At 51.6% G+C, this 133,614-nt stretch overlaps 1 protein-coding gene and 2 long non-coding RNA genes across 11 annotated transcripts; 2 read left to right on the forward strand and 1 right to left on the reverse strand.

Moving 5' to 3' along the window:
- The first annotated feature begins 3,268 nt into the window (after window positions 1-3,268).
- LOC109027261 (uncharacterized) lies at window positions 3,269-12,884 on the forward strand. The gene is made up of 6 exons (XR_008680635.2): window positions 3,269-3,483; window positions 4,082-4,221; window positions 6,648-6,780; window positions 6,972-7,142; window positions 10,408-10,554; window positions 12,338-12,884. It is a non-coding gene; the product is annotated as an uncharacterized lncRNA (long non-coding RNA).
- A 15,260-nt stretch (window positions 12,885-28,144) lies between these two features.
- LOC134758733 (uncharacterized) lies at window positions 28,145-50,556 on the reverse strand. Its single transcript, XR_010134257.1, has 2 exons — window positions 50,402-50,556; window positions 28,145-28,475 (listed from the first exon to the last, which is right to left on the reverse strand). It is a non-coding gene; the product is annotated as an uncharacterized lncRNA (long non-coding RNA).
- Window positions 50,557-51,034: 478 nt separating this feature from the next.
- On the forward strand, window positions 51,035-104,849 carry FOXP4 (forkhead box P4). 9 transcript variants are annotated; one of them, XM_063707596.1, is made up of 17 exons: window positions 51,035-51,173; window positions 69,948-70,167; window positions 82,203-82,298; window positions 88,985-89,107; window positions 89,644-89,730; window positions 91,228-91,375; window positions 91,497-91,731; window positions 91,979-92,119; window positions 92,865-92,952; window positions 93,991-94,074; window positions 94,183-94,390; window positions 94,491-94,567; window positions 95,441-95,542; window positions 99,129-99,250; window positions 101,404-101,470; window positions 102,009-102,178; window positions 103,008-104,849. In XM_063707596.1, exons 2-17 carry the CDS (start codon window positions 69,964-69,966, stop codon window positions 103,153-103,155), a joined length of 2,100 nt encoding a protein of 699 aa, XP_063563666.1. In that variant the 5' UTR covers window positions 51,035-51,173; window positions 69,948-69,963; the 3' UTR covers window positions 103,156-104,849. The 9 variants fall into 9 exon arrangements, with proteins under 9 accessions (XP_063563666.1, XP_063563669.1, XP_055245572.1 ...); XM_063707599.1 differs by having other exon boundaries at window positions 94,219-94,390; XM_055389597.2 differs by having other exon boundaries at window positions 92,015-92,119.
- Window positions 104,850-133,614: the final 28,765 nt, after the last annotated feature.

A 133,614-nucleotide genomic window follows, 5' to 3' on the forward strand; every position in this document is an offset into this window, starting at 1 on the left:
CCTGGGAAGCAGAGGTTGCAGTGAGCCGAGATCCGCACCACTGCACTCCAGCCTGGGTGACAGAGAGAGACTCTGTCTTAAATAAATAAATAAGTGAATAAATAAATAAATAAATAAAATGGAGGCAAATTATAGTTCCTAAGACATAGGGTTGTTTTAAGGGTTATTATTTAAAAATGAAAGAGTTCTCAGGACATACCTGATATATTGTAATGGCTCAATAAACAGTGGTAGTAACCATTGTTACCTGGACAAAAAGCACCTCAGTGCAGCAGGTGTGTCCACTCATTCCTTCTTCAGTCCATCACTGGGCCCCTACTCCGTGCCAACTTCTGTGTTGAGCGCCAGAGAAACAGAGGTAGAGAAAACAATTCCTGCCTCCAAGAATTCACAAACGGGTGGCAGCAAGAGACTTAAAAACAGGTAAATGCATCACTGTGGTGCTGGGTAATATATACCACAAAAGAAGTTATTACAGGAGCTCTGGGGAAATGGGACAATGAACTGCTCCTCAGTGGCTAATGTTACACCAGTAAAGCACTAATGGCCTATTCAGTATCTACAAGGTGGCAAGGCCAGCTATCGCCATGCCCATATCTACAGTTATAGCTCGCAAGAGGAGCAACTCATAAGTCTTCTTCCAAGACTGGTAGAGGTTTAGCTGGGGCCATGTGAGGGGCCCCCTTCCTCAGCTCCTAGGGCTCTGGACTGCCAGGGCTGGCCTGCAGAACCTGCAGACACAAGAAGGAGGGAAATGAGAGCTCACATTTACAAAGTGTCTCCTTCAAGCCAGGCACCGGGCCGTGTGTTTCAGCATTAGGTCACATACTCCTTCTCACCTGTTCTCTACCAACCAAGCATCATTGTACCCATTTCACAGGGGAGCAAACAGGCTCAGAGAGAGGATGTGACTCTCCTAAGATCACACTGCTAGAAAATGGTAGGCAAGATTCTAAGCTTCATCTCTCTGGCACCAAAATCCATGTTATTTCCATTTCTAGTGCATCTCCAACTTTCCAGCCCCAAATCCATCGCTGCCCAAGCATCCTTAACATCAGGGGAGCTTGAACAAATATAGAGGGAGGAGGAAGGGGAGATTCTATAAGAAAAACAGCCTCCTACAAGTCCAAAACTTTTCTGACATCTTGCATCTTATCTCAAAAGCCTATGAGCTTTGAATTTTACTCCATAGTATAACTATGTGTATTATAAATTAAAATAATGTTTTAAATGTCATTTTAAAATGTTCCCCCAAAATCTTGAGATAAAGTGGAAGCTCCAAGAAGGTGTGCTAAGTTTATTCTACTGCTTCCTCTGTCCTCTGCGGTAGGGGCCAGGGAGGGAGAGAGAGGGTGTTGTTGTGGACAGCCTTGTCTACTTTTGGTAACTACAACCCTTTCTTCACTGAACCCCTGCTCCTCTCTTCCATGCAATTCTGTGGGGCTGCCAATTACAACTCCCCAGCTCCTCTGGCCTCAGTGTGGGCCCATGAGCCAGGTCTAGCCAATTGTCAAACATAACTTTCTTGGACACCTGATTTGTCCAAAAGGTGGGCACATGACCCAAGCTAGGCCAAAAGGAGCTCTTCGCTAAAATGTTATAGATGGAGGGTGCTGGGAATAGCAAATCCTCTTTTTCTTCTGAGATGTGAGCATGAAATTGCTGCCAGGCTCTTCTACCCACCTCTCTCTGCCCTCCAGCAGATGAGAGAAGTCTTGACCTCCCTCTCCCTCTCCACGCCCCCACTGCAGTTAGAGAGGAAGATCAATTGCGACAGGAAAAACAAAACAAAACAAAAAGATGAGGCTATCACACACCAAAAAGCATAGCCACCATATGAATGAGATCAAGAAAGAATGCAAGAGAGAAAGCTGAACATATCTTTTGAGGCATGGCAGTCCCTAAACTTTGCCCCCTGACCCAATGCATGTGCATGCACGTGCGTGCACACGCACACACACACACACTCCTATCCTTCCTGGTTATTTGAGCCAATAAATCCCTTCCTTTTGCTTAAACTAGTTGGAGGTGAATTTCCATCACTTGCTCCCTGAGCAATATCTCCTGGCACACTCAGTCCTACTTAATAACTCCCAGCTCCCAGCACACTACGGCCCAGAGAAGGAGCAAGGGCCCAACGGGGTTTGGAATTGGGAAACTCAAGTTATATGTGGAGTAGGTGTCACACTCTCCTACCAGGAACCTTCCAAAGTTCTCCCTCACAGAGCTTTGGGCTGGAAAGGACCTCAAGCAGAGGGCTGGCAGGGAATCTATCCCAACTAGCTCTCTGCCGCCTTCAAAGAAGCCTGACTCAGCCTCCTGCCTTGGAAACCCATCCCAGGACCTCCTGTCTGAGACATCGCAAATCTGTCCAGCTTAGTCAAGCCTGTTTCACCTTCTCCTGCCCTAGTGGAAGCTGGACTATAGCCAATCCCTCCTCTCCTTTTCCATTTCTTCAGAGGCTCAGCCCACTCTTCTCTTTACTATTCTTTTGCCCTTGTCAGTGTAGGTTCACGCATGTTGTGTGTACTAGGTACTGGCTAAGAACACAGGCTCTAGACAGACTGCCTGGGGTCAATCCTGGTTCTGTTCCTTCCTAGCTGTGAGACTTTTGGCAAGTTGCTTACCTTCTCTGTGCTTTGGTTTCCTCATCTTCAAAATGAAAATGATTATATGAATTAATGTATATAGAGTACTTAGAACCATTCCTGGCACATAGTAAGTGCTCAATAAATACTCATTATTATTGTATGTTAATGCTGTGTGTGTGTGTGTGTGTGTGTGTGTGTGTGTGTGTGTGTGTTCAGCCCCTTTCCCAGCTGATTGGGAGTTCCCTGAGGACAAGAAACATACTTTATTCATCTTCAAAGGCCCAGGGTATCAAAGTGCTTGACATAAGAGAGGAAGCTCAAAAAAAAAGAATGTTGACTGAATGAATGATGAATGAATGAAGATTGGTTGGCTGAACACTTAGAGAATTTAAGTCCTGATTCCTGTCCTTAGGTCTCTCAATAGTCCCACATGGGTACCCATCAATTCTGCCTACATCTGAACCCAAAGGGGAGGTTTGTCAGGCAAAAAGGATCTTGCAGCAGAGTAACAACAGAAGCAAGAACAACCAGCTCTGCCCTGTGTACACCCCTTAACAACAACCAAGGCTCTGTCACAATGCCACACATTACTGTGAGGTAGACAGAGCAACGGTAATCCTTATCCCATCTTACAGATGAGTAAACTGAGGGTTACAGCAGTAATGTGACTTTCCTAAAGACAGACACAGCTAGCTAGTGGCCCAGCTGAGGCCACAGCCCCATCACCAGACTTGATTAGATCTCTGTCAACCACATCCCAGCAGCCAAATGCTCCCTCCTTTTGCCCTCCTGCGGGGCCACGCAGCACACACCACAACCCCTTGGTCCACTGTGGTCTAGGCAAGAGCAGAAGAGTCCAAAAGCAGATGACTATCATCTTCCATTTGTCTTGGTATCTATGACCACATCTTCCATATGTCTCAATATTTGTACAGCCTAGTGGGAGGGTTGTAGAGAGTCCAGAAGTGAAGGCAACTCCAGAGCACACAATGGTCCATTGTGCCCCTGTATCCCCCTTCCCTTCACCACACCCAGCACACAGCGTCCTGTTTACCTGCCTCCAAGGCCTGGCTCCATCTCAGGTGCCACTCCAACTGGGCCCACGCACAGGCATTGCCAAACCCTCTGCCCACGAGCCCTAGGCCTGGCAGTGATGCCCTTCTTGGGGATTCCCCCCAGCTTTTGTCCCACCCCCAGTCCCTTCTACCCCAACACAGACCCCTCCTCTTGGCTCATAGCACAGTACCTGGCACACAGTAGTTCTCTGGAAATGGTTCCTGACAGTAAGTGGTTCCTTAGTGACGATCATAACCTCAGGCCCATCTGTCAAGGGGTTCTCCCAGCTTCAGAGGTGGGCGATGGCATTGTGAAGGAGGTGGGTTCCAGGGCTGAGTGTCAGCTACACTTAGAAAAAGTTTCCTGTCCCCTTCCCTGAGCCTGGGACTTTGGGGGGAGGGCGGCGAGGGAATATAAAGCCTGTCCATCTCTAGGGACAGAAGACCCATATTAGGCACTGTCTTGGTCCAGCTGGGATGCCATTCTCCCATTCTCTCAGAAGTCAAAAGTCAAGGGTCAGGGCACCACCAAGGTCTTCAGGGACAGAAGCCCAGGCAAGAGGACAGATGGAGAGGTCTGCTCCTCAGGCCCAGATTGTGTTTGGGGGTCAAGAAGCCGGGTAGAGGTGGGAGGGGAAAGCTGCCCAGGAGAAAGTTAAGCATCAGCAGTTCATCCACATACTATTCACACGCTAGGACAGAATAAGAGAGAGAAAGAGAGGAAGATAGCTGAGGGGAGCAAGAAGGGAAAAAGACTGGGACACCACAGTGAAAAGCCAAGAGGCAAGGCCAGGCACGGTGGCTCAAGCCTGTAATCCCAGCACTTTGGGAGGCCAAGGTGGGCGGATCACTGGAGGTCCGCAGTTCAAGACCAGCTTGGCCAACATGGTGAAACCTCATTTCTACTAAAAATACAAAAAATTAGCTGGGCGTGGTGGCATGTGCCTGTAATCCCAGCTACTTGGGAGGCTGAGGCAGGAGAATCGCTTGAACTCAGGAAGCGGAGGTTGCAGTGAGCTGAGATCGCTCAACTGCACTCCAGCCTGGGTGAGAGTGAGACTCCATCTCAAAAAAAGAAAAGAAAAGAAAAGAAAAGCCAAGAAGCAGATGGGAAATGGGAGAGCACAAAACCACACCTCCAGGTAAGCAGGCTCTGGCAAGGACGATGAGGTTCCCCCAGCTGAAAGAAGAAGCAGACATCAAACACAAAGGCTGCAGAGGAGCTTGGAGAGCATCCAGTCCAACCTACTCATTTTACCTATAAGGAGTCCAAGGCCCAGAGAGGGACATGTCTTGCCCGGGGTTACACAGCAAGTCAAGACTCAGCCCAAACCAGAGTCACAGAATGATGGCTCCAGGCTAGAAGACATTTCTTGACTTTCTACTGAGCAGAGAAAAGGGGGCTTCAGAGGGTCATACTCTGCTTGACTTCTGGAAATGTGGGAGCAAGAAGAACAGCCATCATGGCCCAACCAGCCTATGGCCAGGTATCAGAACAAAGAAATGGAACATTCAGGTCCACTGCCCATAGCCTTGTCTACCTAGCAGCACTTGAGCCAAGGTTTGATGGGCTTTCTATTGTACCCATTGATTTATTCCACCACTTACTCTATGTGCCCAGCACTGTGCCAGGCCCTCAAGTTGAGGAGGAGGACAAGAAGAGGGTGGCAAGGAGGCTACAAGCTAGTTTATTCAAATACTTTGAAAGAAGGCTAATTAAGTGGACATTCAGTCAGAGGTTGCTGTATGCCAGCTGCTTGCCCCATGTTACTGTGTCAGAGACTCACAAGGCAGTTCCTATTGTTAGTCCCATTTTTTCAGATGATGACACTGAGGCTCAGAGAGACTAAGAGGCCCTAGGTCCTACAACTGATGTGGCAGAGCAGGAAGTTAAACCACACCATTTGCTCTTAACCATTAGGCTGTACGGTCCCCCAGGATGGGCTTTAAGAGCTAGAGTGATGAAGTTACCCCCACCACACTGTGATCCATCACAGCCCCCTCTCTTTTTTTTTTTTTTTTTTTTTTGAGACAGAGTCTCACTCTGTCACCCAGGCTGGAGTGCAGTGGTGCGATCTTGGCTCACTGCAACCTCCTCCTCCTGGGTTCAAGCAATTCTCTGCCTCAGCCTCCCGAGTAGCTGGGATTACAGGCACCCGCCACCACACCTGGCTAATTTTTGTATTTTCAGTAGAGATGGGGGTTTCACCATCTTGGCCAGGCTGGTCTTGAACTTCTGACCTCGTGATCTGCCCACCTCGGCCTCCCAGAGTGTTGGGATTACAGGTATGAGCCACCGCACCCGGCCAACACCCCTTCTTCTATCCCAGCCAAGGTGAGTCAGTCTCTCCTCTGAGGCTTTTATAAATGCCTCCCATGGCCCCTTATTTTTGGCCTAGTCTTGGAATTAATTGTCAGCATGTCTGTCTCCCTGGCAAGTTGGAGGGCAGAAATGGCCTTTGCTCAGCTCTGAACCCCCAGTGCCTAGAACAGTGTCTGGCATATGGCAGGTGCTCAATAACTGGTTATGGAAGGAGTATAGCTGGGTAATATGGTATCCCCATATGAACAGAAAATAAAGCCCAGTAGAGGCTTAGGTCCAAGGGAGGGGCAGGAAGAGAGTTTCATTAGTCTCCAAATGTCCTGAGTCTAGCACACTGCCTGGAATATACTAAATGCCCTCATGAGTGAGTATGGAGGGTGCTCCAGATACGAGGCTTCCATGGGCCTAGAGGATGGACTCAGGAGGTTTGAGACTGCATTTGGATTGCGGCCAGAACTCAGGGCCCCTCCCCAAGAAGTTTGAGGCCCAGCCAGACCACCATGAGAGCCTGCAGAGGACTGGGGTTCAGGGTACTGGGGGCCTCTTTTAGGAGTGCAGGCTGTTCCTGTGGACTCTGCCAGGGCTCAAAGCTGCGGACTGGGGGGTGGGCTGGATCAGAGTGAACAGGAGCGGGCAGGCTGGAGTTGGGACACATTCTCCAGCCTCTTCTGTTTGCAGGTGCCTGAGGACACCTTCAAACCTTCTCTGCTCCATTGTAGAACTTTTTCCAGCAAGGGGGAGAGGAAGGACAAAAGGCTATGCCTTGGGCTCCAAAGTTTAGGAGAGGAGCCATGGAGATGGACAGAGAGAGGTGAGGAGAGAGAGACCCAGGAGGCCTCTGGGAAGGGAAGGGAAGGTTGCTAAGGAAGGAAGTCTGCACTTGGGGCCAGCCCTGCGTCTGGCACCAGCCCCACTGGGCCAGGGTCCCAGGGATTTATTGACTAATCCTCAAATGATACACTTTCCCTGATTTCTTCTCTCTCCCGCTTGCAATCTCACAAGATCCCATTGTCTCTGGACACTGCTGGCCAAGGGCCTCCACCTCGGGAGCTGCTGCCTCTCATCCACTTCCGGGGCGGGGGGAATGGAAGCTCCCTACCGCCAAGCACCACGACCCTCCCCTGCCCTCTCCAGGCCTAAGGGTCAAGCTGCCAGGCCACCAGGCAGTGCCAGGTACGAGGATGACAACACCTAGCCAATCCGCGGAGAAGGCGGTGAGCTGGGTGACCTCCTGGAGCTGCAAGAGTTTGTGCCGGGTGATGCGTTGCTCCACCAAGTCTTGGGGGGAGGCAGCTGGCGGGTGGGGGCGTGGCTGCCAAGGAAGTGGGTGTCGGGTACTGGGCGGGGGCCAGAGCTAGGTCACAGTCGAGGTTTTCACTGACCCGAGTGGGCGGGGGTAAAGGGAATTCGTAAAAAGTTTCTTTCTTCATTAATGGCCTTTTTTGCCTATCTGAGAGCCTGGGCGCGGGAGGGAGCGAAGACGGGCGGGGGCAGGGCAGGCCCTCCGCAAGTGACACTTAATTCCCGGTCTGGACTGGGCCGGCGCTTGAAAGCAACTAAATTAGCAAAACAGAAGTCAACTGTCGATTGCTTCATTGGAGGATTAAGTGTGATAAATGGGGGGTTTGTTCGCTCTCCGGTCCAGATGTTGTGTCTAAGTAAGGGTTTTTTCAAAAAAAAGTTTTTTTACATTCTTGGCCCAGGGCCCATATATATTTTGGATACTGCTGGGAGTATATAATATCATTGGAAAATGATGCGGTCTGCTAACCTTTTAAATAACATTTCCTCCCTCCTCTATTTTCTAATAGTTTGTTTTTCTTTCCATGTTTGCCTTTTATTGGGGGAAATTTTTTTTGGAAATTAATGAGGCTCAAGTTTGGAGACCAAAATAAAAAAGGGGTGGGGGAGTGTGAGAGGTGGATGGGGTGTGGAATGAAGCTGGGTGGAGGGAGGGCTACTCTTTGTGTCTTTTAAAGCGCTCCTGGTTTGATTTTTTTTTTTTCTTTTAATTTTCTCTGCCGAGGCTGCCCGCGGCCCTCCGGCGGGGCTGCGCGGTGGCGCGCGCGGGCAGGGCGCCCGGGACTCTCCGCCGCGCCGGGCACCCTCTTGCCCTGCCCGGGCCGTGGGGCTGCGCGCCGCTGGCCTCCGGGAGGAACCTGCCATTCCCCCTGCAGCCGAGTCCGACGTGAGAGGGGGTGGGGGTGGGGGCGCCTCCTTCCTGAGTGAAACCTACGGAATCCGGCAGGAATTCGGGCCTCCCAGATTTAAGAAAACAAACAAAGGAAAGATTGTCAGAGAGGGGCCGCCAAGAGCCGCCGGGCCGCCGCACTGCCCTCCGCCCTCACCCCCGGGGCGCCCGGGCCTCCCAGCGGGGGCGGAACGCGAGGCTGGGGGGCTCCCCCGGGTGGTCCCCGGTGGGCTTCCCTGCCCTGGGTCTTGACTAACCTGTGTTGAGTCATCCTCCTGTCTCTAGAGCTGAAGAGGCCCCAGGGCGCATGGGAAAGGAGGGTGCTGCCGAGGTGGCTGCCCGGGGGCGGGCCCTACAGGGGTCATTTGGGGCATCCCCTGCCTCTAGGCAAATCCCCACGGAGCCACATCCCGCACCCTCCCGCAGCGTCCAGGGCGAACCCCTGTCCCCAAGCCCAGGCTTAGGAGTGAAATCTCGACGGCTCAGGTTCCTTCTCTACGCAGTGCCCCAGCCAGACTAGGAATGGATCACCGCGCGGGTGGGCTCAGTTCCCGGCTTCGCCCGGGTCTAGGAAGAATGATAAAAAGTGAGAATGTAAAGGGAGGAGGTACTATAAAACAAAAGGGGTTAGACACCCATCAGGCAGCAGCGACCCGGTGGTAAACATGAGGGTCTCCTGCGCTCCCACCGCCTGCGTTCTTCCCGGCCGCGTCCACGTTGGTTTCCTTCTCGTTGTCTTGGTCTCTCCTGATTCTGTTCTCGTGTCAGTCTGCCCTGCCTCTGTTTCTCCAACTCTCTGTGGTCTCTCTCCCTCTCTACCTTCTCTGTCTCCTTCTGAATCTGAATATGGCTCAGTGCTTCTGGCTTTCTCTTTGTCTCTGAAGCTATCTCTCTGAGAATGTCTCTGTCCCTTTCTGTCTGCCCCTCTTCGTGTTTCTCTGTCTCAAGCTGACGCTGTCTCGTGGCCTGTCTCACTGTGTCTTCTTCTCTCCACCTCCTCCTCTTCCTCCTCCTCTCCTCCCTCCTCTCTCTCCCCCCTTCATCCCCCCCCCCCCCCCCCCCCCGCCAACCATTCCCCTCCAACTCTCCACCCTGCCCCCGCCTTAGGTAGCCCAGCGGGCGGGCGCCGGGCCAAGGCCGCCCTGGGCAGGGCCTTACTGGCGCTGACAGAGCCTCGCGCCCGCGGCCCAATTAGCGCGCGGCGCGAGGGACGCGGCATCTGGAATTGCGCTGCGCTCACGGCCAAGGCCGATTGTTTAGTCTGCGCGGCGGGGCGGGCGGCCCGCGCGGTGGCCCCACATCTGGAGCCTCGGCCAGACGGCCCTGCTGGCGGCTGGCCGGGGTGCGTGTGCATTTTTAACTCTGGGATTTGCTGACAAGTTAAGAAGTCAGAAAGTCAGTGGCGGCGGGAACTGGCGAGGCGCTCAAGGAAGGGAGGGGCAGGCGGAGGCTCGGGCGCATCAGCCGCGGCGGAGACATGCTTGGGGGCGCGCACAGCAGCTCCGTGCTTTGGCCCAGCGCGGCCTTCCCCCAGTCTACCCCCACCCGTAGCTGCCCAGCGCCGCAGCCACGCGTTGACTTTTCTTCCTTCCCGGTCTTTATCCTCTCCCACTTCTCCTTTCTCTTTATTTAGTCCCTGAATTATCCCGAAATCCCACACTTCCCAGCTGGCCAGAGCTCCTTGGAGGTCAGCCTCTAAGAGGGAAGCCCTGGAGTCTTAGGGCTCCCACGCTCTGGAGGAAACACAAAGAGGGCCAGAGAAGGCCAACAAATTGCCCGGAGGTGGCTCAGCAGTTAAGCGGCAGAGCTAGGACCAGAGGCCAACTCTCTTGACCCCTAATAGGGTTCTTGGCACAGCTCCGGGTCCCCCTTGGGGCTGATCCAATGTGAGCATTCTCACATTGTCAGAGTTCCTTCCCATCCTTTAAAAACGTGCTTTTGCACTTCCACTCATTCATTTCACAAATATCTGTAGCACACTGTGTGCCCAGCCTGGGAAACACAGCGGTAAACAAGACAGGCACGTCCTTGTGCTGCAGAGCTTACATTTTAGTGGAGAAGAGGACAGAAACTATGCAGCAAACAAACTATCCAAAGTTAGAAACTGTTGAGGAACAGGAAAAAAATTGCTAATGTTTATTGAGTAACTATTGTGTGCCAGTCACCATTATAGATATTTTCATTTTTACCAACTCATCAAATCTTCATTATGACCTTATGAGGTAGGCATGTGTCCCTGTTTTGCAGATGGACAATTCGAGGCTGAGAGAGTTACATGATTTATCCAAAGTCACACACGTGCACAGGTGGTGGAGCTGAGGTGCAGATTCAGGCTTGATTTCAAAACCAGGGCTCTCGCTCCAACAGTAGGCTGCAACCGCTTGAAGGACAATGGTGTAGTTGTCCGGAATTGGGTAATGACATCTAGGTGATATACAATTTATTCCCAGCAGCAAAACAAGTATTTACCAGGCCGCTGCTGTAAAGATCATTACTAGCATTTGTGTACTGCTTTCCTATTTATAAGCCATTTTCACTTGCATCATCTTCTTTAATCTTCACAACTTAGAGGGGTAAGTATGATTATCATTTCCATCTCTGCCTCTGGAAACTAAGGACTGCCAGTGTGCCCAAGCTTCACTTGAGTTTTAAGAGCACTCCCTGCCCCAGCCCTCTTTCTCGGTAACAGAGGGCTCCATTTCTTTCCACATTTGGTCTAGTTTTTCCTTGTTCTGTTTTCCATGGAAATACAGCCCAGTGTTCAACCTCATCCCCAGAAAATAGTGACTATATCATGCCTGTGAGATGTTTCCCCCCAGGAGCAAGTAGAGACTTTGTAATGTGCCCTGGACTCTCAGCACAATGTCCTGGTGAACCAGCCTGCTTTTCTGGTTGTGCAGCCAGGCAGACCCAACTGTTTAGATCTGCCTAGCAGACCCACAAAGCCACACAGGGTTAGAGACCTTGGTTTCTATCCAGCCTCTACTGTGTGACCCAGCAGGTCGCTTACCCTCTCTGGACTTCAGTGTCCTCCTCTTTGAGATGGGAGATTTGGGATAGAGCAAATCTACTTTTCTTGGGTCACAAACTCCTTTGAGAATTTGCTGGAAGCTTCAGGTCACCAATTTGGAGTGGCTTAGTGTACACGTATACTCAAGCACTCCATTTTTACATATAAATATATATATATATATATTTTTTTTTTTGAGATGGTGTCTTGCTCTGTCTCCCAGACTAGAGTGCAGTGGCGCCATCTTGGCTCACTGCAACCTCTGCCTCCCGGGTTCAAGCCATTCTTGTGCCTTAGCCTCCCAAGTAGCTGGGATTACAGGTGCCCACCACCACACCAGGCTAATTTTTGTATTTTTAGTAGAAACAGAGTTTCACCATGTTGGCCAGGCTGGTCTCAAACTCCTGACCTCAGGTGATCGGCCCACCTCGGCCTCCCAAAGTCTGGGATTACAGGTGTGAGCCACCATGCTTGGCCATTTTTTACTTATAATTTTTAGGGACTTAGGGACTCTTAAGGGTTATCCATGGGCTCCCTAGGGATTCCAAGACCCCCCCACCCCCATTCCTCCCACTGCCAAGTTCGGGATTGCTGTACGAAATGGTTTCTACACTCATCAGACATCCGTAAAACCCACTACTGACCCAGGTAAAAGGAACCACAGGCTATCCCTGGTAGGCAGGGAAATGTGGGATCCTTTTCACTGAGGAGTCAGCAGATCTTAACCCCATGGCCTTTTCTTTTTCCATCTTTTACCTTTGGGGTTGTCTTGGAATAGGAAGAGGCAGGAGTCATCCCACCAGGGCCAGGGGAACACACCTTTGTGTTTTGACCACAGAGTGAATAACATAACTAGGTACCTCAAGCTTGGATCATGCCTAGATCCCGCTTGGATCATCCCCTACACACATCATCATCATCATCATCACCATCATCATCATCACAGCCACTTCTTACCTGTTCTGAGCACTCCCCAAACATCATTCTAGCTTGTTCCAACCCATCTATGGCATAAGCAGAGAAGGTAGAAAGGTCTTAATTTTATAGACGATGTGGCCCAGAGTCATCCTATGTCTTGCTTAGCATCACACAATGAATTAAAAACTGAGCAATGGCGAGAGTCCAGGTTTTCCCAGCTCTAATGTTAAACCTCCTTTTGGTCCACAGATACTTACAGCATGCCTACTGTGTGCAAAATGCCATGCTGAAGGCTGTCAGGGCTTGAAAGGTGATGATTCAGCAGAGGATGCTGTTCGTGCCTCACCCTCTGTCCTCTAGCCCACTTCTCCACTCATCTGCCACTGTGATGGGAAGGTGTCAGCAAGCCCAGGAATTGTCCACCCTAAGCAGCCTTTCTGCTTCTCACCTGCAGAGTTTCTCCAGTGCAGAGACCAAGAGAGCTTTACTCAGCCCACAGGACAGCTGGGATTTAACACTGCAGGGGCAACCCCCAAGTTATTAATAAGAGATAAGAATGGGTGGATAAGCAACCTGGCTGCCTTGGAACTCCGTGGGACAATTCCATGGTGTGTTCTCACAGTTCCTCAGTGGGCCCCCATTGCCCACAATGAAACTCGATCATTAACCACTCTTCACTGGCTTTTCTCCTATCCCATCCCTATCTCACTTCCCCTTTCCCTCCCTCCAGCCTCCAGGGATCACCTCCTCAGTAAACTACCTGCACCCAAGTTCTTGTCTCAGGGTCTGATTTCAGGAGAAACCAAACTAGGACATGCAGAGACACGCGTGCACACACACACACATACACACACACACACACACACACACACGCACACATCTCTGTGAAAAGATGAGGCACAGAGAAGAATCATTCCCAGTCATGACTGGATGGCACCAATAATAAAGGCTGACACGTCCAAAGCTCTAAGACTGTGCTCCTCACTTTGCTAAGCACGTTCTACACTTGCTTCATTTATTTATTTTTATTTGGCAGGTGAGAAGTAGGCATCATAATTATACCTATTACACAGAGTAAGAAACTGAGGCTGAGAGATTAACCTGTCAAGGTCCCTTAGCTAAGTGGTAAAGCCTGGCTGTGTGCCCAGACCTGTCCACCTCCAAAGCGGTTGTCTTGTAAAGACTGCCTAGGCTGTCCATGGCTGATGCTACAGGAATGGAGCCCAGAGAGGACTAGGGATGGGGAGACTTCCTGGAGGAGGTGGGGTTTGGCTTGGCCTTGAAAGACCAGGTAGGCTTCCACTTCTACCCATCCAGGGCAGGCTGTATGGAAAACAGGGAAAGCTTCTAGGCAAAACATGAAGAACTTTAAAAACAACAGTGAGGAGTTGGGTCCAGCTAGCCAGGAGTGTGTGTTGGAGCAGGTTGAGGCCAGGCTGTGGAGACCAGAATGTCAGCCAGCAAGGTAGCCTCTTCCCCACTCCAGCCCAATGACCTATGTCAGAGAGAGCTCACCAGGAACAGGAATGGTGAAGGCTGGGGACTAGACAGCAGTCCTGCTCAGGCAGGGAGGGCAGAGAACTCACACCTGGTCTGCACCCCATTTCCTGGCCAGGCACCCCTGGTCTCAGTCATTCCCCATTTCCAAGTAGTAAATAGATGTATAAAGCAACCGTTTCCATTTAAAGCTCTGCAGACCGTAGGGAGGAGGGCCTGCAGGCCATCTGGGCCCTTGTTTGGCAATGTTTGTGCTCACAACAAACCTGATAGACAGAGATTTATCGCCGTTTTCATTAGCTGGGGTTGGTTTGGTTTGCTGCTTTTCCACCCCCTCCCCCCTACACACACACTCCCGAGTTACAGATTTATGGTGGGTGGGAGGACCAGGGACTCAGAGAGAGGGGAGGAAGAAGGCTGAGCAAGGTATGGACTTGAAGCAAAGGGGATGGGGTGGGGATTTGGAGGATGAAGGGGTGGGGGTGGTGAGGAGTGCACCAGCCCCAGAGAAAAGACTAAGAGAGGGTGTGTGTGTGTGTGTGTGTGCACTAGCATGCATGTTAGAAGGTGGCTGAAAGACACCTGCAGCCACATGCCCCCAACACACACATACACACACATCTCATAATCACTGTAACTGTTGAGCATAGAAGCTGCTGAAATTCTAAGCTATCACCACCAGCACTGGGCCCAAGGCCAGGAGGGATGCAGACCTTTGGCAAGCTCAGGGTCCGCTCTGGTATGACCATATTTAACAAATGCCTATGTAGCATTCCTTCTGTCCCGAGGCTTTAGCTAGCTTCACTAATTTCACCATTAAAGCAACCTCCAAAGTGGACACTGTATCGTTTCCTTGATGCTGGTTCTTTCCCTCCCCTCATAGCAGAGTATACACCCCACCCATCTCTGTAGGAAGGGGGCCTGGACTTGAGTTCCCAGTTGTAGATACCATTTTCCCCCTTGGTGCTCCTGTGAAGTTCCCATGGGCATCCCCTTAGGGCTCTTTCTTGGGTTCTTTGCACTCCCTCTCCTCCAGCACTTCCCACCCCCAGCCGGGCTGGCTCTTCCCTGTCTGCATCTTTTCTCACACAGCGCCTCCTGCCCGGTGTGCGCTCCCCACACCTTCACTCATCAAAATCCTTCTAGCCTTCAAGCCCTCGGGGACTGCCTCCGTGAGGCCGTTCCTGAGCTGCTCCATGAGGGTCAGGCCTTCAGTGAAAGACACTGAGAGCCGCCCTTGGGGATCATCCTGAAAGAAGAGGAAGAAACCAGAGAAGGTTGGCTCCTGCCTCTCACAAGCAGAGCAGCTCTACTTTTTATAGCAGAGTTCTGTGTTGGATTTCATTACAGCTAATTTTAAGAGGAAAAACAAGGTTTAACCCAGTGATCAATTCTAACTTTCTCATTTCACAGGTGAGAAACCAAGATCAGAAAGGGTGAGTGACTTGTCCAAGTCACACAGGGTTCTCGTCAGGGCCACAGGGCCAGGCTCCCCGATGCTCTTTCCATGGGATAGTTTCCCCAGTGTGTATGCCCATCCTGCTAGGAGACTGGAAGCTCTAGAGAGCAAGGACCAGGACGCGGCATCTCTGTCTCCACTCAACAAACATGTGATGCCTGCGTGTTATTTCACAGGCATTTGATCCCCAAGGCTGGCAGCTTTCGGAGGGTCCACGTTATCAACTTGCCTCCACAGCATCCAGGTAGGAACAGGCTGTAGGGTTGAGACAGGGCTGGAGTGTGGAAGGGGGAGTTCCTTGTCTCTATAGAATCCCCGCTGTCTGGAACACTCACTGCCAAACAGAGCTCTCTGCCTCAGGATTTTCAACACACAAAGCACCTGTCTTTCCAGACCCACCCATAGTCATGTCCCTTGAAAAGAAAGGGTTGATGGGTTGGTTGGTTGGTTGGTTGGTTGGTTGCCTGGAAGGCCCTTAGCAATAATCTGAAGGAAACCAAAAGAACTTCCTCTCCCCAGCAAACCAGAACATCAACCCACCATCAGCCTGCCTCAGTGTCTACCGTCCCATCAGAGTGCCTCCTGTGGGACACGGCCTTGGCTCCAGAAAGTCCCACCTCTTTCCTAAGCAGGAGTGTCCCACTAGTTCTGAATAAGGCAGGACTTATCGAAGTCAAGAGTGGGCTCTGGAGCCACACAGTCTTGGATTCTAGTCCAAGCTCTGCGGCTGAGAAATACTGAAATACTTAACCTCTCTCTGCTCTGGTCTCCTCTGGGAAATAGGGATAAGAATATCTGGAACAGTGCTCAGAGGATTATTAAAAGAAGTGAACAATTTGTCTCAACTTCCCTGACGGAAAAAAAAAAAGGATTGAATGAGATAACCTGTTGGGACACTCAACACAGCGCTGGGCCCACTATCTTCCTGTGAATGAGGTCCTCCAGGATTAGCAAGTGCGTGGCTTGGCAAAGCCCCCAGGGAACAAGAGGATGGAGCTGGTGGAGCTTGAAGACACAGAGAATAGAGGGAGTTACCCCAGGCCACAGACAGCCCTGGTAGACGAGGGGGAACAGCCTAGTCACTGAGCCCCCATCTGCTATGGGGAATCTTGAAAGTGGGAGGAGAAAAGTCTGGCACCAAAACCAACATCTCCTTCTCTGATTTGCCAGGAGCTGCCCCTTAGCTGGGCTTAAGAGTTCCTTCCAAGGGGTCATTTCACATGATAACAAACTTTCATAGAACTCACTACATGCCAAACACTACATCTTCCCCCGGTAAACTAGACGGTTGGGGCCATTAGGGATTATTATCGTCACCCTGTCTTAGAAGAAGGCAGCTGATGCACCAGGAGCTAGCAACCTGCTGGGGCCACACAGTCCTAAAGAGCAGAACTGGGCTTTGAACCCAGGTGGTCTGCCTGCTCTTAACCCCCTGGACACTGGGTCAGCTTCCTCACCAGCCACTGGCCACACCTCCAAAGCCCTCTGCAGTCAGTTGCCTGACCAACCTTTCTTTTGCCTACTGGGGTCTCATCAAGTCTGTATTTCTCACTATCAGGCTGGGATCTCATTCTTTTCCCAGTTTGATGGAAATTACCAAGGTCCAGGGGTCCAAGGTTGGGGGGATGGGGGAGGGTGAACAAGACAAATAAGACATAATCCTGGCCCTTGGGAGTTTTCCACTCACCCCTCCTAGACCAAGCAAAAGTACAAATGGAGACCCACATTCCATATGTCTAAATATTTAAAAGTTAAAAATCAAGTTAACAAACTGTTTAATAAAATATGTTCTATTCTCCTAGGCTGACACATACACCTTCTAAAGATCTGGAAGGCTGGATTTGAATTTAGAGTTCTCAGGTTTCTTGGAGTTCTGCACAGGGACACGGCGCGGGGAGAAACTCCCTCTGCTCTCCCCCAGCCCTGCCCTCAGCCTGCCTCTTCCCTTCCCATCCCCACCTTCACCTTAAACTAGGGCTTTGAGCACGTGTGTAGATACTCCAATCCGCACACACAACTGCTGACTGCATGCCCCACACTCAACTCACAGCCAAGCCACAGGCTCCCCTCTGGAGGTTGAACCTGGGGAGGTGGCCTGCAGAGGTCTTGGATGCAGGGTACAGGCCCTTAGGGCAGGGATTTCTAGGGCCCTGGGCATCTGGAGCATGGTTCAGGAGTGGGGGTGGCTCCCTCTTTCTGAACAGACTCCTACCCTGTGAGGAGGGCCAAAGGAGGGCCCTAAGTGTAGGGCCCCTTGTCTACAGGCACTGGAGCTGAAGGTGGGTCACTCTTTCTTCCTTCTGCTTTCTAATCTCTTTGCCTGATCAGCCAACATCTGAACATCCTGGCAACTTTCCTTTCTAAACAGTTCTCCAAGCCCCATCACAGCCCCTCTAGTCCAGGCCACTCTCATCTATCACCAGGTCACCGCAACAGCTTCCTAACTGGTCCTCCAGGCCCCAGTCCTTTGCCCACCCCTCCACAGCCAGTGATCTTCGTTGAACACAAACTGGATCATGATGGAGCCATGCTTAACACTCTTCCGTGGCTCCCTGCTGCACACAGAAGACCCAAATTCAACTTGGCCGTTGACGTTGGTGTCCAGCCCCTCTCAAGCCCTCCAGCCTCAGCCTGCCCTACTCCCTGCCTCTAAATGATGCTCTGGCCTATCTACACTGTCCCCAGGTCCCTGCAAGACATAAAGTACACACTGCAGTGTGTGCTGCTCCTCTGCCCCACTTTCTCACCTCCTGTCTCTACGAATTCCTTCTTCTTGAAGATTTGGCTTCATGGTCAAACCTGCAGCAATCCTTTCTTGTCAACAGCCCACTCCCGCCTCCAGGTCTGGTAGGGAGTCCCCGGCTTGTGCTCTCATACTAGTATCTACACTCTATTATAACTATCACTAATTTAACCACTTCTTAATACCCTGACCATTGCCATCTCTTGCTTGAACTATTGCAGTGGCTCCCTAACTATTCTCCCTGCTTCCACTCTTGCCCCTTCCTCTAGGCTGTCCTCCACCAGCAGCCAAAGTGAGCCTTTTAAGACATGTGTTTGGGCTGGGCGCAGTGGCTCACGCTTGTAATCCCAGCACTTTGGGAGGCCGAGGCGGGCAGATCACCTGAGGTCAGGAGTTCCAGATGAGCCTGACCAACACGGCAAAACCCCGTCTCTACTAAAGATACAAAATTAGCCGGGTGTGGTGGCACGTGTCTGTAATCCCAGCTACTCAGGAGGCTGAGGAAGGAGAATAGCTTGAACCCGGGAGGCGGAGGTTGCAGTGAGCCAAGATTGCGCCATTGCACTCCAGCCTGGGCAACAAGAGCAAAACTCCTTCTCAAAAAAAAAAAAGACATGTGTTTACTGACCTCACCCCCTGCTCGATATCCCCAGTGGCTCTCATCTCACCATAGGATCCGAAGGCCTGGCGGGGCTATAGTATCATTCATGATTTGCCCCCCTGCTCCCTCTACTCTTCTCCCTTCTTCCTTCCCTCACTCACTCTTCCCCAGACACACTGGTCTCTTTCCTTGCTCCTCGTTAAACCCAAAGGCACTGCTGCCTCAGGACCATTGCACAAGCAGTTCCTTCCCTTTACTCAGGTTGCTGCTCAAATATCCTCACCTCCAAGGTCCTTCTCTTCCCCCCTACTTGGTTTTACTTCACACATTCATCTCCCCATGACAGACTGTATATCTCTTTGCTTATGTGTTTCTGTCTGTTTCTCCTTCAACCATCTAAGCTCCACAAGAGTGGGGACTTTATCTGTTTTGTCCACCTCAGTGTCCTCAGGTCTGGCACATAGAGGTGCTCAAGAAGAATTTGGCAAAGGAATCATCTGTTTATGTTTTCATGTCCCAGCTAGAATGTGTCCCCCCGAGAGCAGGGACCGTGGCTCATTTATCTCAGTGTCCCCTCTGCTTGGCCTGTTGCTGGGCACATAAACAGATGACTTCATTCAAATGGTGAAGGAATGGAGGCCAAGAGCATGGCCTGTGAAAAGGCACCACAGTGGGCTGGAGCCAAGGGCACGCAGGGCAGATGGAGCTGGAAAGGTGAGGTGGGAGCAAATTACAGAGGGGCTGGAAGGCTGGGGGAGCTTCTCTGTAACTTAACATTGCAATGGCTCCTATCTAACATGGAGCCATTGCAAGGTCTTAAGCCAAAGAGAAGAATTTTACGCTGCAACTGTATTTAAAGCTGGGCACGGTGGCTCATGCCTATAATCCCAGCACTTTGGGAAGCCAACACAGGAGAATCACTTGAGGCTAGGAGTTTGAGACCAGCCTGAGCAATATAGTGAGACCCCATCTCTGAAAAATTTAAAAATTAACTGGATGTGATGGCACACTCCTGTAGTCCCAGCTACTGGGGAGGCTCAGGCAGGAGGATCAGTTGAACCTGGGAGGTCAAGATTGCAGTGTGCCATAATCATGCCACTGCTCTCCAGCCTGGATTGCAGAGCAAGACCCCGTCTCAAACAAAATAAAATATGTATATATATATTTGTGTATATATATATATTTGTGTATATATATATTTGTATATATATATATTTGTGTATATATATATTTGTGTGTGTATATATATTTGTGTATATATATATAATTTGTGTGTGTATATATATACATTTTTTTTTTTTAAAGAACTTGGGAGCCGGGCGCGGTGGCTCACACCTGTAATCCCAGCACTTTGGGAGGCCAAGACGGGCAGATCACAAGGTCAGGAGATCGAGACCATCCTGGCTAACACGGTGAAACCCCATCTCTACTAAAAATACAAAAAAATTAGCTGGGCCTGGTGGTGGGCGCCTGTAGTCCCAGCTACTCGGGAGGCTGAGGCAGGAGAATGGTGTGAACCTGGGAGGCGGAGCTTGCAGTGAGCCAAGATCGTGCCACTGCACTCCAGCCTGGGTGACAGGGCAAGACTCTGTCTCAAAAAAAAAAAAGAAAAGAACTTGGGAGAAGAGTAATCACGAAAGCATGGAGAGATGGAACTGACTTAGAGATTGCAAAATCCCCAATCTCAGAATATCCCAGAAGCAAAGCATCATCTTGAGTTGGACACACCAAGGCTTCTCTCCTGATACTTCTCGGCCTCTTTACACTGGCTCAGTCCACTTTTTGACACTGAAAATTGATTCTGGACATAAGTGCTCCAATCACCCCTAGGAATGCTGGAATTTGCATGAGAAGGTATCTTAGAGAAAGGTTAGATGTGAGCGGTTCCCTGGGGGCAAGGGCTGGGAAAGGGGCAGGAAGAGTATGGTGGCTCTGCCCCCCTGGGAAAAGTTGAAGGCCCTTATTTGGCATCACCACTCACCTAGGCCTTGGTTGTCCAGGAAGGCCTGGGAAACAGGGCGACAGAGTGTCTCGGGTCTCCCCTCCCCTCTACCCACCCCCCAGGCTTTACTCTGGGTCAGTTGAAGCCTGAAGTGGCTTTTAAGCAATTAGACCAAGCACTGGGCACTTTCAAATCTAATTGTTTCAAAAGCCCTTGAAGGGTTTGAGTCTGAGCTCTTAAAATGCCAGAGAAGAGGGAAATCAGTGATGGTGGGAAGTGTGTGGGGCCCAGCTCTCTTCCCCTGCCCCTGTTTCTGCTCTCCATCTTCTTGAGGATGGAGCGAGTGGACAATTTAGAGCAGAAGGGTCCCTCCTCCCCAGGCTCTGAAGGTTCTGTGTCCCCTTCCCTGCCCTACTTCAGGTATCCAAGGAACTGTTTAATCAAACTCTATGCCCTCCCCACCAAATTGATGAGAACTAGGGCCGTCCAGTAGGGAGACCCTGACCCCAGTGGGCAAAGCATCTCACCATCACCCAAGAAAACATGTCAGCAGCCTCACTGTGATTGCACACCTACTCATGGGCTGGAGGCTTGGGATTTTTAAAAAACCTCCTGACCTCAAGGAGACAAACAGCCTGACAAGGGAGAAAAGAGCTGCTTCAAATGGGCAGAAATGAGAGGTTGAACTTAAGAGAGATGCAAAAGCAGTGAGCTCCAGGAACACGGAACTGGGTGGGAGTAAGGCCAGAACTGGAGGAGAGAATTGAGGAATGCTCCATGGTGGAGGGTGACATTTGAGCTGAGCCTGAAGAGTCCGTAGAATTGTGCAGGTCAAGTTAGAAAGAAGGGTACATTATGAGTACAGGGAATGAACATGAGCCAGAAGTGATCATGGGAGGGTGGAGGCCCCTAAGGACTCACATCCATCCCATCATGCTCTGACTCAGTTTCTTTGTCTATAAAATGGATCACTAGACTGGCTCAGTGGATTCTATTCGCGTTCTCCTGAGCTTTGGAGGTCCACAGAGAAGCTTTGGACCACTTATGGGCCAAGTGGGAGAGCAGAGGAGGCAGGGTCTAGACCTTTGCCTTCAACTGGAGCTTTAACTCTTAGCTGTTTTATATTTTGGATTTCGGTATACTTTTGAGTCACTTTGTCCTCTGCAAACTACTGGGTGGATGGGTCCCTGGATATCTTCCAGCTCTGAGCTCAGGGTTTTCCTCATGATCAGCCACTTCCCTACCACGAAGGACAGAGAGAGAAATCTATGCAGAGCCCTGAGGGCCAGCAGGGTGGAAATTCTACCCCAAGTCTGATGTCCTGGAAGGGCTCCTGCCCAGCTGCCCTGGGGAGCTCAGCCCATGACCAAACTCAGATGGACTGATGGGTTTGATGCCTGGAGATATATCATTAAAGCACCTCCCTTTACATTTAGGTAAAGTCTCCCAAACTTTTTTCATGAGGAGAAATTGCCTTTCCTTCCATTGAAGGTGCAAAAAAGACAGCTTGGGCTGCTGCCAATATACCTACATGCTGTCAGAGGGTGTGGATGCCACTACCCACAAAGCCCAGAGTTTGGACAGCAGCCCACCAAACAGCTTAGAGGTGTCCCAGCTAAGCCTTCGAGATAGGATGGAGGGTCTCCAGGAATGCCAAAGGAAATTGTTGAGGAAATCAAAGAATGAATGAACAAATAAAGAGGCCACTGCCAAAATGCCCTTGAAAGGATCACTTTGGAAGCTGTTATTAGTCATGTTTACCTTGGTGTGAATTAAGTATCTTAGGGTAAGAGTTGCTAGGAGGAAGGAAAGGTTTTGGAAACTGGATGTCACTATATAAGGAAAGAATAATACAAAAAGAAAGATGATGGGTGCAAGACAATCACTCACATAACTTCATCCTAGTCTCCACTACCCCCAGCTCCTCACCTTCCCTCAACCCACCCCCAGCCTCCTCCTCATACCCTCTCCCTTCTTTCCTCCCTGGAAATGCTCCCCAGCTCAGGGACCAGGTGCTGAAAGGTGCTTTAATGTGAGTGAAAAAGTATTTGGCCTGGAGCAGGGGGACCGGAAGGGGGTGTCAGTCTGTGCCATCTGAAGGGGTGTGGCCCGCTGCAAGCAAACATGGAGGAAGGGAGTGGCTTCCGGCCTGAGCTATGGGCCCAGGGAAGGACTGGAAATTCCTACCTGGCCTTCTGCTGCCTCCCCACCTGCCACTGCAGCAACTTCGCTTCACAAACAAAACAGAGACGGAAGTCAGTGGAGTCTTTGCAATGACATCTGCCCCTGCTCAAGTCCTCCGCCCTTGGGAGGTCCCACGACAGGCCTTGGCTCCAACCTTCAGCACTCAAGACCCCAGGATGGCCCATACTCTCAGGGGCCCCTGCCCTGGCCCTGGCCCACTTTCCTGGTCATGTTCTCTTAGGAGTGGCTTCTAGCTATAAAAGCCCAGGTAGGCTTAAGACAAGCAAACAACAATAATAACAACGAAACCCACTTCCCATGGTTCTCCCACAGTTATAGGTTGAGAAGTCAGATGTGTAACTTAGAGCAGGTCACTTAAACTTTCTGGATTTCAGCATCTTCCTCAATGGACAAAACAGGTCGGAAGACAGTTTGAATCATATAAGGTGCTCTATAAGGGTTGGGGATAAATATTAGGCCATTTAACTGAGGGTTCAAATCCTGCCTCCACCTCCCACCAGCTGGGTGATCTTGGGCAGGTTATTGAATTCTTGGTGCCTCAGTTTTCTCATCAGAGGTGCTCCTGTGACCTATGTTGCAGCTTTGGGAGGTGGATTAAATGAGATAATGGATGCAAATCATCCAGCTCAGTCCCCACAGTTGGTAGAGGTTAGTTTTCTATTACTATATTTTGTTGAACCTAAGACTGTAAGATGCACCATTATTTTATGATCCCCTAAGAAAAAAATACCACTGTCAATGAATTGTGAGACGCCTTGAAATGGAAGAGATACTGTATTATTGGAAGGACAAGTGGGGAGTGGGTGGGAAATGGGAATGTCAATCTTTTTCCACTTGGGATGCATCCTGGAATCCAATGCCCAGCCTGCATCCCAGTTAAACCAAAACCTCTGGAGTACAGCCAGTAATCTTTCTGTGACTTGGTTTCCCCATATGCAAAACTGGGATAATTATAGAATCTACTTCTGGGGCCATTAAATGAGTTGATTCATGTAAGCGATTTAGAACAGTACCAGGCCCACAGAAATGCTAAAGTAATTGTTAACAACTATTCCTCTCTCCACCCCCAGGTCCTGGCACAGGCTAGGTGCCTTCTGAGTGTTGGTTGATGCAGGAATAGACATGATCATGTGACTGCTGCCCTCCCTCCAACCCCCATCCAGCAGGGAGAGGCCCACTCTGGCCTCTGGAAGCCGGAGAAGAGGCTCACCTGCCCAAAGGCCTTCTGTCCAAAGTTCAAGGGAGCCCCACCCCTCCCGGATGCTCAGCTCACCCCACCCCCAACAGGCAGGGCTACAGTGTGGTGGGCACTGCCACACCCGGACCTGCCACAACCTCTTGGAGTCAGTGACAAGAACCAAACGTACCCCAGCCTCCCCCCCTCCCCTTTCCTGCTTTTATTATTTTCTTTTCCATAAAGATTAGTCTGTGTTGCTCCTCTATCAAGGCCTGGAGGATAAACATGTGGTCCGGAGGCAGAGAAACCCCAGGCCTGAAGGCCCCACTGCCCCCACCCCAGCAGCATAAACCCAGGGCTTTTAAGCAAGGAATGGTTTTCAGTAAATCTCTCCTATCAGCAGAAACCTTTGAAAGAGTTTGTTTAAAGGCCAGGGAGATAAACAGCAAGGAGAAGTGTTTGTTTAAGATGTATGTTCTGTGTGGCCACTCTGGGGCCCGGATTTACATCTCTGGGGAGAGGAACCACTCGGAGGCCAGGGTGGGGGCCTTCCAGGGGCACCTTGGGCTCCTGGTGTGGACTTCAGCCCAGGCGGGGACCCATGAGCTCAGGGGAGGGAAGTTAGCTGGACTGCACTCACAGGCCTCTCCAGGCTTGGGGCAAGAAAGCAGGGGCTGAAAGGAGCTGCAGGAAGGGAAGAAGCCCTGTAAAGGAGAGGAGGGGTGCCCGGAAGGACCTGCTGGTTGGAATGCAGGCAGAAATCCCCTAGGAAGCCACCAAATACACACACACACACACACACACACACACACACACACACACTCTCAAAGTTCAGAACAGGCTCAGGCTCAAGACCCACCCCAAACAGCCTCATACTCAGCAGCCCAATACACAGCTGGGTATGGCCAGCTCTGTGACCTTGGACAAGCCACCTAACCCAGAACTAGAGCCCTAGTTCCTCTCTGCTGTGAAAACAACACACCTGCCTCAAAGGGTTTTGAGTTTTCCTCCTGTCATTTGACAAATATCGCTTGTACACCTACCGTATGTCCGGCACTGTTCTAGGTGCTTGGGATGCAACAGTAAACAAAATACAGCCTCTGTCCTTTTGGAACTTAAAGAGGAGGAAGATAGGCAATGAGCACAATAATCAGTAAATTAAATACTCTTCGGAAGGTGACATGAGCTATAGAAAGAAATAAAGCGGGTACAAAGACCTGGGAAAGGATGGTTAGGTTGGACCTCCCAGAGAAGGTGGTCCTTCAAGGAGATGCAGGTATCTGAGGAGAGAGAAGCTCAGGCAGCACCCTCAGCCAGGGCAAAAGCCTGGAGGATTGAATAAAATACCTTAGGGTAGGTGCTGAAGCATAGTCCTGTGGTCAGTAAATAATGTCCAATGTTGTCATTATACTGAAGCAGTTACTGAGGCCTGGGATGGGCAGGGAAGCCTTCAGGGAGGATGCAGGACTTAAGCTGGGTTTTCCCTGGAATTCCTTCTCCCTGCCAAGTGGAGAGAAAGGCCCTGCAGAAAAGCATCATGGAGGTAGAGAGACAGGAGAATGATGGCAGAGCTCATTCCCCAAACCCAGTGGTGCCCAAGGGGTGTAGGGACCAACGCAGCTGGATTCTCAAGGAAAGTCTTTGGCCTGGGTCAGGAGTCCGGGCTCCCAGTTCTGGCTCTGCCCCTTGCTGGCAGGTGATTTGGGGCAAGTGATTTGAAGCTTCTTGGGTCCTTCTTTTCTCTATGGTAAAATGGGAATAATATATCCTCCCTTCATTGAATTGGTTGAGAGGATGAAAAGAGATATGGGGCCAGGCGCAGTGGTGCACACCTGTAATCCCAGCACTTTGGGAGGCTGAGGCGGGCGGGTTGCCTAAGCTCAGGAGTTTGAGACCAGCCTGGGCAACACAGTGAAATCCCATCTCTACTAAAACACAAAAAATTAGCTGAGCGTGGCAGCATGAGCCTGTAGTCCCAGCTATTTGGGAGGCTGAGGCAGGAGAATTGTTTGAACCTGGGAGGTGGAGGCTGCAGTGAGCTGAGATCGTGCCACTGCACTCCAGCCTGGGTGACAGAGCGAGACTCCGTCTCCAAAAAAAGAAGAAAAAGAAAAGAGATATGGTGGGTCTTTCTGCCTGGAACATAGCAGATGCTCAATAAACATTGGGTTTGCATTTTGGGCTGTCCTGTGCCCTTTCAGACTCCTTTTGGGCACTTTCCTGAAAGGATGAGCCAGATGGTGATGAGTCTACTGGGTCCCAGACTTGGAGGAGAAGAAGACGAATAGCTGAGCATGGTCCCCACGTAGCTGAAGGGCTGTCCCTCCAGAGAAAGCCTAGATTTGTTCCAAAGGGGCTCCAAAAGGAAGGAAGAAGTTTCACGGACACAGATTTTCATTTGCACTCAGGAGGAATTTGGCAATGGTCCGGGCTATTTAACAGCAGGATGGACCTCTATAGAGACAGCTAGCTCGTGCTATTAGGAATTGTGTGTGGGCAGAGGTGGCTGAGTTGTTTTTTGTTTGTTTTGTTTTGTTTTTTGTTTGTTTTTTGTTTTGAGACAGAATTTCACTCTTGGCACCCAGGCTGGAGTGCAATGGCACTATCTTGGCTCACTGCAACCTCCATCTCCCAGGTTCAAGTGATTCTTCTGCCTCAGCCTCTCAAGTAGCTGGGATTACAGGCGCGTGCCACCATGCCTGGCTAATTTTTGTATTTTTAGTAGAGAAGGGGTTTCGCCATGTTAGCCAGGCTGGTCTCAAACTCCTAGCTTCAGGTGATCTGCCCGTCTTGGCCTCCCAAAGTGCTGGAATTACAGGCGTGAGTCACCGCGCCCAGCCCTGAGTTTTGGATAGAGATAGAACAGAGAGGTGGGGACTCCTTCTCTGCGAAGTTGGGACCTGTTGGCTTCTGGGGTCCCTTCCAGCTTTGAGATTTGGGGATTTACCTCCATTCCTTGCCAGGCTTCACAGTCCATCAAGATCTACCCATACAACAGATTTTCTCCAATCCTTCACGGAAACTTGCCTGATCCCTATGTCCTTTGGCTTCAGTCATGTGATGGGCCAGCACATCTGGGAGATGCATCCATGATAAATTTGGAGTGGTCACAGATTAACACATTAGTCCTTCCAGGTAACCCAGATGCAGGTTTACAGGGTCTTGGATCTGTCAACTTAAAGGTAAAAGGAACAGTGGAACTTCTAGCACCGGGGAGGGACCGAGGACAGATATGTTTGGGAAAACATGCCTGAGAAGTTCATCAAATAGTGCCTAGTACCCTCCAAATCCTTCTTACAATAAGATTAACTTTAGCTAAGATCACAAACCAGAGCTCAAAGATCTGAAGGTCTGGAGTGCCTACCTTGGCCCCTCTTCATGAGCCAGGTGAAGTTCCAGGGGATCTCTGGACACCTTCTCCTTGCCCTGTAGACGCCTTGCCAAGGAGAACCCGCTCGCCTGGCAGCTGTAAGCCAGCGCTTTTCTTTTCAAAGCCTCTGAGTCTCCTTTCCCTCCTCCTCCTTCCTTCCCGCCTCCCCCCTCAACACCCAAAAAAGGAGGATGCCCCTTCTGTTGAGTACACAGCCTGCAATTTTGCTGTCAAATCTCAGCCAGGAGGTCAGTGTTGTGACTGACTGTGTAAGGATCGCTCCCTTAAGGGTAATTACACTAAATTCCCCTCTGAAGGACAGCTCTCTCTGGATAGAATACAAGAAAACTCCGCATCCCCCATTCACGGAAACTCATGATTTCTGTGGCTGTCACTGGTACTCTGGCAGCGAGACACTTCGAGGTTCTCCAACCACTCGGAGGTGAGTATGAAGGCGGTGGCCGTGGCAGGACCCAGGCCATGGAGGTGGGTGGCCAAGTGGCAAGATTAGGGGTGTGGGGTCCAGAGGGACCCCTCTGGGGAGCTGGGGTCCTGGGTGGCCAAGCAGGAACTGGGCCACAGACAGGAGCATCTCCACCTGAGCTGGCCACGCCCTGAACAGGGAATGCAATGTCTCTCCACTGACATTCACCCCGGGAGAACACCCCTACACATGCACTCATTCCTTTGTTTAACACGTTGCCTTGGAGCACTCATCACCTGCCCTGCACTGTACTAGGCACTAAAGGGGGACCCGCGATGGGGCAGCAGCCCCCTCTGCAAAGAGCTGGAGCACTCGTTGGCAAAACAAAGCATTTACATGTGAAAGGTGAATAAATATCCAAGCCTCCTCCATCCCCTGCATCATCCCCAGACCCTATCAGAGGGGCAACACGCTGACCCTTGTCCCCACCTGCCCTGAAGGAGGCTGGCAGCTAGACCTTTCAGGTCTAGCAGCCACACTTCCACTCTCCCCACCCTGGGGAGACCCTGGCAAGAGTTGGGGAGTCACTCACCCACAACAAACAGTTAAAAGGAAGAAAGCAGGTCTGGCGATATCAATGCACTTTGATAACAATAAACTCTGCTTTTAATTTATGCTAATGTGTAGGGCTGTGGTGACAGTAAGAACTAAATTACAGAGTGGCTTTCGAGCTGGTAATTATCCCTCCATTTTTCGCTGCTCTGGAAGATGGACACACAATTATGCTCTCTTGCTGTATATTAATACAGATTCTTGACATCTTCAGCAGACCTGGAGCTGTCATCGAGCTTTTTGTCTCCTTTAATTGAAAATTAATGGTTACTAGGTTGCCACGGAAACAGAGGCCACGGACGCCAATGGCGCTCACGTCTCACCGCGGGACTGGCGGCGTCAGGAGTCCGGAATGACCTTGAAAGTTAAAAGAAAAAAAAAACTTAAAAAAGAAGGGGAGAGGAGGGGAGAGGAGGAGAGGAGGGGAGAGGGGACAGGAGGGTGGGGGGGGTGTTCATGTCAGAACTGAGAGAGAGACAGAGAAAGAGGAGAAGGAAAGGAGTGAAAAGGGGGAAGAGGGAGAGAAAAGAGAGGAAAAGAAGAGATTAAAATTGAAAAGAAGAGAAGAAATTCCAGGAGGTTGGGAGTGTGGATGCTGGTGAGGCGAAATTAAGTTAGTAAGTTTTACCTCTCAGCTTTTGCCTCTTACCTCTCGTGCTCTTGCCCACTTTCTCTCTCTCTCTCTCCATCTCTCTCTCCCTTTCTCTCTTTTTTAAAGACCCACTGAAACACTGGGACCTGGGTCCCCACTTCAAAATCCATGATTCTACAAATCTATTTCAGTCAGAACGTCAGCATCTGCTGAGAGCCCCCATGAGGAAGAGACAAAGGCTCCTTTGGTGCCATGAGAAGTGGCAGGCAGAGCAGGGGCAGGGGTGAGGTGTGCCACATGGGCACTTCTCAGGAGCCAAGTGGGCTGTGCTGTCAAAAGTGGGGGCCACGGAGGAGGCCACTGCATGGGGAGCTGGGAGCTGCCGCAACATTGTCCAGCAGACACGGGCAGGTGAGAGGGCTCTGTCTGCTGGGCCTTCAGCTTGAAAACACAACAAAAGAACGCAAGAGTCAGAGATGGGGGTGGGGTAGGGGATGAGGGGGGAGGGTCCAGGCAAGGTTCAGTTTGCCTGGGAAGATAAGAGATACAGGAGGGCCATTCAGTGAGCCTCTGGGATGGCCAGCGGCTCTGTGCTTGGGAAGGTGTTTTCCTAGGAGAAGTTAGCAGGTCCAGCATAGAGGCACTGGGGACCCCTGAGTGTTCTAGCAGGAAAGGTGGGCTCTTTCCTCATCAGTCCACCTTCCCGATTCCTCAGCCCAGGGCACATGCTCTAGAAAAGCAACTCAATTCAACCATTATTGGATGCCTACAGTGAACCAGCAGCCAAGCTAGACTTTGGGGTCACAACAAACCAGACACAGATCCTGCCTAGAAAGGCTCAAAATCGAAGCTGGGAGTAGTCAGACATGAATAGACAATTGGAAAGTTAGCGACCCCCTCAAAGATTTCTCTGCAAGGGTGTTCACCTCAGTATTATTCATAATGGCAAAAATCTAGAAATGAATGGATGACCAACAGGTGATGACTGATAAAATGATATGCCTTATGCCCAAAGACAGAGCACTATACAGTCATTTTAAATTATGTTGGAGAAGAATATGTCATGACCTGGGGGAAAAGTTATCAATATTTTATTTAATAAAAATATTAGTTGACAAAATGGTGATGTATTCATGATTCCATGATCTTGTTTCTAAACTTTTAAAGACATGTGTACATTAAACATGTAACAAAAAGTTACATATATGTGTATGTAAATGTGTGAGTGCATGTGAGTGTTTATTTGTGAATATGTGTGTGTGAATGTGTGTGTCCATGTGAGTGTGTGTAAATGTGTGTATGAGAGTCAGCTTAAAAAAAACTAGGAGATACACTAAAGTCGTACCATGGTTATCTCTGGGTGGGAAGATTATGGCTGATCTTTATTTCCTTTTTTATGCTTTTCTGCATTTTCCTTTTTTTTTTTTTTGAGATGGAGTCTCACTCTGTCACCTAGGCTGGAGTGCAGTGGCTGGATCTTGGCTCACTGCAACCTCTGCCGCCCAGGTTCAAGCGATTCTCCTGCTCAGCCTCCCGAGTAGCTGGGATTACAGGCACCTGCCACCGCGCCTGGCTAATTTTTATAGCTTTAGCAAAGACGGGGTTTCACCATCTTGGCCAGGCTAGTTTTGAACTCCTGACCTCATGATCCACGCGCCTCAGCCTCCCAAAGTGCTGGGATTACAGGCATGAGCCACCATGCCTGGCCTGTATTTTCCATTTTTTTAAACAATAAATATACATAACTTCTATTAACAGAACAAAAAGAAAAGAAAAGGTTTTTTTAAAATTCTAGAACCAGGCCCCTAGAGATAAAATCCCCAATAAAGTGTTCCTCACACACTTCTGCAGGGACTGGGCCTCCTTGCCTAAGGCTTTGCCCCAGAAATCTGACCCAGGAGAGCTTTTCCCCAATTACCAGAACCCCAGAACCCCATCCTAGGTTCTCATTCCCCTCCCCCCACAACACTCTCCCCATCCCCAGCCTGCTGGCCAGGGTGTCCAGAGATAGGGACACCCAAGCAGGGCTGCAGGGTGGGCCAGGGGAGCAGGCCCTGCAGCCTGGGATGTGGATGCCAGGAACTCCTTCTCTTTGGTTCCCAGGTGGACCTTTAAGGTAGCACCACTGCCTTCAGCATCATATTTGGACTCACATGCAGGCCACCAGCTATCAAGGGCTAGGAAAGGGTCTCTCATTCATTGGGGCCCCAGTAGCTGGCTGGACCTCAGCAACTCTTTGCTAAGCTGAATATCAACAGTGGATAGTTATGAAGTAACTACTCATCATACAACTCTAAGGTACATATTACTATCTCATTTCACAGACCTGGCAGCTAAGGTCCAGAGAGGCTAATTGACTGGCTCCAAGGCACATAGATGATCAGTCACAGAGCTGGAACCCAACCCCAGGGATGATCTGCCTCCAGGTTTGTACTCTCTGTGCCTGTTTCTTCCCTTGCCAGGTCCAGAAAACCCAGGTACAAGTGGAGTCTCCCTGAATGGCTAGAGTTTCTAGAATAGACTCTATTCTGGGAAGGTCACCATGAAAAACTGCATCTTTTCATGGTCTTGGCACCCCTGGCTTGCCCTTGGCAGGGCTGGAAGAGTTACCTCTAGTTAAAGTGGGAACTTTGGAGAAAGCCTGGCTGGGATGGGGGCTCCTAGAAAATGCATCCTCTCTGCCTCTCACCAGATACATCCTTAACTCACTCACCTGGCAAATGGGAGCTCTGTTCCATACCCCTAATTCACTTCTCTACCCCTGCCCAGTCTCAGCTTCCAAAATCAGATTTCCACACCCCTTCCCCCAGGAAGCTTTCAGCCAAGTCACTTCAAATTGCCACACTTATTCCTGTACTCTGACCCAATAATAAATAAAGCTACCCTATGGCATATGTCTTCTGTCCTCCATGGCAGGCCCTATGTCAAGCGCTTCGCACGTGTCCGCTCCCTCTATCTTCCTGACAAGTTTATAAGGAGGTGCTATGATTTTATCCCACTGAGGCATAGAAAGTTAGCCAGCTTGCCCAATGTGACATAGCAAATCAGTGGCAGAGCCAAAAGGTGACCCATTGCAGTCTGAAACCAGAAGCCACGTTCTTCACTACCACACCAATGGCAATGCAAGGATATGAGGTTTCACTGGAATTGTGGTGCACTGGATGACCTGGAAATCAGTAGCCCATTTGGCTGGACTCTTGTGACATGTCAATGATGAGGCAGGTTGGGGTAATGGTCTTTCCCCAGAACAGGGGATCTTGCATGTGTAGACAGGTGGAAACAGGCTCACCTCCTCTCTGGAGGTAGACTGCATCTGCTTCATTGAGCTGGGAGCCTCTCAGGGCAAGGTCAATTGTGTTCTCACTGGTCCTGCCACCCACACTCAGGACATGATGGAGGGTTCCGGGGTGGGGGTCGGGGGGCGACTGGCTGCTCCACTGGCTGGCGGACCAGCTATAGGGACAGGTATAGGGGAAGGGTCCCAGGTAAGGGCCATCTGTGCCTCTGCCCCATCCCTGGCTGAGCCCCAAGACCCAGAGGAGGCCTGACTTTCTCTTCCCTCCACCTCCCTCCACCCCCATACCAGCCCTTCTCCACCTCCCCCGTCCTTCCCTCCACCTCCCTCCACCCCCATACCAGCACTTCTCCACCTCCCCCGTCCTTTCCTCCACCTCCCCACCTCACCCCTGCCCACTTCCCTCCCCGCCCACTTTCCCAGAGCCAGAACAAACAAGAAGACAAACCCAGCCGCAGCGGCAGCAGTGGCAGCGAGGGGAGCAGGGAACTTGCCTTCATTTCCCCGGCTTCCCTGATCCCAACCTTAATCCCCGCTCAGCATCCTGTCAGCCGGGTTGTTCTCAAGCTGACATTGCTGCAGGCGCCTTCTCGGCAGCCTTTCCTCAGATCTGCCTCCTCCGGGGACTTCTAAAGAGGAGCCTGAGGTTTCTCTGTTACAGCCGGCTTCACTTGCTGCCCTCAAGCAAAGCCTGGGCTCCCAGGGGGCCATAGGGAGCGGGGGCTGAGCGGGGGCAGTGCCAGGCCTGACGTTTGGGAAGAAGAGAGAATGGAGGTGGCTGGACCCCAGAGGCTTCCACAGTGGGGGTCAGGCCTGGAGCAGGAGCCCAACCAGTGCTGTGGGTCTGCTCAAAGCAGGGAGGGACTTGCTCAGGTGTGCAGGCCTAAGAAACTCAGGGGAAACTGAGGCTGGAGCCCAGAGAATTCAGGCTGGCGCTAGTTCTGGCTGTAGAGGAAGCCAAGCGGTCTGCAAGTTTCTGAGCCTGCAGGGAGATCACAGCTCAGAGTGGGTTTGGAGAGAGGGGCAGCTGGAGCCTGCACTGTGTGTGAAAGAAAACACAGACATACACATTCATCAGTGGACGTGCTGAACACCTGCTGGGTCCTGGGAGCCAGACGGGAAAAGCAGCCTGGTGAGAGGGACGCGGGTGAGCTCCACAACAGACAGACCCCAGTCCCCGCTCTGCCGTGGGGTCGCTGTGTGGCCTCAGACCGGTCAGTTGGCTTTTCTGAAGCCCATTTTTCTCATCTATAAGGTGTGTGGTGAGTAGGGGGAGGTCATCAGGGAAAGCATCCTTGCAGGATCAATGTGAAGTTTAGAGTCAGCGTGTGCAGAGCATCTGGGGTTGAGGATGATTTTTACCATTCATGTCACTGTCCACAGGGACATTAGTCTGGAGCTTTGTCTGGGTTTTCACAAGTGGAACTCTGTGTGGAGGGGAGTCGCATGAGGGCACGCGTGTGTGCAAGTAAGCAAGTGAGTGTCCATGTGGGAGACTGGGCAGGACTCCCATGAAGCTGCCACACATCTGAAATCAGGCTCAGCCCACAGCCTGAACAAACATCTGGGACCATAGGTCTGGCCAGTTCTGCTGTCCCCATACACCCCCACCCTCCAGTTGTGATACACCCATTCTGCCAAGGGGATAGGGATGTAAGAGGCTCCTGGAAGCCCAGGAAAGGTGCTCCTTAAGCTCCCCCACCTCTTTCAGCCCCCTCTCCGGGGACTCCCTCAGAGCCATAAGTGCTCCAGGGACTGAATTGGAAGGGAGTGCCTGAGACCCCAGGTGCTCAGCTTCTTGGGAGAGAGCTCAGGGTGCAAGCTGGGTGGGCTGTATGAGAGTTCATAGGGTCCCAAAGGCAGAGGGGCTGAGTGAGTGGCAGAGAGGGTGCCTCTCCATCCACCTCTCCATTCCAGAGTGGGAGGGAGGGAGTCCTGGAGAGGGGGCTATAAAGCAGGATCTGGATTCAGTCCCTCTACCTCCCTAATAGGGCCTCTCCCTGGATCAGTAAAAAAACAAAAGCACCAGCTCTTCCTGTTGCCAGGGTTGATGTAGCCGGGTGGCCTTAGGCAAGTGACTAAACCTCTCTGACCCTTGCTGTCCTCATCAGTAAAATGGGAATAGTATTGCCTGTCGGTGTTGCAGTGCAGTAAAAAACAAAGCAGTACATGCAAAGCGCAATGCCTGGCATGTGGTAGATGCTCCAAGGTGTGCACAACATCCCAACTGACACAAAGTTTTGACTCGGGCTGTGGCGGGTATGTCTGTATGAGCATTACTTGGTAATAAGAAATAGAATGTTGACAGCGTTTTAGGTTCCAAAAATGGATATGAATGTCAAAAAGTCAAAGCAGCCAGGTAAAAATGTCGTGTAACAGCCAGGCATGGTGGCATGCACCTGTAGTCCCAGCTACTCGGAAGGCTGAGGCAGGAGAATCACTTGAGCCCAGGAATTCGAGGCTGCAGTGCGCTATGATTTGATTGTGCCACTGCACTCCAGCCTGGGCCACATAGCAAGACCCTGTCTCTGAAAAACAAAAGCACAAAGCAAAACGAAAAGCATCATGTAATAGCTTGGCACATATAGGTATTGGTAAATTATATTTTCCTTCCTCTCTTCCTCCCTCCCTTCCTTCGGACCAAATACATTTTATCATTCTCTAACCAAATCATTCTCACTCTTTGCGGGAAGTCAAATTCCCTCCTGACCTAACCATGATGCTTGCATCTCATCTTTGTGCGTTGGGCAGGGGGGTTGCCTCCAGGGCCCACATAGGGCACTGTTGTCTCCCAGTCTTTGGGAAACCACCAGTCCGAGAACTCTCAGGAACTTGCTAACCATGCTGATTCCTGGCCCCCACCCCGCCGACCTGCTGAATCAACGCTGGGAAAGGAGCCTGGGGATCCGCATTTAATAAGCTCCCCTGTGAATCTGACACCCACTAAATTTGAAAAACACCTCCTTAGCACTTTTTCTCTTTTGCCCTTGGCCCATATGCGCTCTTGTTTGTCAGACCGTGTTTAAAGTCCTTGTCTTGGGAAGGTGGCTGCTTCACCCCCCAGCCAGGAGATTCCTGTGGGATGCTCCCTGCAAGAACTCTGAGGTCACTGGGCAGGATTCTGCCCTGCACCTTAATCCCATGGCACCTGTATGTATTCATCCCCCACAGTCTGCAGGAGTTGGGGGCTTCTGGGCCCATTTTCCATAGTGGATGCTATATTCCTCAAAGGTCAGAACCTCTGGGTCCCCCCAGCAGGTGGCCTGGGATACAACCAGGGCTCCATGTCAAACAAAGACATTGTCTCCCTGCCCTGGCATTCAAAAAGACAGGCTCAGGTGGGGGCAGGTGCCCTTCCAGCTTCCCAAGAGCCTCCCTGCACTGGGGGTTGGGGAGCAGGGCAGCCTTCTGCTGCTTCTTCCTTCCCTGACTTGTCACCCAAAGGAGGCTCACCTTAATGTTTAGGAAAGGGTGGAGAAGGGGACACTTCTCAGACCTCTGATGACTCACCATTCCCCAAATTCCAACCCCCACACCCTTATAACTACTCCCATCCACCTTAGAATGAGTGAGGGCAACCAGAACTTTACCAAGGGAGGCATCCTTGGGAGGAGGAGACAGTGGGGTGTGTGAGGCTCTTCTGGACTCAGAGGCCTGAGTGTGAAGTTCTGGCTCCTCATCAGCCAGTTGCACAGACCATGGCAAGCCCTCCTCCAGTTCTCTCACCTGGGAAGCAGCCATTAAAAGTTGTGAGGCCTCAGAGAGACCACGGGGATGAAAGTGCTAAGTGAACATGAGATATGGATCTTTTTTTTTCTTATTTTATAGAATTAATCCTTTTGCATCCTCCCCCAACAACAGGTGCAGGCTACCTAGGAAGACCCTGTCCAACTGCCTCCTTTCTGGGAGTCCAGCCTCAAGCTGTCTGGCTCTTAAAACAAGCCCATCTGTCTGGGAGGTTTCAGAGGCAGCTGGGAGGGGCCCCCAACCACCCCAGCCCATTCCAAATAGGTGGAGTGGGAGAACCTTGTTCTGAGGCAGCCTCTAGCCATGATGCCCACCCCGGGGATGTCAGCGGAGGCGAGGAGAGGAGGCACCAGGGGAAGAGGACTCTGGGAGCCAGATTCCGAAACTCCTATGGGCGTGAGATCAGAAACCCAAACCCTGCCCCCCACCTCCCCACCCCTTAAGCCACCGTCCGGAAAAAATAAACTATTTCCTGCAACCAGCTCCGAAACAAAGTCTGTGAATGCACAGTGACACATGTTACATAAATAGAAGCCACAGAGGGGAAAAGCCTGTTTTCTCTTTCATTATTTATCACTCTCTAACCATCTCCAGCTGGGTGAGTAAACAGGCGCATTGGCCCATAATGAGGAACAGACTGCTGCCGTGGGGCTGCCGGAGGGGCGCGTGTGTGAGCATGAGAGTGTGTGGATGTGTCTGTCTGTCTGTCCCTGAGAGGGAAGCGTGGGAGCCTGAAAAGGCAGGCTTGTGGGGGCACCACAAGATTCCAGAGGACAAGGAGGGAGCCACCTGGTGCCCCCGCTGGAGTGGGACAGAGCCAGTCTGTTGCCTCCTTGCCATGAGGGTTGGTGCGGGAACTGGTGAGCTGGGCGGAGGAGTCAGAGGGGAGAGACTGTGTGGGTGGGAGAGGATGTGAGATGTATGAGCCAAGTGCGAGGCTGCAAATGTGCCGGGTCTCTGAGCATGACCTCCACAGGGTGGCCTCTGGGAGTGAGGCGGGGGCAGGAGGGTGTGCGAACGGGTGTGACTGTAGGGGGTGTGTAGGGCTGTAAGACTGGGAAACTAAAGGAGTGTGTATGTGATGACCTCGCCGTGTGTGTATGCATGCATGTGGGGGGACCATGGGAGTGTCTGATCCTGAAAGTGTATATGGGAGTGTGTGATTTTTGTGACTATGGGAATGTGTGTTTTATATCTGCGTCACTATGGCAGTATGGCCTATGTATGTGAGATTTTATGGCTATAGGTGGTATTTTGGGTTGAATTGTGCTCCTCCCCAAAAAAGATATATTGAAGTCCTAACCCCAGAACCTCCGAATATGATTTTATTTGGAACCAGTATCATTGCAGATGTAATCAGTTAGGATGAGTCCCTACTGGAATAGAGTGGCCCTCATGCATTATGACTAGTGTCCTTATAAGGTGTCCATGTGAAGACACAGAGACAGATGGAGGCAGAGGCTGGAGTGATGCACTTCCAAACCGAAGAATACCTGGGGCTACCAGAAGCCAGCAAAGGCAAGGAAAGGCCCTTCCCTACAAGTCTCAGAAGGAACCTTGCTTTTGGACTTCTGGCCTCCAAAACTGATACAATAAATTCCTGTTGTTTTAAGCTACCCAGTGTGTGATACTTTGTTGTGGCAGTCCCAGGAAACTAATAGAGGTATGTATGAACATGTTGTGCATATGAATATGTTGTGCAAGCTTGAGAGTACATGAAAAAATGTGAGAAGCCAGCTGGACGCGGTGGCTCACACCTGTAATCCTAGCACTTTGGGAGGCCAAGGCGGGCAGATCACCTGAGGTCAGGAGTTCGAGACTAGCCTGGCCAACATGGTGAAACCCCGTCTCTACTAAAAAAGTACAAAAATTAGCTGGGTGTGGTGGTGCATGGTTGTAATCCCAGTTACTTGGGAGGCTGAGGCAGGAGAATCGCCAGAACCAGGGAGGCAGAGGTTGCAGTGAGCTGAGATCGTGCCACTGCACTCCAGCCTGGGCGACAGAGCCAGACTCCATCTCAAAAAAAAAGTGAGAAACCACGAGACTGTGCATGTATGTGAGTATGAGATGGTGGTAGTGAAAATGGAGGTGACTATGGGAGTGTGAAAACGTGTGTGAGACAGGGAATGTGTGAAGTGTCTGTGTATTTGTATGTACCAGAACACACATGCTTAGTACCCACAAATCATCATCCTGGAAAGGAGCTCAGCATCTGTCCTTCACATCTGATTGCCTCCACCCACCCTCCCTGACCTTGGGCAGCCCTACCTGAGGCAAGGTAAGCCTGGAGGAGGGCTGCCCACAGCCTGCCCACAGGACACAGGATGCAGGCTTGCTCCTCAGGAACCCAGATGAGGCCAGGCATTGAAGGCTGCAGGCAGTGAGGTAGAGGGTCAAAATCTTTGTTTGTGGGGCTGGGCATTATTGCCTGAAGTCTGATTTCTATTTTTTTGTTTTTTGAGACAGAGTCTTGCTCGTTGCCCAGGCTGAAATGCAGTGGTGAGATCTTGGTTCACGACAACCTCTGCCTCCTGAGCTCAAGAGATTTTCCTACCTCAGCCTCCTGAGTATCTGGGACTATAAGCACACGCCATCATGCCTGGCTAATTACTGTATTTTTTGTAGAGAAGGGGTCTCATGGCCAGACATGGTGGCTCACACCTGTAATCCCAGCACTCTGGGAAGCCGAAGCGGGCAGATCACCTGAGGTAAGGAGTTCAAGACCAGCCTGGCCAACATGAAACATCTATCTCTACAAAACACCTGTCTCTACAAAAATACAAAAATTAGCCGGGCATGATGGTGGGTGCCTGTAATCCCAGCTACTTGGAAGGCTGAGGAAGGAGAATCGCTTGAGCCTAGGAGGTGGAGGTTGCAGTGAGCCATGATCGCGCCATTGCACTCCAGCCTGGGCAACACAGAGAGACTCCATCTCAAAAAAAAAAAAAAGAGAGAGAAGGGGTCTCGTTATGTTGCCCAGGCTGGTCTCAACCAATCCTCCTGCCTTGGCCTCCCAAAGTGCTGGGATTACAGGTGTGAGCCACCACGCCCAGCCCTGATTTCTTTCTAGCTGCTACGCTGGTATCCCCAGTCCTGCACAGGGAGACAGGCCTATGCTCAGAGAACCTTGAAGCCACACTGGGTTCCTAGGCACCATGCTGACCAGCCCCATTCCTGGAGACCACTGGATGTCACAGAGCCAGCTGGAAACTTAGCCTTCCAGACCATGTTCAGACCAGCCTGTCCCTCTGCAGGCTCAGCCTGTCTTCCAACCAGGAGACACCATAATTGTTCAATTACTCAACAAAGCACATGTTCCAAGGCCCATGTCTTAGCATACTCAAAGGTGTCCCAGAGAGGCTTTGCTATGAAACTTCAGACAAGCCACTTCTCTCTGAGCCTCAGTCTCCTCTCTGAAGAGTGTACAACCATCCTTGCCCTGCCTACCCTCATGGAATTGTTGTCAGGATTAAGGAGCTCAATGGACATGAACTTGCCTTATAAAGAAATGCCTTATAAGATGCCTCCCACAGACCTATGGGGTCAGTATCATCTCCAGCATCAGCTTCCCACTGTCTCTTCCCTTAGCTCTGTAATGCTTTGATTTAATTCAGGAGTCTGCAAACTGTGGCTCACAGACAAAATCCTGCCTGCTTTTGTATGGTCTGTTAGCTAAGTGGTTTTCACAGATGAACATTGGTGGTCGCTTTGATAATAGGGAGCATTAACTTTGAACCCCAACCAAGCAAAATGTTATCCCCTTTCCCCAAATTTCATTCTTCTTATTAGTAGACCTGTAGTACAAAAAAAAGTTCTCAATTATTATTGTCATTCTAATTTCATCAATAAAAGTTTTATGGAAATTTGTTTTCTCTCTTGTTATGTAAATCCCTGCATCATATTCTCAATTTTGCCTCATAGCCTGTAGAGGTTAAAATACAGCAAAATTTGCTGGTCTTTGCCTCCACTGCCCAACTCTGCCCCGGTCACACAAAAACAGCCACAGATGATACATAAGCAAATGAGTATGACTGTGCTCCAATACAACTTTATTTCCAGAAACAAGTGGTAAGCAGGATTTGGCCATAATCCACCAACCCCTGAAGTAGAACACTGTAACCCATTTTGATGGGTTTGGAGAAGGGCAAGTCAATCCCTAGTCAAGTCCAAATAAGCTAAGTGTTGGTTTGAACAATTCACTGGACTGAAGTGGGCTGGATGTGAGTCTGAAGCTGATGGGACTCCCTCCAAGGACTCTAAGAATAAAGCCCACCCAGGAAAAGGCAGAGTTAAGCAATGGGAGCACCCAAGGGCATCATTTTAAGCCCCTGGATCACACATCATCTGCAGCGAGTCCTGCTCCCTTGACTTTCAGTTACAAGAGTCAGTCAATTTTCATTGTTATTTAAGCCCATTTGAAGTGGATTTTCTGATGTTTGCACTGATACAAGAACACAAAAGAAGAGTGTCTAATCCAGCCTGGGGCATTCAGGAAGACTTCCAAGAAGAGGTGCCATCTGAGCTGGGTCTTAGTCAGCAGTGAAAGCATATGGGAGAAAAGATATTCCAAACAGAGGACACAGTCTGAGAGGAAGCCTAGCTACATGGAAGAGCGTAGCACATGCCACAAGTCCCAGGTGGCAGAGCTGGGAGTGGCCAGGGATAGAACCAGAGGTTCAAGAAAGGATACCTTGTACCCTGTGCACCCAACCAAGGTGCTTGAATTTTGAATGCATCTTAAGCAGGGCATGACAAGTTCAGGCTGGAATTGTATTTATTTAATTTTTATTAAAGATGGGGTTTTGCCATGTTGTCCAGGCTGGTCTTGAACTCCTGGCCTCAAGCAATCCGTCTGCCTCAGCCTCCCAAAGTGCTGAGATTACAGGCATGAGCTACCACACCCGGCCTGGGCTGGCATGTTAGATAGAACTTTTTCACCACTGTGGAGGATGCACTGAAAAGAGGCTCCATAAGAGGACAAGGCTGGAAGTGGGGAGGCCAGGTAGGAGGCTATTGGAATACTCCAGATGGGGGATGATGAAGGTCCTGCCCTGACCAACAGTAGGAGAAGTGGAGGTAAAGAGGAGGGAATGACTGAGAAATGCCTTGGAAGCCACAGGACTTGGTGACTGGATGTGAAGAGGAAGGGACAAGGAGAACCAAGGGATGATTCTAGTTTCTAGAGTGACTGGGTAGATTATGGTGCCACCAATGGCGAGAAAATGCAGAGGTGGAGCATGTTATGGATATAGAAGATGGCTTGGGCTGGGAACATGTTGAGTGTGCCATCCCTGGAGGCCCACAAACACGCACATGGGATCCAGGTCCCACACAGGATAGTAGTGGGAGCCACCATCTCAAAAGTGGAAGGTAAAACCATGAGAGTAGATGGGCTTGTCTGAGAGCACAGATGACGAGGACAGAGTGGGGCAATGCCCAGTGCTTCAGACAGGACAGAGGGAGATGAGATGAGCCCACAAAGACTCATGAAAAGGAAAAGTTAAGCAGGAGAACAGACTGGCAGAGTGTGGCAGGCACTGGCACCCTGCCCATCTCTCTCAGTGTTCGCCTCTAAAGGTAGAAGCCTGCTTACTGCCAACACCTGCTGTTCGCCTGAGGCTTTTTTCCTGGCCGTGGAAACACCCTTGGCTCCAGCCCAGAGCAGGCCGGAAGTGCTGGAGAGTGAATGCACCTAGAAGGAGGACACAGCCCACGATGAAGGGGAAGTTGGTGGATGAGTACCCTAAGGCCTGCGTCCGTGGGCTGGCTTGTGTGTGGTGTGTGTTATGCATGCTCAAGTCCTCAGTGGGACTGCACTCCTCTTGCTGACAGTGGGATAACACTCCCTTTATTGGCTGCCTTCCCTTCATTCTCCCTGCCCTGCTCCCCCACTGGTATTTCTGGGACCACCTCCCAAATAAACCACTTATGCTTGAATCACTGTCAGAGTCTGCTTCAGGGAGAACCTAAACTAAGACAAAGGTGTCATGAAAACCAAACAAATAGAAAACATGAAGGTGTTCTCACCAGGTAACTTTTGTCTCTGGAGGGATCAGGTCTTTCCTGTCCCAAGGGGCCCACCTCCACTCTCATAAAAGAGGCCAATTTCTTGTCTGGTCCGAAGGTTCTCAGCAGGGGACTTTCCACATTCCCTGGCTGAGCAAACTCTAACATCAAGAAATCCTTTTGTAGTCCCAGCTACTCAGAGGCTAAGGCAGGAGGATCTCTAGAGCCCAGGAATTCAAGGCTGCAGCGAGCTATGGTCATGTCACTGCACTCTAGCCTGGGTGTCAAAGTGAGATCCTGACTCTAAAATAAGACAGAAAAAAATAAATCCTTTCCTGTCTCTCATCTCATTCCTTCTGTTTTTGCAGGAGCTGCTGTGTACTGCAAATGCTCAGAAAGATTCCTCAGCCCTGAGCCTGCCCTCGCCTTGTACCCCTGATTCGATCCTCTCCTTTTCCAGCACTCCAGGTGGTTTCACTTCTTTCTATTCATCATATCTCCAGCCCCGTAGGTGTTCTCTGCTTCTCTTTCTGCCTGCAATCCAGAGACTGGCTATGACTGCTTGCCAGTGCTTGCCCTTGTCCCACAGGGAGACGGGGGCTAGGTGGGCTAGAAATACTCCCAGTGTACCCCTGACCCACCCTGCTCCCCACCTCCTACCTCTCAAGGCAGGAGGCCAAGGGGAATTGCCTTGAACCAGTCTTCTTGAGAGGGAAAGGGCCCTCAAGAAGCCGTATACTAGAGCAATGAGGTGATCACTCTGGTGTGTAACAAGCCAGGGTATGAAGACAGGTGCTGTACTTACATAATTGTGGAACCGTGTATGAATTTCAACCTTTCTGAGCTTTAGTCTTGTCATTTATAGAATGAAGATAATAATAGTATCAACCTGATTTAGGCTGGGTTCCCACAGAAGCAGCCCCTGAGACACTATTCCATTGCAAATGGTTGATTTAGGAGGTGAAGGAAATACCAGTAGAAAAGTGGGGAAGTAAGACAAGGAAAGGAGGCAACAAAGTATATGTTACCAAGCCAGCTACAGGATGGGCTCAGTCCCACAGAGGAAACCCTGGGAGTATGCATGGCACACATGACTCGGAGTTATCCCACAAGGGGAGTGAGGGAGTAGGGGTATTTATATACCAATTCCCATCAGTTATGGGTGGAGGGCTCCCCCAGGAAGTGTTAGTTCCCTGGCACTTCTGGTCTCCCACACAGTGGAAAAGTGGGCTCTAATTCCCAAAGGAAACCCTTAGGCTAGGGAAGTCAGGCACTAGTGATTGGAAGCCTTAGGGGTGAAAAGTCACAGTGCACCAGACAGGGCACCAACAAGTATCTGTTGCATCATCTTAGAGGACTGTTGGGAGGTGAAATGAGGTCATGTGTGGAGCGTGCTTAGCACAGTGTCTGATGCTTGGGTGGTTCTTCTTTAAGCAAGACCCAGCTTCAGTTTGCCTTCAGCTGCCTGGCTCTGGGGACTTCCTGCTGCCTAACAACCTTGAGAGAGGTCCTGGGGACTGGAGAGCCATGGCTCAAGAGCAGAGGGGACTGGAAGAGAGAAGACCCTAGGGCACATGGTGAAGACCAGAAAGAAGAGGGGGTGCAGGAGAACCAGGAAGGAGCTGGGGCCTGGGGCCCAGGCCTGGCATAGAATTACAAGGATGAGGAAGTGTGTGAGCCCCACTCCACGGACCCAGCCAGATGCCACACACAATAAGGGATGTATAAAGACTCTCTTATCTTCCCTTATTTCTACTCTACATTCATTGCCTCTGACATTTGGAGCACTGCTTTCTCTCAAAAAAAAAAATAGGACTGTTGTGGGAATCAGAGATACATATTAAAAGTGCCTGGTGAACAGTTGATGCTCAACAGGTGGCAGCTATTTTCAATGTGAGTCTACCTGGGCTTTAACTTCCCTCCTTCATATCCCACCTCACCCTCCAGTGCCAGCAGCTGAGACTCCAAGCCCCAGGTCTTCCAGGATCCATGGGAAAGGAATGCATCCTCTGCTAAGAACAGAGTTCTGAAGGCATCCTAAGTCAACAAGCAGAAAGGAAGCCAGAGTAGAGATGAGAAGAATGGGGAGCACAGCCCTCTGAGAGAATGGGATGGCTCTGAGGGAATGAGAGTCTTCCTTGTCCCATTTTCTACCAAGGTTTCCCCCTTGACCCTAGCTAGCTCTTTCCTTGCAATCACTGAAGACACAGTTATTACATATGTCCTACAACATGCAGCTGATACCTGCGGGACACCAACTTGCCCTAAAGTGTTAGGCTATTTTTTGTTTTTTAAACTTTGCTCTAAAGTATCAAATAATAAGTAAATCAATATGCATGTACTGTGCAACTACCTTGCAAAAGAAATTAAGCTGGATGCAATGAGAAATCCCCAAATGACTGAAATTGTGGGTCCCTAAATTAAGGAGTTTATTATCTAGTTGGAGAAATGAGGCATAAAATGGCTAAACAGTTAACAAACAATAGGGTTTGTTAAAAGTTACTGGGAGCTTATTAAATAAGTTAGCTAACAACACATTATAACATCAATGACATAGGAGTGCTAAAGAGCACCTGGAAAGAGGCAAAAGTGGGCTGGGTTAATCAAGAAAGAATAACAGTAGCTATAGTCTATCCAATGCCTAAACTGAGAAGAATCCTACATGAGCCATACTTGTCCTCACGACCTCTCTGCCAGACTCTCATTTTTCTTCCCATCTTGCAGTTGAGTAAACCGAGGTTAAGCCCCTTGCTTCAGGATTTGGGGCTAGAAAAGTGACAGAATTGAGACTTAAATCCAAAAGTCTTCAAGTGGATGGAAAATGTGGGATAGCTCTTAAAAGATAAGGGCCGGACGAGGTGGCTTGCACCTGCAATCCCAGCACTTTGGGAGGCTGAGGCGGGAGAATTTATTTGAGTCCAGGAGTTTGAGACGAACCTGCGCAACACAGAGACCCCGTCTCTGTGGCATGGTAGCATGGTAGCTCACACCTGTGGTCACAGTTAATCGGAAGGCTGAAGTGGGAGGATCAGTTGAGCCCAGGAGCCCAGTGAGCTGTGACTGCACCACTGCACTCCAGCCTGGGCAACAGAGCGGAAGCTCTGTGTCCAAAAAAAAAAAAAAAAAAAAAGATGAGGAAGAACTAAATAAAGGAAAAAGGAATTCTTTTCTCTGTGCCCACTCCTGGGGCTTCTGCTACCCTCATGCATCCTCCACCCCATCCCCACCCCCATGGGTGGGGTGCATGGGGGGGGGGTAAGGCACTGGGTCTGCTCTCTTGGCCCCTCTCTGTGTGTCCTGCTCTCTTCCTGCACAGAAATCCCTCCATGTAGGGATCTCATTTGACCTAAAGATGCTGTGTTCCAATTAGTGGAAAATTGCTCACTGCTTGTCAAGCTATCGCTTATTTCCTGATCTTTAATGACTGATTTTCCACCAATCAGCCCAAAGTCCCATGCCCACCACCTTTTGGACAAGGCCCGAGTCTCTGACTCCCTAAAAGTCCCAAAAGGAACTCCAAATATCTCCAACGGCCCAGGCACCCGGTCAGCCTGGCACCTAGAAGGACAAGCCAGCCTCGCCCCAGTCCTGGGGGCCCTCTCCTCCACAGCCCCTGGCACGGCTACCCACACTACCATGGTCATCTACTTGGGGCAATATGGTAAACTGATAAGCCTCCCCCAGAGGTAGGAGCCCCGCTTAAAACCGAGGAAGCCTAGAGAGTGCCTTGAAGGTTCCTGGCATGGTTCATTAAGATGTCAACCCCTAATGAAATATTTCTTTCTTTAAATCATCATTGATCTTGGGGAAGAGGAGCCTTTGTGGAAAAGGAAAAGGCTGTCCCTCTCCTATCCCTCCCTCACCTCCAATCGGCACAGATCCTAGGTCTTTCCCAGTCAGAAAGACTGGGAAGCAGGGAATGGAGGAACAGTGGGGAGATGGGAAAGGGAAAAGATTATGGAGTAGAAGAACCACAGCGGGGAAGGAGAGGCACAGTGGGGAGGGAGGTCACAGAAGGAAGCCTACTGCAGCAAGGAGACCATAATACCCAAATATTCACTACAATCGAACTGTCCCATCAGTGGGAGGCTGGGTAACAAAACAAGATGGGACACACTGATATGGTAGAATCCTCTCCAGCAGCCTCTTAAGTAAGTGACCTAGAGACACACACAACACATGCAACAAACATGTAGACATTCATCTCGGCAGCATGAAGTTCAGCAAAACACAAGTAAAAACAAGGAGCAGGCTACCTTTCATTTAAAATTTTAATTGCTTGATACTTTACTATGCCCCAAAAGTGAATAAAAATAAATAACTAAAACAAAAGAAAATTTTGAGATACCCAAGCAATACCAAAGGAGTAAGAGTAGAAAACTTACTTGGGAAGGCCAACTTCAGGAAACCACAAGGGAAGGATGGAGAATGGGAAAGAAGGAGAGTCACGGAAAGGCCTATATTAGCAATGATTTTTACATGTTTCACTTTTAAGCATAAAATGTATAGCTCAATTAATGTTTACAAAGTGAACACATGCATGTAACCAACTCCCAAATTCAAAAAGACCCCCAGAAATCCCCTCGTGCCCCTCTGTCACACCCCCACCTAAAACAGCCATGCTCCTGAGTTTTAATGCCATCAATTCATTGGATTGGGTTTTGAATTTCCTATCAATGGAATCAAACTGCGTTTTCTTTCATGTCTGGCTTTTATGCTCAACGTTGTGTTTGTGAGATTCCTCCATGTTGTTGCTCGTGGCAATGGTTTGCTCATTCTCATTGCCAAGGACTAGCCCACGGATGAGAAGACCGTGGTTTAGTCACCTATTCCATTGTTGACAGCTGTTGTGAATAGTGAGCACATGCGAATAGATGGCGTAGCATTCTGGTGTATGCCTTTTGGTGAACATATGTACATATGCATTTTTATTGGCATATACTTAGGAGTGGAGTGGAGTGGAATTACTGTATTATGCTGATAAAGTGGGTTTTATTTTTGTTTTTTGTTTTGTTTTTTGAGACAGAGTTTCGCTCTTGTTGCCCAGGCTAGAGTGCAATGGCACGATCTCAGCCCACTGCAACCTCCACCTCCCAGGTTCAAGCGATTCTCCTGCCTCAGCCTCCTGAGTAGCTGGGATTACAGGCATGTGCCACCACACCTGGCTAATTTTGTATTTTTCGTAGAGATGGGGTTTCTCCATGTTGGTCAGGCTGGTCTCAAACTCCCAACCTCAGGTAATCCACCCACCTGCCTCGGCCTCCCAAAGTGCTGGGATTACAGGCATGAGCCACCACACCCGGCCTATGCTGATGAAGTTTTATTCCTCAATAACTAAAAAATAGTTTTTGGCCAGGTGTAGTGGCTCATGCCTGTAATCCCAGTACTTTGGGAGGCCAAGGCGGGCAGATCACTTGAGGTCAGGAGTTCGAGACCAGCCTGGCCAATATGGCAAAACCCCATCTCTACTAAAAATACAAAAATTAGCAGGGCATGGTGGCATGAGCCTGTAGTCCCAGCTACTCGGGAGGCTGAGGCAGGAGAATTGCTTCAACTCAGAAGGCGGAGGTTGCAGTGAGCCGAGATTGTGCCATTGCACTCCAGCCTGGACAACAGAGTGAGACTCTGTCTCAATAATAATAATAATAATAATAATAATAATAATAATAATAAAAGAAACATAAACTGTCTCGGCTTAGGTTTGTTGGGACCATGGGAATGAAGCAAATGTTTCTAGATGTACACACCACTACCACCCCAACCTACTCCTGAGTATCAGGCCTGCTGCTAGGAACAAGCTCATCCATCAGCCCACTTCACCTCCACAATAGGGTGGCGGCTGACCTTGGGAAAGGGCGTCTGCTTCAGAGCAGGAGACCTGGGAGCAAGTCCTCGCCACACTACTTCCTAGCTATGTGAACTGAGCAAGTCATTTGACCTCTCTTAGCTTCACCTGGAGAAGAGTCACCATTGCTGGGGTGATAAGCTGAACAGCACGTTATTCGACTGCCTGGCAAGCATTTACTAAGTGGCAACTCATGATTTGCAGTTTTGTGAGGTCAGCATTCGTCATTTTAAGTGAGGACCCTGGAGCTCATCAAGGGGAAAATAAGTAATTATGGAAAGCATGTGAGGAACACATTACCAAGCTAGAAGTTTTGCCCATCCTCCCTCCCAAACACCCAAGGAGGCCTCCCAACCTCCCAATTGATGAGTGAGGTGATGAGTGAGTTAACTGAGACTCAAACATCATGTAACTTGCCTGGGTCACACACTGGTTAAGTGACAGAGGCTGAAGTTCAACCCAAGGCTGCCCGACTCTAGCCCCTGTGCTCTTAACTATGGCCCCCCTGGAGGGGCCAAGCCATGAGCCTTGGTTCCGGCCACCGCCAAAGCACCTGCACCTGCCCTGAGTCCTGTGAAGGAACAAGGACAGAAAGAGGACCCTCCTGCCTGCTCCCGGTCACTCCCACTTTGGAGCCAAGGGCTACTCTTTTCAACCTTCTTAATGAAGCTCTTGCACCAGGAAGAAGGGCTTTGGACTGGCTTCTTTGATTTCGGGGCATTTGTTCTGTATCTTTCTTTGGGGAGGCTTTGTCTTCCTCGCTAAAATGCCCTTTAGGTGAAAACAAGACAGGGTCTTTTGATGCCTTGAGTCCCCACTGTAGCTCACAGGGAGCTGGGAACTGAACTGGCCTGGAGATGAGGGGTAAACTGAACTGAAAGTGAAGCATTTCCCAGGGCAATCCCTCTGGGCAAGTGAGCCCATGTGTAAGGTACAAGGGCTGCTGCAGGAAGGAGATGGGAAAAACATTCAGTGAACCGGCCAGAAAAGGGCTGGAGAAGCCCCTCGGAGGTCACCTCATTCAATACCCCCCTACAGAAATTCTCTCTTTTGTCTCCAAAGCCCCTAGTTCTCACCCCACCCTCAGCCTTTGCTGCAAGAAGGATAGGAAGGAGAACTGAGGACATCGTCACTGGCCCAGCTGGTCTGACACAAGGACTTGCCACTCCAGGCTTGGCCTAGGGCTGTCCACACACCATGATTTCCACCAGAGCTGGGCCTCAACAGAAGGTAAATCAGATAGTACTACCAAGGGCTTTCTTTCTCCCAGAATATCCTTCCCCTCAGCTAACCCACAAGCAGGCAGTGTCGCTTCAGAGACCACCATGAGCTTCTTTCTTGTCCTCACTGAAGTGGCTCTAGTTGGAATCTGGCTCATCACTGACCAGCAGCTGTGTAAGCCCGGGCAAGTGACTTGATCTCTTTGTGCCTCAGTTTCCTCTTCTATAAAATGGAGATAATACAAATATCTCCCTCCTGGGGTTACTGTGAAGATTAAATGGCTGGTGGGTGGTACGACTCAGATGTTAGCTATTATTTTATTCTTATGGCTATGGTTATCTCAGTTGCCACACTGGAAAGGACACTGAGATATCCACATAAATGGCACTTAGAGTCTTCCCTGCACAATTTCACACCTAGAAATCTAAAATGCTCCAGTAGGACCTAAGTATGCCTGTCACACTTGCCCAACAGGGCAAATACATAAAATGTGGACCTGTGCAGGTGTCACTAACATTGCAGAAAAGGGACAGAAGTGATGAAAAACAACCCAAGAGGGTGCCTCCTCTCTGAGGTCCCCTTTTCTTTCAAGGACCACTGGAAGGGCCAAGAAATCCCCTCCCCCCAGGCAACTAAGCATCAATCCTTGCAGCTCCGACCCCACACCTCAGGCTTCCAGCTCCCACTCCACAGGGGCTCACATACTATGCCAGCCTCTTGTCCACCTGCCTGAGGATTTAGGGCCAGGAGAGGCTTCAAGAGCCATTGTCTTCTTGTCCTCATCCCACAACAGGATCCTCCCTTGGTCATGGGGACCCGGCATCACTGAGCTGGGTTGGGGTACTTCATGAGGACCCCTGAGGCCTCCTTCACTTCTCCCCACCCCCAACACATGCAGACAGATGGGAGATGTTTCCGGCGTGTGTGGGGCGGGGAGGGGGACGGGTATTGAGATTTCCACGGGACTCTGAGTGGTGCGTCTGCTACCAACACAGCCCTCCCCCTTGGGCCGTGGGCATTTCCTCACCCAGACCTCCCCCTCCCAACCCAAACACACCATCGCCGCCACCACCACAATCCCTCCAGTCCCCCTGGGCAAAAGCGATGTTCAGAGACGCGGGGTTTTGTTTACAATCTAATTTGTCCGGATAATTGCCTCAACTTTGCACTTCACTTTGCCCGCATGGCTCTGGCCTTGGGCCCCTTCTTCACTGGTTCGCAGAGCACTTTACGGGAAATTCCCTTTCCGCAGAGGGAGGCAGTGCGCGCCCGGGGGTGACCGTTCACAACGCCCTGAAGGGGCCTCCCCACCCTCTACCCTCGGCTCAGGAAGCCCACCCTCAGCCCCCACGCAGTGGGGAGCAGGAGGGAGGCCAGACAGGGCCCGGGCCTGACACTGGCTCCGTCTCTGGGCCCCCGGCCACTCCCCGCGCCGAGCGCAGCCCGCCGGGAACCAGTGAACCGTGTGGGATCAGGACTTGGCCGTACCTCCAGACTCCAGGGGATGGCCGGGGTTTGCAAGCGCCCCATAGGATTAGTCCGAGGCCAGGGTGAATCCCTGGGGTCCCTCCACCTACCATCTTTTTCAGATCTGCCGCCCCACGTCTTCTCCCCACGTTCCCATTTTTTCTCCCCTAAAGTTTGGTGCACGTGGTCTTCTCTCGCTCTCAGCGGGCTGCCAGGCGGGGTGAAAGTTGCTGCACCTGCTTTAGGCGAATTATGGTAGCACTAGAAGTTGGTCTCCCCTCCCTCCGCCGCTTGCTCTCTCGCTCCCTCCTCCCTCGCTCTCCGCGCGCTCCCTCCTTCCCTCTCCACCCTCCTCCTCCCCCGCCCCCTCCCGCCCCGCCCGCGCGCCGCCCGCTCGCAGCCACTCGCAGCCCAGGCTCAGTCGCAGCCCCTCGGAGTCCGGAGCCCGCCGCCCCTGCGGACCGGACAGTGCGGCCGGCGGCCGGGACGGAGCCCCCAGCCCGCGAGGAGGGCGCGGCGCAGGCGGCGGCGGCGCGGCGGGGAGGAGCCCGGGCCGGAACCAGGGCTGGGCCGGGGGCGGGGACGCCGGGGTCCGGGAGCCCGGGAGCCGGAGCGGGCTGACGAGCGTCGCGGAAGGACCGGGAAGGAGGAGCGGAGCCGGAGCGAGCCAAGCAGCCCACAAAGTGCGATGCCCCGGCGGGGTTGAGGCGCGCGGCGGTCGGCCCGGCGCGCTGGGAGGACGCCCGGGAGCTGCGCGGCGCGGGGCGGCGCGGAAGGGCAGCCCCGGCGGGCGGCGGCGGGCCCGGGCTGCGACCGGAGCGAGCCCCATGCCCCGCGCGGGCTGACGGGCCGGAGCCCGCACGGAGCGGCCGGGCGGGACAGGTAGGTGGCGGGTCGGGCCCAGGGACGCGGGTGGGGGCTGGGCGGGCGACCAGACCAACTCCCTCGCTCGCGCACTCTCTCGCCCGCTCGCTGGCTCACTTTGTGTTTGCAAACTGCCCGCCCGAGACGCGCTGGGCGCCGGGCGCCAGGAGGAGCCGGGCCCGGGCCGGCGCACTTTGTTCCAGCCAGGGCCGGCCGTGGCGCACTGACCCCGCGCAGCCGCGACATTCCGCCCCTGGCCCGGGCCCCAGCGGGCCGGAGCTGCCTCGGGAACAGGTGGGGGCTGTGGCGCGGCGAGAGTGGGGGCAGCCGGAGGCCGGGGCGGGGAGGGGGGCGGCCGGAGAGGCCACCGAGGCCCGCCCTTCCCCAAGAATCTGGGCCCCGCCCCCTCCCCGCCGGGCCTCTGGGAATGGGGTGTACGGGGGCGCGACCCCCTCCCCGCCCCGAGTCAGACAAAGAATACTTCCCGGCCCAGACTTTCCAGAGCTGGGAAGGGAAGTGGCTCCCCCCAACTCTAGTCGGTACCGGACTCCCCAGGACGCGCCGGAGACAGATGAAAATGGGGGCAAGAGAGCGGGGGATCGCGGTCCTACCCGCCGTGTCGTCTCTGGTGAAGAGGGGACTTGTCTTGCTGAGGTCGCACCTCGGAAGTGCCAGGGCCAGTCAGCCCCTTTTCCATCGCTCGGTCAGCTCGGGGATAGAGCGGAAAACTTCTTGGGGACTTGAGAGCGTCTGGAAATGGCCCCTGTGATTTGTGCGCCGGAGGTGGAGGGTGGGGAAACGATCTGGCTGACACCTCTACTCACCCGCTGTGGAGAGAGCTCCCGCTTCACCACGTAAGGGGGGAAGAGAGGGCGGCCACGGGGGCCCGGAGGCCACCAGGGAAGGAGCCCGGAGTGACCGAGCAGGACCCCCCCGCCCCAACTGAGGAGTCTGGTATCTCCCCTGGACAACCCCAGCACCTCTCTGACCGGCGGCGCTTCAGCCTCGGGCTCCTCATCCACGCCAAACAAACTTCCTTGGGCTGCGTCAGAGCAGAGCCAGTGGCGCTAGAATGCGACCTGGGGTCCCGGCCGCCCCCATAAAGGACCGGGTAATTTCGTGGAATGCGGATTTTGAGACAGGCCCAGACGGCGGCAGATTCCCTGTGTCCCCCAACTGGGGCGATCTCGTGAACACACCTGCGTCCCACCCCGATCCTAGGTTGGGGGGAAAGGGTATGGGAACCCTGAGCCCAGAGCGCGCCCCGCTCTTTCCTTTGCTCCCCGGCTTCCCTGGCCAGCCCCCTCCCGGGTGGTTTCCTCGCTCACTCGGCGCCTGGCGTTTCGGGCGTCTGGAGATCACCGCGTGTCTGGCACCCCAACGCCTAGTCTCCCCGCAGGTTGACCGCGGCGCCTGGAGCCGGGAATAGGGGTGGGGAGTCCGGAGAAGCAAACCCGAGTCTGAAGTTGCCATTCGGGTGACTCCCGAGAAAGCCCGGGAGCATTTTGGCCAATGCGGGTTTTTACCTGAACTTCAGCATCTTCACCCCGGTTTCGGAGACCTGCCTAGATTCGTCCCAGCACGCACTGTTTCGGGTCCGGGATTGAGGGTTAGGGCAGCACACACAGCTTGAGGGGCAATTGTTAGGACTGGCCCGAGTGCCCGCAGAAAGAAAGAGCAGCGGGGTTGTCGTATGGCCTGTAGCTGCGGGAAGGTCTGTGCCGGTCCCACTGTCGAACCCAGAAGCTCACTTTCCACAGAGAACCAGGGCTGAACGGCCCCCTGACCGCCATGCCCTGCGGGCACCGGGCATTTTGAGCTCTCCCCCTACCCCCTCCCCCCGCTGCGAACCAGCCGGTAGGTGCAGGGGCCGAAGGCCAGGCCCAGTGGACCCAGCCGCCTGAAGGGGAGCCACGGCCTCAGAAAACCTCTGCCCGCCCCCGCGGAAAACCGCTGTGGGGAAGTCTGAAGGCCTTTTTTTTTTTTTTTTTTCAACTTGAGAAACTTTTGCCTCGGGGTTTTGGGGCTCTGTTACCTGGTGGCTGGAGGGAGGATACTGGGGCTCTGCTCTTGGTACCTGGACAGCTTGTTGGCTCCCATGGTGCCCTTTCGATCTGAAACTCTCAAAAAACTGTGAGTTGGGGGAGTCACTCACACTCTAGTCAGTGGGGCAAGGTGGCAAGGGGAAGAGGTGGTTTTGTGGTTGCCCCCTCTCAGCCTCCACACCCAGGGCCAGGGTGAGCGCTGAATCTCTCCTGCGGGACCCTCAGGACCCACTTTATCCTGGCTCCAGCCTTGCTACTAAGTTTGGGAGACCATGGGAGCCTTCTCTCCTGGCACCAAGGGCTGGGCGTCTGGGTGGGGTTTTCTATCCTTCTCCCTGTCCTGGACAGGTTTCCCAGGAGTTACGGAGTTGGGGAACCCCTGAGCCCTGGAGAGAGAAAGACCTGACCCCAGTGCTGGAGAACGCCAGGGCCAGAGCATTTGCAAAGGGTCCCACTTGCAAAGGGACCTGCTCCTGTCCCTTTCGGTGTAGGGATCTTCCTCACATCTAGACGCCCCCAGCCCCCTTCCTCTGCCTTTAGAGCCGAAAACTTCCGTTCTGGCTGTAGGCAGGTAGGTCCCTTCTTGCCAGGAATGTGCATATCCTGCTGGGCCCCTACCCCAAACATACCTCTTCCTTGGTGGGAGGGAAGCAGAGGGACTGGGAGAGGAAGGCTTGCTTTTGATCCAGTAATTCCCCCAAATGTTTGCTGAGCCCCTACTCTGCCTGGGCAGGTCCCAGGCTGAGTACTGGGGTACCCAAGCAATGAAGGCTGGGGTCTGCTCTCTGGACCTCAGATTGTTGGGGTAGGAGAGACAGATATCACATGGTGGGGGGGAGGGTGGGGGGGAGAAGAATGGGAACAGGGTGTCTGTTTCAGAGGAGAGGTGTGAGGTGCAAGGGGAGGGAAGGGTTGTCTCCCCAAGAAGCCTTCCCTGCATCTTAACCCTTCCTACCCGAAACGCCAGGCGCCGAGTGAGCAAGGAAACCAGTTTCCCTTCTCACAGATCTTACCACCCTCCAGCTTCCCTAGACCAAGGCAGGGCAGGTACTATTTTTGACAGGACTCTGAGGCTCCGTTGGCTGGAATGACCTCCTCAGATTTGGTTCCAGAACTCTGGAACCCAGAGCAAGGAACTGAGGCCTCCCCAGGGCAGAACATGTGTCAGAGTGGAAAAGGCTTTGGAACTTGGCATTAGAGATGGGACTCTGGAGAACTTAATTAAGCTCTTCGAACCTCAATTTTCTTACATTGTAAAGTAGGTCATAATACCCACCTTAGAGATTCCGTTTGGGAGTTAGATGAGAGAGCAGATGTCAAGTACCTAGCACAGTGCCGGGTGCATGGTAGTACTGATCAAAGGATGGCGTTTATTATTAATTTGCTAGCACTGCCAGGCCACATGTTGGTTGAATATGGAAATACTGAAGTATTAATCTTCATTTTATGGGTTGGGAAAACGAAGTCCAGAGAGAAGAGGCAACTTGTCCAAGGTTACACAGCTACATGGTAGCAGAGCTGGAACTAAAATATGGGGCCCTCGACTCCCAGTATAACCAGCAGGGCTTGAGCGTGTGCTGTGGTGAAGGGAGAAAGGAAGGGATGGGAGGAGCTGCCACTCCTCCCTCCCTCCTCCATAAGCTTGGCCTAGGCCGCCTGCCTTCTAGTGTGAATTCTTTCTCTTTTCCCTTTAAGTGGAGAGGGGGACTGTAGGTGCAGAATCTGGTGTTTCCACCTGCACACAACCCTGGAGCATTCCCCAGGCACTCCTAAGGTTCTTGTGAGACACACAAATGGGAGAGAGAATTCCCCAGAATGCAGAGGAGGAAAAATGACTGATAACCCCTCTCTCCAGAAAGGGAGATTTCTAGGGTTTGGAAAGCCTAGCCTACACGTCCTTATGGGAGATTTTGGCAGCAAGTCTCAGACCAGTTTGGGACCTATCACTGAATGGATCATCTCAAAGAAGCAGAAGGAAACTCCCCTTGAGCCTGAAGTTATTGGCTCCCTTCAGCGTTGCCTCCCAGGATTCTCTGTGGAAATACACACCTTCAGTCCGCTGCCAGTTCCACCAAGCCGGGATCACAGTGGGAACCCTCTTTCCTCTGAATTCTGCCACTTCGGATGCTGTGGTCTTGTGAGATGTTGCTCCTGGGCCCTTGCAGAACCTGGACGCAGGGCACACCTGCCTGAGCTAGAAAACAAGAGCTCCTGGCACAAAAGGTACACATCTGGACAGGGCCGCAGGTGTTGGACCGTGGAGTCACTGTTGCTGTGGTGTGTCGCCGGGCTGGACATGCCTGGGCCTGGCGAATGCCCTCCTTGCCTTGATCCTGGTCCCAGGATCCCTCTTGAGATCAGGGTCTTTTCCCGGCTGTCCCTCTGGCACAGCCCTGCACCTTCCTTCTCTCCCGTCTGGATGGTAGCCATACAGCCGCCTGTTCACTGAATCCCAGCTGCTCTGCCCACCTCTCTGGGCCCCATCCTCTGGCCAACTGGAGCCTCCACAGCCAGGCCTGATGGTGGGTGGAGCCAGTTGATAGTGCAAGATAGAGGTAAATGGTGTTTCCTTTCCTGCTGCAGTTCTGATGGTCTGTGACCCAGGCTACCATGTAAATGGAAAATGGGGCGACGTGGTGGGTTTTCCTCAGACTAACAGTATGTAGAATAGAGACCATCCGGCATTTGTTCAAGGTAGGCAGGACTGGTGGGAGCAGAAGTTACTCAAGTAGCAGCAAAAGGGTGGCAAAATGATGGCGACTTGAAGGTAGGGTGGCTTAGGGAATGGAGCCAGGGACTCAGTAGTTGTATCCATGCTACGAACACTGTGGAGCGCCTACTGTGTGCTGGAGGCCAGGCTGGTGAAGGGCAGCAGGAGGGACCCGGAGAAGGGGTGGCTCACGTGCAACTTGGAAAATCAGAAATAGAACAAGGGCCGGAGCACAGATCTGTGGGCACTGGCCACCTGAGCCAGCGTGGGTCCTGAAACCCCCAGCTGAGACAGGACATGTGTGCCACCCAGAGAGCCCTTAGGAGGGCCTCCCCGTGTGAAATGAAACCAGGGGGTGGGAGGTTGGGGTAGCTTCCGTTCTCATCTCCTCAGGGGGGCTTCCTTGGATTCCATTCCCGGCTGGCTTTACGTTTCTAGGAGAACATTTCTATGGAGACCCAGGCCTAAAGAAGTTGCTTCAAAAGAGGGTGGCGGTGTACTTCCTCCTTTCCTTTGGGGTTCCCCTGCAGATGCACATCCGCATCCTGGAAGGAAGGGGTGCACTGGGGAGAGTTTTGGGGAGATATGAAACATCAGGATTTGTGGGAGACCCAGCGAGAGGCTGCGGCTGTAAGCACTCAGAGCAAAGCACCAGGCTTTTTGAGGCTGCATCTCTGGATGGGAGCTGGAGAAGCTGGATGGTCAGGCCATGCTGAGGGTGTAGAGTTGGTCCACTGAGAGAATCCCTCCTTCAGGAAGCCTCTGAGCTTTTTTTTCCCAGAGAGCCAGAGCTACCTGTTTCCCCTCCCCAGCTGAGCACTTGCTTTGGATTGTTCCCTCAGTGAGCTTTTACCTTTTTAACTGAGCGCATCAGTTCCAGTTGCTGGAAGCTCCTGCATGTCTGAGACCTGAGCACAGGGATGTAACACAAGGGGTTTTCAGCACTCACCAGACGCAGAGAAAATAACTGCAGCTGGGCTAGCTCGGGCCCGGCAGCTGGGGATCCGGAAACACTGGAAGAGGGGACGGCTCAGGCAGCATGGCAGTTTTTAGCCACAGAGAAAGCTGCCCACCGATTGTGCTCAGAGATGATTTTGTGGATCTAGGCCTAAACGGTCTGTACCCACACAGGTACATGATGAGGGGCCCCGGTAAGCCCACTGCTGCCAACTTCCTAACTCACTCTTCGGCCTTAGGCATGACCCGTCTTCTCTCTGGGCCTCAGTTTTCCTAACTGTACAGTGGGTGAAGAGGGCACCTGCAGCCCCATGTCCTCGGGCTCACCATCCTGAAGCTGTGGGTTGGGAGCCAGGCAAGAAGAGACCTGAAGGTCTCAACGCACACCCTCTTTGTTCCAAGGGCATCGGGAGCCTACTGCTTCCATGGGTCCTTCTTGAAAGGGGTGCTGTGGAGCTCAGGGCAGAGGACACTACGACCCATGCAAGTCTCCTCCTTCCCAATTAGGCAGTGGAGCCTGATTAAAAGGGGTGCTGCCTGCCCCCTCCCACCTGATCCCCATCGACGAGATTTCCCTTCATCAGAATCTCACATTCTCCAGAAATTAATTTGATGCCTCATGTTATCAATTAATTGAATCTCGTTGGGAGAGAGAGCTCCGCGAGGCGAGGCGAGCTTCAGCTTGGCCCTTGTGCGCCGCCGTCCCCCCTCCCCCTCACACCAGGGCAGCCTTCTCCTCCCCCATTCCTTTTTTTCTGCCTTTCTTTTAATTGCACTTATTTTCTAAAATAAAACCACTGCTCTGTGCCCCTTTGCCCAGTTTGGCTTGGATGGATACCCATGGACTGGGTACTGGCTGGGATTCGCCCTTTCAGAGGTGGGGGCAGGAGGACTTCCCCTCCCCTGGACCCTGTCTGATCTCTCCTTAAGTAAACAGAATCTCACCCTTTGGGAATTTGGCCGTGATCCTGTGTGCTCCAGGGGCTACTGGTGAGAAACTTAGGAGGACTAGGGGAGGGAGGAAGAGCTGGGAACAGACTGCATCCTAGTTGGGGACAGGGGAGGTAGAGAAGGACCAAGTTAGGGACGTTTTAACCCTCAGGATTTTGTCATTCAGAAGCTGCTGCCCCTGCCAGAGCTGATCCATTAAAACGCAGGGCAGAGGGCATAGGTGTGTGGTACCTCCAAGGCTCCCAACAGTCAGGTCAGATATCTGCAGGAACAAGCCCTCAGCATTTTCAAGGACACTTGGAAGCCCTTGCTCTGCCCCCTGCATGGAAGATGGGGGAAGAAAGTTCTAATAGGACATCCCTATTAGGAAACCTGGGAGGTTGTTGTGGCAGGTAGAGCTAGGTAGTCACCAGACCCTGACTGAGGAACTGTGCTTTGCCATTTCACATACCTCCTTGTTCTTATCCCCACAACAACCCTGAAAGATTCTCCAGGCAGTGGTAATTATCACTTTCATTTCATAGGTGAAGTACCCAGGCCCAGAGAGGTTACCTGACTTGCCCCAAGTCACAGTTAACTGGAACTTGCCTTTCTGAAATGCTGGCCATAAGGGCTGAGGTCACAAGTGGACTAACCTCATCCCTGCTGAGTTTTGTTGACCCACACACAGTTCATTACAATGGTAAATTTCACATAAATATCCCCACTTCTGCTCCTTTTGAAAAACCCAAGCCCTGTCAACACTGAGCCTGCATTTCTGTGTGGAAAGGATGGACTGGGATTGAGTGGCAGCTGCCTCCTCGTGCCCTCCTCACCTGGCCTCCTAAATGACCAGCCTAGCCCCTGAAGGCATTTTGGTTTGCAGCTTTGACATGGAGATTCACCTGTCCCCAGTATTCCTCAAGGAGAATCTAGTGTGGGACAGTGTCTGAAGGACTCTGCAGAGTCTGGCCAGGCACGGTGGCTCACGCCTGTAATCCCAGCACTTTGGGAGGCCAAGGCAGGTGAATCACCTGAGGTCAGTGGTTCAAGACCATCCTGGCCAACATGGCGAAACCCCATCTCTACTAAAAATACAAAAGTTAGCCGGGCGTGGTGGCAGGCACCTGTAGTCCCAGCTACTCAGGAGGCTGAGGCAGGAGAATTGCTTGAACCTGGGAGGCGGAGGTTGCAGTGAGCCTAGATTGTGCCACTGCACTCTAGCCTGGGCGACAGAATGAGACTCTGCCTCCAAAAAAAAAAAAAAAAAAAGACTGCAGGGTCTGTACAAAAAGATCTCAGAGAGAGGACCTATAAGGACACCCTGACCCAAATCTAATTCCCACACAGCTACTTAATAACTGATGGTGGGATGGGCGCAGTGGCTCATGCCTGTAATCCCAGCACTTGGGAGGCCAAAGTGGGAGGATCAGTTGAGCTCAGGAGTTTGAGACCAGCCTGGGCAATATGGTGAAACCCCCTCTCTACAAAAAATACAAAAAGTAGGGTGTGGTGGCATGTGACTGTAGTCCCAGCTACTCGGGAGGCTGAGACCAGAGGATCACTTAAGCCAAGGAGGAAAGGTTGCAGTGAGTGAGCCAAGATCGCGCTACTGCACCCCAGTCTGAGCGACACAGAGTGAGACCCTGTCTCAAAAAAAAAAAAAAAAGAACTGATGGTGGTGGGTGATTCTTTTTCCCTTCTTTCTACCATAGAGGTTAGGTCTTTGTACCATAAGGCCTTGTGTCTCCGGGGGCCTGTTTCAAGATGAAATCAGCCCATCCCTGCCAGGGTGAGCCCCTCTATGATAAAGTCATCACTTGCCCCCTACATCTGGGGAAATGAAGGGAGGAGCCAAGGCATGTCAGGGGCAGGCTGGGCAGAACAGCCAGGGGCCCAGAAATGGCCATACTCAGTGGTTTGTCCCAGGCCCGCTAGAGCCCCTCCTGTGCCCAAAGGAAACCCTGGTGCCAAAGGCACCACCAGAACCAGGCTCCAGATGGCCATTCAGGCCCTGGGCGAGTTGCCCCTACCCCTTAACCAGCAGGCCCCCCACATAAGACGTCACTATTTAATTAGCCGTCTCTGATTAACCAAACTTGGCATTGGGCTCCTCTTGCCCTCATCTTTCCCAGCTCCGAATCAATGGCTTTGATATGCTAATTAGGGAGTAATTTAATTTCAAAAGGCCGCAATTAACAAGGGTGTTGTGGACATGCTGTAGTTAAGCGGAGTAATCTAATTTGCATTAGTAACAAGCAGGGACTAATTAGAAGCTTAATTAGACACTTAGATGGCTCTTATGTTTACTTTCTTAATGAGATGGAGTGGGATCTTTGGTTCTCTTTCTTTTTTTTCCCCCTGTATTGTTAATTCTTTTTTTTGGTCTGTGTAGTGGGAAGGGGTATTGAGGGAGGCCACCTTGCCAGGGCCTGTGGGAGCGTTTCAGGGATGGAGCCAGTAAAAGGTAAGGTGGAGGGTGGTGGTAGGGGTAAGGGAAGGCTTGGATTCCAGAGTGACTCGGGGAGTTAGGACGCGGGGAGGAGCACTGGTTTAGGAGTCAGGAGAGCCACCTGGTTTCAGTTTGGCTCAGCCACTTAGCAGTCAGGTAACCTTGTCAAGTCTTTGGCATCTTTGAAGTGTGGTTCCATCCTCTGTCAAAATGAGCGCAAAATTGCATGGGGGAGAGAGGAGGGAGGGGCTATAGGAAAGCACTCTTGGGGACTCTGTGAATTTTTTTTTTTTTTTTTTTTGGAAATGGAGTCTCGCTCTGTTGCCCAGGCTGGAGTGCAGTAGCGTCATCTCGGCTCACTGCAAGCTCCACCTCCCAGGTTCACACCATTCTCCTGTCTCAGTCTCCTGAGTAGCTGGGACTACAGGCGCCCGCCAACATGCCCGGCTAATTTTTTGTATTTTTAGTAGAGATAGGGTTTCACCATGTTAGCCAGGATGGTCTCGATCTCCTGACCTCGTGATTTGCCCGCCTTGGCCTCCCAGAGTGCTGGGATTACAGGTGTGAGCCACCGCGCCCGGCAAGCGAATGGTTTTTAACAATAAAATGTATTCACAAATTGAGTGCCGAGGCCTTGCTGCGTCATGGCTCAGCTCAGAAGCCACCTCCTACAGAAAGCCTTCCCAGAGCACCCCTTACTCCCTCCAGGCTCCATGGTCCCCAGTGTCTAACATAACATTTGTAAAGCTGTGTGTGTTGTGTAAGACAGAAGTTCTCAATCCTGGCTGCACTGGGAATTTAGAATGCTTGGAAAGCTTTTTAAAATATCCACGCCTGGGTCCAGTTCCCTGAAGAGTGCGATTTAATTGACTTAGGGTGGGCCATAGGTATGGGTTGGTTTGTTTTTTTAAAGCTCCCCAGATGATTCCGATGTTTAGAAGGAAAACTTACCTGCCCATTAGTCTTTCTCCTGTCTCCATTTCAAGCCCGGCAAAAGCAAGGATTGCGTTTTGCTCACCTCCATTTGCCCCAACCCCAGTGCCCACTGTGCTCAGTATCAGCTGCAGGTGAAGGCTCCCTACCCCACTCTGACCTTAGGGAACTCACCCAGATTTAACAGGGTCTGTAGTGTTGAGTTGCAAATGCCTTATTCAGGCTCTGAGAATCTCCTGGAGAAGGAGCTGAGGAGAATTGAGGGAAATCACTAAAGAGGTTAGGGCTCGAGAGTCTTATGAGATGTGACTGCTTGCTAAAGAAGAACTGGGCAAAATTGGTATGAATTTTATGGGCATCAGTTTGGGAATGAATATATCAAGAACCTTAAAAATATGCAGTTCCACCTTCTAAACATGTATCCTATGCAACTAGTCAAAAATGTAGAGTATCCTGTTCCCATTTACTGCAGAGTCATAGTAAAACATAGCTAACAGCCTAGATGTCCAACTCTAGGGGATTGGCGCAATACATTCTGGAACATGCGGCCCATTCAAGCAACTGTGTGACCATTAGAAACTGTTGCTTAAAATATTTGATAGCATGTGGAAATGCTTATGATAGTAAGTGGTGAGTGGAAAAAGATGAAAATTCAAACCATCTATAGATTATGACCCAAATTTCACTTTTTAAATGTTTATATGCCAAGAGAGAGTGAGAATGGATTGACCGGAAAGGCTATATATCCCAAAGGGCTAGATCTCTGCAAGGTAGGATTATGAGTACTCTATTTTTTTTTCTTTTTTTCAAAATTTTCTACCAGGATGTCTCTTACTTTTAGGATTCAGAAATAAATGTATTTGGAACTTGGGAGAGGACCTGGAACAGACAGCACAGGATGGCAGATTCACCTTACAAATGGAAGGCTTTGGTGGAGCCTTTCAGATAGGAATGTCTTTGCCCTGCCACTTGTACTGAGCTCCTCCGAGCACCCAAGTGTTGTGCTAAGAGGCCTTGAATGGTCCCTAGAGTTGGGGTAGGCAGCTTCTAGGATGTCACAGTCATTGAGGGAGACTCCCAGGCCAGGAACTCAGGCAGAGATGGGGGTACAGAGGGAAGTCCAGCTTGCCAGCCTCTGACCCACACAATGAGGAGTGCCCAAGGAGGGCAGGGGCTTGGAGAGGGATTAAGCCTACTGTGGAACTCACAGAGCCCCATGTGCTTGGGGAGAGAAACTGCTGGCACGATCAGGGAGCCAAGCAGTGCGTGACTCACATCACCCACCTCTGGCTTCAGGACCTATTCTGGAGCTATAGCCACATTCTAACCCATGGGTCTTGACTCACTTTCTTCAAGTGCTGAACCAAGGGCTGGGAGAGGGGGGTGGGATCAATTTTTAAACCATAGCCCACTCAGGTGGGTTGTAGCAGGACTTTCTGGACTCCTGGAATTATAGTAACTACCCTTCTCTAAACATCTTCCTCATGCAGTGTGTCTTATTTGATACCACTGCAACCCTGGAAGGAAGGTGTACTGGCATTGGCCCCACATTACAGATAAGGAAACCAGGGCTCAGACTGGTGACCTCATTCCTCAATGTCACAAAGGTAGTAAGAGGCCAGGAAGGGTTAGCAGTTCATCTGGCAAATGAGTGGCTGGCTAAGTAAGCCAGAGGCCCAAAGTGGCCACTGCCCTGGAGCCCTCCCCTTACCTGGAGCCTGAAGCTAGAAGCCAGTGGGCCTCTGGGGCCAGGGCTGAATGGGGGAGGCTGGTCCCTGGGACTTTGGATTGGGAAGCATCCTGCAGTTACTTGTAGGGCCAGGGCTCATTGCTCTGAAAAGCCCTCTGTTTTATATCTCTTGACACAAGTAAGATATAGCAGGATAGCTAGAAAGAAACAAATAGAGAAAGAAGGAACTAGAAGACATCCTTGTGCTCTGGTATCCACGTGTGTATCTTTTTATATAATCTAGAAATGTATGTATTTCAAAGGTTTTTCATTCTGGAAAAGTCTGAAACTGACGACCCTTCTTTTGTAAAATAAAGGCCTTTGCGTACGTTCTTTGCCCTGCATTCATTGTATACTTTGCCTGGCCAGTACCTACTCAGCCTTCATATCTAAGCATAAATGCCCTTTCCTGGCAAAAGGAGGCTTTCCCTGCCCCTCTCCACTTACCTTAGATCCCCATTTATTTCCTGTACTCACACTTGATAGAATGTATCTGACTTGGGCTTCTCCATTTACTTGTGTATTTAGTTAACATTTGTACACTCTTCATGGGAACATAAGCTCCACAAGAGCAAGGCCTGTGTCCTGCTCTGCTGGAGTCTGCATACACAGAGCCTGGCACACTGTAGGTACTTAAACATTGGTCGCACCAATGAATGGATGAAGGGTCATTGCTGGTGAAACATGCTCCTGGCCAACCACTGGAGGAGAGAGAAGCATGACTTTGTTCATGGCTAAAGCCCCACTGGTTTTTAGGAAACTTGTTTTGAGGAAAAATAAGTGCCAGGTTTATCTAGAAAAAAAAGAGAAGGGGCTAGGACCTCCATTATTACCAGTTGCCCTTGCTGAGCCCTTTACCTGCAGCTCTCAGAGCATCTAAGGACACTGCTGCACTGTCTTGTTCAGTAGGGTCCACATTTCACTTTCCTTCAGGTAGATCCCCAGTGCTTAGCTTAATGGGGCCCTAAATACATGTTGAATGATTGAATGGCTTTTGCAGATATATCATCTAGTTTTGCCCAGCAGGAAACTCATAACTAAAGTTAGTGTTCATCATTGGAGCCCCATTGCCTGGGACAACCACCATCAGCATCACCTAGGAACTTCTTAGAAATACAGATTCCCAGGCCCACTCCAGACCTGTTGGGTTAGCAGCTTCTGTTGGGGCCCAGTAATCTGTGTTTTAACAAGCTCTCCAAGGTGACTTTGATGCACTCAGGTCTGCAACCCCCTGATTTAACGTTGTGGTCCGTCATTCTCATCTTCTACTCCGTGCTATTGTATTTTAAGAAATCTTACCTCTTATTGCAATCTGCTTCCTAATCTTTGTTGGAATTATAAATTATAAAAGAGATGGCTACATCTAGTCCAGTTCTCCCCATTATACAGAGAAGAAAAGAGGAGAATCAACTTGCTCCAAGTCACTCTAGTAGGCCAGGTGCGGTGGCTCAGGCCAGTAATCCCAGCACTTTGGGAGACTGAGGAGGGAGGATCACTTGAGCCCAGGAGTTGGAGACCAGCCTGGGCAACAAAGTGAGACTCTCCCCCGCACCACCACCACTCTGAAAGAAGTCATTCAGTAGTAAATTGGTGTTAGCGCTGGGGCTAGACACCAACTTACAGGGTCAGGCTGTCAGCTGGGCCACGTCCTGCTGTCTCCCAGACTATATTATAGGTTTCTGGAGAACTGGAAACGATATCTTATTTAAATTCCAACCGCCACCATTGCTCTGGGTACGGGCTACCTGTGGTCATTCCCCACCCGTGTCTCTCTTAAGAACTGGGGCCTCATCTCCACTCCAGCTGCGCGTGCACGTGTGCTCCCGGCAGGACGCGCGCCCAGGAGCGCGCTGGGGGCTGCCCCGCCCCTCTCTCCCTCCCCCGCGGGTAAACTCCGGGCATCCATCAGTCTGTTAATTGCACTAATTAGAGATCGCAGAGGTGTTAATTGGAAAACCCTGGTATTGTGCCTGTTTGGGGGAAGAAAACGTCAATAAAAATTAATTGATGAGTTGGCAGGGCGGGCGGTGCGGGTTCGCGGCGAGGCGCGGGGTGTCATGGCAAATGTTACGGCTCAGATTAAGCGATTGTTAATTAAAAAGCGACGGTAATTAATACTCGCTACGCCATATGGGCCCGCGAAAAGGCACAAAAGGTTTCTCCGCATGTGGGGTTCCCCGTCTCTTTTCTCCTTCCACAAAAGCACCCCAGCCCGTGGGTCCCCCCTTTGGCCCCAAGGTAGGTGGAACTCGTCACTTCCGGCCAGGGAGGGGACGGGGCGGTCTCCGGCGAGTTCCAAGGGCGTCCCTCTTTGCGCACTCGCCCGCCCAGGTTCTTTGAAGAGCCAGGAGCCTCCGGGGAAGTGGGAGCCCCCAGCGGCCCGCAGACTGCCTCAGAGCGGAAGAGGCAGCCGCGGCTTTGACCCAGCTTCCTTCCGACGGCATCTGCAGGAGCCTCTAGGCCTGACATAGGCTCCGAGGTGCCCTGGCTCCCCCACGGGGAACGCTGAGGGTTGGGCCACTAGGTCCTGCCTAAGTGCAGGACCTGAGCCTCAGACAAATCCTGGACCTGCCAAAATAACTCGGCCTCCGGTGCTATCTCCATTTGCCCCCAACATGTGGTAGGAGAGGCATATGGAAAGTCTGGGGTGGGGGATAAGAGCCCAGTATTAGCGAACCTTAGACCCCTGGCCAATCCCTACCTTATTGTATGGAGGCAGAAAGAGCACCCCAGTGACTTGCCCAAGGTCACACAGCTGAGCCTAGAAACCAGATGGTCTAATTCTCAGAGCCTCTGCCTTCCTGTTCCGCAGGTGTTCAGCTGCTCCTTGCTGAGGACCTTGGTGGCTGGGGGAGGAGCATGGATTGGGAAGATAGGGGTGTGTGGAGAAGAAAGGAGGACCTCTTGGAGCTTGCCCCTCATTACCAGAGGAAGCAGCTCAGATCTACACTGGGTGGAGTCCACTGTGAAAGGGACCCGGCTGTGACTCCAGCAGACCAACCATCAGTGCCTACCAGTATTCACTGAAGTACTGTGGTTTCATGTCCACATGCCAGACTGAGAGTGAGAAGAGACCTTCAGGACCACCTATTTGTATAGAGACAGGGAAGTAGAGGCTCAGAGAAAAGGGAAGGCAGAGGATTCACAATGGTGTGTGGCTGAGCCCAGGCCCCTGCCTGCTCCCCTAGCCAGGGTTCAGGCTCCTGTGGACACTGACTTCTCCTCCATACCCCACACCCTTGTAGTTACAGGGGACTGATAATCAAGGCCTCCCGCCAGCACCCTTCCCCATCCTGTCTTTAGCTGACTGGGTCCCAGGCACCCAGAGCTGCTCACCCACAGTGCAGGGAGCACACCGGTGCTGTCGCGGCGCCCTGTGGAGAGGTGGGCACGAGACATGAGGCTTCTGGTGTGCTCATCCTTGGCGGGCAGGTATCCCAGGGCAGAGGTGAGAATTCGGAAAGCACTTGGGAGTGCCTGTCATGCAGGTTTGGGGGGTATGTTGTTAGGTGGGCGGGAGCATGGAAGGAGGTGTATGGGTGTGTGTCAGTGGGGTAAAGACCCTGGAGGGGGCAGAGCATGCCACATGGGAATTAATGCCATTCACACACCCTGCGGAAATGACTTTTCAAATGCATATAATCTCAAGCATGCAAATGAGAGGCTTGCTTCACCCTGTTTAATATGAATGATCGGCCCCTGAATAGCTATTATTATACACCACATTGCAGCAATTATGTTGTTCCCTGGGTGTTACTCTGTATGCCCCCCCCCCCCATGAAAAGAAAAGAAAGGAGCACCTCTGTCTGCATCCTCCTCCTTCCTTCTTTCTCTTTTTCCAAACTTACTGTCTGATCTGCAACTTTATGATACTCCTTGAGTGTTGGAAGGGGGCCACTCTCCCTAACCCCAGGGAAGTAACTGCCAGATTCTCTTTCCTTTCTCCTTTGCATGCATACACCCCTGAGGCTCTGGTCTTTGTCCCTTGGGGCCCAGGAGTTCTCAGATCTCAGAGAAGCTAGACTTGGAATCAGAGCGGGCAGCTGCTTTCCACCACCAGCAGAGCCAGGGTTGGGGGAGAGGCCCCCCTCCCTCCTGTCTCCCCATCCCCCTCATGTAACTGAGGCCCAGGCCCAAGTGGGGGAAGGTGCTGCTGGCTGGGTGGTTTCAGGGGAGGGTGATGGAGCCCTGTGCTGTGGCAAGTGGAGGATGGTGCCCACCCCATCCATCATTTCACCGCCACTAGCCCTCAGGCTGACATGGCCATTAAGGCCTGAGACCGAGTGCTCAATCTCTTCCGAACCATCACTCCCATCCTGCCCTTACTCCAGCCCAGCTCCTCTCAGAACTTAGGAGTGGAGCAGCGGCTGGGTTGGGGGAAGAGCAAGCCCTTGGGAGCATACAGAGAAATTCACAAATACAGGGCACCCAGGAGGCCACTCAGACTTACTGGGACAGTGACACCCAGAGTCACAGATGAAGAGGGGCCACAGGAACAGGGATGTGGCTTCTGTGGACCCCTTGCAGTTCTCTATCTCCTCCCGACTCTGCTTCCAGCCAGGATGAAAGCTGAGCAAATGGCTTGGTAGAGTGAGGGAGAAGAGTTCTTCTGGAGTGAAAGGAGAGAATTTGGGAGTGGGAGGGAAATGCTTTGGGGAGCTGCTGCCTTGGGGAGGGAACTAGAGAAATCACAGTCCAGTCTCTTTCCACAGTTTCTCATTGTTACCTACAAGGCACTCATCTGTCAGTCGGGTCAGGGAGACCATGTGGTTATAGGGTGTGCCTAGGCCAAAAGAGATCGAATTGGGAGGAAAGAAACTGGCTGGCTTCCACGGGCCTTGCTAAAGGCTCATGTGGCTTCTATCCCTCGATGATCTCTGTGCAATCTGGGCCAAGTCCTTGACCTCTTTGGGTCTCAATGTCCTCACCCTTACAATTATGGTGGGTGGAGAAGGCGCTGATCAATATTGGGGGCTTGCTCTGTCAGGTGCCATGTGCATGTTTATTTTCTCCTCAAAAGACTTGGAGGCTGGGATGAAATATACTTGGCTCTCTTTATCTGCAGGTTCCACATCCGTGGATTCAATCCACCACAGATGGAAAATACTGTACAGTATTTGCAGTGTGCAGGACCCACAGATAGGGAGGGCCAACTTTTGTATCCACAGGTCCTGCAGGACAAACTGGGAGGCTTGAGCATCTGGAAATTATGGTATCCACAGGGATCCTGGAACCAATCCCCCATAGGTGCCAAGAAACATTGTCCTACCACAGACAAGGAATCTGAGGGTTGGGGAGTTTAAGATGGATCAAAAATCAGTAGTGGATGCCAACCATGGTCTGACCTGTTTGACTGAAATCCATGTTCCTCTCAAGGGACTGTGACTCGGGGGTAGTTGGGGAGCCCCCAGAATTTGAGAACAGCTTTTCATACTAAAGATATTGGAACCTTGTCAGGTGCAGTGGTTCATGCCTATAATCCCAGCACTTTCGGAGGCCGAGGCAAGTGGATCAGTTGAGGCCAGGAGTTGGAGACCAGCCTGGCTAACATCTCTACTAATGGTGTTGCGTGCCTATAGTACCAGCTACTTGGGAGGCTGAGACAGGATAATCGCTTGAACCCGGGAGACAGAGGTTGCAGGGAGCCGAGATTGTGCCACTGCACTCCGGCCTGGGTGACAGAGCGAGACTCTGTCTCAAAAAGATAAAATGAATAAATTAATTAAATTAAATTTTAAAAGCTATTGGAACCTCTATGAGTTATAAGAAGCTTAGGCCTCCACCTCCTCCTTACTGTCCTGACCATCCCAAACACATACCCTCTCTTTCTAGGGGGATGTTTCAGCCACTCCTTGAGAGGCATTTCTGGGGTCAGGGGATCCAGACCTTGACTCTTTGCCTTGGGTATGTAACCTAACTCTCTGGACCTTCGGTTTTTCCATCTGTAAAATTGGCGTGATAACTCTCTCCCACAGTTCTCATGAGGAGAAATCATGGTTCCTATGGAGAGTGAGTTAACCTTACTGAGTGTCTACTTTTGACCAGGTGCTAGGCTGAGGGCTTTAAAATGGAAGATGGAAAGTGGAACCAGGGCTTCCTTCACTGCACACCTCCATGATGAAGCCCAGTGTCTGGCTCCCAGTAGGTGCTGGGCAAGTAGGTGCTGGGCAAGTGGCAGCCCTTTTTATAGAAGAATAATTGTTGCTTTGGACCTTCTGTGGCCTGGGGAAGGTCATTTGTCCTGGGATGGGAGCAAACACAAAGTCCATTTCAGGTGGGGGTAGGAAGGCAGTAATATGATAGGTTCCTAGTGAATAACTTTTGTCTTTGCTTTGTTGGTGTAGGTTTAAGACCCAGACGGGGGCTAGGCACTGTGGCTCATGCCTATAATCGCAGCATTTTGGGAGGCTGAGGCAGGCAGATCACCTGAGGTCAGGAGTTCGAGACCAGCCTGGCCGACATGGTGAAACCCCTTCTCTACTAAAAGTACACACACAAAAATTTAGCTGGTCGTGGTGGCAGGCACCTGTAATCCTAGCTACTCAGGAGGCTGAGGTAGAAGAATCGCTCAAACTCGGGAGGCGGAGGCTGCAGTGAGCCGAGATCGCACCACTGCACTCTAGCCTGGGCAATAGAGCGAGACTCTGTCTCAAAAACAAACAAACAAACAAACAAAAAACCTAAAATAGCCCTTCTTCATGTCATTATTATAAACAGTGCAAAACCTCAACTGGGGCAAAAAATCCTCACCCAGAGGGGCAGTGCAAGGGCTTTGTCTCCTCCCTTCCTCACCCCAGCACGAGGTCTCCTAGAAGTCAAGAAAACATGGTTGAGGGTGTGGAGCCACCCCTCACCTGGGGGGACATCGGGAGGAGCCACATTCCATCAGGCATCCCAGGAGCAGCCTCTGGGAAGTTGAGGAGAAGTAGATGCCCAGCTACTCCTGTGGCGATGGTTATGTTTTTGGGGGTCAGCAGTCACTGCCCTTTCAGCCTTCAGCCTCAGCCTCTCCCCTGTGTCTCTCTTCCTCCTCCAGGTACCGCTAGAGCGACATGATGGTGGAATCTGCCTCGGAGACAATCAGGTCGGCTCCATCTGGTCAGAATGGCGTGGGCAGCCTCTCTGGGCAAGCCGATGGCAGCAGCGGTGGGGCCACAGGGACAACTGCAAGTGGCACGGGCAGGGAAGTGACCACAGGTGCAGACAGCAATGGTGAGATGAGTCCCGCGGAGCTGCTGCACTTCCAGCAGCAACAGGTAGGAACTGGTGAGCCTTGGGGTATCTGGGAGCGGGAGAGGGGGCACTAGGCTGCATTCCACTTCATCCTGGCTGCTGGAGCACCACTCCCTGCCAGGCAGCCTCACTTTACCATTCTTAAGACAGTCCAGCCTCCAAGGACTCCCTGTCCACCCACCTATTCTGGTGGCCACCTTGAGCCTAGGCCACCACAGCATTTTCAAGAGATAGAAGTGGGACTCGGAGGTCTGAGATCATGAAGCTTGAAACTGTCCCAGAAATGCCAATAAGAAGAGACACACACACACCTGGGCAGCAGGCTTGAGATTGGCATGTTGGATTGGTGGGCACTCCACTCTTCACCTGCACACTGGCTAGGAAACTGGCTAAATGAACAGGGTTAAGAGGGTGCTGTGCACACAGGGGGATCTTCACATTATTTCTGTTGCAAAACATTATCTGCCTCCGAGTCAGCTTGGGCCTCCATTTCCAGCAGTGAAGAGAGGCCCAGGCAGCTGGGTAAAGGCCAAGAGAGGTAGGCAAAGACAGGCCTCCACTTTTAGGGCTCAAACTGGCAATCCCTGTCTGTGTCTTCTATTTCCTCTTCCACCCTAAAGTGCAGAGTTCGGGAGTTTAAGACCAACCTCTCTGAGGATCTAGAGGCACTAGGATGGGTCTAGATCTGGTTGGGTGATGACAGAGCAGGGGCCTCATGTCCTGGTCCCACCCGGGGAAAAAGGGAGAGTCATGTTCAACAAGTTGAGGAGAACCTGCCCAGCCAACAGCCCTGGCCTTGGGATTCTCTTTCTCTGATTTGACTCTGCTCCTGGAATCACTGCTGGTGGTGCTGGCCCTTGAGCGGGGCAGGGGGCGGGGTATGCTAGGAACATGGAGAAGCAGGGCTCTGTGTGTACCTCCCTGCTCGGTACCCCACTCCTGCCTCATGCATGCACACATGTGTGTACCACAGTACTCTCATGTGCTCCTCCATGGCCCTGCTGTCTCTCCCAAGTTCACCCTGGGACTCTGCACTCCTTCTCCCACAGCCCAACTTCATAACCCTTAAGGGGCCTTTTCCCATCATATTCCTTGGAGCCAGAAGTCAGACTGGAAGCAACACCATCAGAAGCCTGACTCCCCTGCACAGAGCTGGTCAGCCAGCACTAAAGCAGGAATTGAAGAAACCTGGTTTAAGTCCCAGCCAGCCCCTTAACCAGTGGCATGACCTTGACCAAGTCATGAGCCTGCCTGAGCCCTGGCCTCCTTGGCACCTAAAGTACAGAGTTGTTAGGATCAATTTGGGTGTGCAACACATGCAGCTCATTTGTCGATGTGGATGTCAGTGGAACAGAGGACTTCAAAAATCACTTTCTCTTGCCAGCAGTGGAGACTGGAGCAGGGAAGGGCCTGACTCCCTTCCCTAGGGAGATATTCTTCAGGAGTTTGCTGGCATCTCCCAAGCCTTCCTAAGCACGTTCTCTGGGGAAGAGACCCACAGAGTCTGTGCCATTTGCTGGGGACAGAAGGTTAAAGGGCAATATCCTACCCTTTACCAACATAATAGCAAAACACACCCCACCAGAAATCTCCAAGGCCACCCATTTTGTATGGCCAGCTCTTCCATCTCTGTGACTGTGCAGACAGAGTTATGAAGAATTTTAAATGTAGGGGTTGGGGAGTACTGAAACTGGAAAGTTTCTTTTAAAAAATTTCTGAAAACGAAGAACGATCACAGTTCTCTGGATAACTGGGGAAATGTTTAGGGTGGGGAAAGACAGAACTGTCTGTACTGATCAGGTTTCTTGGTTCTGCGTTGCACATGAGCCATGTTTTCCCATCTATATTCCACATTCCAGTTATTCCTGTTTGTTTTGGGGAATATCCCACAGTCCTGGAAAATCCTATATCTGTTTCACAAATAAACTGGGGTGGGGAGTTGGAGGCAGGCAGAGGGCTGTTTTATCCATTTGGGCTCACTATGGGCAGAGTGCCCAGGGCCAAGGAACATATTTGAGACTTAAAAAAGGTTTTGTTGGCTCCAAACTATGAAAAGAACCTTGCAAAATTAAAATTACAAGATTTCCAATTAAAATGAAATAGTCCATGGGCTATTCCTCTACCCTGAATGTGTGAACGAGGCTTTTGGGGGAGCTTCAAGGGTAACATTTTCTGGTCCCCAACAACAAATGTTCCTACTTGTAGGATAAACAAGTATGGGAAAGAGAGCCTGGCCCTTTGGGTTCCTGCTCCTTCTCAACCCCAACCTGAAAGGACTTAGAGGACAAACCAATGCCTTTCATCTCTGGTGCTTTGGGGTCTTCACGTATGCTGTGTTGTTATCTCACCATCCCTGTAAGGTGGATATTATTATTCCAGTTTCACAGATGAGACAGCCAGAGATAGGCACTGAGTTGTCAAGATGGCACAATAAAGGCTGCGTAGACCTCACTCTCCCAGTTCCTAGTTCAGGGCTCAGCACACCTGCCCCTTTGCTGCTTCTCCATCACACAGTCACTGTGGGAAATGGAGGCAGCGAGGCCTCGAGCATAGTGGGTGCTAAGGAAATGTCTGTTGATGAGTAAATTAGAGCATTTCATTTCCAACATGAAAGGGTTCTGTGATAGAAAAGCAACGCTGCCCGCTGGCCCTAAGTAGCCACTCTAGTGCCATCTGCAAACTCGATAGGAAGTGGGGTAGGAGAGGGTCTGTGGACCACACGCTGGTCCCATTCTCCTCGTACTCTCTGTGGCTCTCCAAGCTCCTCTGCCTTTGTCTGTCTGTTGGTCCTTGTCCCTCTGCTCTCAGTAAACAAGCCCTGGAAATGCAATCCTGGCCTTTGGGAGTAATGAGTTGACAGAGAGGAGAGAGATAAACAGGGCGAGTCAGAAGTCAGGCCTGTGACAGGACTTTAGGCTGAAACAAACAGTGCTGAAGAGGGTGGCCACGTCACTTTGGAACAAGAGCAGGCACTTGTTTCCATGCAACGAGCAGGCTGGGAGCTTGTTTAAACAGAGGCTGGGGGGTGACCTGGCTTGGCTGCCAGGCCAGGTCTGACTAGAGGGAGAGGGTCCTTGGCTGGCTGCCCCATTTCAGCCCTCAAGGCCCAGCTTCCACCTCCTTCATCCCAGCCTGGTCATTGGTGAGTGACAGAGCTATATCACCTCCACGCTGTCTTTGGGGCTTTCACCAAGTCTGCAGTCTTATGCCCCATGGGGAATCTGTCTACCCTGAGGAGAAGGTGAAGGAAGTACAGTAGGCTCTGGAGCAGTCAGTCAAGCTGCAAACACACCTTCAGTCTTACTTTGCACTGGGCTCCGTGCCGGCCAGCTGGCATTGGTGATCCCCAGCTGCTGTTAAAGAATACCCTAGACCATAGACACACCCGCGGCCCATCCGTCCCCTCCCTCGCCAAGGCAAATGCTTCTACCACAGTGCCCCTCCCTGCATTTTTACCCTATGGGATGGCTCTTTTCTTTGAAAGTTGCCCTTGTGTTTTATTCTAATCTGATTTCACTTGTATGAAAATGTTCCCAGTGTGGGGATTTTCTCAGGGACCCCACAAATACCCTTAGGACTCTCTCTGATAGGGGCCATGAAGCCTTGGAGAAGTGTGTGCCAGATTTTGGGAGGGGAGGTCTTGGGGGCTGGTCTGGGTGCGCTGGCCAAGTTGGGGCCAGGAGGGCCGAGCTGGTGGGGTGGAGGCAGGCAGAGCCACTGGCGGCGGTGCTGAGGCCGCGCTGAAAGGCGTCCTGGGCCTCTGGAGCGCGCACTCCCATTGTCCATGGGTTGCGGGGGTGACAGGTCAGCGAGGGTCACGGGAGGGTTGCCTAGCGTCTGGGAACTCCCACTGCAGTTGCCGTGGCAACTGGGCCAAATCCCATCCCGTTCACATCCTGTGAGGAGATTCAAAAGGGTTGGGGGGCTCTGCACATTAATGGGCTTTTACCTCACCCCCCCTTCAAAGAGATGGGGGGAATGTCAGGCAGTTGGGGGAGGGGAGAAGAAGAATGGGAGAGACTTTCCTTTTCCTCCCCCATCTGGCCCTCCTCTGCCCAAGCTACTTAGAGGGATGACAGCAGGGGAAGGGGAGGATTCAGAGGGTGAATTTGGCCCCCACCACCCCCTGACACACACACACACACACACACACACACACACACACACACACACGCAGTCAACAGTTGTCTTTGGTCTGCAGGTCCAGGGCCCATTTCTCTTCAGGACTGCTGGCTGTGTGCCCCAGATTCTACTGTTTCCTGTCTGATCCCACACCTTCTGCATTCTCTTTTTTCTTCTGGAGAATGAGCCCCTCCCGTGGAGGAGCCATGGCATGGAGGGAGAGTTGGGGCCTGCACTCTCCAGAGGGGAGGCTTACGGACATCACACCAGTTCATACCAGCTGCTGGGGAATGCTCAGAAACTGCCCTTTCCTCCTTGGCCTGACACAGTGAGAGAAGGGCAGGTGGGAGGTGGGAGGAGCTGGGGAGTGCTCTGGCCGGGAGAGGGCCTTAACCATCCCCCTTGTTGTACCCCTCCCAGGTCCCTGAGAGCCAAAGACCGCCCTATTTCCTATGTTGGAAAATTCCCCTAGGAGGGAGTAGTGCTAGGAGGGCAGAGGGCGGGGCTGGGGCCTGGAGGAGGGATCTGCAGACCCCTGCTTTCTTGAGACTAAAAGGAGCCAGCCCACTCGACCAGCAGGAGAGCCCCCAGCTTCCCTCCTAATATGGAATTCTGAAATCCCTCTTCTTCCCTCCCTCACCTCCCCTTCATGGCAGAATTCTTTTCCCTGCTGATTAGAACTGGGGATACAGAGGAGAATTTGGGGAAGGGAGATGAATGTTCCTTCTGAGAAAGGATTTATCTTGAGGATTGAAGCGGGGAAGGCTGCATCCTAGGGTCACTCATCAGGGCAGAACTTGGCCTGGAACCCTCAGTAGGAGAGCTGGCTTTTCCCCTGGGGGAGCACCTTTATTCTGAGAAGGCCCAGCAGGAATCTTCAGGATGAGAACTGCATCCCCCACCACCACTGCCCCCACTCCAACCCTACATTGCAGAGGTGGCTAGAGTGAAGCGGCTCAGAACCCAAACCCCAGCACAGACCCACTTCCAGAGAACTCCACAGATACTGGTGGGAGGGATGTATGTCTGGTAGCCACCTCCAAATGCCACCAAGAATGAGGAAAGTGATCACGGGAACTTCTGCATCACTGCCACTCGGTCACCCACCACCACCTTGGTGATTTCACCTCCTTGCTGGAGGTCAGAGAGTTCCTTCCAGGCACTGAGGACTCTCCCCCTCATGACACCCTGCAGAGCTGGTTTTGGCTGCAGGAGCTGGATGAGCCCTGGGCTGCATCATTGCTAGAAGCAGGCAGAGGCCGGGCACTGCTGGTGCGAAGCCTGCCTGAGTTTGAGAGCAGTGGTGCAGGGAATGGAGAGAATGAAGGAGCCTTTTGAAGGATCGCCGTTCCTCATCCACGCTGTTGAGTTCAGCTGTAAATTCTCATCTCTCTGAGGCCAGAAACTAGTTCCTTATAGAGAGGAGGCATTTTCAAGGCACTTGGTAGGGAAGGCGTCCTGAAACTGGGGCTGTACACCCAGGATGTGAGTCGTCTCCCACCCACGTGGGCCTGTCTGTGTCTGTGCATTGCTGGTTTTCATTTTAATGGTTCTAATTTGAGAATGCGCCGATGTCATTTTTACGAGGTTGGTGTAAAAAAAATTTACAGCCTTTTCCAAAAAGCTTTTTTTTTTCCAAGGGAAAAAGGTGCGGAATAACTTCAGGGGTTTTATGGTCTCCTCTCCCCACCTTCCTTGTCCCCCCTCTCTGTGTGATTTCATTTTTATGTCTCTTTGCTGGAGGACAAAGCCTGGCTGGTCGAGAACTTTCCTCCCCCCAGGTCAGTTCCCTCAGTGGTCAGGACCACTAATCTCTAACTCCTCCTTCTTGTACCCCTTTCTTCCACCCTCTGGTCCCTGAGGAGTTGCATTTTGAGGGGTAGATGAAGCAATATTCCTTCTTTACTTTGAACCAGTGAGTGCTTATTAGGCATCCATTGTTTACCAGCAGTAAGTATCTACCCTGAAAGACTGTATCACTTCCTACTCAGAATCCTTCAGCGATTTTTCAAGTGTATAATGGAATAAAAAATCATTGTCCCTGTATAATCTGGCACCTGCACACCTCTGGGACTTCTTCTCAGGCCACTCTTCTCTTGGCCACACTGGCTTTTCAATTCATAATGCACCCAGCTTTTCCCACGGCAGGGCCTCGCACCATGTGTTCCCTCCACCTCAGATACTCTCCCTTGGAAGAGTTGCCTCCTCCTGATGTTGTGTCTCCTCAGAGAGGCCTTCCCTGGCCACACACCCTAGAGCCAGCCAGCCACCCAGCCAGCCTCCATGGGACACTCGCCACCAGCTCAGAGTTTGCATGTCTCTTTGTGTAGTGTCTGTCTCGGCCCATTAGAACGTGAGCCCCATTAAAGACGCTGAGTCCCCAGTACTGAGGACACTGTGAGTGCCCTGTGGGGCTTAATAACCACTCATTAAATTGTTAAATTAATAGTCATGCTGTGGTTCTGGAGGTAAAGGTAATAGGCTTTCCTGGGGATGCTTTTCTGGCTCAGAATGGGGCGAGGTGGGCCAGCACCCTCAAATACCCTTCTAGTCCCTTCTTTTCCTAAATCCAGCCAGTTCCCAGTGAAAATTAATTATGGAGACAATTTAGATAAGATTGAATCCCAGTTTTGCCAAAACCAGCCAGAGGCAGACAAAGGAAGTTTGGAGTTTGTTTGTTTTGGCTGCCCCTCACCACAATCCAAATTAAACCAGAATTTGCTAGTACCTCCTCCATCCTGCCCAGCCAGCGCTTGGTTTCTCTTCCCTGTGCAGAGCCCAGTTTCAGGTCTGGTACATTCAGGTTCTGCTTTTGCCACTGTGTCCCGTTGGGCAAATCATTGCCCATCTCTGGATCTCTGTTTCTCCGTCTATCAGTGAACTAGAAAATACCTATTTTTTGACCCACTAAATTGATATTATGACCCACTACTGGGCCATGAGCAGCAATTTGAAAAATACTGGACTAGATACCCTCTAACACTTGCAGCTCTCCAGGGGTTGTGGCCCAAGCTCTTCGACTTCTCATTCTCAACAGCCTTTCAAGCTTGTCTCCCTGATTATCACGTCCCTGCCCTCCTGCACACACAGAGAATAAGGCTGGCACCCCAACACAGATCTGGGATCCTCCAGCCTGCTGAAAGGACTGGTAAATAGCCCCGCACCTGGCTTCCTGAGAGAGAATGACCCCTCTCCCACCCCCCACTCCACCAACCCCGAATTCCCAGAACCAGAAATGGGAGTGTGGTCCTATCCTGGAGGGGAGAGAGAGACTCCACAGCACCGAGACTTGTTTTTCTATTCATAGCAGCTCCCTGTTGCCCTCAAAGCTACAGCTTCATTCTCCACCATCCCAACCGCCCTCCCTGGATGCCATCCGTTATAAGCCATTTGTTCCTAATTGCGGAGATCCTGCTAATGACTTCTGAATGGGGGATGGGGGGAGGAGAGTTCAGCTTCATTAGCGAGACTGAGTTCTTAAGCTTGAGGGGGAATGGGGGCTGGGCTGGAAGAGGGTTTGGTTAGCAAGGCCTTCCGGGTGGCACCAGGCAAGTGACCAGGAGCTGCTGGTGAAAGATCAATCATCATAATAGTGTTCGTCCAGGACCTACTGGGTGTCTGGCAGTGTGCTAAGTACTCCATGTGCACAGTCCCACGTGCTGTTCCCAGGAACCCCATGAAGAAAGTATGGGGTTGTTCCAATTTTGCAGAGGAAGAAACGGAGGCTCAAGGAGATGGTGACTTGCCCAAGGTTACCCAGCATATGGTGGAGCCAGAACTTGGATCCAGATCTCTCTTGAAGTCCATGCATGAATGGACAGTACACTCCCTTAGAGGAAAACTGGACATCATCCCCAAACCACAGAGCTGGACACTGGGTTTTCAGTCCAAGGGGTAGAAGGAGGAAAAAAATGAGGTTCAAGAGGCCAAATGGCTCCCAGTTTTCCACTCTGCCTAAGCCCCCTCTTCCTCCTCCCCTAGGTTTTCCATAATGGCTTCTTCCTGGTGTGGGTATCTGAACACCTTTCTCACCCAGGGCTGTGTTTGGGTATCTCTTGTCCTTAGGGAAGGGAAACTGAGCCCACTTTTCCCCTGGAGTTTCCTTTCTTGGTCTTCTTCCTCCACCTCCACCATCTTCACTTCCCCTTCTCACTGGAGGGCTGAACACATGCAGATTAGGGGGAAGGCAGATTTGAAGGCCTCACTGGACTGTGCATGGGATCATGGAGACCCCTCAGTGGAGTAAGCCCTGAGCAGTCAGAGGTGTTTGGACTCTGCCACTTCCTAGCTGTGGAACCTCAGGCCTCAGTTTCCTTGTCTGTAAAATAGGGACATCAATACCTGCTCCACCTAGCTCAATGTTGTGAAGCTTCAATTAAATGTTTGAAAAAGTGCTTTGAAAACTGCAAGGCAAATGTTAGCTGTTAAGCTTAGTGTCAGCCTGTGCCAGCCTCCCATATTCAGCCTAGACTAAAATGAGTTTTGTGAGTGGGTATCGCATGTCTGCTGTGTGCTGGTGGTTGGAGATGGGGGTTCACAGCTACAGTTGACAACATCTGTGCTTTCAAGGAGGCCCCAGTCTGGTTGGCATATTCAAGGAAAGTGGGGCTGGGGATCTGCCGGAGTTGGGACCCATTGTTTCCCACGTCTCTCTGAGGTGGGCAGTCCAGTGATCTCCAGGCCGCAGTGCCAGCAGGCAGTGTGAACACATCTGGTGCAGCAGCGTAGTCGATGTGACCCTCCTCGTTCACCGTGTTAACTCGCCCTTCAGATGGCGAGACTCCAGTTAGTGCTGCCACCACCTCTGGGAAGCCTTCCCAGACTTCCCCAGGTAGAAGAAAGCCTTCTCTGACCCCTGGCACTCACCCCCACTTCAGGCTGACTAGTTTCTTATCATTCGTGTTTTGTTTTGTTTTGTGTTTTGTTTTGTTTTGTTTTTTGAGATGGAGTCTTGCTCTGTTGCCCAGGCTGGAGTGCAGTGGTGCCACCTCGGCTCACTGTGAGCTCTGCCTCCCAGGTTCACGCCATCATTCTGCCTCAGCCTCCGGAGTAGCTGGGACTGCGGGCTCCCGCCACCACGCCTGGCTAATTTTTTGTATTTTTAGTAGAGACGGGGTTTCACCGTGTTAGCCAGGATTGTCTTGATCTCCTGACCTCATGATCCGCCTGCCTTGGCTTCCCAAAGTGCTAGGATTACAGGCATGAGCCACTGCACCCGGCCTATCATTCTTTATATTAGAGGCTATCATCACAGAACCTGAGCTGTGAGCCCTGCGGGGGCAGAGGCCACATTCTGTTTCTCTGTATCCCCAGCCCCTAGCCTGGTCCCTGGCACGCAGCAGGTACTTCATAGATGTGAGAAGAGTGGTGAGTGAGGACCCATGTATGAGAAGGAATGGTGGGAAGCTGAGGGAGGGGAGCCTTGGCCAGACCTAAGGTCTTACCTGGCTCTCATCTGGCCTGGTCTTGGCAGGAAGAAGGAAAGGGGTTGTGGGTAGGGGGTGTAGGGGGAGGAAGGGCCTGTCACAGGGAGGGGGAGGTCTCAGGAATGAGACTGCAAGGCCTTGCCATTTTTTTCCTGTAAATCATGTAATTTCATGCTCCAGGGGACCACAAAGTAAGAGAGTCAGTGGGAGTCAACTCCCCTGGCCACCCCCCACCCCACCCCAGGAGACTGAGCAGGGCTCTGCCCCCAACTGCCCCCAGAAGCCCCTCCCTGCTGTTCCCTCCTGTCCCCCGGGGATCTGGAGTGCGTCATCTCCCCACCCCAACCAGTGTCGCTTTTGGGTCGCCTGGGCTGGCCAGCCTCTCTGAGCCATCTTCTTCCCCTCCCCTTGTCCCCTGACCTCTGACCCCTGTACCCCCTCAACCCTACTCTACCTCCACCTTTGGAGGACAAAGAGCACTTGTCAGTAGACCTGGAGGAGTTTGTAAAAGCAAGGTAGTAGAGGCAGGGGCTCCTTCCTAATGACCACCTGACTCCCTGCCCTTCCTCACCCGCAACCCCCCACCCCACCCTTCCTCCTCTTTCCGCAGAGCCTTTTGACTTAGAAATGTCAGATTTCTGCTTTCTGAAGTGAATCTGGAAGAGGAGAAACATCCTGTCCCCCTCTGGAAGCCCAGGGCACTTCTCTGGGTGTGACATCCAGGGAAGGAGGTGGGGTGGGGGTGGCCTGTGAGGAGCACACCAATCTGAGCTCCAGGTTTGCTGCAGGACACCTTCCCGTCAATAGGCCAGTGCATATTTAGTTGCCATCCTAGGGTAAACTAGATTTAAAGCCTCAGGAGGCTCGGCTGTTTGCACTGATGATGAACGGATGCGAAGGTGGTTGTGTGTATATGCTTGGTACACAGTGGTCACTCTCTTTGCTTGTTGAGCGATGGGTGGTGCAGCCATATTCCACCTTAAAAGGTTTTGCCTTGAAGGTGCTTGTGGTGGGGTAGGAGAATAGGGGCCCATACAGAAAAAACAAGTGCGTGTGTGGACAGATGTGAGAGTGAGCCACAGGCGGGCGCATTTCGTCTAATAAGTGTGCAGGGCACGAGGCTATGTTGGGGAGAGGCTGGAGGAGGTGAAGTGGAGAATTGTGGAGAGATTAATGAGAGCTGAAGGGAGTGAATACTTCCCGAATGCCAACTGGATGCCAAACATTGGTCCTTTAATCCCCCTAGTAATTTGGAGATGGGTAGTTTCCCAGTTTTGCAGATAAGGAGACTGAAGTGCAGAGAACTGGAATAACTTGCCCAAGGTCGTAGCTGGCAGGCCGCACAGCTGGGATTCAGACCCAGGACTGCCTAAGGTTGGAGCCCTGTGTCAAGGGCTTAGACACACCTGCACTGGCTCCCAAGGGGGTCTTGAGCAACCTGGAAGCAGATAAATTTTGTGCTCCTGAAATGTGGATTCAGAACTTGCCTTCAAACCTCCCACTGAAGCATAGTGAGGACATAGAGGGCTTGACTGGCCTCATAGATAATTTCCTGGGCCCTCCTGACCCCTCACTCCTACCAGACGTCTCACTGCCCATCAGTTTACCTTCCGGGCCCCTCCTACTCCTTGACTGTCACACTGACCCACTGGAGTGATTCCTCCAGCAATCTCCATATGCCTCCCACTCCTATGACCCCTCTGGCTCAGCTCAGTCTAAGCCACTGTGGCCACCAAGCCCACAGCACGATGGTCCATGCATCTCTGCTGATAGTATACCTTTCAGAACTTAATCTAATTCCTCCAGCAGCATGCATGTACAATCCTTGAACTCAGAAAGTCACACGGTACTCAGACCTTGTGCCACTGACCCCAGGGCTCTTCCCTCATCCTCCCAACTGTGTGCTCTGGCTCCACAGTGAATGCTACTTTTTAGCCCCCAGACTGACCACCCAGTAAGGCAGTTGGCCTTGGAGCCAGGCTTCCTGGGCTCAAATCTTGGCTCTGATGCCGCCTAGCTGTATGATCCTGGGTAAGTTACTTAACCTCCTGGAGACTCCGTTTCCTCATCTGCAAAATGGGGCAATAATACCTACCTCACAGCCTTACAGAGGAAGATTAAATAAGCTCTTGCCTGTACAGTGCCTGACCCATAGTAGATGCTCAACAAATAGTACTGATTTACTAATGCCCTGAGTCAACCCCCTTTATTTTCCTCTAAGAGTCCCTTTTTAACCATGGGCTCTTCCGTTTGCTGTCCCCATTGAGTCCTAACAAAACTTCACTGGGTCCCAGGCTGAGTCTGTAGAGGCTCTGATCCCTGAACCCCAACAGCTCTTCTCAGTGACTCCTACTGCCCTTACCCCAAGCCCTTATGGACCCATGACCCTCTCACCCCCAAGACCTTCCACCTTACCCTGATCTCCTTCTCCTTACTGCCCCAAACACTCCCTAATCCCTGGATCCCACCCAGCCTCCCAGGCCATTGCTGACTCAGCCCCTGTCTTGCAGGCTCTCCAAGTGGCCCGGCAGTTCCTGCTGCAGCAGGCCTCAGGCCTGAGCTCCCCAGGGAACAATGACAGCAAACAGTCTGCCTCTGCTGTGCAGGTGAGGAAGAGAGCACCCCGCTGGCTCTGGGTTGGGCTGGAGTGTGGGCCTGGCACAGAGGGAGGGCAAGGACCCGTTGGAGAACTGCTCTTGCCAGTTCCAACACCAAAAAGTGGGCAACTTTTCAAAGGAAATACAGTCACTGCAGGGGTGGGGCAAAAAGGCTTCCACTTTCTCTCGTCTCCACCTGATCAGCCAGACCTTCCGCTAGCTTAGCCTCTTTGTCCCTGTCACTCAAAGTTTGTCTGCAGCTCTCCCTGTCTCTTTGTACCTCTCTCACTGTTTCTTCTCCCCTGCCTCTTCCCTTCAGGGTCTCTCTCGGTCACTTCTCATGTTTCTGCGTCCCTGTGGGTCACTCCCTTTGTCCCTCTGTGTTCCTGTGTCTGGGGCTCAGCCCCTCCCAGGCCATCTCTGTTGCTGCAGTCACGTCACCAAGTCCCCCCTTCCCTTATCCTCCCCCCTTATCCCTCATCCACCAGCTCTCTCGCAGTCTCTCCATGCTTCCTGTCTCTTGATGTCTCTCTGTCTCTTTTGTTTTCCTTTGCACAATCTGCCCTTTTTTCCCCTTCTCCCTTCCCCCCAGCTTGCCAGCCCATCTGGCTGGCTGGGGGAGGGGAGATCTGTGGGGGGTGGGTGGGGGGTGGGGGAGCCAGGCCTTCTGTTTACCTTTTGTGCCACAAAGAACTTGGGAGAATTGCAGTCTGAGTCCGGGTTGGGTCACTACTCGGGCAGCCGCTCCCCTCCCCCTCTGCCCAGCAGCCCGGGATCCATGCTCCCCCCCACCCCTCCCCCAGCAGAGGGAGGCTCAGAATTGGGGAAGGGATTAAGCTGGGCTTTGAAAGGAAGTTTATCTAAGGGAAGAAGGGTGAGTATGGTTGGTTCTGAGCTGGAGGTGCTCTGGAGTCTGGGGCTGGGTGCTGAGGGAAGTGAAGAGGAGGGTGGGGTGGGTGCGGGGTGCTCAGAGAAGGACCCAGGACCAGGCTTTGTCCTGGGTGGAGATTCCAGTGCTCTGACAAAGTCTGAGTTTTATGTAAAACAAGTTTATGTTTGGAAAAAGTTCAAGGTGCCCAACAGATGTGCAGCCTTAACAGTAACCCTCTTTTAAAATTCTTGACCCTAAGGAGACAACCCTCAAAGGGGAGGAGCTGGGCAAAGATCAGGGCGTGGCCTGGGGTGGAGGAGGGGAAGACACAATCTGGAAAGTCAATAAAGAGAGGAAGAGAAAGATCTCATCAGAATGAGATCTAAAAGGTTCTCATACCCATGCTGGTCAGGATTGGGTCTCTTTAAATTAATGATCCCCACATACAATCCCAGGGTTTGAAGTGGTCCTTGGGCTTCCACTCTGAATCCTGCCTGCCCTGGACCCAGCTTAGAACAGGAAGGAGTAGGCTGGACAACAGCAAACGTTCCCCCAAACCAGAAAGGGGCTGCTGACCCAGGGGTAGGAGGGTAGGAGCTTGATGGTAGTGGGAGGGACTGGGGTAAGACATCCAGAAGGACTGCTCAGCTGGGGATTAAGGGTCACAGATCTGAAATAATTGAGAGCTGAAGGGAAACTATGGAATCTTCCTTAGGAAACTCCCTCCCTCCAAAATAAGAGAGGTCTAGAGGTTTCAGAGTCAGAAAGACAGATAAAATGATGTTTTTCTCAGGCCTTCTCTCTCCTTGTCTCGTTACTTCCAAAAATTCATTGATTCATTCATTCATTCATTCAACAAATACTGAGTACATCCCAAACTAACAACTGACATATACAGAGTGCTTACCATGAAGTGTAGACACTAAGCGCTTTACAGCTATCTCATTTATCCTCGCAGTCCTATGGGAGAGGTGCTATTCTAGCCCCATCTTGCAGATGAGGAAACTGAGGCCCAGAGAGGTTAAGAAAGTTGTCCAAAGTTATACAACAAATAAAAGACAGAGTGAGGATTTGAACCCAATAGCTCCAGAACTCACACTTTTTTTTTTTTTTTTTTTGAGATGGAGTCTCTTGTTGCCCAGGCTGGAGTGCAATGCCGCGATTTCAGCTCACCACAACCTCCGCCTCCCGGGTTCAAGCAATTTTCCTGCCTCAGTCTCCCAAGTAGCTGGGATTACAGGCATGCACCACCAAGCCCAGCTAATTTTGTATTTTTAGTAGGGTTGTATTTTTAGTAGGTTTTAGTAGCGTTGTGTTTTTAGGGTTTCTCCATGTTGGTCAGGCTGGTCTCAAACCCCCAACCTCAGGTGATCTGCGCGCCTCTGCCTCCCAAAGTGCTGGGATTACAGGCGTGAGCCATCATGCCCGGCCAGTAGAACTCACACTTTTAATCTCTGCATTGTGACGATCCCTTGTGCTTGGCACAATATTGGTAATAATGCCAATATTTCCCTGGTGTAGAAGCCTAGGCCAGATGGTTCTCAGGGTCTCAGGGAGATGGGGGTTCTTGGGGCCAGGGAGCCATGCTTCCCCAGGAGCCTGGATTCCCTACCTATATTGATCCCTCTATTTCTTCTCCAACCCTGAATACCTTCCTTGCCTTCTGCCCCTATTCCTAAGTTTATTATCTCCAAGGAGGTCAGATCCTTGTCCTGAAGTAGGGCCCAGGGCCTTGAAATGTTCTTCTGTGAGCTCAAGATTGGTGAGGGGATAGGGGAGAGCAAGGACTGGGCTCCCCACCCGAGCAGAAGAGTGCATCTTGAGCCTGAGTGCAGTGGATAATGAAGGGAGATCAAGGGCAGCTCCTTTCCCAGGGCTCCCCACAGAACACTGCTCTGCTCCCCAGCAGGATTTTCTGCCCACGCACCTCCCAGCCACGTTCACCATCCCTCTCCTCCAGAGCCAGCTTCAGAAGAGTTTCCAAAACTATTGTCAGGTCTCCAGCTCCAGCCTAGTGAGGGGCCCTCCTTCCAGGCCTGGACCCCACCAGGGAGAGGCCTATCATAGAAGGCGGCACAGGTGGCCGAGAGTTGAGGACATGATGGGGGCAAAGGTGGCTGGGGCCTTGGCTTCGTCCATCCCCATCTGGCATTTTCAGAAGTTCTTCTTTATATCTCACTGCTATCTTTCCTTGCTGCAGCTGCAGCCCAGAATTGGTTTGAGGACTTCTGGTCATTTGCAGGAGAGTTTAAGCCAAACCAAACTCTGGCCTGATCTCCTCACATTGCCCCCCGCTCACAGGGACCCCATACTCAAGAGACAATTTGGGTTCTTGACCCTGGCAGCAAATTGCATTCGTTCCCACTCTCAGCCCTCAAATAAGCTTCCTGTGTGTCAGGCACTGTCCCTGTTCCTTCCAGTCAGACCATCCAGCCGAGCACACTGTATTCATGGGTGGGTGCAGGGTCCCTGAGGGAGGGGCTGGAGGCAGCTGCCGGCGTTTGGCCCAGGGCTTACACTGCCAGGGCTTAAGTTAGCACTTAGCTGCCCAGTTACTCTCCAGATGGTGACTCATGGGCCCTGCTGAGCCTGCTAGCTGCAGAGCACCCATCCTGAGGCATCTGAGCCTGGCGAGGGGCCAGCCGGGACACCAGAGGAGCTCCAGCTCAGTTCTCAGACCCCCAAGGGGCACGGGGAGAGGTGGATGAGGTCAACCAACTCAGGAGATCAGCATGCGGCAGCCACTTCCCAGACCCTTTGTGACCCCAGTGGGCCACCTCGAGACGAGTGCACACCATGTAATCCATCCAGATCTCTGTAGCAGCCTCCACAGGCAGCAGCTCAGCCAAGTGGCAGGAAAAGCAAGTGCCAAGGAGGCCTTCCAAGGTCATCTCTTCCATTCCCCTGCTTCCAAGTAAGAAGGGCCGGAGGAAGGAAAGGCCACATCCTTTTTTCACATGCTCCTGTCAGTGACTCACAGTCCTGGTGCCTGGAAAGATCTTCTGAGTGTCTGGTCTCAGTCTTTCCTGTTGCGGGCCATGTTCATCTCTAGTTCAGCTCTCACAGCAGTGAGAATGAGTGGCCTAGTGCCTTGGTCCTCAGTGACCTTTGTCAGGCAGCACCCTAAGGCACACCAGGGGAGGAGACAGAGAAGGAGGGGAAAGGGAAAATCCAGAATGTTTTAAAAAGTGATTTTCTTCACGTTTACATAGAATTTAATGGCGTACAAGTCACTTTCACCCCTGCTCCCACTGTCCCTTCCGGGTCAGGGTCAGGGCAGGTTATTTAACCTCTCTGGGCCTCAGTTTTCCCATCTCATCTGTGAGATGTTAATGATGATGGCACCATCCTCACAGGGTTGCCGTGAAGATTCCATGAGATATACATGTAAAGGGCTTAGCCAAGTGCCGTGCCGGGCACATAATAAGCAGTCAGCAACATCTGCTAATGATGCAGGGAGGGCAGGTGCCCCAAATCCCAGTTAGCCGACAGGGAAAGTGAGGCTTGGTGATTTCAAGACTAGTAAATATCAGGGACAAAAACCAAGGTCACCTGACCCAGAAATCTAGGGCTCTGAGCTCACCTGCACCAAGATGCCTCTCTTTGTTGGGCACCCCCTTGGGAGGAGGAAAGAAAGGACAGTGGTACTTGTTCCATGTCTTTGGATGGCAAAACCCACCTTCTTTGAGCAGCCTCCCCAGCTGCCTCTGGAACACCCAACAACAGACGTAGGGGCTGGCTCTGGAGTTGGGTCTATGCCGTTGTCTGCCTCCAACCCCAGGCCCCCACATCCACCCCTGCAGCCTGGCTTTCAGAGAGTCCTTCTAGGATACAACCGTAGAGTAGGAAGTTAGCCTTTGGGATCTCAGCCTCATCAGCCCCCTCAGCCTCCGGACGTCCCACCTCCACATTCTCTCCCTAACCCTTCCCAAGACCTGCCCTGGGGTGGGGCAGGCAGCACAGGATGTGAAAACCCTGGGAGCTATGGAGTGTGCAGACCTGGGCTTACATCCCAACCCTGCCACTTAAGGCCACCAGACTTTCCTGGTCTCCTCATTGGTAAAAATGAGATTAAAAAACAACAACAACAACAAAGAACAAAAAACACTCCTAAGGGCATATCCCCCACTGGCTTAGAGGTCCCTCGGAGCCTTCATTCACATGGTATGCCCGTGACTAAAGAGCTAGGTGTTACCCCTCCCAGGCCCATGTGGATAGAGATGGGCTGGGATAGGGGAGTAAAGCCCAGGGGCAGGGACAGCCGCCAGTGATGGGGTGAGCGAGAGGTGTTGGGAGCCATGGGATTCCCCAATGTCCTTGGATTCACTGTACCTCCCTGGTTGCTTCTCTGCCTGGGGATTTCCTAATCCATGGTTTAAGGGGTGGTTCAAGGCTGAGTCCTGCCTCTGCCAGGCATTGAAAAGAGATCCAACTCCTCTTCCCCTACCCCACAGGTGAGGCTGAGGCTTGGGAGAGGGTCCCCTGAGGACCTAGCCTGTCACAGCCTAGGACAAGTCCCTACACAGCACTCCTCTCTGACTGGGCTAGCCCTGTAACCTTCCCTTCCTGCTTCCGGGCTGGCAGAGGGGCCTCTGAGGTGCCAGGGAAGGCATTTCAGCTCAGGGGGGGCTAACACTTAGTGTACCTACCGTGTGCCAGGCACTCTGCCACAGCTTGGGAGTGAGAGAGGAAATTAGAGAAGAGTCCTGTATGCATGGGGTCACAGAGTGGAGGGGGCGGCAGACAGCCCCATCAGAGCACCTGTCCTGCTAATACAGGAACAAGACAAAATAGCAACTGAGACCTGCCTGTCCATGACTGCACAAGCCTGGGGGGTTCAGGGGAGGTGGGGCTGGGAAGAGAATGATGTCATTGCTTTTCTCTGAATCTTTTCCCTGTAGCTGGATTCTTTGGGCCTTCTATAGAGGCCTGACCCAGGGCAGGGGGTAGAAAGCTCTTCTACTTTGAGAATCCTGAATGTTCCAGCCTAGAAGGAATCATCTCTTACAGCCCAGTCTCTTATGTTTTATGTTTGAGGAAACCGAAACATAAGAGAGGGCAAGTGACTTGCTAGAGTCACACAGCCAGCTCAGTGCAGAGTTAGGTGCAGAAGCCTGCCCTGCTAACTCCCTGCCTGCCATTCTTCCCACCCCACCCTAGACAAAGCTACACACATGCACACACATTAGGACCAGGATGGCACCAAGAGCGCTCCGTGGGCTTCACCTCTGGCCACTGTGTGTGCTGTCCAGGCAGGTGTGCCGGGGTGTGTGAGAGGAGACAAGTTCAGGTCCTCGTGCAAGGTGGGCCACGTTTTGAATCCTTCCCATGCTGTAGACTGCCCTCCCAGCCAGACCCACCTTGCAGGAAGTGGTCTCAAAATAGACTGCGTGAGACTATGGGTGGCCTGGTATGCTGCCCCTCCCCATTACTGGGGGGAACCAGCCAAAGCATGGGTTCTACTGACCAGTGTCACTAGAGCCTAATCTTCCTGCTCTAAAGACAGCCCGTCCTATGATAATAGCCAACCCTTATGTGCACTTGCTGTGTGCCAGGCCTTGTTTTAAGTATTCACTGATTAGTCCTTATGGTGACCTTAATAGGTAGGTACTATCACTGTTTTCGTTTTAGAGATAAAGAAAACAGACAACAGGAAGGTAAGTCACTGTCCAAAGAGAGAGACAGCCAGCAGGCAGCAGAGCCAGAATTGGAACCCAGGCAGCCTCCCTGGGAGCCACTCTGCCACGCTGAGAGTGGGGCCCTGGGTGGTGCCTCCTCCTGGGTTGGGGTCCAGGGGACAGGGCTAACGGGCCGAATCCTGCAGGTGCCTGTGTCGGTGGCCATGATGTCGCCGCAGATGCTTACCCCGCAACAGATGCAGCAGATCCTGTCGCCCCCGCAGCTGCAGGCCTTGCTCCAGCAGCAGCAAGCCCTCATGCTCCAGCAGGTGAGTCTGGCCCCAGGGCAGCTGGTCCCTCCTCCTCTGCCTGGCCTGGCTCCTCCCACCCTGTTTACACCTCACCAAGGGCCCAAGCTGTCCCAGAAACCAGAGAGACTGCTCAGGCCAGACTGATCTGCATTCCTCTAGGGTAGTGGGGAGAGGTCAAAGGTCAGGCATCTCTTATGGCGGCCCTGCCCCCATGATACTCCCCGGTCCTCCCTCCCTGCATGCTGGCCCCACTTCTATCTCCTGAACAGGGAAGGGCAAAGTACTGGAACATCCTGGCACCTTGTCCCCTGTGACCTGTTCAGGAGATCCACCAAAAGCAGGGAGGGTTCAGAGCTGTGGGAATGAACCTCCTCCATCCCTTGCTCCCTCCCTCCCCACCCAGACCCTGCTCAGGGCCCCTCCAGGCTGACTGGGGAAAGCCAGACCATGTTTTAGGGAAACTCCCTTCTGCCCCCAGGAGCCCAGATAGGACAGGGCTGGGGTTGTGGGGATAGCAGTACCCTGCCAGTGGTAACCCTCCTCCACCCCCCCAGCTGCAGGAGTACTACAAGAAGCAGCAGGAGCAGCTCCACCTGCAGCTTCTCACCCAGCAGCAGGCTGGGAAGCCGCAGCCCAAAGAGGTAAGGGGCTGTACCAGGGCCCACCACCGCCCTCACCCCCTGCCCAGAGGCTGGGTGTCCAGAGCTGGTCAGGAGGGAATTGCCTTGCAGGAATAGTAGAAAAATCTAGAAAAGGCTGAGGAAGGGGAGGGACCAAGGATCAGTGTGGGGGAAATGGGGATGGTGGTTCTTACGTGTCTCCATCTCCCCTCATCCTCATTCATTCTTTCTCTCCTTGCCTCGTGTTGTTGTCTCTGTGCATGTGGGTGTAGACAGGTGTGTACGTGTCACCCCCGTGTGTGGCGTCTGCTGGGCCACGCTCATGTGCCATGTGGTCGCACCATCTTCTTGCCCCCTTGTCTCTTTGTGACCCAGCACCTCAGCCCTCCCCTCCTTGTCCTGCGAATCTCTGAGTCCCTCAGCAAACCACCTCCCCTTACCTCAGCCTGCCCCCAGCTTCTTCCCCTTCTTGTTATGACTTGCCCAGCCACCCCTCAGTCTCCTCTCAGAGCTCCCCAGCCTACATCCCCTACCCCATCGGAGCTTCTATACCAGGCCCTGGAGGCCCTTCTCCCCTGGGTCCCATACCTGTGCATCTCTCCTGCTGCCCAACCGCAGCCCCAAGCTCTAAGTTTCCTCTTCCCAGAAGGCTGCCCTGACACCCAGGAATTCTCCAGCACCCCAAGTCTCCCCCTCAGCAGTCTTGTAATTGCTGTGTTATCAGCAGGTAAATCTCTAGGCTAAGTTTATCCTGTGTCTCTCTATTGAATAGCCAGCCCCCACCCTACCCCATGCTTCCCACCCCCAGCAGGCAGGCAGAGACATCTCTGCCTCTCAACCCACCCAGGACATGCTTGGCTCCTGGGGCTCAAAAGAGACTTGCTGACAGCCTGACTTGTCAGTGCCTGTGTGAAGAACTGAATGGGTGGGGGTAGGTAGAGTGGGTGAGCCAGCGAGTACAGGGCGCCTGGGCAGTGGTGATGTGACTGTTCTCCACGCCTGGGTCCCAGTGAGTCCCGTCAGACTCCTTGATTCTCTGTATCTGAAAAGCAAGAGAGGAAAAGAGCTGGGGGAGAGAAAACTCCCTCCCCAGAGCAGAAGGGGGGCACCCCGGGCATGTGGGAAGGGTGCCCTCCAGGCAGGAGTGGCCCCCAGAATCTGACAGGCTCATCGATCATTGTGATGAGGCACCCCCAGGCGTGCACAGCTGCGGTGCAGGGAGCTGAAGCAGCGGAAGGAGGGAGGCGGGAGGAGGGAGGGCGTCGTGCTGCGTGTCTGGGTCTGGCTGTGTGTGTTTGCGCGCGTGCGTGCGTGCGTGCATGCGTGTGTTTACTGCGAGGAGGCATGCAGCCTTATGGAAGCTGGGCCGGGAGCAGAGACACTGCAGCTGCAGACGCCACAACGGCAGCTCCAGGGGCTGACAGGCCCTGGGAGGGGGTGGCCGCAGGGTGGGGGCCAGATGGCATGCCTGAAGCTGATGGCACCCCTCTCTGCCCGCCCCCTCGGGCCCCTCACCAGGCACTGGGGAACAAGCAGCTGGCCTTCCAGCAGCAGCTCCTGCAAATGCAACAGTTGCAGCAGCAGCACCTGCTCAACCTGCAGAGGCAGGGGCTGGTCAGCCTGCAGCCCAACCAAGCCTCGGGGCCCCTCCAGACCCTTCCGCAAGGTGAGCACCCACCACTCCTCCCCTCCCAGCCCCAACCCCACAGCCCTGCCTGTACGCAAGAGCTGGCAGCCCCTGTTCTTGGGGCCAGGTAGAAAGCCGAGTGTTCGTGGGGCCCTGCCAGCCTCCCCTGTCTCTCCCACAGCAGCTGTTTGCCCAACAGACCTGCCCCAGCTGTGGAAGGGCGAGGGTGCCCCTGGGCAGCCTGCCGAGGACAGCGTCAAGCAGGAGGGGCTGGACCTCACCGGCACGGCCGCCACCGCTACCTCGTTTGCCGCTCCCCCCAAGGTCTCACCCCCCCTCTCCCACCATACCCTGCCCAACGGACAGCCTACTGTGCTCACATCTCGGAGAGACAGGTACAGGGGTCCAGGCTGGGAGGGGCATCAAAGGCCTGCCTGGGGGTAGACCTGGCCCCCCACCCCCGAGGGCTGGCCCTGTGATGGGGACTGTGAGGGAGGGGGTGGAGCCCAGGGACCGGAGGTTCACTCCCTCTCCCGGGGTGTACAGATGGTGCTTGGCCGCTGGGAAACCTGTATTGGGGCAGAAATGTCACCAGCAGGGGAGCTGGTGCTCAGCTGACTACAGGGCCGCTGGGGTCTTCAGGGTCCCTGATCGGCCACCTCCCTGCTGTCCTCCCAGCTCTTCCCACGAGGAGAGCCCCGGCTCCCACCCCCTGTACGGACACGGAGAGTGCAAGTGGCCAGGCTGTGAGACCCTGTGTGAAGACCTGGGCCAGTTTATCAAGTAGGTGTCACCCCCAGCCCCTCCCCCAGCAGCCTTTCCCCACAGGGCCCCTCCCCCAACGCTGCCCACTAGCTTGACCCTTCTGGGAGCCCTCTCACTAGCTGTACTACTGTCCTCACTCCAGAGGGTTCTAGTTCTTTCTCTGCCCCCCACGGACTCCCTGATCACCCACTCCCTACCCTATCTATATTTCTGGGCCTGCATTCCCCCGACTCCATCCCCAGCACAGGGTGCGGGTAGGAGAAGGAGAGGACAAACATAAGCATTTCTCCTCCCCCCACCCTCCCCAGCTCCCCTCCAGCCTCAGCCCCGGGGAGTGATGGCGAGTGACAGGCTGAGGGCCGCAGACAGGCAGGGCGGGAGGTGGACAGGCGGCTGGCAGCAGGCGGCCAGCTGCCACAGCCGTGCCAGGCTCTGTCACTGACTGATTAACTCCGCTGTCTCCCAGACCCTTGCAGCATCAGGGTCAAACAAATTGTTTTCACGCTTCGTCAGAGGTTTACTTAATTAGTTCATTTGCAATTAGATCTCTCTGTAGCTGGGATTTTAGCAAAGACATCAAAGGAGGCTGACGAGAAGGGAGAAGCCTTCCTCCATTGCCCCGTTTTTCCACCTCTTTCTCTTCTTTGTATCTCTTGGTCTGTCTGCTTTTCAGGCCATGGGTGGGATTAGAGGATAGGATGGGAGGATGGTGGCAGCAGGGAAACTGGAGCCAACTTTCTCTCCTCCTCTCTTCCCCTTGAAGACACCTCAACACAGAGCACGCCCTGGATGACCGGAGTACAGCCCAGTGCCGGGTACAGATGCAGGTGGTGCAGCAGCTGGAGATCCAGGTGTGGCCCAGAAGATGCTGGGGAGGGACATGGTGGGCTCCAGCACCTGCCCACCCACAGCACTGACTTGCTAGGTGGGCTCTGTTGGGAGGGTCTCATGGAAGGGTCCTATGGTCAAAGCCACCATCTTATGCTTTCTAGGTCCTAATGACCATGGTTGTGAGGTGAGGACAGCTGGATTCTGAGGGGTAAACCAAGGTTGGGGGCGTCTCTGCTGGGAGGTCCAGAAGAGACTCACGCTACATAGAAACATCAAAAATAATTATTAGCAGCTAACATATGGAGCACTTACTTTGTGCTGTGCTAAATACTTTATATAGCTCAAGGAATCCTCTCAACAACATTATGTGGTGGGTACCATTATTCTCCCCATTTTCCAGATGGAGAAAACAGGCACACAGAGCTAAAGTAACTTGCCTGTGAGTGGCAGAGCTGGGATTAGAACCCAGGCAGCCTGGCTTTCCCAACGGAGTATCCCAGCTACTTGAGAGGGGACACTCGGCAGCACACGGTTCCCAGGAAGCAACTCAGGGCAGCTCCTCTGTGCTTACCCATCTCCCTCCAGCACCTAGCAGAGCGTCCTGCCGTGAGAGGGTGGTCATGAGAGACCCATTGAGTTTATGAATGGGGTGTCTGAGCCATTCATCCGTTCCTGCATCTGCATTCAGTATGCAAGGCCCTCACACACAAGTGCCACTGCACAAGGCACAGTGGCCGCCCCCCGTGGGTGGGTAGGAAGAAGCCTCCCAACATGTAGAGGCAGGGATAAGCTCCAGCCAGGACGCACTGGGAGGGCTTAAATGGTCACTGTCCGGGGGAGAAAGGGAGAGGCTTCATGGAGCTGGCAGCCCTTGAGGGGTAGAGCATTGCTGAGGCCTCCCTGGAGCGGGTCACAGAGGGAGCGTGGATGCTGAGGCAAGGAGGCGAATGGGGGTGGGAATCGGCGGCCTTCTGAAGAGCCTGGCGGTGGAGGGGTGGGACAACACTGCCTCCAGGGTTCAGCCTCCCGCTCACCTCCTGCTTTGCCACCCTCCACAGCTCGCCAAGGAGAGCGAGCGGCTGCAGGCCATGATGGCCCACCTGCACATGCGGCCCTCGGAACCCAAGCCCTTCAGCCAGCCAGTGAGTGCTGCTCCCCTCCCCGCCCCTCCCAGAGCCTTCCACAGACCCTGGAGCCTCGGGACCCCCACCCTCGGGCACTGGTCTCAGTACCCTCCCCGTTGCTCACAGCTGAACCCGGTCCCCGGCTCCTCCTCATTCTCCAAGGTGACCGTCTCTGCAGCAGACTCGTTCCCAGATGGTCTCGTGCACCCCCCAACCTCGGCTGCAGCCCCTGTCACCCCTCTACGGCCCCCTGGCCTGGGCTCTGCCTCCCTGCATGGTGGGGGCCCAGCCCGTCGGAGAAGCAGCGACAAGTTCTGCTCCCCCATCTCCTCAGGTGAGGGTGGGCTGGGGGCTGCAGGGCGACAGCAGAGTGAGGCTGTTTTTCCCATCTGAGCCCCATATCTGGCTACCTCATCCTCTGCCTGTCTCCCCAGAGCTGGCCCAGAATCATGAGTTCTACAAGAACGCCGACGTCCGGCCCCCCTTCACCTACGCCTCCCTCATCCGCCAGGTGAGCAGGGCAGGTAGGAGGAGGGTGGGGAATGGCACACAGGCTGCTCCCCCAGCCCCCGCCACACCCCTGCCTCCAGGAGGGTCCTGGGGCCAAGCAGTGGAGCTGTCCCGCTCCCTCTCACATGGCGGTCTTCCCTCTCTGCTGTGTGGGGCTCTCCTGCAGGCTGAGCCCTGTCAGCCTGCTGCGTAGGGTTATGTGTCTCTGGGGGTGCACACACTGTTCTTCCTACTGACACCCACCGTGGCATTCATGTGCTCATTTCCACGTACACAGCCCCCCATGATAGACTCAGGGTCACTCTTCGTCTGTCTCCTTCGTCTTTTCTCCCTCGAGCCCATGATCTTCATGTAACCAATGTTCACATAGTATTCACACTCAAGCATGAACTTACATCGACACATATGTCCTCCCTGATACCCACACAGGCATGTACACCCTCACACACATTCTTTCTGTCACACACACACTGTGCTTAGGGTGCCTTTTGCCAAAATCAGGATAAATTCCAAACAGCCTCCACCCCGTGGACATCTCTCCCAAGAAAGACAGGACTGACTGCTTTCACCCTCGGTCCAGGGCCAGGTACTAAAGGCATTTTCTCTCCAGAAGCAGCTCCAATCCTTCTTGTACAAATACATAGCCCTTGGAGGCTCCTGCCCTCTTTATCCTTGGCCAAGCTATAACCAGCCTGTCCCTCTGAGGGGACCCACCAGCCACCACCCATCTTGTTATCCACACATTTCTGAGCAGGTCTTCTCACAAAGTGAACTCGGGGCTAGGCAGAAGGGAGAGATACTGGGGGAGGGAACCCAGGGCTGTGACCCTTCGAGGCCCAGGCTGACGGTCCCTTTGCTTGTTCCTTCCCCACAGGCCATCCTGGAAACCCCTGACAGGCAGCTGACCCTGAATGAGATCTATAACTGGTTCACCAGGATGTTCGCCTATTTCCGCAGAAACACTGCCACCTGGAAGGTGAAGCAGGCCCCTTCCACCTTCTGGGCCCCAGTCACCCTTGGACCTGCCATATCCCATGGAGACCAAGGCTGCCTAACAATTAGTTCCCTAAACCATTAGTCCTGCAGAAACAGCCACCCAAGGACCCAGCCAGGGCTGTGTGCCCACGCCCACCTCAGCAGGAGCTGTGGATTGTTCCATAACCTTTTAATGATCCCTTCTAGCATGGTGCTGCCTCCTTTCTGGGAAGCAATCCTTCTCTAGAGTACACCCCCAAGGGCCCCAAAGACGCCAGCCCCATGAGGTAGGGCCTCTAGGAATTGCTAATGCCCAAGCTTGATACAGAAGCCTGGGCCGAATTTCACAGAGACCCTAAGGGTCTGGATACCTTGGCTTAAGGTACATGTTCTGAAGCCTGAGGTGGGGCTAGGAAAGTGCAGGTGTAGACACACGGATGGACCAAGAGCCGTGGACCACACATTGGGGCACTGACGGCACTCACAGCCCTCCCCAGCTCTGCCATCCCTGGCAGGAAGATAATTGTCTCCATCCAATTAGTCATTTCAACACCTTCAGCCATAAGTTTTCCTGGGAGAGCAGAAGCAGGCAAGAGGGGGACTCTAGAAAAATGGGACACAGATGCTGGGGCACTAGGCCATTTATTTTTCCATAGCCAAAAGGGGTGTGTGTGTGTGTGTAGGGGTGTGTGTGTGTGTGTGTGTGTGTGTGTGTCTCTCTCAAGGTGGGAAGGTGATATCTAAATTGGGAGAGTGGGCGGGGCGGGGGGGGGAGTGGGGCGGGGGGAAGAAGGAGAGAGTGTTGGCCCCTGCAGGGAAGGTTAGACGTGGGGAAGGACTCCCTCTCAGAACCTTAATTGGATCCCTGGCTCTTGAGTCCCCCTGCTGGCCACTGAAGAAACTGCAGTTAAACGGGCTACCTCCCCCAATCCCACTAGGTTTCAACAAGTGTTACTTAACCCCTCCTCCCGACCAGCGCCCAGGACTTGGTGGGGTCTGCACAGTGCCTGCCTACCCTTTGCCCTGGGATTATGCTAAGTGCAGCAGAAGGGACTGCATCATGACTTTCATATGCCCATACCCAATTCCCAAAGCTTGGGAGAGAAGCTGGGAGGCTGTTGGGACAGCTGCTCTAATTGGCTATGAGTGATGTCATTTTCTGCCAACCACATTCCTGCCCTCTTTCTGAGCCAGCAGGGCTTGCTTGGGACCACCTGGTCCAGTCTCCAACCTCCAAGTCAGTTCAGATACCAGGTTTTTATAAATGATAGAGTCCTACAAACGTAAGGGATGATTATAATTATTACCTAATGTTTAATAATGCATATTAATCTTTTGCCTTTAGGGGTAGCAATATAGAGCCTCCTTTCCATAAGACAGCCTCCTCTTTGGGGGCAAAGTACTGCTAAGCCACCTACCTTCCTTCCTTCCTTCTGTCTTACCTGTTATGCCCTGCTGCAATTTTCTAATTCTCTCTTCTCTTGAGGTCAGGTTAGGTGACCTGGTTTAGGTGACTTCCTTAAACTACTCAGTGACCATCCTGAAGCCACCCCCCTGATATTCTAACCCTGCCGCCCTTGCCCAGCCCAGCCTTTGACATCTCTGTGGTGTGTTCCTCCTAGTTCTTCACCCCCATCTCCCCTCACCTAGTCTAGGGTCCAGTAAGAAGCATCTGGGCTGGGGAAAGTGAACAACTAAGTGGGTGACTTTCCCAGTTAGCAGTGCTCTGCTGCTGCCTCTGTGCCTGAGGCCACTGCCTGAGCCTTCCTCATGGCACAGCAGAATCCATCCAGCTTGAGGTCCACTTTGACCTTCTGGTTTTTTTCAGCCAAATGCATTCATGTTACTTGGGAAATATGCCATCTATACCCAACTCTGCTTCCCTTCCAACTCTACTTTCCACTCATTTCTCAGCCCCTCAGGTCATCTCTGCTCCTCTCCCGAATTATTTGTGCTTTCTTCTTTCCCTTCTTCACCTTTGCTGACTCCAACCCTGAGATACTTTCCACCTCAGACCAGGACAGAAGGGTTGGGAGCGGGCATGGTGTGGGCCCAGCCAGCTGCCGTTCATCCAGGGACAGAGCTGCCATCTGCCAAGCTGATGGTCCTTGCTGGCCCTCCCCGTGTCCATCCCCTCCCAAGGCCCGTGTTATGGGCCCGTCCTTTTGTTTACGAAGCCCTTGCCAGACCCCTTAAATTGCCGTTAATGTTTCAGCGTAACGAATTAGTCTCTCATCACGAATCAGGCTTCGAAATGAGGGAAAAAAGCCCCGGTGAGGCCATCCTCGGAAATTGGGGTCATTCTCATTTGCAAAGCGGAGGATCGGAGCCCCGTAATGCGGGCAAATTTATTCCGAGGCAGGAGCCCCGGCGTGATTAGGCCCTTTGTAATTATCGCTCCAAGAGATTCCACTCCAGCCGCCCGCCTCCCTCGTGGATTAGCAAGCGAGTCGGAAAAATACACAGGATTTAATTAGAGGCAAATTAAAATTGGTAATGAAATCGGGCCAGTTGCAAGTGGCAAGAGTTGGAAGGGAGAGAGGAAGAGGGATCTCCAGGGGCACGGGCTGCCTGCCCTACCCGCTTTCTTCCCCGTTTAGAAATGTAAAGAGGAGACAAGGATGGGGACGAGGCGGGGGAGGCTAAGGGAGGACAGGTAACAGGGACAGGAATGCAGGCAGGGATGGTGATAACTGGGAGCTGGCCGTGGGGGCAGCACAGCTGAGAGAGGAGGGTGCAGGGACAGGACTGAGGGACACGATGAGGTGGGGCAGACTAGGGCCCTAGTCCGGGCTCCCATGGTGGTGAGGGGGGGAATTGGGCCAAGCACCCAGCCCTCGCCCAAGCGTCCTACAAACCAGATGACCTCAATTCTTGAAGTTATCCTGCCAGGAGGAGGTGGGACAGATAAGGTGACTTATCTTCTTTCTCTCCTCTTTCTGCCTCTGGGTTGTCAACCCACACTCTCCTCTCTCCCCGTTTATTTCAACAAGTATGTATGAGGCCTTTACTGTATACCTTGTGCTCTCAAAATATAAGCTGCCTGTTCTGAGCCACAGCCAAAGCATGGCTCCCAGGCTCCTGTGGGTCAGTGGAGGTGGCAGTGAGGGTTTATGAGCTCTTTCCCAAACTTTTAAAAGCTTAATGGAAATTCTGCATGCAGCTGAGATGAAGCATCCTGGGCTCGCAGAGATGCCAGGGCCCAAATGTGATCTGCTGCTGATCCAAAGCCCTGAGTAACAATTACATGTGTCTTTGATTAACGAAGATGATGAAACAGATTATTACTAACTGGATAGCATTTAGTTAGTAGACGGAACTTTCCAAGATGTGGCAGGGAGAGAGGAGGCAGCTAATAAAATGGGTCATCCATGGTGAAGAAGCTGGGAGCCCCTGGCTCTATGGAAAGGGTAGGGGCCCGCCTTCCCTTTGGCTGGGTCTCCTCCCAGCCCACCCCCCTCCCCTGCTCATCCCTGAGCTGGGGAAGGTGGGCCACTGCTGCGTGGGATGTGGGATGGGATGAGGACTATCATGTTTGTGCTTGGCCAAGCAAGCCGCCTCTGAGCTCCTCTTCACTGCACCCACAGAACGCCGTGCGCCACAACCTCAGCCTGCACAAGTGCTTCGTCCGCGTGGAGAACGTCAAGGGTGCCGTGTGGACTGTGGACGAGCGGGAGTATCAGAAGCGGAGACCGCCAAAGATGACAGGGTATGTGGGTCCAGAGCTGGATGGGGTGTACCTGCCCAGGGGGCAGGAGCCAACTCACCCCCACCCCCTACCTCTCCAGGGTACACATGTGCACCAGATCCTTCCTGGCTGGGGGAAGGGGTGTGGGGAGAAAGGAGCAGAGGAGACTAGTGCTTGGGGACAGGGGGCTGGAATCCGGAAGTGATGGATAATCAGAAGGCAGACATTTATGTCCTCACTCTGACTGAGGGAAGGGGCCAAGAAGGAGGCCTGGTAGCAAAGAGAGACAGGGGCCCCAAGTAGCCCTGGCCAGAGCTGGCACACAGGCAGATGCCAGCCAACGGGCCATGGGTGAGGGGCTGCCACTCCCAGGGCACCCGCTCTCTCAGCTTATCAGGATGACTAGACCTCTGAGGTCCCGGGACCCCACCTATTCATCTTACGGCAGAGGAGAGCCAGTGAGGGCCAGGGGCGGGCAGGAGGCCCCAGAGCAGATTTGTGGCAGAGCTGGTTCCAGGACCAGGTCTCTGCCCTCCTGGTCTTTTGTGCTCAGCTTCACCACCTGGCATTTTATTTATTTACTTATTTATTTATTATTTTTAAAATTTTATTATTTTATTTATTTATTTATTTTTTGAGAAGGAGTTTTGTTCTTGTTGCCCAGGCTAGAGTGCAATGGCACAATCTCAGCTGACTGGAACCTCCACTTCCCGGGTTCAAGCAATTCTCCTGCCCCAGCCTTTCGGGTAGCTAGAATTACAGGTGCCCACCACCACGCCCAGCTAATTTTTTTTTGTATTTAGTAGAAATGTGGTTTCACCACATTGGTCAGGCTGGTCTCGAATTCCCAACTTCAGGTGATCCACCTGCCTTGACCTCCCAAAGTGCTAGGATTATAGGCGTGCACCAGCGCACCCGGCCTATTATTTTTTTGAGACAGAGTCTTGCTCTGTTGCCCAGGCTGGAGTGCAGTGGCACGATTTTGGCTCACTGCAACCTCCACCTCGTGGGTTCAAGCGATTCTCCTGCCTCAGCCTCCCGAGAACCTGAAATTACAGGCGCCCACCACCACACCCAGCTAATTATTTTACTTTTGGTAGAGACGGGGTTTCACCCTGTTGACCAGGCTGATCTCGAACTCCTGACCTCAGGTGATCTGCCCGCATCGGCCTCCCAAAATGCTGGGATTACAGGCGTGAGCTACTGCATCTGGCCTCCACCTGGCAGTTTAAACAGAAACTGAGGAGCCTGGGACAGGGTCAGGACCTCCCTTTGGCTTCCACGTAGCAGCAGTGGCCTTCTCCCCACCTCAAACACCCCCACCCCAGCCACCTGCTTGCTGTGCCCCTTGGGCCAGAGCCCCTGGGTAAGGAGAGGAGAGCAAGTTAGATGGATGTCTCTGAGGTGTGGGGTGTCTGCTCCCCTCAAAGATGCCTGCTTTCCAGGCAGGAGCCTTTGCACCCCAGGCAGTGTGGGAGCCTGGAGAATGGAGGGAAGCCATCCCCTGGTGAATGTCTAGGGGCCAGTCTCCAGGCCTGGCTGCGCTTGCACCTCTGCTTCTCACCAGTTTGGTGACCTTTGGCTGTTTCCTTAAGCTCTGTGAGAGCTCTGTGATGGTGTCAACACGAAGAGGGACAGCCCCCAGCCACTGCTTTTCCTGTCCCAACTCCCGAACACCTTCCCATGCAGAGAAGCGTTCTGTATGGAGCATGTGGGACAGGCTGAGCGTATGTCTGACATGTCCCAGAATCTAGGATGGCAAGACAGTGTGGGCAGACCAGGTGTGTAACTACTGAGACTATAGATTGGACCTTGCCAAACATTGGAAAATCTAGACCGGGGAGAAAACGGGTGGGGGGGCAGCATCATGTGAAGGCAGACACTGGGGGGATGCCAGTTCCCACTTCCCAGCTCCGAGACCTGGACAGGTCCCTGAACCAAGCCCGTCGCACCCACCTGTGAAGGGGCTGCTCCTGCAGGGCCAGTTGAGCGTGAAGACCGAATCAGACCAAGTACACACACAGCTCCAAGACAGCGGCTGATCCGCCCTGGCCTCCCGGAATAGGGAATGGGACCCATTCCCAGCACAGGCCGTTTACTTAGTGAGAGTAAAGAGATGTGAATGAAGAGCTAAGTGAATGAGTGAGCCAAAGATGGCCTTCTCTGTCCTCCAGGAGCCCCACCCTGGTGAAGAACATGATCTCCGGCCTCAGCTATGGAGCACTTAATGCCAGCTACCAGGTGACCGGCCCAGAGCCCACCCACTCACCTCTACCTCCCGCCCCCTTGCTTTCTCATACAAGAGACCCCCATCCTCCCCTGCAGAGGACTCACCAGAGGAGGGAAGGAGGGTGAAGACCCAAACTCTCCAAGACCCCACCTCTCTGCCCCACCCCAACTCGGGGCCAGCCTCCACCTCTGCTTTCAAGGCTGGGTTCAGACAAGGCAGGCAGCTGGGAGGATGGCATACCTATAGCATCCCCTTTCCTGGTTTGTCAGTCTGGGGGTTCTCTGTTCCCTGGGAGAGGGGATAAGCCAGACCCAGGTTCCAGGAAAGCTGGGAGGTAGGAGGTCGGGGGGTCAGAGTTCCAGCCATGGGGGAGGGGTGCTACATTCAAAGGCTGAGATGGGGCTTGGGGGTTGCCCAGACAGATCCGCCCGTGGGGCCAGTAGGCAGACACACAGGCAGCTCTCTAGTGGGCGGGGAAGGCACAGCACTTGACTGAGTGTGCCCCATCCTGTGGAGCCATTGACGAGGCCCAACCCTGTGCCCCTCCAGGCCGCCCTGGCCGAGAGCAGCTTCCCCCTCCTCAACAGCCCTGGCATGCTGAACCCTGGCTCCGCCAGCAGCCTGCTGCCCCTCAGCCACGATGACGTGGGTGCCCCCGTGGAGCCGCTGCCCAGCAACGGCAGCAGCAGCCCTCCTCGCCTCTCCCCGCCCCAGTACAGGTGAGCACACAGCACGGACCCCCACCCACCCCAGCACCCCTCAACCACCAGGGAGAAGGCGTCATCCCCCACCCTGGGTGGGGTTCCCCATCCCACCCCCACCACGCCTCTCCCCAGGACAAGTGGCTTCTCTCTTCCTTCCCTCAGCCCTCTCAGCCCTCCCTTGTCCCACCTGCCTGTTCTTATCCCCTCTCCCCACCTCCCCACCTTCTGTTCCCCATTTTCCCCCTTTCTTATTTTTCCTCCTCCTCTCTTCTCTTTTTTTTTTTTTTCTTAAGACGGAGTCTCGCTCTGTCACCCAGGCTGGAGTGTAATGGCAAGATCTTGGCTCACTGCAACCTCTGCCTCCTGGGTTCAAGTGATTCTCCTGCCTCAGCCTCCCAAGTAGCTGGAATTATAGGTGCCTGCCACCACGCCCAGCTAATTATTTTGTATTTAGTAGAGAATGGGGTTTCACCATGCTGGCCAGGCTGGTCTCGAACTCCTGATTTCAGGTGATCCACTGGCCTCGCCCTCCCAAAATGCTGGGATTACATGTGTGAGCCACCTCGTCTGGCCTCTCTCCTATCTTTCTTCTCCTTCCTCCGTTCGCTCATCTCCCCTCTGCTCCCCTCTTCTCTCCTCCCCAACCCAGAGCAGTCTCTGCCCCAGTACCAGCTTTTCTTTGAAGAGAGCCCTAGGGGAGGTCAGCCCTCAGGTCTGATGGGATCCTGGGGAGGGGGCTGTGGGCACCCCACTGTGCCCCAGAATTCTGGGTGAGTTTGGGGGGCAGGGGGCAGAGGGCATCAGAGGACAGCCGCCTGGTGCCCATGCCATACTTTTGCCTCAGCCACCAGGTGCAGGTGAAGGAGGAGCCAGCAGAGGCAGAGGAAGACAGGCAGCCCGGGCCTCCCCTGGGCGCCCCTAACCCCAGCGCCTCGGGGCCTCCGGAAGACAGGGACCTGGAGGAGGAGCTGCCGGGAGAAGAACTGTCCTAAGGGCCTGTAGTGACCGGCAGGGCTGGGGTGAGACCCCTCCCTTCCAGAATCCAGGCCCCATCTCCCCCAACTCCACAGCCCCTCCCGAGCCTCAAGGCAAGTCCAGGACTCAGACGGGGGAGGCCCGGGCCAGCAGCTCCCAGTGTGACCTGACAAAAACACGTAGGGGCAGGGACAGTCCCCACCCCCAGGGACACAACCCCTGGTCTTGGACCAGTAGAGGACACGGAGGGTTCAGACCCCTCCTCAGACCCTCCCCACATCTGAAACCGCCTCCCCACAACCACCAGCAGCAGCAGGGCCCTCCTCCCCCACCAGCTCTCCCCACAGGGCCCCTCAGCATCATGGAGACCCGCAGGCGGGGCTTAGCCACCCCTCTCAAACCCAGGGCCCCCTGGCACCTGGCTCTGGCTGTGTTTTCTGGCCAGAGGCCCCCACTTTCCTAACTCGTGCTCCCTTCTGCCTTCTTTTCCGTACTGTGAAGAAAGAACTCTCCACCCCAGCTCCCACCCTGCCCTGGCCTGGGTGGAGGAACTGTGCCTCCATCCCCAGAAGAAACAGCCCCCTCTGCTGCTGGGGTGGGACTGTCTGTGTGCCCTGTGGGGGTCCGTGTGAGCAGGCCCACCTGGCTCCAGACCCGCCCCCAACCTGAGACAGAACCAGGCTGAGCCAGGCCTCCACCCCCACCCCCGTTTGCTGGGGGGTCCTCCAGCCGCCCCCATGGGAAAAGGCCTGGTACCGCCTCACCCACAGAGGTCTGTGCCAGGTGCGCTTCTGCAGGTGGAGCCAAGCTCCCCCTGAGGCCAGAGGCGGGGCCTGGGCCGGGAGCCCAGGGGAAGGCCAGGCTGGACCCCGGCTCCACACCCACATCCAGCCTGCAGGCCTCTCTCCAGTCCTCTCAGCCCCCTTCAGCTCCCCTTCCTCTGCAGTCACCCTCAGCTCCCCTTCCTTGCCCGCCTCTCCCCCCACCGCCCCCCCCAGTTAAACGGATGACCAAAGACCTTTCTTATGCCGGAAGCAAAAACCAAAACTTTTTGTTGGCTTTTTCCTTTGTCGCCTCCCCAGCACCTGCCCTCCCAGTCTCCCACCCCGGCCCCAGGCTGGAAGCCCTCCCTCCACTTAAGTTATTGTTTTAAACCAAAGTTTACAGTGTCTGTTGGTGGCCAAGACCTTCTCTCTCCACCCCTCCTCCATCCACCCCAAGGACCCTGGGGCTCAGTGGAGGCAGGGCCCTGCCCACCTCCCTTCCGCCCCTGCCCAGCCTGGGGGAAGGAGAAAGGAGGGGAGAAAGCGGGCTCTCACCCCCTCAGGAGTGGGCACGGGAGCCCTCCTCCCCGACCCTGGGCTGCTTCCTGGGGGCTCTCCAGACCCCTCTCTAGGACCAAGTCACCCGTCATGCTGGGAGTGTGGATTCTAGCAAAAGAGCTGGAAAAAAGTCAGACTCTCCACAGACCCCCTATGGGGGACCCCCAACTCAAGGCCAAGGACTGGGCGTATCGGATGCTCATAACACCCCTGGCCTGGCCCCTTTACTGAGAAGACTCCTTGGATATTTCCCAAGAACCCCCCACATACACCCCTCACAAGCCACCCCTCCTGAGAGGCAGGGGGCCCTCTGCCCCCTCCCCATGTATTCCCCACCTGTGTTCCGTTTGACCAGCACAGAAATATTAAACGTCCTCTATTCACCGGGCCCTGTGTGTGTCACCGAGGTGCGGGAGGGGAGGAGCATTAAAGCTGAAAGATCGCTCTGCTCGGGGAGCCTGGGCAGAGCAGCAGCAACGTGAGGGTCGCTGTGGTGGTGGTTTCTGTGAGTGGATGGAATGAGCAGCCCTGCAGGGGCGCTGGGCATGTGCCCTCACTGTGGACAGGGCCCACCCACCTCCGGTTCCCCTGTGCCTCCTGTCCCTTCCACGCTTAAACAGGGTTCTCTGTCATTTTCTTGTTTTCTTCCAGAGTTCCAATCCTTTGCCCTAGTTCTTTCACTAGTTTGAAATCCAAGTTCTTGCCAGAGTGTTGGAGCTGCAGCTGATTTGCTGCAGGGATGGAGAGGACCACCGCCGCAGGGTTCCTTTACCTATGCCACCAGCTCTGGAGACATCCACCCCCATTCCCCGGTGTCCTTCCGGGCCCATTGTCCACGTCTTCGAGGGGGCTGCCTGGATAGGCGTGTGTGTGTAGTGCCCAGGTGTGGTGGTGGCATCCTGAAGCAGTAGGACCATTAGTGTGCATGCACACCCACGTGGCACACTGTGTGGTGACCATGGTCATCATAGTGGGCTCACGGCGGAAACGGGATCATTCAACCTGTACAAAGGGGACCCTGGATAGGCTGCAAGGAAAGAGGCCAAGGGCCAAGCTGCTAAGCCAAAGATGGCCCCTGACACCTCCCCCAGCCCCAGCACATCAGCCTGCTCTTATCCCGTGTTAAGTCCTGGTTCCCCACCTGCTGCCCCTCCTCAACACAGAGCCCCTCCCGCCGCCTCAGAACCCTGTGCACATCCCCAGGGCCTCAGCCGTCTCATTGGTCTTTATTTTTTATCTTTTTTTAAGATGGAGTTTCGCTCTTGTTGCCCAGACTGGAGTGCAGTGATGCTATCTCGGCTCACTGCAACCTTTGCCTCCCAGGTTCAAGTGATTCTCCTGCCTCAGCCTCCCAAGTAGCTGGGATTACAGGTGTGCACCACCACGCCGGGCTAAATTTTTTTGTATTTTTAGTAGAGACGGGGTTTCTCTATGTTGGTCAGGCTGATCTCGAACTCCCGACCTCAGGTGATCCGCCAGCCTCAGCCTCCCAAAGTGCTGGGATTACAGGCGTGAGCCACTGCACCCGGCTCTCACTGGTCTTATGCCACCTTCTGGACACTCCCTCCTTGAGGGCAGAAAGGAGTCCCAGGCCTGTCCCTAGGGACAAGGCCCAGGGAAGAGTGTATTTGGGGAGCAGGGGAGGGGAGGGTGTTGAGAAAGCTGAACTGGAGTCAATCACCCTTCCCACAAATTACCAAACTGTTGGAACTCTCCAGCCAAATGCTGGGAGAAGGACCTGGAGGGTGAGCCTTTGCTGACCTCTCTCTACTCTCAGGCATGTCTTTTGTCCTTTTCGTCCATCTATTTCTGTCTGTCGCTCACTCGCCCCGCTTTCTCTGTCTCACCTTCATCCACTCTGCAGGCCTGCTCCACCACAGCCCGAATCCTCTGGACGCTTGTGTAGGGCCTGGGGTGAATTCCCTGTCCCCCACGGTACCTCGAGGGGCTGGGGAGCTCAGCTTGGTCTCAGAGTCTCCCCACCAGACACTGTTTAAAGAAGTAGCACTGATGTGTTTTGTAATCTGCCCCTCCCAGCCCTCCGTGGAGGCTGCCAGGGCCTTGTACGGTAAACCTAGCTGCATGTAATCTGTGGACAATGGCATTCTCTACAATGCAATAAAAACGATTACCCATGATTTTGCTGCGGCCGCTTCCCCTTTCCCCTTCTTCCCCTCCCAGCTGGGACCTACCAGAATGCCCCAGAGAATCCTTAGGTGTTGGCTGCCAGTCTCCCAGCCCCCTTCAAGAAGAGGGTCAGTTCTGTGGACCAGCCCTGGGGGCATTCTTTCTATGCCAGACTCTGGAGGGACAAGACTGCACCTAGCTTTATTCTCAGGACCGTCCTTCCCGCAGTCTAACTTCAGTTTCTCCTGCTTCAACTAGAGTCCTCTTTTTATTCCTCTCACAGGGATATAGTGAATGGTCAGTGCATTTGCAGGTGGGGTGATGATATATTTTGGACACTGGTACAGGAGAGGGTCTTGCAATATAAGAAACAGCTGTTATGAACCACCACCTTCTGGGTGCATTGGGCTTATAGACTCAGTAATTTATTTTCTTCCTGATCTGACATTGTACATGGGGCAGCCCTCCCACAATTATTACCTTATTCGAAGTATGAACCAACATGTCCACCCCACCCCCGACCCCCATCACGCTTTGCCGTCAGGAAGCCCTGCATGCTAGGTATGTAGCTTCTCTCCTTCCTACTGTTAACTCACAGCCAGGGAGCGGACTGTTGTTAACTGCAGCTGGCAGCTTGTCCTGGTCTTAGCATTGCTGAGCCCTGTTGGGGAAGCTATCTTTGGAACCTGGGGAAAAAAAAAAAGAGAAATACTCCAAGCCGGACGTTTTAGGGGTGGGATAAGTAGCGCTCTGTGCTCTGCATCCTACAGAAGTCCCCCTTCCCCTTAGCACTCAGCACTTCGCTCCCCCACCATGAACTCGTCACCTTGCCCAAGGCCTTCTTGCCGATGGTCAGCAGAGGGCGCTTTAAACAAAGCAGACCGGCTCCTCTGGACAAACTTGCCTGTTTCCGGGGCACAGAACAACTTCCCTGAGAATGCCAGCCGCCGTACAGCGGAGGGCTCAGTACCTGTTTTTAATAGTAATAATTATTAACATTTAATGAGCTCTCATTATGTGCCAGGCACTATCCTAGAAGCTTTATATTTCATTTCATCCCCAAAACGACTCTGAGTTAGGTATTATTATCCCCATTTTATAGATGAAGAAACTGAGGCAGAGTCAAAGATGAGCAGATAAAGCATTAAGAATAAAGAATCTTTGCAGATGAGCAATCTGGGTTCTGGGTTAAAAAAAAAAATGAACCTGTGGCTGACGGTGGGGAAAGAGAAGAGGGAGACCCTGTGGTTTGCCCCTGCTGTCTAGTGACACGATTTACTTTGGTGATCGCTGCTTCCCTCCTTCTCTGGAGGCTCCGAGTGGGGAACTGAGGCTCTGAGCGCCTCGAAGCTGGGAATTAGGCCCTGGCTTCTGAGTTCCCCAGCTGCCATGCTACTCTAAGCAGAATAAGGTAAATTGATCTTGAAGCAGTCACTGAAGGACAGAGTGAAGCAGAGAAAGAAAGTCTGAATTACCCTATAAAAATAATCAGACAGGGGCCCTTCTGATGGGATGGTGAGGCAGAGCAGTGCAGACAAAGATCCCCTTGTCTGTGGTGGGGAGTTTAAAATGACACCCCTCATGCACAGCACACACCTTCACACACACATGCACATGCTACTACCCGATATACTAACACCAGAGGTCCCTTCCATCTGCAGTCATCTCTAGGTGACCAGAAATGGACCCCCAGGGTGGGACATCCCACCACACAGAACCCCCAACACCTCACTGGCCTGCAGTCTGCATCCGCCTCAGGATCAAAAGTTTAGAAAAACAGCCCCTCCCGAGAAGGCAGTCATGGTGGCAGCCCAGGCTGAAAGGCCCTCTGTCCTAGCCGGGAGGGGCCAGGGACAGGGCGTGGGGGCTGGCAACCTTCAGAAGACTGGCTGAATTAACAGGGACAGTGCAGTGGTGGGCTGGGTAACCAAGCTGGCACTCTGGGCTTCTGGCCCTGGCCCTCCCACGAGGGCCCGTCCTGCTCTGGGACCTGGAATGCAGGCCTGTCTACACAAGGCCACCATGCTTGGGCTCCAGGAGTGGGCCAGGTGCAGGGGGTAAGGGTGGGTGGTCACCAGAGAAACACAGGGTGGGTCTCTGTTCTCTGAGAGCTGCTTCTCTGGCTGGGAAACAGATGGAGATCAGCCGACTGTCATGTGCTGTGAGGGAGTAAACACAAGGGTTCAAATCCTGGCTCTGCTGCTTGCCAGCTCTGTGGCATTGGGAAAGCCACTGGACCTCTCTGGGCCTCAGAGTTCTCATTTGTAGAATGGGGTGGGGTAATAATCTCTACATCACTGGCTTGTTGAGAAGATTAATGATATATAAAAAGATGTCTGGTGCATAATATGCCCTCAATACATAATGGCTTTTAATAAAATGGAGTCCTGGGTGCCAGTCACCATAGGGGCTCAGGGAGATCCAAGTGCTCACTGGGGACCAGTGTATCCTGGAAGACTCCCTGGAAGAGTTCTGGAGCTGAGGAGCGGAAATTTGGGTAGAAAGAGGGGAGAAGAAAGAACATTCTAGGCCTGCAGGGGAACTGAGATGGAGCTTAGGGAAGGTTAATGTGGAAGAAAACAAAAAATTAAATGGAGGCAGCAGAGACAGAGGCCGAGGCAGGGAGGTCAACAGGGTCTTAGAAACCCGGCCCCAGGGCCGGGCGCGGTGGCTCACGCCTGTAATCCCAGCACTTTGGGAGGCCAAGGTGGGCGGATCACAAGGTCAGGAGATCCAGACCATCCTGGCTAACACAGTGAAACCCCGGCTCTACTAAAAATACAAAAAATTAGCCGGGCGTGGTCGCAGGCGCCTGTAGTCCCAGCTACTCAGGAGGCTGAGGCAGGAGAAAGGGATGAACCCGGGAGGTGGAGCTTGCAGTGAGCCGAGATCGTGCCACTGCACTCCAGCCTGGCCAACAGAGCGAAACTCCGTCTAAAAAAAAAAAAAAGAAACCTGGCCCCATCCCTGTCATTACCAACTGACTGGCCCTGGGCTTTGGGCAGGTGAATTGGGGTGTGGTTTCCTATAAAGTGGCCCTAGGACTCCCTGACTACTCAGAAGGTTAAGGGGAGAATCACCCGGCTTGGTGGCATGAGCATGCCCACACCTGCTAATGCCAGTAAGTGGCGATGCTGCTGCTGCTGTTGATGCCACTGGGGAGTTTCCATCCACAGAGGGACTGTCTTGGACTTAAATGGGTACTTCACAGGTGTGGCAGGGGCCAGTGAGTGGTGCTGTGACCTTCAGAGGTGTGCAGAGCAGAGCCATAGAGATTCGACTTAGCAGGAAAGCTTTGCAAGGCAGGGGATAGCTGAAAACACACAGGTGGACTGGGCAGGACACCTGGGGACAGCCAGGAAGGCCGGACAGGGAGACTGGGTTACCGGGTTACCGGGAGGTGATAGTGGAAAGGCAGACACCAGACAGGGGAGGGCCCTGGAGATCAAGCTGGGGACCAAGCTGGGGCTTGGGGGAGCTGTGCCCACAGGGGCATTTAGAGCAGAGAAGTAACAGGATTGACCTGAGATTGGGGGAATAGGCCAAGTGGAACCATATAGGGTGACAGGAGCCAATTAGGTGACTCTTGGGATTGTCCAGGTGACAGATGATGAAGGCCTAAGTAGGGTGGGGGGTTGCTTTAGAAAATAGTGTCAGGAGGCTTTTTGCAAAACAACAGAGTAAAAGAGGGGCTGTTGGCTACCTGAGAGAAAGGAGGTCAGGAACGAGCTCAACAGGGTCTTCCTAAATGTCTATTCGCAGGAGAGAGGGAAATCAAGTGTGGCACATTTGACAATGGAATATTATATTGCAAAGAGAATAAATAAAGAGCTCCCATCAGCAGGGTAAATTTGAGCAAAAAAAAAAAAAGTAAGTTGAAGAAAGATACATAGAGACTGTTCTTATTTGTATAATGTTTGAAAACGTGTAATAATTCTATATGTCATGTATGGGCACACATACATGTAGCAAACATTTAAATAATTTGTAGGAATGATAAATAACAAATTCAAGATGGTGGCTGTCACTCTGGGGAGGGGGATGCAATGGGGAGGAGTATTCAAGGGGCTTCAAGTCTGTTGGTAATTGTTAGTATTGGAGCTGGGTGGTGGGAACACAGAGGTTAAATCTGTTCTTCTCTGTACCTTTTTGTGGCTGGAATATTTCACTTAAAAAAAAAAAAGAATGGGCCAGGTGCAAGTGGCTCATGCCTGTAATCGCAGCACTTTAGGAGGTTAAGGTGGGCAGATCACCTGAGGTCAGGAGTTCGAGACCACCCAGACTAACATGGTGAAACCCGTCTCTACTAAAAATGCAAAAATTAGCCAGGCGCACCTGTAATCCCAGCTACTCGGGAGGTTGAGGTGGGAGAATTGCTTGAACCCGGGAGGCGGAGGCTCCAGTGAGCTGAGATCGTGCCACTGCACTCCAGCCTGGGCAAGAGAGTGAGACCCTGCCTTTAAATAAATAAATAAATAAATAAATAAATAAATAAATAAATAAATAAAGGGGGGATTTAATAAATAAATCAATAAATAAAAGAAGAATGGCCCCAAGGTTTGGGGTCCGTGCTGCAGGAATAATTCTTATCCTTTCAGCCCCTGTGGGCTCAAGACAAGCAAGGGAAAAGATAAAATGTTAAAGGGGTTTGCAGGGGTGGCAGGACATCAAGTGGCTCCCATGCCCAGGACTGGACAGATGGAAATTGGCAAAGCACATCTGGGCCCACATCTGGTGGTGGGGCAGGAGATGTGGCCACAAAGGAAGGTGGGGATAGTCCGGGGATGGCAAGGAAGGAGAACCACAAGAGAGGGCAGTCCTGAGGGTTCACTGTGACGGAGGCCAAAGGGTTCCCAAAATTCGAGGCCTGGGAGCTGCTTCCATGGACTTGGCAACTGGAAGCTTCTGATGCCCTAGGACAGAATAGTTTCTAAGAAGAGTGAGGGCAGAATGGTGGGTTAGGGCAGGGGTCCCCAACCTTTTTGGCACCAGGGACTGGTTTCGTGGAAGACAATTTTTCCATGGACCAGGGTGGGGGTGAGGGGATAGTTTCGGGATGAAACTGTTCCACTTCAGATCATCAGCCATTAGATTCTCATAAGGAGCACACAGTCTAGATCCCTTGCATGCACAGGTCACAGTAGACTTCACACTCCTGTGAGAATCTAGTGCCACCACTGAGCCTACAGAGGCGGAGCTCGGGTGGTTATGCTCCCTTGTCAGCCGCTCCCCTCCTGCTGTGTGGCCCAGTTCCTAGCAGGCCACGGAGCAGGTCCATGGCCTGGAGGTTGGGGACTCCTGGGTTAGGGAGTCTGTATGTGGAGGGCAAGTAGAGGCACAGGTGTACGTCTCTCTTTCAATGAGTTTAGTAAGCAGCAAAGGGAGAGAGAGAGGAGACCCCCAGAGGTTGAGAGGAGGTGGGACATAGCCAAGGAATGTCAAGAAAATGTTTTATTATTAATTTTCTCAGCAGTGATGGTTATATGTGCCTCAGTGTATTTTTAAGGAGCATGGGGCCGGGTATGATGGCTCATGCCTGTAATCCCAGCACTTTGGGAGGCTGAGGCAGGTGGATCACTTGAGGTCAGGAGTTCGAGACCAGCCTGGCCAACATGGCGAAACCCTGTCTCTACTAAAAATACAAAAAAAAAAAAAAAAAAAAGCCTGGCATGGTGGTGTGCGCCTCTAGTCCCAGCTACTCGGGAGGCTGAGGCATGAGAATAACTTGAACTCAGGCAGCATAGGTTGCAGACAGAGCGAGACTCTGTCTCAATTAAAAAAAAAAAAAAAGGAGCAAGGGAAAAGGCAGAATGGGCTCAGATTGTATACCTCTTTATGAGTGCATACATGAGCCAGCCCTTCTCCAGCAGACTCAGCAGTTCCCCTGGTTCTGATGTCTCCTTCCTTGTTATCTCCCCGGGAACTCAGGAACAGGGGTGGGGATCCCTTCTGGGAAGGGCAGCCTAGAAACAGTCATGGGACTCACAGCTGGCAGTGGGAAGTCAAGAGCGGGTGGGAATCCCATCCCCAAGCAGAGGCCTGGGCTTGATGACACTGAAGGAGGGTATGGGGCAGTTCAGGGGCTCCTCAATGGTTAAGACAAAGGCGGCTCTGGCAGATGGGCCGCAGTGTGGAGCACCTGTGTGAACAGGAGGCAAGGGAGGTGGCAGGGAACACAGGGCTGGCCTGCCTGTTAGACCTGCTAAGGCCTTCACCCCGGGAGCCTTCTCACCTCCCTGCACCCCTCCTCTATTGCAGTTGCCACCCCCACCCAACCACTACACCATTCACACAAGTTTCTCTCCTACTTCTTCCGTGGAATTCCTTCCTCATCCTTCTCTTGCTTCCTGCTTTGCAAAGACTGCTCAGCTGTCATTGGCTGTCCCCGGGTGCCCTCTCCCACAACCCGCTCTGGTCCTCAGCTGTCACACCTTTGCCACGACCCAACCCCAGCTTCCTGACTTTGCTTCCGCATTGGAGAATCACCCCAAACCGACGTGTGTATCTTTCCCTATCCCAGAGCGCACCCAGTCAATCCACAAACCTTTATTGAGCATCGATTCTACACCCAGCCTGGGGCTGGGTGTTACAGGTAATATGGAAAGCAATGAGTAGGCACAGGCCCTACCCTGAGGGGCTAACAGAGCAGCTGGAAAAAGAACACTGACAGGTTGTCCAGGTGCAGTGGCTCACACATGTAATCCTAGCACATTGGGAGGCCGAGGCAGGCGGATCACTTGAGGTCAGGAGTTCAAAACCAGCCTGACCAACATGGCCAAACCCTATCTCTACTAAAAAAAAAAATTTAAAAAAATTAGATGTGGTGGCGGGTACCTGTAATCCCAGCTACTGGGGAGGCTGAGGCAGGAGAATCGGCTGGCCAACAGAGCAAGACTCTGTCTTAAAAAATTTAAAAATTAAAAAAAAAAAGAAAGAAAGAAAATAACACCGATATGTAAAGAAGTAAAATAAGTCAAGATAAGGCCCCATACAAAAGAATATGCTTGACTCCCTTCTGCTGTAAGCACTCCCCATATAGAAAAGGGTCTTCTTATGACACTCCCAAGGAGTTTAATTTTACAAAAGGCTTTCCCATAAAAATTGTTATTAATATGGTGAGAGAGAAGGCAGCTGCATAGAAAAGAATAGAAAGCAACAAATTATGAAGTATAACCGAGGTTAATCATTCATACATTCAAAATTTATTGAGAACTTTCTGCATACAAGGCACCAAGCTGAGCTCTGAAAGTACAAGATGAATAAGACACAGTCTGTCTCCTCAAAGAACTCCAAACAGATACATACATAAGCAAAAGAATGACATATATATATGAAGCTTATAGATATAGACAGATATATAAGCAGAAGAATGACAATACAACATTCAGTTTGGGGATGGGAACCCAGAAAAGGATGTGTGCAACTTCCCTGGGGTAACCTGGGAAACTTCACACCAGGGAAGCACTTGAGCTGGGTGTTAAGAGGTGCCTGAGCAGAGAGGACAGCACGTGAAGGGCACAGCGTCTGAAAGGAGCTGATCTGTTCAGAGTGCCCGTGTCCAGCAGTCATGGTAGGATAATTAGGCCCAGAGACATAGACTGGAGTCAGATTATGGAAAATCACTGGCCTGACTCAGAACTTTGGACTTTTTACTCTAGACGAAATACAGTATTTGGCCGGGCACAGTGGCTCACGCCTGTAATCCCAACGTTTTGAGAGACCAAGGTGGGCGGATTGCCCGAGGTCAAGAGTTCGAAACCAGCCTGGCCAACGTGGTGAAGCCCCCATCTCTACTAAAAATGCAGAAACTAGCCGGGCGTGGTGGCGGGTGCCTGTAATCCCAGTTACTTGGGAGGCTGAGGTGGGAGAATCGCTTGAACCCAGGAGACAGAGGTTGCAGTGAGCTGAGATCACGCCACTGCACTCCAGACTGGGTGACAGAGCAAGACTCTGTCTCAAAATAAATAAATAAATAAATAAATAAATAAATAAATAAATAAATATAAAAACTATATTTTTGAGTGGAGGAATGATATGATCATGATTTTTTTTTTTATAAGAGGCATTTGTAGATTAGATGTGAGGGGGACAAGCTTGAAAATCAACAGGCCATTCATTCAGGCCTGGGTGTGAGAAGCTGGATGGGGGTGGTGGCTGTGAACAGAGAGGAAGGGAAATGGAAGGGACGCCCCACCCACAAAGGAAGAGAAGAGGTGAGACTGGTTCCACAAGTGGGAGGCAAAAAAAATGAAGATATACAGGGAACCTATGGCTTTCAGCCTTAGGTAACGGAGTGGCAGAAGCCACTGGCAGAAGTCAGGATATACGGAGCAGAAGCTCGATTTGTAGTACACGATGAGAGGATTGGTCTGGGTCAAGTTGAATTTGAGGTGACATCAGAAGACCCAATGGGAGCAGCCTCTAATAAACATGGCAGATTGAGCTCATGCACTTTCCTTCATGCCGTCCTGGAGCCCTACTGAGCTACAGTAGAGGGATTTTTCTTTTAAGGAATAGCCTCAGAGAGACAAATAGAACCAGACTGGGGACAACAGCAACACATTCTGGAACCCTTGGAGAGGATAGGCAGAGACAGCTGAGTCCTAAGGCAGCATGAGAAGAGCTGAGAGGCAGCCCACCCTGCATGTGGACCTCCCCACCAAGGCTCAGGGACTGTTGGCTGGCACTGGGTACTTCTAGAAGTGGAGGTAATGGCCGGGCACAGTGGCTCACACCTGTAATCCCAGCACTTTGGGAGGCCAAGGCAGGCAGATCACTTAAGGTCAGGAGTTCAAGGCCAGCCTGTCCAACATGGTGAGACCCCATCTCTACTAAAACTACAAACATTAGTTGGGTGTGGTGGTGCACGCCTGTAGTCCCAGCTACTTGGGAGGCTGAGGCAAGAGAATCGCTTGAACCCGAGAGGCAGAGGTTGCAGTGAGCCAAAATCGTGCCACTGCACTCCAGCCTGGGTGACAGAGCAAGACTCTGTCTCAAAAAGGAAAAAAAAGGAAAAGAAGTGGGAGTAATGGCAACTCTTTAACCAAGTAAATGACAAGTGGTTGCCAGGGACTGGAGGGGAGGGAAGGATGAACGGGCAGAGCACAGAGGATTATAGGACAGGGAAAATACCCTGGGTGATACTATAATGGTGGGTACATGCCATTATACATTTGTCCACACCCACAGAATGTACACCAAGAATGAACCGCTGTGGACTTTGGGTGACAACGATGGTCAGTGTAGGTCCATAGATTGTAACAAACGTACCACTCCAGCAGGGACGTTAATCATGGAAGAGGCTGTGCATGTGTGGGGTAGGGGGTGTATGGGAATTCTCTGTACTTTCCACTCAATTTTGCTGTGAAGCTAAAACTGCTCTAAAAAAAAAAAAAGCCTTTTTTTTTGAGACAGAATCTCACTCTGTCACCCAAGATGGAGTGCGGTGGTGCAATCTCGGCTCACTGTAACCTCTGCTTCCTGGGTTCAAGTGATTCTCCTGCCTCAGCGTCCCAAGTAGCTGGGAATACAGGCATGCACCACTGCGCCCAGCTGATTTTTGTATTTTTGGTAGAGACGGGGTTTCACCATGTTGGTCAGGCTGGTCTCAAACTCCTGACCTCAGGTGATCCACCTGCCTCGGCCTCCCAAAGTGCCAGGATTACAGGCGTGAGCCACCATGCTCTGACAAGCCTATTTTTTTTAAAGAAAAAAAGAAAAATCAGGCAAACTGGTTGAAAGTCAGTTTAGGGAGTAGTGAGTCCTCCAGACGCCCTACCCCACTCTGCCACTCTGTACAGGCAGGCCTCTTCTCCTCCCCATACCATGGCAGATGATGGGAGATGAATATTCTGGAGGGGTAGAGGGTCTTTGGGCTGGGAGACACTGATGTGGTTGAAGCAGGGACACTCCAGGGGGATTGAGAGCCATAGACATCAAGGGTTCCCAAAGGTCAGGTCAGCAAGGCCCACTCACAGACACAGAGCTTTTAGAATCCTATTCTTCAATAAAAATGCAAGGACCAACAGAGATATGAGTAGAACACCTAATATGAAAAACAGAAATAAAAACAGACAAAAAGCAACACAGAGGATATTACTAAGCAGATAGAGGAAAACTTAAAAATCATTTATTCTTAAGGAGATGTGATATCGCATTCATGAAATAAGATGAAGATGTTACAAAAATGAACATTCCAAGAACAAAACGAGGTCTTAGAAATTAAAAATATGATAGCAGAAATGAAAACTACAGCAGGAAGGCTGGAAGTCAAAGAGATTTTCCACAAAGTACAGCAAATAAAACAGCAGCAAAGGGAAACAGAAGAGAAAAAATAAAATTAGAGGACCAGTTCAGGAGGTCCAACATCTAAATAATAGGAGGCCTATAAAGAGAGAATCAGGAAAGAGAAAACTCCTAAGTAACTTAAAACCATGCCCCAGAATTGATCGACATGAGTTTCTATCTTGTCTAACTGAATGGGTCAAAGTGTGTGTAAAAATGTACCTTCACCAAAGCACATCATCAAGGAATTCACAACATGGCAGACAAGAGACGATCCTACAAACACCTGGAGCACATTAAAAACAGTACTGGAATGTGCAACACTGTCATAGAAAATAATGGAACATTGCCTTTGAAGCTCTAAGAGAAAACTGTTTCCAACCTAAAATGCCATGCTCTGCCAAACTATTAATTAAGTGCAGGATAAAAACATGTTGAGACATGCAAATTCCCAAAATGCAGCTCCACTCACCACTTCTCACAATAGGAGGGTGAAGGATGTGTTCCACCAAAAACAAGAAAAGGGAAGCAGAGGATGGGCATAAGGAAGAGGTTAGAGGACCCCATCCCGGGAGGAAAGAGCTACAAGGCCAGACCAAAGAAGGCAAAGGCTCTGGAAGGGAGTTCCCACAGAAGATGAAACTCACAGAATGCCTGACACGTGAACACACTGGTGAGATCTAGTGTACTATGGGGACGATTTAGGGTTGAATCCCTAATATGATAATAAAGAGAACTAAGCAAAATGTTGAAGGAAAAGTAATAATAACATACTATGTGGTTTAGCTGTACATGACAGTTAGTCTTAATAATGAAAACACAGAATCCTAATTTAACCAAAAGGATGGTGTAACCGTATTGGGAGTAGGGGAGACAGGCAGGGATTGCTGGGGCAAGGTTACAAGGGGGTGAGCGGGTGAAAGGGATTGAATCCATGTCTCATGGAGTGTGGGCTTAATGAGTACATGAAACTGAAAAATCAAAAAGTAACAATGCAAGTCTCTTTTCAACCCATATGATGCTGAAAATCAAAAGAATCCTCTAGAAGAACTGAAAGTGGCTGTGTCTAGGGAGCAGGCAGGAGAGGCAGGGGCAGTCAGGATGCTCCTGCCTTTCTTAGCAAGCTCAGTGGAACCAACTGATGCTCTCAACCTGGTCCGGAGCCCTCTGGGTTGTCACTCTGTGCTTACTCATCTGTGTGTCCTCCAGAAGGTGAGAGCCACTAGAACAGGGACCAGACCCCTTCATCCTGTGGCCCACCACCTAGCCCAGAACCTGGCGGACTGCAATTACACATTTGTGGAATGAATCATTGCAGGTTCAAGCTAGAAGGGAACTTTCATTGCAACCCTATCATTTCACAGGTTAGAAAACTGAGGCCCACAGAGTAGAAATGACATGTTCCCCAATGCTCAGGTGGTGAGTTAGACAAGCAGCTCTCTTGGGGAGAGGACTTAAAGAGAGAGAACAGAGGGAACAAGAGGAGGGAAGACAAAGCCATCCAGAAGGAGGAAGTATTGGAGAGGCTCAGGTGGCTCCTACCGGAATTGTGTAACATCACCTAAGCCTCTCAAGAGAACAGCATTCCACAGAAGAGGAGGTGGCCACCTGGGGCCCACCAGGGGACTCCTCCCTCTGAGGCCCCACTGGAGCTAAAAGTTTAAGAACACACCCCATGGCTGCAATCCAGGGCTCAGGAAGCTGCTACTGCTGCCCCAAACCCTCCTGTCAACACCCAGCAAACTCCAGAATGGATCCTGGAATGTTGTTGCAGAAACACTTCACATCTCCACCACCTCACCTGGGAACAAAAGCTGCGAAAGGGGCAAGAAAGTGGCCTCTGCTTCGCTTCTGCCTTCCAAACACCACCAAAGGTATGACATTATCTACCTAAATCCTTACGGAAAGGAAGTTTTGAACAATGCTGCTTTCAGTGTTCCAACATTTCCGGGGAAGTATGGACCAGAGATTGAACGACACTTCAGATTCTACCACACCCTCTGTTGTATTCATGCCTTCCCTTCCATCTGAACCTCTGTCCCAGGCAACTGCTCCAGAAACTTCCGTTTTCTTCTGAGGCCTCCGAAGGAATGCCCGCCAGCACATTGGTAAATTCATGCAAAAAGATGCCCAGAGGGGCCCCTAGTCAACCAGTTCTGCATATAGCTCAACTCGGAGTCCCAGTGTGGCTTAGCGAGGATACCCTGCTTGACTTGCTTGGGGACATATTAGCATGCTGAACAGTCAAACTTATCCCTCCCCTCTCACCCACCAGAGAGAGCGTCCAGCTAATCCAGAGGGAGGAGGGATTTCAGGGTCAGCTTGGTGACCCAAGAAGCATGTTGGGCGGGATGCCTGAGTCTGAGACAGAAAAGGCTGAGGGGAGCCGAGAGTTCAAGAGAAAGGAAGCAGATGACGCTTTCCCCAAAGGAAGTCTGACATGATCCCTCAGCTCATGGAATCCAGCAGTTACCCTTCTGAGCCTTGGTTTTCTCATCTGTAAAGTGGAGCTGGAGATAACACTCTCATAACACAAAGAAATGATAAATGATTGAGATGATGGATATGCTAATTATTCTGATTTGATCACTACACATCATATGCATGTATCAAAATATCACTCTGTATCCAGTAAATATGTACAATTATTACATGTCAACTAAAATTAAAAAACTACAACAAAGAAATGTTTATTTGTGCAGTTTCTACGCCAAAAACTCCTCAAACTTCAAACAAGAACGTGACCAATTTTATATGATCATATCAAACAGTCTCCCTTATTTTTAGAGCAGAATGAGTCAATGGATTTAATTTAGCAAATGGCCGGGGCGGGGGATGCTTAAAATAATTTTATTATAAAATTTTCATATTAAAAAAAGATAACACTCTCATAGGAATGTTGTGGGGAACATTGTGTTGTAAAAAAATAACACGTGGAAAGCTCTACACAGTGCAAAAATCACTTTTAAATGTGGTGACTTAAAACAGCAGCTAGAATGGGCGTGGTGGCTCACGCTTGTAATCCCAGCACTTTGGGAGGACGAGTTGAGAGGATCACCTGAGGCCAGGAGTTCGAGACCAGCCTGGCCAACATGGTGAAACCCCGTCTCTACTAAAAATACAAAAATTACCCGGGCGTGGTGGCGGGTGCCTGTAATCCCAGCTACTCAGTAGGCTGAAGCAGGAGAATCCCTTGAACCCGGGAGGCGGAGGCTGCAGTAAGCCGAGATAGCGCCACTGCACTCCAGCCTGGATGACAGAGCGAGACTCCATCTAAAAAAACAAAAACAAAAACAAAAAAACAGCAGCTACCCATTATGTTTTGGCTGGCATTGCTCATTTGTTTGCATTCAGCTAGCCATTCAGCTGGGGTGGCTGGAAGGGGTGGAGGCTGGCTGACCTTCTTTCTCGAGCAGGGTGGACTGACTTCTTGTATGGTGGCCCAAGGCTCCAAGAGAATACAGGCAGAAGCAGCCAGGCCTCTTAAAGCCCAGGCTGGAACTGACACTGCAACACTTTTGGTGCGTTCTGTTGGTCAAAGCCAGTTCCAAGGCCAGCCCAGAATCAAGGGGAGGGGAAACAGCCTCTACCTCCTGGTAGGAGGAGTGACACGACCTAGGGAGAGGAGAAATTGTGGCTGTCTTTGAAAACAGCGTACCCGGCATGTAAGTTTGGACAAGTGGTGGAAACCTGGCTTGCCCAACTGGACTAGCACCCTCTCCCAGACTTTCCCAGACCACGCTGACTGTACCACTGGGGTCCTGAAGATGATTTGGTGGACCTTGGGAAGCAGCAAATTTGCATTTTGAATTCTTTTTCAATTCTTCTGACACCATCAAAGAGAATCATCTCAGCCTAGTGCAGCCTGTCTGCAACGGCTCTCAAGCACCAGTGAATCGCTGGGTCAGAATTTAGCAGCATCTGGCAGCAAAAGTATTAAAATGTAGCACCTTGCTTTGTTTCCCCAGCATGTATTTTTAAGATTGCCAAGTGACACTGGCTTTCCGTTCCTGAAGGCAGTAGGGAGTTAGCTAAATAAAGAGAGCCACTTCAACACAGACATCAGAGCCCAAGGGCTGCTCAGCTCCAGGCTACAAGCTGTCTTCTGATAACACCCCTTTGTCCCCAGAGAAATAGTCAATACCCGCAGACCTCACACCCTTAATCTGTCCTCTTTACCACCCGCACCCATCAAACATTTCCTCCTCAATATTAAATTCCAGCCCCACAGAGCTTTTGTGGCGTATTTGCAAGCCTCTTCCAGAGACTTCTCCATGCTGTACTCTCCCCAAACACTCTCCCCACTCTCTCTTCCCATGGAGGGTGGTGCAGTGGGTCCTGGGGCCAGAACACATGGGTAAAGTCCTGGGTCTATCACCTGCCGGGCACACCCCACCCCTCACATTTGCAGCCCAGGACAAGAGTGCAAAGGAGCCTCCCAAAGGAGGAGTCTTGATAGTTAAGGGTTACAAATAAAGCTGTCCACCCATTACATAAACTGTGTCCCAGCTTCCTAGCTGGCAAACATATCTTCCTAGTAACCAAAAAATACGTGTGTGTGTGCACATGCACCTGCAGAGCTAGGTTTTCATATGATAAAAGATAGCAAAATATAACAGTAATTGAATTTATTTATTTATTTATCGAGACAGGGTCTCACTCTGTTGTGCCAGGCTGGAGTACAGTGGTGTGATCTCAGCTCACTGCAACCTCCGCCTCCCCGGTTCAAGAGATTCTCGTGCCTCAGCCTCCCAAGTAGCTGGGACTATAGGCATGTGCCCCAACACCTGGCTAATTTTTGAATTTTTAACAGAGATGGGATTTTATCATGTTGGCCAGGCTGGTCTCAAACACCTGGCCTCAAGTGATCTTCCTGCCTTGGTCTCCCAAAGTGCTGGGATTACAGGTATAAGCCACGGCTCCGAGCCTAAAATCACCGAATTTAATTAATACTGCATGTCTGTGGGTCCTCTTGATGGGCTGTCAATGTTTGGATGAAAAATCAATAAAACATCTATGACTCATGAGGTATAATATTGTATTCTGTAACATTTCTTTTTCATGCTCTTATTTCAGTAAAATCAGGTATGTTTTTATAATCAAGATTTTCACGTAATATATTAATAGTAATAATATAAAGATTAAAAATAAAATAATTGTGTTCAAAATATACATTTAAATGTATTATTATGAATGCATTTAAAGTAAATGTAATAAAATCAAAATTAGAATCATTTACTTTAAAATTTAAATTTTTTATTTTAAAATATTCAGCATTATCTATTACAATTGAAAAGGAAAAAATACAAATTATAATTGGTGAATACCAGTTAATTATTTGTCTATACATGAATATCACACTGTAATTTTATGGTAAGTCTTGAAATCAGTTAGTGTTAGTCCTCCTATATATATATTTAATAGAAACAGGGCCTCACTATGTTGCCTCATCTCAAAGTCCTGGGTTCAAGTGATCCTTCCACCTCCACCTTCCGAAGTGCTGGGATTAGCATCAGCCACCGTGCCCAGCCCATTTTTGAAAGGTGTTTTCACTGAGTATAGAAACCTAGCTTGACAATTTATTTTTTCTTTTGCTACTTTAAAGATATCTTCCCATTGTCCTATGGCTTCTTGCCATATATGTCCTATAGTTTCTTGCAAGAAATATATTGTCATTCTTTTCCTTTGTTTCTCTGTGTGAAATGCTTCTTTTCTCTTTGGCTCCTTATGCAAGTTGAAATACACAGGTTTTCCAAATACAATTCAATACGAAATACACAGGCTTTCAGAATTTTTTTTCTTTGTAGAGACAGGGTTTCACTATGTAGCCCAGGCTGCTCTGGAACTCCTGAACTCAAGGGATCTGCCCACCTTGGCCTCCCAAAGTGCTGGAATTACAGGCCACTGTGCCCAGCCAGGTTTTCAGCAACTTGATTATGATGTATCTTTGTCTTTGTGTGGCTTTCTTCATGTTTCTTCTGCCTGGGTTCGTGAGCCTCTTGAATCTGCTGTTTTTAGTTTCCATCAAATTTGCATGTTTTGGGGGGTGGCGGGGGGAGGACCGGGTTTCACTCTGTCACCCAGGCTAGAGTGCAGTGGCAAAATCTCGGCTCACTGCAACCTCTGCCTCCCAGGTTCAAGCATCCTCCTGCCTCAGCCTCCCAAGTAGCTGGGAACATAGGTGCATGCCACCACACCCAGCTAATGTTTGTATTTTTAGTGGAGACAGGGTTTTGCCATGTTGGCCAGCCTGGCCTTGAACTCCTGGCCTCAAGAGATCTTTCCACCTCTGCCTTCCAAAGCACTGGGATTATGGGCACGAGCCACTGTGCCTGGCAAATTTAGAAAAATTTTAACCATTATTTCTTCAAATATCATTTTTTATCTCCTCACCCTATCTGGGTCTCCAATTACACGTGTTAGATTGTCTGATATTACCTCCAATGTTACTGATGCTCTGTTTATTCCCCCCACCCTCATTTTCTCTCTGTATTTTATTTAGATTTTTTATTGCTATATCTTCAAAATAATTTATTTCATAGTATCTAACCTGCTTTTTATCCACTCCAGTGTATTTTTTATTTAATATACTGTATTTTTTTATTTATTTGAGATGCTGTATTTTTGTTCCCGGAAATCACATTTTCATTATTATATTCATGATTTTCTCTACCTTCTTGAATATATGAGTCATATTTATGTCATCTCTTTCAATGTCCTTTTCTGCTAATTTCTTCATCTCTTCATTTCAGGGTCTGTTTCTACTGATTGATTTTTCCATTGGTTGTGGGTCACACTTTCTATCTCTTTGTATGCCTTTTGTTGTGTTTGTTTGTTTCTTTGTTTGTTTTTAGATGCTCTTTATCAGACTGAGGAAATTTCTTTCTATTCCTAGCTTTCTGAGAGTGTTTATCAGGAATAAATACTGGATTTACCGAATGTTTTTTCTGCATATATTGCAATGATCACATGGTTTTCACTTTTTAGTTTGTTAATATAGTGAATTAAATTTGATTGATTTTCAAACATTAAACCAACTTTGTGTTCCTGAGATAAACCCCACTTAGCCATGGTGTATTATACTTTTTATATGTTGTTGGACTTGATTTGCGAAAATTTTGTTTAGAATTTTTGCATTTATGTTTATGAAGTAATTGATCTGTAGTTTGACAGGACTCTGAACATTGTGAACTTTACATTGTTTGGGGCTGCATTTTGTTGCATTCCTTTAAGTAGTGTCAGACTTGGTTCTGGCCACACACTTAACACATTTGGAATCAGATTTTTACTTCTGATGCTTACTTTTAAGATTTGTTAGGACAGATACAGACGAGCTGTTAGTCTAAGGTTAATTTAGACCTCTACTAAGGCAATACCCGTTTGAGAATTGTACCTGATATCCCATGTATTACAAGGTCTTTTCGTTCTGCCTTTTGGGAACAGAAACTAATCTCAACCCTGTGTGAGCTCCAGGCACTGCTCTGCCTTCTGTGGTTCTTTCCCAGGCCTTGCCTTTCATGCATGTGCAAATCAGTACTCAGCCAAAGATTTAAGAAGACATCTCTGCAGATCTTTGGATATATGCTCAGCTCCCTCCTCTCTGGTGTTCTGCCCTGCAAATTCCAGCCCGTTGGCCTCTTGAACTCTGTTTTCTCAATCAGCAAGACTCCAAACTCTGTTTGGATTCCCTGTCCCTGTACTGAAGCCTGCAAACTGCCTCAGGCCGTGAGCTGGAGGTAATTATAGGGCTCACCTTTTTTGTTTCCCTTTTCTCAGAGATCATAGTCCTGAGTTGCCTTTGTTCAAAGTCTGAAAAATCATTGTTTCATCTACTTTATCTGGAGCCCTAGTTTTTCAAGGCAGGACAGTAAATCTCATCTCTGTAACTTCACTATGGCCAGTAGCTGAAGTCTTCCTTTGTTAATAAGTTTGTTTTCTGGGTGGCTATGACGTGCAGAGCCTTCAAACATTCAGACCTCAGGTCAGAGGCCTCTCTGCCTATGTCTAAGAGCATTGCTAACTCAATGCATTACTTTGGGCCAGTTACCAGTCCTCTCTGTGCCTGAGTTTTCCCTACTGTTAAATGAAGGGAACAATGATTGTATTGACCTTGAGGGTGGTTGTGAGAAATGAGCAAGATATGACATGCTTAACACCTAAAACAGTGCCTGGCACACAGTGAGTGAATGTTCAATACATGTAATTATTTCAGGGACAATCAAGACCGTCCAGCTAGGGCTCCCTCAATCTATCCCCTACCTTCCCTCAGAGAAAGAGAGGTCCTGCTTTTTTCATAAGGCTGTCAAATCCCCTGGCTGATGAGGTAAAAAGATACTTTTTGGGGGCCGGGCAGGGTGGCTCACACCTATAATCCCAGCAGTTTGGGAGGCTGAGGCAGGCAGATCACCTGAGGTCAGGAGTTAGAAACCAGCCTGACCAACATGGTGAAACCCCATCTCCACTAAAAATACAAAATTAACCGGGCGTGGTGGTGCATGCCTGTAATCCCAGCTGAGGCAGGATAATTGCTTGAACCTGGGAAGTGGAGGTTGCGGTAAGGTGAGAACGCACCATTGCACTCCAGCCTGGGCAACAAGAGCGAAACTCCATCTCAAAAAAAAAAAAAAAAAAGATCCTTTTTGGTCATATTTCCTTTTCATTCTCTTCCCTCTCCTCTGATTTTTCAGTCCCTCTCTCTCTCCACACTCCTTTTCCCTCAGACGAAAACATACTCCTGTCTACTGCCCTCTAAATGCAAACAAACAAAAACATTCCCTCTGTCCTCCCTCCCTCTCCAGCTCTTTTCCTCTTGCTATATTTCCTCTCACTGCCAAATTTCTTGAAAGAGTGCTCTGTGCCTTCCACCTTCCATTCTCCACCTAATGCCCTGGGACGTCTCCAAAAGCCCCTGCAACACAGACACTGCTCTCTCACCAAGCCCCGGGCACCTTGTGGCCTCTCTTTTTTCTTTCTTTTTTTTTTTTGAGACGGAGTTTCAGTCTTGTTGCCTAGGCTGGAGTGCAGTGGCATGATCTCGGCTCACCGCAACCTCCACCTCCCGGGTTCAAATCATTCTCCTGCCTCAGCCTCCCTAGTAGCTGGGATTACAGGCATGTGCCATCACGCCCGGCTAATTTTCTATTTTTAGTAGAGACTGGGTTTCACCATGTTGGTCAGGCTGGTTTCAAACTCCTGATCTCAGGTGATCCACCCGCCTTGGCCTCCCAAAGTGATGAGATTACAGGCGTGAGCCACCGCGCCCGGCCGGTGGCCTCCTATTTATCCTTGCTCCACTCAGCCTCCCTGGAGAAGAGGGAGAAAGGCTGAAACCTGTTCTTAGGGCTTCCATGATTCTATCCAAAATGGCCTTTAGACCTGGACAACCAGGGTCCCTGATAGAGCAGGGAGCTCATGGGGTCAAAGAAACACACCTCCCTGGAACATATAACTTGTCGCTGGGCCATGGGCCAGGTAACCAATATTTGGACATTATTTGCCCCAATAGCCCTAGGCTCTCTTCTAGAGCCTGCAAGGGCTTCCTCCCTCAGTTTGTCCTATTCTTCTTTTTTTTTTTTTTTTTTTTTTTGAGATGGAGTCTTGCTCTGTCATCCAGGCTGGAGTGCAGTGGTATGATCTTGGCTCACTGCTGCAACCTCCACCTCCTGGGCTCAAGTGATTCTCCTGCCTCAGCCTCCTGAGTCACTGGGACCACAGGCACGTGCCACCACACCCAGCTAATTTTTTTTATTTTTAGTAGAGACAGGATTTCACCATGTTGGCCAGGCTGGTCTCAAACTCCTGATCTCAAGTGATCCACCTGCCTCAGCCTCCCAAAGTGTGAGATTACAGGCGTGAGCCACTGAACCTGGCCTGCCCTATTATTCTTTTTTTTTTTTTTTTTGAGACGGAGTCTTGCTCTGTCGCCAGGCTGGAGTGCAGTGGCGTGATCTCGGCTCACTGCAACCTCAGCCTCCCAGGTTCAAGCAACTCCCCCTCAGCCTCCCAAGTAGCTGGGACTACAGGTACGTGCCACCACGCCCAGCTGATTTTTGTATTTTTGGTAGAGTCCAGGTTTCAACATGTTGGCCAGGAAGGTCTCGATCTCTTGACCTCGCGATCCGCCCACTTTGGCCTCCCAAACTGCTGGGATTACAGGCGTGAGCCACCGTGCCTGGCCTATTATTATTTTTATTTTCTAAAATATTATTTCAATTCCTTGAAGCTTATTGAAGCTTCCACGTGCCCCAGCATATAGCTATTTTTTGTAACAGCTTTATTGAGATGTAATTTATGTATCATACAGTTCACAGATTTAAATACTATTCAACGGTTTTTCATTTATTCAGCGTTGTGAACCATCCCCACAGTCAAGTTTAGATCCTTTTCATCTCCCCAAAAAGAAATCCTGCACCCATTAGCATCACTTCCCCTTCCTCCCCTCCCCCAGCCCCATCATCTATTTTCTTTTTATATGTCTGTTTTCTGTTTTTCTTCCTCCTCTTGCTCCTCCTTTTTCTTCTTTGTTGTTGATACACAAAAAAACTGCACCCATCTCCTATATACAATTTGATGCATTTGGACTTATGCATATATCTGTGAAAACATCACCACAATCAAGGTAATAAACACAGCCATTACCTCCAAAAGCTTCTTCATGCCCCTTTGTTTTTGGTTTTGTTTTATTTTCCTCCTTTTCCTCGCTTTGTCCTTATGAGGCTAAAGTGTGATTCTGGTACATGTCCCCTGGCCTGAGGAGTAACCAGGGGCAGCTGTTTATAGGTGGAGCTGTTTATAGGCCAGAGCCTGAAGGCATTGCTGGCACTCGAATGCTCATTCACATGACGCTCCTCACTCTGCAAGACAAGCCAGGAGTGTGAACAGAAAGAGGCTGGCTGTGAGCCAGGGGCGGTTCGTGGGATTTCCTGGGTCCTGCAGATGTTAGGGGTGGGCGTGGTTCTGCCCTCTTGGCTTGCCTTCTGGCTCTTGGACTGCTTTTCCCTGACTCCACTGACTTGGCTCCCTCGCTTATCTTCCTAAAAAAGGATTCCTCCGGAGCCAGCTTTTCACATCCACAATTTCCTTCCTCTGTCCCCCTCTCTTGGGGCACTCACTGAGTAGTGAGGCAGGTCTCCATCCACACATCTCCTTCCTCCTTCAGATGGGAGCTCCTGGTGGGGGGGCACTGCTAAGTCCCCTAGCACAGAGCTAGCACCCAATGGGTATGTGGTCAATATTTATTGAATGACAAAGGGAATGGTTAAATGCATTTCACTTATTGGCACCCATGAACTGAATTCACCCTGCTAAACTTGCATTTCCCCAGCAGATGTGAAGAAAAGATTAAGAGAGGGAGTTCTGTAGTCAGACTGCAGCTGTAAACCCAGCTTACCATTTATAAGCTGAGTGTTCTCTAGGGCAGGTCATTCAACTGCTCTGTGCCTCAGTTTATTCTTCCGCAAAATGGGGACAATACTGGCACCTACTCAATAAGGATGCCATGAGACATAGAAGATCCATGGGCCTCTGTTCCCCTGCCTCTGTGCGTTTGCTTGTCCTACCTGGAATGCCTCTGGCACTATCTTTGCTTAGTGAAGCCTACCTGTTCTTAAAGGCCCAAGTTAAATGCGCCACGTCCTTGAAGCCTTCCCAGATTGCCACAGCCTTATGCCCCCTCCCCAGTTAAATAAACATGGTATGCTTCCTGAAGGCGGCTACAACCCACACTGCTCCAGGCTGTGGTTATGCCTGTCCACACCTCACTATCCCCACAGAGACTGAGCTTCTTGAGGGCAGGGGCTCAAGAGCTGGTGCTCAACAGATGCGTATTGAATGAATGAATGGTTCCAGGATATTCCAGATATTCTGGGGATGTTCTGTCAAACCTACGAGACTGTCTTTTAGATACTCTTGAACTGAGGCCTCTAAGATAGTAAACACACCACTCCAACTAATTCTTTGGATTTAAAGGGACTTCGGCTTACTGAAGAGCTTATTTTGACTTGTTGAGAGTTAATTATCAGCAAGGAGCTAACCTGGGAGAGAAGAAGGAAGGACAAGAGGTCTCTCCCTCTGTCTACGCTATTAATATAGAAAGAGTATTACATGGTGTGAAGATCACATGACACAACATTTTAAAAGGCCTAGCGGAGCACTTAGCCCAAAGTTGTCCCTCAAGAAATGGTAGACTCATTGATTTTTTTTCGTGGTTGTTATTGTTAGGAAAAACTGAGCTTGCAGGGATGGAGGGCTGATTCATTCGTAGTTGGTAAGTAGGCATTTTTGCTTTAGGACTATGGTTCCACTTCCAGCCTTGTGCTTGTCAGTACCTGAATTCATTTCCTATCGCTGCCGTCATTCCATCAGCGGCTTTAAACAATGTGAGTTTCCTGTCTTACTGCAGTTCTGCAGGTCGGAGGCCCATCACGCGTCTCATGGGGCTACGCTGAAGTGTTGGCAGAGTGCCTGCCTTTCTGGGGCCTGGCTCCCTCTCTCCACCCTCTAAGGTGGCCAAGAGGGGTACAGTCCCCCACTTGCTGCCTGCCTCTGCCCTCTGCTAGGCTGTCATACTCTCTCTCTTATCTCTGCCAGAAAACGCTCTCCACTTTTTTTTTTTTTTCTGTTTTGAGACGGAGTCTCGCTCTGTCTCCCAGGCTGGAGTTCAGCGGTGTGTTCTTGGCTCACTGCAAGCTCCACCTCCTGGGTTCACGCCATTCTCCTGCCTCAGCCTCCAGAGTAGCTGGGACTGCAGGTGCCCGCCATCATGCCCGGCTAACTTTTCCTATTTTTTAGCAGAGACGGGGTTTCACCATGTTAGCCAGGATGGTCTCGATCTCCTAACCTCATGATCCACCCGCCTCGGCCTCCCAAAGTCCTGGGATTACAGGCGTGAGCCACCGCGCCCGGCAAGGCTCTCCACTTTTAAAGATTTATGTGATGAGATTGGCCTACCTTGATAATCCAGGCTAATCTTCCCATTTCAAGGTTCCACGCCCTTCATCACATCTACAAAGTCCCTCTTGCCCTGTATGGTAACATACTTATAAACTCCTGGGGCATCTTTGGGGGGACCTTTGTTCGGCCTAATGCAGTACACTATCTATCAAGCTGTCCTAAGCATGTTTTCTATGTGGACACTGATCTCCCCTCCAGCCTGTCTCGGCATCATCACACTAACAGTAAATCATTATATAGGGCTTGCCACACACCAGGCACTGCCCTAAGGACTTTCCATTTCTAACCTTATTCAACATGCCCCAAAACCCTCTGAGCTCCCCATTCCTTAAGCATAGGCTGCACATAGTGACTTCCTTCCAAAGAGTACAGTTTGGAGAGGAGAGGGGTAACTTGACTGTGGAGAAACCTGATAAACACGATCTCAGCCAAGTGACCAAGTTTAACATCAGTGGTTATAAGTCATGGTTCGTAGGATGTGCTATTGATATGATTTGATGACTATTGTTTTCTGTTGTTGTCATTTTTGAGATGGAGTCTCACTCTGTCACCCAGGCTGGAGTGCAGTAGCGCGATCTCAGCTCAGTGCAACCTCTGCCTCCCGGGTTCAAGCGATTCTCCCGCCTCAGCCTCCTGAGTAGCTGGGACTACAGGTCCATGCCACCACACCCAGCTATGTTGTCCAGGCTGGTCTCGAACTCCTGACCTCGTGATCCGCCCGCCTCGGCCTCCCAAAGTGCTGGCATTACAGGTGTGAGTCACCGTGCCTGGCCCATGACTATTGTACTTTACCTCTGTGGTCTTCCTCCCAGAAACCCATAAGCCCAGTCTAATCATGAGAAACGCATCAGGCAAATTCCAACAGAAGGACATCCTGCAGTATACCTGCCCAGTGCTCCTCAAAGCTCTCAAGGTCATCAAAAGTAAGAAAAGTCTAAGAAGCTGTCACAGCCAACAGCAGCGTAAGGAGACATGACAACTAAATATGATGTGATGTCCTGAATGGGAGCCTGACATAGAAAAAGAACATCAAGTAAAAACTAAGGAAATATGAATTAACTAGGGGCTTTAAAACAATACTAATAATGTATCAATATTGGTTCATTAATTGCAACAAATGTCAATAATTGGGAAAACTGGCAGTGACATAGATGGGAACTCTCTGTACTTCTTAATTTTTCTATAAATCTAAAAGTGTCCTAAAAAATAAAGTTTGTTACAAAAAGTTTTAAATGTAATAAAATTCTAAAAACAGATGCTATCGGCTGGGTGGGGTGGCTCACGCCTGTAATCCCAGCACTTTGGGAGGCCGAAGTGGACAGATCACAAGGTCAGGAATTCAAGACCAGCCTGACCAACATGGTGAAACCCCATCTCTACCAAAAATACAAAAATTAGCCAGACGTGGTGGCGCACGCCTGTAATCCCAGCTACTCAGGAGGCTGAGGCAGGTGAATCGCTTGAGCCCAGGAGGCAGAGGTTGCAGTGAGCCGACATCTCGCCATTGCACTCCAGCCTGGGCAACAGAGAGAGACTCTGGCTCAAAAAAAAAAAAAAAAAGATGCTATCACTATGCCCATTTTACAGATAAAGAAACTGAGGCACAAAGAGGTAACTTATGCTATGAATGGCAGACCCAGGATTTGAATTCAGGCATTCTGGCACCAAAGTCCATGCTCTTGACCACTGTGTTTTCAACCTGTCTAGGGACTACTGTCCAATCTCCCCCATTAGCTCAGGAGTTCCCCAAGGGCAGGACTCTACCTCTACCCTTAGACTACAGACAGGGCTGTGCCTGTCTCCCTTGAGGGACAAGGGCCATATTTCTCGATCAGACTGGGCACCATCTCCAGGCCCCTAGACAGTCCAGAATAGAATACACGCTGGGTTTCAAGAACAGACCAGTACTTCTCAATCAGGAGTGCTTTTGAACCCCTGCCTCCCCCCAAGGCCAGGGGACATTTGGCAATGTCTAGTGGAGGCGTTTTTGGTTTCATGACTGGGGGTTGGGGATGTTACTGGCATCTGGTGGGTAGCAGCCATGAATGCTGCTAAATATCCTACAATGAGCAGGACAGCCCTCAACAAAGAATCATCCAGCGCGAAAATGTCAATAGTGCTGAGGTTGAAAAACCTTAGGATAGACCCTATGTCTAATTCTCTCTCCCGTTTCCCTCATAGGGACAGTCATATGTGTCTAACCACATGTAAGAATTTTTGGTTTGGGAAATATGGTCGCCATAAGTATAGGTATAGCGGTGACTCTGCCATTGAGCGCTCCACCCTGGGGAACTGAGGAGGGAGGGGCCAGCACGGGCCTCGTGCCTGTCTCTCAGTCCCTGCCTCAGTTGCTACGCCCTGATTTCCATCATGGCCCTTTTGGCAGAGCTACCGGGATGTCCTATTTCTTGGAGCAGAAGGAAGTTACCAGCCCCTAGGAGGTCACGGCTGAGTCACCCCTTCTTGCCCTCAGCTCCAAGAGCACATGGAAACGTGAAAAAGGCATCAACGTCATGGCTTATAGCTTGCTTGGGGCAGCCAGATCCCAGAGGTATGGCAGGGAGTGGGCAGCTGCCAAGTCAACCCTATCTCACCCAAGACCTTTCTGAGGCTGGCCAGCAGGACATGTCATGGCAGCTGCATGCCTTTGGACAAGTCAGAGCTTTCTAGACCTTGGTTTCTTTGTATATTAAAAGTAGAGAGTGGGATGGGCTCATTCCTGTAATCCCAGCACTTTGGGAGGCTGAGCTTGAGCTCAGGAGTCCACGACCAGCCTGGGCAACATGGCGAAACTCCCTCTCTACAAAAAAAAAAAAAAAAGAAAAAAAAAATTAGCTGGGCATGGTGGTGTGCAGCTGTAATCCCAGCTACTTGGGAGGCCAAGGTAGGATGATCACTTGAGCTTCGGAGGTTGAGGCTGCAGTGAGCTGTAATCTTGCCACTGCACTCTAGCCTGGGCAACAGGGTTAGACTCTGTCTTCTCTCTACTTGAGAGAGGACAAAAGTAGTCAGGAAGAACATTTCTTTGAGCACTGGCTCAGGCACCTGTTCTAAGTGTTGGAGAAAGTGTAGAAGACAAGATAGAATCCCGTCCTCAAGGCGATCATGTTCTAGTGAGCAGAGACACAAAACACACTTGCAAACAATGCACTTACTTCTAGTGTAAAGGCTGTGAAGCAGTTAGGTTGAAAGACAATAATCTGGGGGAGGGAGGAGAGAAAGAGGCTGGGGTCTGCTTTAGCTACTATGGTGTGCTGGTCCTTTGCCTGTTGGCTCTCAGATTCATTCTTTCCTTTCTTTCTTTTGCAGGGCCTGGGAGCCTGCATATGACACTTCCTGAACTCCAGTTAAGTTCAGCCAATGGGATAAAGTGGTGAGAGATGGGAAGGCATAAGGAAGGGAATAGCAGCTTTCTCTGCTTCTGGAGGTGACTTCCGCAGTGGCAGCAGCCGTGGCGGCCCTAGGGTAGGCGTTCCAGCAGCATCCCTGGGAGGGCAGGCTCCTTGGTTGTGGCTCAGTGGCAGCGTCCTGTCTCGGCAGCGGCAGTGGCAGCATCCTGTTTCGGCAGTGGCAGTGCTTCCAGCTGCTCACCAGCAAGTGTGTGCATCTGGTTCCAGCCCACGGGCAGTAGCAGCTCCCTCAACTCAGAGCATTGCCTTCTCCCTTTGCTCATTCATTTTTCCAAGACATTTGTAACCAACTCCCTAAATTAAACAGTCTTCTCCTTGAGGTGCCTAGAGTGCCTTCCATTTTCCTGATTGGGCTCCAATTGATATAGAGGGCAATAAATGG

The sequence above is a fragment of the Gorilla gorilla genome, chromosome 5 (genome assembly GCF_029281585.2).
Source record: "Gorilla gorilla gorilla isolate KB3781 chromosome 5, NHGRI_mGorGor1-v2.1_pri, whole genome shotgun sequence".
Lineage (NCBI taxonomy): Eukaryota > Metazoa > Chordata > Mammalia > Primates > Hominidae > Gorilla > Gorilla gorilla.

Bases quoted from the DNA above. Each gene is read 5' to 3' on its own strand.
- FOXP4 (XM_063707596.1), top strand. From the start codon at position 69,964: ATGATGGTGGAATCTGCCTCGGAGACAATCAGGTCGGCTCCATCTGGT. The intron at 89,108-89,643 runs GTGAGTCTGGCC...CCACCCCCCCAG, and splicing joins AAGCCCTCATGCTCCAGCAG to CTGCAGGAGTACTACAAGAA. The intron at 94,568-95,440 runs GTGAGCAGGGCA...CCTTCCCCACAG, and splicing joins ACGCCTCCCTCATCCGCCAG to GCCATCCTGGAAACCCCTGA.